Source organism: Poecile atricapillus, chromosome 2, assembly GCF_030490865.1.
Source record: "Poecile atricapillus isolate bPoeAtr1 chromosome 2, bPoeAtr1.hap1, whole genome shotgun sequence".
NCBI classification, from domain to species: Eukaryota; Metazoa; Chordata; class Aves; order Passeriformes; family Paridae; genus Poecile; species Poecile atricapillus.
In genome coordinates, this window is record NC_081250.1 from 133,690,895 (window position 1) to 133,835,073 (window position 144,179).

Consider the following 144,179-nt stretch of genomic DNA (forward strand, 5'->3'; position numbering starts at 1 on the left):
AGACAGCTAAGACTTATTATTGCTGCATAAAAATTTCATGAAGTTGTGATTCAGAGCATTGTAAGGATGACATGATGTAGTCAGCCTGCACCCAGCTAATCTGCTCTGGGATAATTGAATTTCCTGCTGCACAAGTGCTCCTCACTGCTTTGAACCAAGGACTGGTATTGCAGCCGATAATGTTTGAAGTTTGAAAATGGACAAGTGTTTGAATTACATAATCAGATATGACTAAAATTATCTTTAATATAGTTAGATCATGACAACTGAGATGGGGAACTGAAGAGACAATGGGAAGTTTCATTAAATGTCTCTTTACTTTGTATCAAAACACTCTTGAACCATTATGTCCATAGTGAACTCTGTCTTTAACTTGTCTTTTATTATCATGATACAGATACTGAGTAGCAGTTCAAACATGCAAAATGGGCTGAGTATTTTTCTGATGTTTGAATAGCTTCTTTTTTTTCTTCCCTTTTTCACAGGGGCCTCTGGTTCGGTGGCTGAAAGTCAATTTCAGTGAAGCTTTTATTGCATGGATTCATGTGAAAGCATTACGTGTTTTTGTTGAATCTGTTTTAAGGTAATGAGGCAGATTTCAATATTGATTTTCTTCCTAGACCTGGTAAGAATCTACATCTAGCTTGGGTTTACCAAACTGAAGCATGCAAATGCTGCTCTTCTGGGAAGGAGGAAGCAAAAAGTAGGGCAGTAAGAATAGCTGGTGGCAATAGCTCTTGTTGCCAGTTGTGAAATATTTGAGGTAGATAATTGTGTATCTTCGCCTTGGATAGTCTCTTCATTATTGCTTTAAGAGTTACAGATACTCTGTACATAGCAGTGAGACATTTTTGCTGATTTTTAGGTTACTTTATGAGTTGCTTGTAACAAGAACTAACTACATCTTATATTTAAATGGCAAATTTGAATAGTTCAGAATAAAAACTGTTTGAGCTTTCAGTAACAATTTGGCATCATGAAATGGGATGCTTTTACTTTAAGACATGCCTTTTGTAGTCTAAACTTTTCAGTATTAAACCACTCAATATTCTAACTAGAAAATTTATCTGCTTTTTTTCTTCATACTATCCACAAGTGTTTTTACTAGTCGAGAACAGCTGTAATTCTGTACTGCAAAGGAGGGACCTTTATTTTTCATAGTTGAAGACATTCCTACCATGGTCAGCAAAGGGCAAGATGTTTTTAGCTTTTTTGATAAGTTGTCATAATGGAGAAAAACAGAAGAGAAAAAGAAAACAAATCACATGAACTTGCGTTCATGCTGCTATGGCCTTATTGTGAAGACAAAACCTGAGTAAAGAAAGCTGAACTTCATTGGAATGTTGTCAGCTGTTTCCACATTCATGGAAAGGAGATTAAGTAGAAACTACATTGTCCGCTAAGTGTCATAAGCAAAGGGAACTAATGGGGTATTCAAAATTTAGTCTGAGTGTTCAGGTAACATTGAGAATTATGCTAAATACTCAAGGATTTAAAATGATTTTAAAAATATTTAGGCTTATGTTTTGTTACTTTAAATTTGAAGTTCTACTTCTTTGATGCCTTAGAATTGTTGACACAGAATGGTTTTGCAAAAATGGAAATGAGTAAATTTCCTCTTCAGCTATAGGATTCTTTCTCAAAAGAAAATTCTGCTTGAATTATGAAAGAAGGTTTATTTCAGCATATCCATAGTTTTCTACTTGACTTCCTCAGGTATGGTTTGCCAGTTAACTTCCAGGCAATGCTGCTTCAGCCTAATAAGAAAACAATGAAGAAACTGAGGGAAGTTCTGTATGACTTATACAAACATCTTGACAGCAGTGCAGCAGCTATCATTGATGTAAGTACTTTTTAACTGCTACTATTATGTTTAAACAAAGCAAAAAGTCTATTGGCATCATTAAAAAGCTATACCTCTCCATATTCTTCATTTTCTCACAGAACAGAGAATTTTTTGTTCTTAAAAAAACGCTGCTTCTGTTTTACACTTTAGCAAGGCAGATGGTATTTAAAGTTGCAACCAATATATTTGAAGAGCTGTCTGGTTTAGAAGTCACGTGCATTTCTTCTTACTGCATTCTTTCCTATGACTGATGGAAAGGTACAGACTGCAAGTTAGTATAGCAGTCCTCTGCTGAAGAGGGCTGAATCATTGTCAAAATTGAGTCAGTCTTTCCATATGTAGAGGTCTCATTTTCATGTGTAAAACTGGTTTGTTGGGAGGCATATTCAACTAATTTGCTTTGTATTGAAAAGCAGTGATCTTAATAGTTATTAGTTAACTAAAGATACCATGAGTTTAGCTGAATTAAAAAAAGATTTTTAACATTGTATTGAATGTAATGTATTTCCAGGCCTTTTTGTGGAAAGAGGATTTGAGACAATTTAGATGAAAATTAAAGATGCTGAACTTAACTTCCTGGATCATTCAGCACCCTATAACATTCTTATCAGAAACTGGCAGTGTTTAGATGTCGTTTGATGATGATGTGTTTACTAGCAATGGATGTCATTTATCGATACAGAACTACTTAGATTTTGAAAAAGCACTTTGTATTTACCTTTGAAAAATACTATTAGTTATTTGTCAAATGACTGTTATTCAAACAATCACTTGAATGTGAAAATTTAAGCTTGAAGTCTTACCTGGCCTATTTGCTTCTAAAACACATGAATATTTCATCTACTTCTTAATAGGAGTCAGAATGTTAAGAGTATAACTGGTTTCAAACCTTTATTTGCAGGCAACTATGGATATTCCAGGTTTAAACCTCAGCCAGCAGGAGTACTACCCCTATGTGTACTACAAGATCGATTGTAATTTGCTGGAATTCAAGTAAAAGTTCCCTAACATGACAATCTTCTCGGTGTTGGTGTAAACAAACAGAAGTGAGGTTGAAGTATAGTATACTTTAAGCATTCTACTAATCATATGCTTGCTTCTTATGTTAGGTGAATTGAACACACCGTGGTCCATCTCTAGACATTTTCTTTTTAAAGACCAGTATAGGTAACCAGCTTTTAATCGACTATGTCTGTAAATGTATATTGAGAGAATTTAAGTATTTATAAACAGAGTGATTTATTTAAGGAAAAGCTTATCCCTCTTTCATATGGTGGTCTGTGTTAATTCCATTTACTGTTGTTTATAAAAAAACTTGTTTACAGAAGACTAGTGTAAATGTTCATGGCCATTTTGTTCATTTGATTTAGTAGATACAACTGTGTTAACATTGTTGAACTGTGATGTAAAGTATGTAAAATTGGTATGAAATTGTGCTTTCTGAATGGTTTAAAATTACAATTGATGCACTGTAAACACAGGGAAAATAAACATACCTGTGCAAATGTGTCACTTTCTTGTACCACATAAAATTGTAGATACTTGTGTCTAAACTGAAGCAATGTGTTAAGTCTTTAGTAGTGCTGCAGCCTGCACACACTGGCACAGAAATGCAGTTGGCTTCAGCACAAGTACTTTTAAGAGATGCAGGATTTAATTTTGCTTTGTGCAGAAAGGCTCAAGCATGTTGTTTGGCCATCACACATATGTACGAATGTTTTTCATGTTTATATCTTTGTGACTAAAGAAAAGATGTGAGACAATTATTGGGAAGATGATGGCATGCTGGGATAATAACAAGCTAGGCTGAGCTGGGGTTCTGATAATTCTTTGTTCTTTTCATTCAGTTGAAGCTTGAGACTATTTTATGGCTTTGAATAACGTGCTATTAGATGCTCTTTTTTTTTTTTTTTTTTGCGACATCTGTTCTACCACAAACAGAATATGATGGCTTTCTTTTAATGTGTATAGAGAGTTGCTTATTTCAGTAGCAGCTATTACAAGTATTCTACCTGTCTGAGTAGCTAAATATGCAGTAAAAGCTGCAGTACTGTTTAAAACTGACTTGAATTAAGAGGGACACTGGAGGGGTGCTGATTTTCAAAATTAATATTTGAAGTACTGTCACCACTGTATTATTATCTCATTTAGTCCCTAACTGAAAATACCAATGCTGTGGCTCCAAGCAGTGTAGAGCTTTCACCTGTAGGATCTCTAATCATAACCCAGCAGCACCCTTGAGGAATTGGCTAACTTTGTAAGCCTACATTGAGATCTCTAGTTATTAAAAGAGAAGCCTAGCTTTTAAGTGCAAGAGTTGCATCTGTCTACTGATTTTGCTATGAAAATACTTGCTGTGTAAATTTATATTTGCTTTTCTTCCTATTTTTATAGACAAAAAGGGAAATAGTGAGATCAGGTGTCCTGTTGTGGTCACATTTCTGCTTCTCCCACTTCTCCTTTCCTTACAGAAAATAACAGCTGTTTACTGTGTTGTCCAAGTTGTTAAAGTGTGCCCAAGTGGAAGAGGTTATCCCTTTCATCACCCAGCTCTTCCACTGGCTTTTGTTACTGCTGCACACAAAGGTCATCATCTTGGTTCTGAGCCCACTGTAACATGTACACTGCTTAAAAGTAAAAAGGGTATTTTTGTCCTCCCCCTCTAATCACAGGAGGAATCAGGCTAAACTGTCATCTCTCTTCTTCACCTTAGTTCTCTTTTGATTTTGTTTTCAAAGCCATTCTACAAACAAGTGTGGGTAAGGGCTTAGGTTTCCAGTAAGTACTGTATGAAAAATGCTTTGCTGTGTATTTGATCCTGTTCGATATACTGGTGCCAGTTCAGTCAGCCTTAGATCCTTCTGAAATAAATGGAAGCAAAGGGCAGGTGGACAATAGAATGACACCACCAACTAAAGTGAGGGAAGCAGTCAATGTGCTGAGAAACAGAGATTAGGAAGTGCTGGGGAAATGGGCTGACAGGTACTGCATGGACTTCAGCAAAGAGAGTTGTCAAGTCCAGTGCTGGGGGATTTTGAGTTAGTCTTACAGCCCAGTATGGGCTGGGCATGGACTAGCCGGGAAGCAACACTGCAGAGAAGAAGCTGGGATTGCTCATGGGAAACCAGTTGTGATTATGGCCAGCCATCTCCTGGGATGGCTGTTAGCAAGAGGGTAGCCATCCTTCCCCGGTATTTGGCACTTGTGAAGTCATTTCTGGGCTGTATAATGCAAGAAAATGGAGTAAGTCCAGTGGAAGCTACCCAAGCTTGTCATGGAGGTGGAGCACATGACACTGACTGGGAGAATTGTGTCTCTCTGTGCTGGGGAAGAGATGGGAAAGGCAAAGAGCAGATTTTATTGATATTTACAACTGCCTGAACAGAGGATACAGACAGGATGGAGCCTTCTGATGTGCCTGAGCACTTGTCAGAGGTACATGGCAATAAGGAGAGACAAAGGATGCAAGTTTGAATGTGGGAAATTCTCACTGTAGGCTGTGGTGGGTTGACCTTGGCTGCTGACCCACCAGCTGCTCTCTCACTCCTGATGGGACAGGGGAGAAAACAAGGTGATAAAGCTCCTGAGTTGAGATTGCTTACCACTTACTGTCACAGGCAAAACAGGCTAGACTTGGGGAAGATGGGAAAGTTGGAGTTACAGAAGTTCATTGCCAATTCAAGAAGGTTTGGTTTATGAGAAGCAGACAACAAGTGAAACACCGTATCCCCTTTTTTTTTCCTGAGGCTCAGCTTAACTCCTTCGCTTCTAACCTCTGTCCTTCTGTCCAGCAGCTTAGAGGGATGGGGAATAGATGTTATGATCATATGTTCATAATAGTTCCTCTCTGCTTTACCTTCCTCCTCATGTTTCCCGTGCCTCCAGCATGGCTCTTTCCACAGGCTGCAGTCCTTCAGAGTAAACCTAGTCTAGCAGAGATCCTCAGTAAGTCACATTTCCTTCAGGGCTTGTGCACCTGGTCTGATTTGGGGCTTCCAAAAGCTACAGTGTGGCTATGTGCAGTGGTACTGACCTCTAATTAGGCTGCAGGACAGCTCCTGCTCCTTTCTGGTCCCCTCTGTGGGCTACAGGGGAATAGATACCTGCAGTGCATTTGGTTTCAGTGATGTATCCAGTCTGGCATTGCCTGTGGCTGACTCAAAATTGCTGTTTAAAGAAGGGAAATTTGCAGAGTATTAAATATCAGTAACCAGCCTTGAATAGCTGGTGTCTGGATATTGTTGGGCCTTCCTTGTGGTGAAGAGAGATTCTTTGGATACAGGAGCTGGGAGTCAGTTTATGTTAGATTTGATTTATAGGGGAAAGCTATGACCAAACCCGCATGATTTTACAGTTTATTATACTTCTGTGGTTCTTCAAAGATTTCTGGCAAATGAAATAAGGTTAAAAACAGTGTAGAAATGGAAATTTTTCATTTTGTTTCCAAGAAGTATGCCAAGTAATTAGGTTAGAGAGTAATTTGTGGAAGAAATTAAAAACTTAGTATACTCTGGAATGTGAGGAGTGTGGGAATTTTTTTTTCCTTATAATTAAGTAACAACAGATGATTTATGTCTTAATACGAAAAGCAGACATAACTGAATGGTCACATATCTGTAATCAAAGTCTGAGAAGGGGAGACAGCTGCTGCAAAGCAGAAGAAGCTAAAATAGCAATGTACTAGTCTTTCCGTAAATTTAACATAGATCTTGAAATACTGATGGATGCCTTTGAAAGCTGGCAAATAAAACTTAGTAATGAAACCGTGTGAGAAAGCAATACCTGCAGTGAGTTCCAGGATCACCAGGACTGGGAAGAAGAATGAACAGAGAACTGGGGAGCTTGTAGAAGGGGAAGTTAAGCAGACCTAGTAACTCATTACTGAACAGGAAGGGTAGTGGGGGAGCATCAGCATGGCTGAGGTCAGAGCAGGAGAGGATTTCAGTGAACTTTAAGGAAAATGAGCCACCACAAACTTGTTGGAAGAAAACAAACATCACTCTATCTTGAAGAAGGGCAAGAAGAGGATCTGGGGAACTACTTACTGTCCTGGCAGCCCGACCTTGATCTCTGGGAAGGATGAAGGAGCAAACTGTGCCAAGGACAGGAAGGTGATTAAGGGTAGTCAGCCTGGATTTGTGCCTTACTGACCTGATGGACTTCTGCAGTGAGATGATTGGATCAATGGATGAGAGCAGAGCAGTAGATGTTTGCTTATCTTGGCCTCAGTGAGGCCCTTGATGCTGTCTCCTGTAGCATCATTGGCACACTGATGGAGTACAGACTAGGTAAATGCATGCTGAGGTGGACTGGAAAGTAGGTGAATTTATGGGGCCAAACACTTGTAATCAGTGAGACAAAGTCCATGCAGAAGCCACTAGTTACTACTGGTAACTAGTACTAGTTACTAGTACTAGAACTACAGGGGTCAATACTGGGGCCAGTATTTTTAAACATTTTTATTATTACTTGGATGATGGGACAGTGCACCTTCACTGAGTTTGCTGATGACACAAAACTGGGAGGAGAGGCTCATATGCCAAATGGTCCTTGTTCAGAGGCCCTCAATACACTGCAGAAGTAGGAACATGGGAACTTTATGAAGTTCTCTAGAGGGAAAAGTCAAGTCCCACATCTGGGGAAGAATACCAGATTGGCCACATACCAGTACAAACTGGTGGCCAACTGGCTGTGAAGCATTTTTGCAGAAAAAGGACCCAGGACTCCATTTGGAAAAGTTGAGCATGAGGCAGCAATGTGCCCTTGTAGTGGGGAAGGCCAACAGCACACTTTAGGAAGAGCACTGCCAGTGGGTTGAGGGGTGTGAATTGTCCCTTCACCTCAGCACTGAGGACACATACCACAGCTTGGCAGTGTTTGAGATTGGCAGCCACCACTGAAGGTCATCATCTAGTCCTCCTTCCTCAAGTGAGGTCAGGAAGAACAGATTGCTCAGGACTGTGTCCAGTAAGGGGTTGAAAAGCTCCACAACACTCTCTGTGCAATCTTCCAGGTGTTCAAACCACCAGGTAGTAAAACTGTGTTCTATTTGGACAGGACAAGATGTGACAAGTGGTGTTTGGGCACCACTGAGAAGTCAGGCTCCCTCTTTACACCCTCCCATCAGTATGAATAAACATGGATAAGGTGCTCTTGAGACTAATTATTTTGTTGAGCAGAGGGTAGTGAGAGCCTCTGCAGTGTTCAAGCACTTTTTTTCTTTCAAAAAGCTTTCAGAATCATCAGTATCTTAATGAAAATTACATTAATATAGATTATAAACTTCTATATTAATGTAATTTTCATTAAGATACTGATGATTCTGAAAGCTTTTTGAAAGATAAATGTATCTATGATGTGCTGAACTATTAGTTAGGCAGTGTCTGATTTCTGAGCAGAAGTGTTTAGAAAGTAACTTCTTCCGAGATATCTTTATACTTCAATTGTGGTTTTCTGGCAGAATTCCCACTGCAGAGGGGATGTTTAAATTGTGCTCCATCACTTATGTCAACAAGTGCAGTGTTTGTCTTCTGCCCAACCAGGACTGGATCTTTAGAGTGAAATACTCTAACATTTGCCAGCAGCTTAGTATTTGTTTCCAGGCAGACAGTGTGTAGTTTATCTTATACTGACTTAAATATCTTTAAGAGCACAATTGGCGAGACGAGTCAGAAGCAAGTGGTATCACGCTTCACTTTATGGGGATAGGATCCCTGCCTGGGATCATTTAATGTTGCTTACAAATGAACTCTGTCATTCTCCGTACTGTGGCATTAACGGCAAGAATCACGGATAGATTAAATCACGAGTGTTTGCTCTTGCAGAGGTCTGGGGTTTGTGTTTCACCAAGAAGCTCACATTTTGTAGGCTCTGAGGGAAATACAAGTGTAGTATTTGTATTCCTGAAACTTCACTGAGTAGAATGGGGTTTTCCCAAGGTTCTTTGGAGTCTGTAAGCAGGTTGTTGCAATGCTGCATTTCCCTGAGACACTGGGTGAGATGGTGGTGGTGTGACCTGGGAAACTGGCTGAGTGGACACTTTTGGACAGTCCTGCATTGGACAGAGCCACTGAGAAAACTACAGGGGAAACTACATTCGGCAAAAGGTGCTGGAGAGCCAGCTTTGAACAGGTGACTCCACCGTTCACACTAAAGAGTTACAAAGAGCAGTGTGAGTATGCACAACAGCGTAGGACTGATCGCTCGGTTCTGGCCTTGCTATCACTTTCCTGAAAAGGTAGTGGGTTTGGGTTTTGTCCTCTGTAAGGCTCTTCAAGGATCTCTCTTGTCTAACTCTGTCCGGGTGCGTGCTGTCACATCTTGAATTGCTTTAGTTGCATCATCTGCAGAAACGAAATCTATTTGTCACCTCTAGAGAGCGACCTCGAGCTGCTCTCCAATAGCTGCCGGGGTAAAGCTCTCAGGAGGCCTTTGCTGAATGATTTGAGTTTGAACTGAAGTTTTTGGTCTTTGAATGTTCTCATAATACCAAGGAAATTTTTAATATTTTCCATAATTACTATGTTTTGCTTCCCTGTACTTCCTAAAGATTAATGTGGTGCTAAGCACGTATCCAGCTTCTCACTGAAGAGTCCGAAGCGATTGGCATGTCCCAATGGTGAGAGAATTCTGGTGGGCTCAGAATTACTACTTAAAATGGTATATGTCTAATTTAAGGTACATTATGAGATACTTTAAAAGTAGACTCTTTGACTATACTGTTTACTAGTACTGTTTTTTTTTTTTTACCAAATATTAAATGGAGGAATTTGAGGGATCACATGCATTTTCCATCAAAGCAAAAGTCTTCTGCTTCCAACCTTCTGCACCATCTCCTTTTGCAATGTTCAACCCTGCTCCACACCCCTGGCAAGAGGAGGGATCCTGCAGCTGAAGACTGTAGAACTTTAATGCAGCCCTTTTAGTCTTTTTCTCTTTTAAAATAGATTTTTGAGGTTTTTTGATGTGTGAAAATATTCCTGTAATTCCTGAGCTACTAAGTTTTCTTTCCACAACAAACTTAGATTTTAAAATCTAATACTCAAAATGTAGGGCTTTGATAACTTCTAGTGGAGCCTGGCAGAAGGTTGTCTTTTACTCTTCAATTGTGGTCTCTGGGGACACATGGGAATCATGACACAGTTACTTTATCTTGCACGTGTTTGTTTTGACAATCTCTACCTTGTGTGAGCAATAGCATCACTCCAAAGCAGATCTGCCAGCTGAACCCCATCTGTTTTCCCATGCCCTGGTTACCTCCTTTGGCTAAGAGAAAACAGAAAAGCTGTTTTCAACCAAACTTCACCTGTAAACACGATGGAGAAAAGCAACTGTAAGAAGTATCACTCTGGGTTACATGGAACAACCTCACTTGGGAAGGCCCTGCTTTCCCACAGCAGAGCAGCCTGAGCCTGAGCCCTGCTTGCTTCCCAGTCCTGTTCTGCTCTGTCACATCACCTTGGTTACATTACTCTGTCGCAGGTCCTTGCATGTTCCTTACTGTATCGCTTAGTTCTCTGTCCTGCTACTCCAGCTTTCCCATTTTCCCCATTTCTCACTTCTTTACACTCTTCTACTCTTCCCTTTCCTTGTTCTTCTTTTATTTATAAACTGCCACACTACCAGAGGCTGCAGTTTTGAATGTTTTCATGTTGCTAAGTGATATTTTTCCTCTCTTCTCAACAGCCTGGTTTTCTTAGAATTGTTTAGTATCTGCAGCCCCATTTGGTTGCCCTAAATTCAGATGCATTCTTGTCTTTATCTCCCATAGCTAAACAACAGCTTAACTTGCCATGTTCACCCTTGTAGCTATTACTAAATCTATTTTTTTGGACAATACTGTTTCAGAAATGGTTATATTTCACAATGTATTTGCTGACTGTGTTGTGTTTTATTACAAGAGACTTGCAATCTGCTCATAAGGGCTAATCCAACCTGGATGAGGCTCTGGAGCATGTGACTTGAGGCCCATCATGTTGCAGCAATCATCAATGCCCTGAAGTATTGTGAAGCAAAGGACAGGCTGATTATTTAGCCAGTCTACTTATTACTCCACTGATTAAGGGTCTGGAAATATTAAATTACATATGGATTTTCAGCTACTAATGGTACAGCAAGAAATCAAGATGAAAAGACACAGTTTTCACCAGCTATTGAAGTCAAACTATGCATTAAACTCCAGTTACCCCTTTTAAAACTGTGGATCAGAATTACCTATGTCACTGTTCTTTCCACTTAATTCAAAGTTAAGCAGGTGTCAGAAAAAAACATGAAAACATGTGTCATAAGCTTAGATGAATCCAATACAGAGCAGATGCAGCCAGAGAGAGCTCATCCCCAAGGGACAGGCCTGTACTGCTTCTGGGACCATTGTGGGAGAGGTGTGAGTGCCAGTACGGCACCATGGAGGCTTTGCTGGCCTGTCGCTGATACACTGGGCATTCCAGTGGCTTTCAAGTGCTCAGCACCTTTAGAGATACTATAAGGCCAAATTTCAAGTTACTTTTTCAGAACATAATGAGCAATCTGTGCACAGAGAGAAATGTCTGCAATGCAGAGCCCCAGCCTGCAGGAATTCCTTACTAACATTGACTCTAAACTTATAAGTATTTTTGGCTGCTTTCTTCCCCCAGCAGATAATTTTCCATTTAAAATAGTGTTGAAGCAGTGGCATGCAGTTACTCTGCCACTGCAGTTGCTCTGCCTTTGCTGCACACAGCCTGGTGTGAAGTGGCAGGGTCTGCCTTAACATGTCATTGTAGCACTTGCTGAACGTGTTTCCACAGCTGAAAAGGATTAGTTCTGACACCATTGCTGTGCTGATGGAGCCTGCCTCTACATCAAAAAACTTATGTCAGCAGAGTGTTGTAAGGTTCCCAGTGTCTGCACTTACAGAGAAACTGTAAAACATCAGATTTTAATTCCTGGTTGGCAATAAAATCTGAAAGTTACAGTGATGAACCGTTTTGTGCTAGATAGTAAATCAGTGACATTTTAAACTGGAATACATAACTTTGAAGACTAAAGCTTATATCAATTTTACTTCATCAGAATGAACTAGAAATAGCAAGTTTCTTTCCAAATACCAAACTAGTGTAATATGAATTCTTCACTTACACTGTCCAAAACAGTTTGTTTCTAAAGATGTGTGACACACTTGTAGTGGCTGAATTTTCATAAGAATTTAGAAAAATGCTTGTCAGTACATATCTACCAGCTAAAGGTGCTTGTAATCCAACTTCCCTCCGGTCTTCACCTGGGCTTCTCACCTTGTGGAAATGCTGTGGTTCAGAAAAACACCTTTGCCCAGCTTTGGCAGAGAAAGCTTTGGCTGACTTTTTGCAAAGGACTTTTTCCTCCTCTGAAGATATGAGGTGGTCCAATGGCACTGTAGATGAATCAAGATGGATGAAAGAACCAAACCTTTTGGACCTCTGCCTCTGAGGGGACAGCACTAAAGCCATCTTGAAACACCAGCACACCTCATGGGCTAAGTAGGCATTTACTTGCCACCATGTTCAACACTGTGACTGCTGTGGTAGTCATTAGTAATACAAATAATAATTTCAAACCTGATACTCTGAGTGTTTTTGAGTGGGACCAAACTCTGTAGAAAATTGATAATTAAACTATTTAGGAAGAATTAGCCCAGCTGATACTAGAATGCATTATGGTACCTGCGTCTTGGTATTTTTCTAAAAATTACTGTGGTTAGTGCCGTAAAGTAGTGGTTTCAAATTATTTTAGGATATTTTCTAATGGAAAGTATATTAAGACAATAATTACATAAATAATATAACTTGACATTCTTTAAAAAACAAAACACTTCTAATTCTTAAAAATCAGTTTTAGATTTATTAAATATTTCAGCTGGCCTTATTAAAAGGTATTACTTAAGACAGACAAGGATTCTCTTTTGTTTCTGTGAAAAAAAATAATAAAAAAGTACATTTTTCATTCAGGCACTGCACACTTCAGAGCTTCAAAACTTAGAGCTAAAATGAGCAGGTTTCATGCCATCCCCATTTCAGTTAATGATCTCTTGCCACTTCTTTCTGTCAGACTTGGATTGCACTCAAAATGCTAAATCAAACCTATAATTTTCCTGTTGTTCTGCTTTTCTGGAGGACAGTTCAGGCTCTTAATTCAGGCCTTTGTATCTCTCCTTGGCACTCACACAGCTGACCCCATGGAATTTAATAGTCAAACCAGAATAATAATACTCAATCCATTTTTGTTTAAAATAGCTATGTGGATACATTGTTCCTGTTGAACTATTTCCTAATTAAAATTTAAAAAGAAACTCAACCAAAAATCAAACCCACAAAAACCCCCCAAATCCACAAACAAACTAGCAACAACCAAAAAAAACCCACAAAACCATCAAACCCACAACATGGAGTCCTCCAGAACAATGAAATTCGACAACCTCTGGAAGTGGATCAGCTGCTTTACAGAACTATTTTTTAATGTAATTACTAACACCTTGTCTTATCTTAATCAAATATTGGCAAAGGACAATATCTCAAAGCAATACATTTTCAAGTAGCCAACCTTTTTGCATAGCATGGCAAAGGAACCAGGATGTGAACACTTCCTGCAAAAGAATGGGAGGAGCAGGGTTAGCAAACAGAAGGCAGCTTAACCAAAGTGTGAAATTCAGCTTTAGACAGCAGAAATGGTCTTGTCTGCATGTAAGCTGGCTCAGCTCTCACCATAGAGAGCCTGAGGAGCAGTTTGGTAGTGCTGTGTGAGCAGGGGTGTCCAGTGCCATTTCAAGCACCATAAGGCAGCTGAGATCTGCTGGTAGAATCACAGAATTGTTTAGGTTGGAAAAGACCTTTAAGATCATCAGAGGTAGGATGATAGGTAAGACATGGGGCCAGTGGGAGGCCCATATCCGTCTGGATCACTAAGTGCTTTGCTTATCTGTCTGAATTGCCTCTGGCTGAGCAGCTGAACTTCTCTGCTCCTTAGATCCCCATGAACTGTAGTGGGCCATAAATAGGGTTACATGTCTTCATCCCTAACTGAATCCCAAGGGCTTCTTTTCCACACTGGGATGTCTCCAACCTCCTCAAGCTGCAGTCCTTACCTGGAACTCTCTGCAAATCACTGCTTTGATAAGCTGCTTTCTTTTTTTTTTTCTGTTGCTTTTTAACCTTTCCTGAAGCTATTTGAATTTGTTGGATTTTTCCCTATCCTTATGGTCAATTGCACACAGAACATGAAACAAAGGTGCTGGCAGGTGTGAACTCAGCCAAGCATTGAGTGCACTGGGATTGTATCAGTGATTCAGCTGTGCTCAGCAGGTTCAGCTGCGGGTCTCTCCTCTGGAGCCAGTCTACTCGGGCTGCTCTGCTTGCACAGGTGTAGTACAATAAACCCACAGCACACAGCAGGGGCAGAGTGAAGCTGAACAAATACCTGGGCACTGAAAGGATGTAATGGATAGACCTAATGGGCAAAGAGATGTTACCCTCCAGCAGTGTTTTGGTCTGCAGAGAGCAGACCTGCTCATCTGAAGAGAGCAGCTGGGTGAATCAAAAATTCAGAGAATGTTCTCTGCCTGAATGAGCCCATGTGTCCTCAAAGGCAGCTGGCATTCTCCTCAGGATAGATCTTCTTTAGAGACCTCTTTGCTTTTATACGTGTGTCCTAGCTGGTGTACTGGCACGGTATCCCATACAATGTGTGTATTTATTTTGCCAGCAAACAAAGGCTGGAATAGTCCCTTTTTGCAGGTTTGTAAATGAGGCGGAGAGCTAAACTTCCAAATTTCTGAGTATGTTCAGATTTGCAAATTCATCCCATCTCAATTAAATTTAAGCCCAAATTCAATATAAATGTTTTCTATTCATATTTAGACACAAAGCATGCCAGAGCAGAGAACCATGAAATTCATAATTTAATAGAATTGCTCAAATAAATAGGAACGTATTTAGTTATTTACTATCATCACCAGGTGCTTCCACAAGGCTGAGGCAGTGTCTTACCTCAGGAGAATAACTAACTTTTCTAAAAGAAGATTATCTTCGTTTTCCTTTCCTGTATCAACAGACTTCCTACTGCAGTTTGTTTTACTGTGGAGTTAAAAAACATAACAATTTTAAACTGAAGCAAATGAATCTGTCTTAAGCAGCCTTTGACCATTTACAGTCACCATTTACAGACTGTTCACTGCTGAGATCAGTGCTACCTTACGTTAATTCACAGATTAATCAACTCTTGAATATACAAAGTAATGGATCTTAAGAGACCAAGAAAAATCTTAGCTGACGAGGGAAGCCTCCATCATAGGACAGGGCTCGGTCATTCGATGGAGAAGCAGCCCTTGCAACACAGCATTTCTTCTCTATCTGTAAGTGAAAGGTTTCTGGCAAACTGAGCTCAACCAGGCAGGAGCAGCCTCCGGCCCTGCTCTGCTTCCAAGAGGAAAACACAGCCGTGTTGTCGTCATTCAGAGAAGGAGTGGAAGGAAGAAATAAGTAATCTGCTGAGATGGGAATGGTAATGGAGATATATTTTGAAACTGATGTAAATCCTGTTTGGTGACGTACTGGTGAGTCACGAGGGTGGGTGGAAGTGATTTTGCATAATAACAGTATCATCTGCTTTCTGCAACAGCAAACACAGGCTCTGTGCAGCAGCCAGTGAGTCATACGCTGTGTACCAACCTAAAAGGGGTGAAACCTCAAAATATTTACAGTTGCATTTCACATCTCTCTGCTAAAAGGCGTTGGGAGTGGACATGGGTGGTACACAGCTATTCTGGTTTCCCCTGGACTGACCATATCCAACCCAGGAGTCAACACTTTGGAGGAACCTTAGGAAGATGCTGCTCTAGGCTTCGCAGTGTTTAGACAGAATAAAAGAGGACAGACATGAACAGAAGGACAGGATCTTTCAGAATCAGCATTTATAAAGAATGAGGCTAAATTCAGAATAATTGTACTGAGGTAAATTTTCAATGTCACTTTCCAATAATCTCAGGTGAAGCACTGGAGCTTGAAGGAAGACATTCAAAAGTTTGTGCTGAGGCCTAGAAATATTCCCAAGTGCTTATTGAATGAAGATGATTTTTCTCTCCTTTTCTTTAACATTTTATTTTTTAGATAACAAAATATGCTTTAAAATTCAGCATGATTGCTCTTAATTGGGCTCTTAAATACTGATAACACAAATGTAATTAGGTCCTGCCACTTTCTGTCTCCTTTTTCCCATCCTCTTGGCACTGTAGGGAACAGAAAAAAAGCCTAGGAAAAGAAGACAGCAAAATACTGTATTTGTCAGGTTTATACTTGACTGAGTAGACCCTGTATATGTAGAATTAGAAATTCCTGAACTTAAAGAGCTTTCACAATGTAGAACACAATTAATGGAGTGTCTGACTGCTTCCTTTTTAATTGCATTTAGATTTTCCTGTGCTGTTGCTTTGGACTGATAGAGCATCTAGTCTATATCAAAACAAACAAATTATCTATAAACAATTAAAATGTGGCAGTACCTGCTTAATTTTGTAATACCCATAGAGAGAAGAATGCATCCAAAGGAAAAAGTCAAATATATTTTAATTAAGACTTGGGTATTAGGACTATAAAATTTCAGGCTCACTCTGCCAGGAACAACTGACGTGATAAATGTTTACCCAGTATGATACTTAGTTACATAAAATACTGGTTTCATAACTAGGTTTTATGATTTACCTTCTTAATTAGGAACAAAATGTAGTCTTGGAACAAAGAACAAGGTAAACAGATTTCATGTGGAGGAGCTCTGCAGAGAGTTGGGTAAATGAGGATAAATCCATCACTGCTCTGTGCTACAGCTCCGTTCGCAGTCTGAGTTTTCCAGGGACATCGTGGTTGGTGCCAGTGTCGGTTTCTGCCAACAAGACGGCAGCGATTGATTTGTGCCCTTGTAGGGACAAACTCAATGGCTCTTTCTGCTGGGGAGTACCACCCAGGTATTTCGAACTTCTCTCTGCATTATCCTTTCTTACTTACACTTAATATCCTTGCTGGATGTTACACTTGATGTTCTTTATTCAGGCACCTTAATCAATAGATGTTTAAACACTCTCAAATGAGGCCCGGTGCACAGCTGACCATTTATTTTTCCCAGAAAGAAATTTAATTTCATTAGCTGCCAGTTTTTTTGAACAAGCTTGGGACCCCCAAAGGGACTGAAGGAAGACATTATACCTTCTTTAAGAAAGAGATCTCAGCTGGGCTGTCACAGCCTAGCAATACTTTGTAGGATGTGTTTTCACAGGTGGTTATTGCACCCTCCAAACAGTCTGGTGAGGGGAATGGCTGTTTAGATCAACCAGCAGCTCTCAATGTGGCAAAGTAATACAGCCAAATCTTCTTTATTATGACCTTTTTCATACCTTTTTTTTTTGGTCTCTTTGAACTATTTGAACTGACAGGAAAGCAGGATATATTTTCCATGAGGACAAATACCTAGCCATTAGCAAACCTAGCCATTAGCAAGCAGGTGATCCCCCAAGCATCCCACTTTCCTGGAAACCCAGGATTCACCATCACTCCATCTGCTTCTGTGCAAATGGTGTAACCCTGCATTCCAAGAGCAGCAAAGGGCACTGCTTCCCAGTTCACAAATGAAGCAAATACCTTCATGCAACTTCAGAAAGTTTGAACTTCTAATGTGTCAGAAGTTAGATGAGGCAAACCTAAGGTTTTGTCTTTCCACATACTGATTTTGAAGATTTCTGTTCACACTGCACACAGAAAAAGCACAATGCACGTTGTACAAAATGCACATCTGTCTCAGTTTCCAGTCATAAGGTATCAGTAAGATGCCGTGCAGTGAAGACACTTTGATGCCTGCTATGTATTGATTTTTCACTACTTGCTGGGAAAGTGAATATACTGATCCAAAACTTCCCACTTATGCAAAGCTTACAGTTTGTTCACTGGGAAACATTCACTATTCACAAGAGAAGGAAACTGAGCCCTGACAAGTTCAGGTCAGCATTAAAGTCCAGCTGTGGTTCAAAGGCTGAGGAAGCTGAAAAGAAATGACTACAAAATTTCCTTGATAGTAGTCCATCACAGGAAACTTCTGTGCTGCCAGGCCACAGTTATTCACAAGTAAGAGTCTAGTAAATTATTATTTTGAAATTAATTTTAAAGGTTCAGATGGGGGGATTCAAGACCTTGCCCTCTTACTCTGTGAAGTTGGAATCTGAGGTTCTGTTTCAGAGTAATTTTCAAACATGAAAAGGATGTAGTGGGAGACTGAGTTAATTTACTCCTCTCTATTTATGAGCTGTTCAGGACATCTTACCAAACCTCCACATGTAGCTAATATTGAGTATCCCCCACACATGTCCAGGAAGCTGTGAAGACTAAACAGAAAACTTTCTTGGTTTGAATGGCCCTATCAGATAAATGAATGATACTATTTCCTTGTTGAAAGAAATGCATAATTAATGCAGAGCAATATGGAATAAATTATATGGTACAAATTAAAAAAATTTAAAGATAATTGTTTGAGAAATCAAGGCAAGCAAATTATACTTGTGTTCACAACAGGAAAGAGAAATGCTTGATCATTTACTCATATAAACAGTATGAAAGCTGCAGAGGCAATCTTGCTTCCAGGCATGTTGCAAGCTTAGAATGATGATGTCAAATGGATATAACACAGCTAAATAATTCTATTTCTCCTCAGATACAAAGAATACATTACTAGAAAGAAAAAGTTGTAAATTCAAATTCTTCTCTCCCCTCTAATAATGTTCTTGAACCACACAGATCCTGGGTAGGTCAGTAAACTGATCTGCTGTCTACTTTCTAGGGTAAAGAGAACAGGTTTGTGAGAAAATCTGGGGCCTGAAACCAGGTTTAACACCATCTAATAAAACACGCAGAGACGCTACACAAAAAAAGAAAAAAAAGAGGAGAGGCAGGACAGCTCCTAAACCTCCTACTGCTTCTTCTGCACCTAACACTGAAATGGTCATTGGGATACAAAATAATTAATTGACCCAGTATCACTAAAGGGAAAATTAATAATGGGTCCTACAATAATTATGTATGGATTTTATGAGGAAGAGTTTATTTTCATTATTTTAAACCTATTTTACAGGCAAATGAAAATTAAATTCCCTGAGATCCCTCTTCTCTTGTTCATCCCCTGTCCATCCTGTCCTTTTACTTCCTACTCCCATTATTTCAAGTAGCATATTTTGAAACCAGCATACACAGAGCAGACACCACTAACTGCATGAGGAGGAAAAGCATCACTGCAGTGTGCACCAGGCAGCACAAAACAGAGCAGCTAAAACACAGTCCAAGATCCACTAATAACATCAGTGGGAGACCACCCTTTTTTAGCAATTAATGAAGAGAGGTCAGATTTATGATGCCTTCATCATCTCCTGGCGTGAGGGTAACAGCATGACAAATTAAACTTGATCCAAAAAATTGCATTTTAATCCCTCTCCTGCTAGGCTACACCATTTCAGGTGCTGAAGTAAAGGAAGAAAATCAAATTGTAAAGTTTTTCCCCTCAAGAGTTCTGAAGATTTCAATTCTTCATTTGCACTTTGCCACCAACCTCTTCCTGCCCTGCATCAATTGCTCTCCACCCAGCTTCACAGGCTGAATATCTCCCATCTCATTACACTGCTGGAAGGGATGGAGTCAGGCCGAGGATTCATCTCATCCCGGGTATTTTCTGTTTCTGGAGGCAGACTTCTTTTTCTGTCCACTTTCTTTCACAATAGGATTCCCAGTGTAAAACTAGTATTACTGAATTCATACCCCTGCACTGGTCCCTTGCTGTATTAAAGATGTTATCACCTGTTTCATGCCAGCCAACATGCACTTGCCTGCCACAGGCTGTGGTATTTTATAGCTACAGCATACGTCCTCTACACGATGCCTGTGTGCCTGTGTGCCTCAGAGTTTGCTTTTTAGCTCGGGCAGGAATCAGAATGGTGCAGATCCATCAACAGTGTGCTCTTCACAGTTAGCACTGAGGAGTAAATTTCAATAATTCAGAATGAATTATGAAAATGATAAAAGGGTACCCACAATTGTATTTGGCTATTTTAACAAAAGAAAGCAAACCTCTTTTTTTTTCTTCTAGTCTCTTAAATTTATTTTAAGCACACCAAAGAATAGAAGTTCCTTTAGCTGTGGGAAAAAAAAATTCCAGTTTCAAAAGGTAGTTCTCAGTTCCACTAGGAGCAGATGAAAATAAAACTAAACCGTTTACTTACTAGAGCTAGCAAACATTTTATTTTAGTCATACGAAAAATCTTATTTGAAAGTGTGGTTTTAAATTCAAAATCAAAATGACACCAGAAGCTTAAATATGAAATCTGTAGTGGTTGCATTATTATTTTTCTGCAATTTTCTCAATGTTTCACCAAAAGTGGATATTTGAAAGGTGATAGGAAATACTAGTGCAAGGAAAATGAACATGGTTCAATACAATGCTTTAAGACCCCACTTCATATTTATGGTTTAATTCCTCTCTAGTGGTGATAGTAAACAGGAAAGACAGAGGAAGACTTGTGTCACTCTCTTGCCATTGGTTTTTCAAGCGTTTGAAAACTGTGTTAGGAAAAATAAGTGTCAGAAGACAAAGTTCCTGCAAGTACAGCTAGAACTGAAATCAAAGTGGTGTGAAAGCACACATACCAGCAGGCAGCTTCCTGCCAGATCCCCTTAAACTTTTAAGTTAAAATGAAACAAAATACAAAGGCTCCCCCAAGGTTCTGCTCCAGTGTGTTCCTCATTTAGAGCTCTTGGTCTAGGAAGTTTTGCACAATTACAGTGTGAGACACAGATGTGTTGTTCATGTTTTCCTTTGAAGACTCAGGGATGTCTGGCAGTTTCTCCTGGGCCATGTTCTGTGCTCACCTAGGGCACACACAGCTCCTGGGAAGGAGGATGTGTGTTAGGCTTCTTTACTTGTTACAGACATCATTATATCTCATTGCCCTGGGGATTATTTGCTGGGAAGCAGCCTGATTGAAATATACTCTGTTTTGAAATTCTCTTTTAATAAAAGTAAAGTATGTTTAATCTACCAAAACATCACCACAGTGATGATAAAGCAGCTCAGATCACTAGATCACTGCCCCACTCACCCTGGGACCTTGGTAGCACAAGCACAGGGACAAGAGCTGTCGGCAGCTCCCACATGAGTAAGGAATCTCAGCAGACCTCGGTCAGAAAGTAAGATTGCTGTGAGTCAGTATTTGGCTGGGAAGCAGCTTAGAAACACCTCAGTGGTCATCTGTTCTGGGAAGCACAATGGGTGATTTGGCAGCTTGGACAGCAGCCTCTGATCTGAATACCTTCAGAACAAGAACACAGGACCTGCTGTCTGGGATGCAAAGCTAAGGCCTATGGGATCCTCCTAAAGATCTTGAGCCAGCCTTAGGGACAAGAACTTTTGCCCCAGAGGTGTTGTGTTCCTACTTGAAGCTCCCATAAGACTGGATAGCAGGATTTTGGATTTCAATGGATGAATCCTTTTCAGCTGACAGCCATACTGTGTAATGGCACGAAGTGCAGAACATGATTTCTGTATTGCTCTGTAAGTTCTCATAGGGGAAAGAGTTGTTCCTGCTGCTCTACTGCAAAGTTATCCCAGCAGAGAAACACTTACCTGGGATAAAGTCTCCCCTTCAGGATATGATCCCACAGTGACAGTGTTCATGGGGCTGGTTCCAGCCCTGCAGGGACCTTGTGAAGCTGGTCTTGCAATACAAACTGCAACCCTCATCAATACGACTCAGTGCAGAATCTCTGTCACTTAGATTATCCAAGCATAAATTTAAATTATAGCCTGTTTTGCATGAGTGTCATGTTCTTGGTTGTTTACCATAAGTGAGTATTCAAGAGGAAAGAGTGGAGTATCTCTGGAGTTGAGTACTCAGTGTTGCACCTTCATTCCCAATTATATAGCAGCAAACTGCAGCGCCGAAGTGGGAGCAAGGCTCTCCCGGCTAGAGCGGGGAAGGGACAGATGGCTTAGTGAAACGGAGCTCCAGAGCCAATCGGGGCACACGAGCTGGGTGCCAGAGCAGGCCGGGGGGCTGCCGTGCGGTGCCGGCCGTGACACGCTGGCGTGTCCGTGTAAATCCTGTCCGTGCAGACACTAACCGGGGCGGAGAGAGATGCTGCCCGCCCGCGGCGTCTGTCTGCCCCGGCCGGAGGGGAGCGGAGGGACTCGGCAGGGCAGAGCCAGCATTCCCCACTTCTGGGAGACACCCGCGGCTGGGGAAGGATCGGGGACGAGCGGGAGGCGGTGGGATGGGAGAGCGGAGAGAAGCGGGAGGGGAGGGAAGAGGGCTGCGGGAGGAGAAGGGGAGGGGACAGCCAGGAGTCGGGGTGGGGGACAGCGGAGATAATAAAGCCGGGGAGAAGGGCTAGAAGGGCGAGCGGAGCCGGGGAGAGCTGGACGAGCGGGGATGGAGCCGAGGGCGTGAGCGGGGCCGGCGGGGCGGCCGTGCCCGCGGGGCGATGGTGCCCGGGCGGCGGCGGCGGTGAGCGGGGCGTCGCCATGGGCTGCGGGGGCAGCCGGGCCGACGCCATCGAGCCCCGCTACTACGAGAGCTGGACGCGGGAGACCGAGTCCACCTGGCTGACCAACACGGACTCCGAGAGCCCGCCGCAGGAGGGCGGCAGCGCCGAGGGCCCCGGCCGGGAGCAGGGCGGCCCCCGCCCCGGTGAGTGCGGGAGACGCGAGCGGGCACCGCGGGGACGGGAACGGCTGCGACACTCCTCGTGTGTGCACCTACACACCTCGTGTGTGCACCTATACATCCCGTGTGTGTACCTACACATCCCGTGTGTGTACCTACACACCCTGTATGTGCACCTATACATCCCGTGTGTGCACCTATACATCCCGTGTGTGTACCTACACACCCTGTGTGTGCACCTATACATCCTGTGTGTGCACCTACCCACCCTGTGTGTGCACCTACACATCCCGTGTGTGCACCTATACATCCCGTGTGTGTACCTACACACGTTGTATATGCACTTACACACCCTGTGTGTGCACTTACACACGCTGTGTACGCACCTGCACATGCTGTGTGCGCACCTACACACACAATATACGCACCTACACACACACACGGTGTGTGTGCACGGGGGGGTGTGCGCCGATCCACCCATTTTCCTGCTGTCAGGAGAACGTATTTCGCCACCCCGGCCTCCCTAAGGAAATGCAGGCGCCCAGGTCTGCACTGCAGCCGCGGCTCGGAGCGCTCGGAGCGTCTGCCCTGCCCGGCCAGCCCCGCCGGGAGCGGCCCCCGGGAGCGGGGAGAGCCGGGAGCGGGCAGAGCCGGGAGCGGGGAGAGCCGGGAGCGGGCAGAGCCGGGAGCGGGGAGAGCCGGGAGCAGCTCCCGGGAGCGGGCAGAGCCGGGAGCGGGCAGAGCCGGGAGCGGGGAGAGCCGGGAGCAGCCCCCGGGAGCGGGGAGAGCCGGGAGCGGGCAGAGCCGGGAGCGGGGAGAGCCGGGAGCGGGCAGAGCCGGGAGCGGGCAGAGCGGCCCCACCGGGAGCGGCCCCGCCGCGCTCCGGGCTCTGGGCTACCAGAGCTGGTTGGGGCTCACGGCGATGCTCGGCTAAGAGCGAGAGCATATAGACGCCGTCAGCTATGGAGCAATAATATCAGAAGGGAAGAGAACTCAGACCTTGAGGGTCTTGCTATGGAATACATGTCTTTTTCTTTTGCAAGACAAGTAATTTAGGAAATAAATTGAAATTAGGGAAGAGAGCTCTTTCTTCCAAACTACCTTTGATGCTTTCTGATATACAGAAAGTTGACCAGAGGGTGGGCTGCACAAGAGCAAACCTGCAAGTTTGAATTTCCCAGTTCTTGACAGTAATCCACATCCCTAGTTGTGTGCCTGAGGTGTTACAGAAGTGACAGATACAAGAAAGGGATTGAGGAGCTCTGATCTGACGTGCTGCTTTAAGTGTTTTAAGAATTACTGTTATTGTAGCAGTACCTAGAAATCTCAGCCTAGGGCCAGAAATTTATTGTGCTAGATATTGTACAAATGGTTGCTGCCCAGAATAGGTTATAATTTCCATATAAAGCAGTAAATGCCTATAGGCAGGTTCAAATAAAAAGAATTAGCCTTACAGACTTTTGTAGAAAGTAACAAAGCATCAGGAAGAAATTATGAAAGTGCAGGAGTGAAAATTCACCAAGGTGGGCATCACAGGCCAGCTGGAATAGGGAGACCACAACTCTCTGCTGACCAAAATATGATAGGGAGGGAGAAGTCACAAAGGGTCTATGTTGTATTCCTAAAGGCTAAAGAAAGACTATAGTAGTCACAGGGGAAATTTTGAGAATTTGAAGGTGAATGGGTCTACAAAATATATTAAAAATTATTAGATAAGGAATCAAAGAGGTTCAAGATAATGCTCATCAGTAAATTCAAATGACAGGTAACAGTGTTGTCTCCAGCAGTGAAAGCTAAACAGAGCATTACCTTTTTACCCACTTAGCATTATCTTAGCCATGTTTACTTTGAGTTGGTGCCTAAACATCACAAACAGAAGCTAGACAATCCAAGATCTGACTCAGAAAAGGAGGTAATAAAGAGGTGGATCAGCAAGTATTCTTCCTAGAAACATGTGATAGTTGACTTTGTATTCAGAGATGAGAAAACCAGAGATAAGGAGAACAGCATTCAGACCAATAGAGACTGATGAAGGCATGAAAAGGTTTACAAGAAAACCTTGCAGAATAAATTAGAAGGTGATGAGGAAAGGACAGAGTAGGAGCAAAAATGATGAGCAGGACTTCAGTTAGGGGAAGATTCATTTTTCAACAGAGCTGTGGTGGCAGCAGTTTAAGGAACCTGAGGAACATAGGCTGCTCCAAATTAGTGCCTGAAAGTCATGAAGTACTTCATGGAGAGCTGTTGTAGGGTAAAGTTTGAGGTAGGGAGGGAATAGGGATAAGGAGAGGTACTTTAGGGGCTGGAAACAGCTCTTTAAGTGAATTACAGATGACAGAGAGAGGAAGGAGCAATTGGAGGGGCAAATGAGGTCAAGTATGGGCTTAAGACATGAAGAGGATTAGATGCTTTTATTGTGAGAACTGAAAACTACTTAAGAGTGAGAGACAAAAAGGAAAAGTAAGGGAGAGAACAAGAGCAGGATGGGAGAGATGGGGAAATGGGAGATGACACTGGTCCAGGTCAAGGTAGGAAGGTGCTGTAACTGGGAAGAGGCAGCCAGGGAAGGGGCCACCAGCCAAATAAGGACGGGGAAAGAGGATCAAGTTCTTCTTTGTCATTTTTCACCAAGAATAAATTGGTGAAATTCCATGAAGAGAGAGATGTAGAGATAGGATGTAAGAAATATTTTGGGAAAAGACAAAAGCAGTAAGAGGTGGTTGTGATTGTCAACACATCTCAGTTGTAGAAAAAACAGAACTGGACATCAAAATGCAAAGAGAAGTAAATCACTCAGGGATGGAAGAATGTCACGTATACAGGATCAGAGAGTGTATCAATGAGGAAAGGGTTAGTAACTACCATATATTAATCTTAGTAATTTCATACCACCACAAACTTTATCATATGCTTCCTTTTTTTTCAGCCAATACATTTAGCTTTCTGTGCCTGCTCTCATTTGAACTATATGTATTTCTGTAGCCAAATGTTTGTACCTTTACCAAAGCATTTTGAAAGCTCAAATATTATTAAATTAAAAGGGAAGCACTGTAGTTTTTTCTAATTTTCTTTTCTATTTTTCCAATTTCTATTGATCCCTTCTTAGACTATTTGTTAATTTCCCTACGTGATTTTTTGCATACACATTTACAAAGTGTATTGTAATCTCCCTATTTTTTACAGGAAGACACATAGGAGAGTAGTAGTTGCTATAATGTACCTAAAATAAGAGAGATGGTCTTAGGTTCATGAGAAATCACCAACAGACACAAATATAGGTGGTTGTAACTTATATAGTAATGTACATTATGTAACTTACTAGTGTTGCAGTACACTGCTGAGGCTTTGGCAATGAGGGACAGGGCAACCAGATACGGATGAAGTGGGATAGAAAAGTAATAGATAACTTCATGAAGCACTGCAGGTGCTGGAATTGAAAGGCATTTTCTGGAAGGTAAGTGTATGTACTGTTCATAGGGCGAGTGGCTTCTGTGAGGGAGAAAAAAAAGGAAAGAGTCACAGTGAGCCCTTACAATAAAGCAATTTCTTGGAAGAACATCCATTGCTATGTGAGCAAAGAACTTTTCACAGGACTGAGCTACCGCGTGGGTTATGGCTGGGGGAAATAATAGACTACATTTCTGCTTAGTAACTGTTCCTTGATCCTGGCAACTCTTTGTACAAATTGCTTTCTCTTTAGAGAGGGTCTGATTCAGCTAAGTGGAAGTGTTAGCTAAGTAATGACTTTCTGAGGAAGTAATAATCTGTGGGTACAGATGAGTCCCCAGGGCAGTCACCACGGGTTACACCCAAACCATGGGGAAAAGGTTGAATTCACAAAACGCACACAAAAACCGTCAAGTATTTTGGAATGTGTTTGCACAACATGTTATATTATATTGGGATAACTTGCTGAAATGTATATGTATATGTATATGTATATGTATATGTATATGTATATGTATATGTATATGTATATGTATATGTATATGTATATGTATATGTATATGTATATGTATATGTATATGTATATGTATATGTATATTTATATCCTAGAAATTTTAGATATATCAACTCTAACTCTATTGATTAATATCAACTCTAAGAAAAATTAATTTTGCTTGTTTTAAAGCAGGTTTTAAGCTGACTTTTTTCTACTCCTTTCTATTTTCACTGACTAAGTTTACCTGCTGTATTCAATTATTTTTTCTTTCTTGTACCTGAAGGTGCCTCAGAGTGGATATGGCACGTCATCTTGTGGTCTGAGAACATTTACAATCAATTTACCTCGTGGGCTGCAAGTGCCTTGGGACAGGCACTTACTGTTTTCCCACAGCAACCAGCACAGTAAGACCCCAGTCTTTAATAGGGATTGTTACTGAAATGCAAATAAAAGTAATTAGTTTTTAAATTATGTAGCCACCAAGTAAAAAATAATTCTCTCATACCAGAATGGAAAAGTTGAATACTGATTGCCTCAGGACTGACTTGTTCAGTTCCTCAACGAGTAAAATATTTGTTGATTTTTTATCATTATGTGACCCACAGTATCAGCTAAAAAATTGCTTTTTATTGTTTGAACTTCACACTTTTTCCTTAGTGAACTAATTTTTTTTTCATGAGGCATATTAAAGTAAACATTATCCATGTTTCACACAGACTCACCTGATGTACTCAGAAGGAAAACTTGCTCATACCATCAGCAAACATAACTGCAGTTAGTGGTCTGCCAGGGATGAAACCTGCAGTTTAGGATCAGTGAATACATTTGCAAAATAACTATGAAATGGGACAGCAGTCTAGTCCTTTGTAAAATAAATAGAGAAAATCAGAGGAATACAGGAGAAATTTTATCACTATCTAGCAGCCTGGCTGGCTGACAGTTTATCTTGCATAATTGTCCTAACATGCTTGTGTGTTTATGAGCGATTCTTGCTCTGCTTTCTGGGGCTAAATGCTGCTGCTCCACTGTTCTCTGGTCGCTGCCAGCTCCGTTTTACGGACCAGGCTCATAATTTGCAGCTAGGCTTTGGCCAAGACCCAGCATGCAAAACGGGGCGTTTCAGAGGTAACCTTGCACAGAGGAGCTGCGGACGGTGAGTTCTGCACGGCTGGCAGAGGACGGTGAGCAGCCGCAGCCGGGGACCGGGCTGTGCGAGCATCAGTTGCCGTGACAACAGGGACTGCTGCTGGACCGCGCTGCCGTCATCCCTCGTTTGCCAGGTGTACGCAAAGTTAAGAGCTCAGCGGAAATAAATAAGCAAGCATCAGGTTGTAAAATGAAGAACCCGGTGCAGCAGAGTGCTTTTTGTGAATTGGACTGCAGAAAAATATGTAATAAGCCATCTGTTTTAGTTCAAGAGGTAAAGAGGGATCAGTGCATTACATGGGTATATCAGGATCTCTTTGTGCTCCTATGCCCCTTCTGTGCTTTTATTAATGGGTTGTTTCAAAATCTGGTGTGTTTAATAAACAACGGTAACGATTCTGATGTGGTATTTTCAGGAGATAGCCTTATTACAGTTCAGAATTACAGTAGAAGTGAATAAATGCAGCTCTTCCTGGACTGTAGACATACTGCAGCAATTCCCTTTCCATCTTAGTCCAGAGCTTGGCTATAATAATGTATTGTGTTTGCGTGGCAGTGTTTTGTAGTGGGGAGCAGGGTAAGGGTTGGTTTCTGTGAGAAGCTGCTAGAAGCTGTCCCCACATCCCATGGAGCCAGACAGCTCCAAGACAGACCCACCACTGGCCAAGGCTTAGCTCATCAGCAATAGTGGTGGCATCTTTGGGATAACACATCTAAAATACGGGCGGGGAAGAACCTGCAGAAGAGCAGCTGGAGAGAGGAGTGAGAATATGTGAGAGCAGTACCTTTGCCATTTCCCATTCAACACATTGTTGTGGATTGACCTGGGCCAGATGTCAGGCACCTACCAAAGTACTCAGTCACTCCCCTCCACAGCTGGACAGAGGAGAGAAATCTTAATGAAGGGTTCATGGGTTGAGATAAGGACTGGGAGATCACACATTATACTGGCACTGGCAAAACAGGCTCAACTTAGCAATATGAAGGTAATTTGCTACACTAACAAAATCAGAGCAGGATAATGAGAAGTAAAATAAGCCCTTAAAAACCCCTCCCCACCCCTCCCTCCTTCCCAGCTCTACTTCCTCCCCCAGGGGCTCAAGGAGGCAGGGAATGGGGGTTATGATCACTTCATCACCTGAGGCTTCTCCCACTGCTCAGGGAGGGGAGGGGGGACCCTCCCACAGGAGACAGTTCTCCAGGAACTTCTCCCATGTGAGTCCATCTCACAAGCAACAGCTCTCTGTGAACTGCTGAAATGTGAATGCATCCCATGGGCAACAGTCCTCCCAAAACTGCTGCAGTGTGGGCCACTCTTCCATGGGGTGCAGTCCTGCAGGGACAGGCTGCTCCAGCCTGGGAGCAGGGGGACCCTCTCTCCACGGGCCTCCCACAGGCTCACAGCCTCCTCCAGGCAGCCACAGCTCCAGCCTGGGTCTCATCCACAGCTGCAGGTGATCTCTGCATCCCTTTGGACCTCAATGGCACAGCTGCCTCACCATGGGCTGCAGAGCAATCTCAGCTTTGGTGCCTGGAGAACCTCTTTTCTCTCCTTCTCTGCTGGCCTTGGTGCCTGCACAGTTGTTTCTCTCACGTGTTCTCACTCTGCTCTTCTCTGGAAAGAAAATTACCACTACACTACAACCTTTGTTTGGATTTTCTTCTCAAATCTGTTATCACAGAGGCATTAGCAGCATTTCTATTTGGCCCAGGCTTGGCCAGTGCCACATCCATCTTCAGAGCCATCAGGGATTGGCTCTGCTGGACATGGGGGAAGCTTCCAGCAGCTTCTCTCAGAAGCCACCTCTGTGGCTGCCCTGCTACCGAAACCAGGCCATGCAAACCCAGTACATCATTACTTGGGGTTTGCTCAGCATAGAAGCCAATCAAGGATTGCAGTATTGACCTAAGCCAGTATTTATTACACCACAAGAGAGCGTTGAAATTATTGGAAAAAATCAGACTCAGATGATAAATACAACTTTTTGTAATGATCACCTTTTTCAGCCCTAGTTGAAATTCTAGCTGTTAATTCTTCCATTCCATACATTTTCATCTTTGCTGACATTTGGTAGCTCAATACTGGTTTAATTTCACATTTCAGTTAAAAAATGACACTGATACTTACTTGGCCCATCAGATCATGCTAAACAATCTACCCCACCACCTTTGGAAGTATTTTTAAATTAATTGGATTTTTAATAAATATCCATAGCCATAAAAATGGATGCATCTATAGACAGCAGAACTTAAATAAAAATGCCAAAGATAATTGAGAGATGAGAATTTTTCTTCTATTATGACCCTTCAGCCTGCTATTCTGTGAGATGTATCAGACTCAACTGCTGGCTCTTGTTTGAGAGTAGATGGTTCAGATACTGCATGAAGTCTCCCGACTGCTCCTGGTGTCTCAGGTGGGAGCAGCCACCTCTCAGCCCTGTGGCAGGAAGGGCTGGCAGGGGCTGGACAGGGTTCTCCAGATGCCTCCTCCTTTCCTCTCCACTGTATTATTTGCCTCTGGGATTTCCTGAAAACACTGCAAAAGTTGTACCACCAGCCAACCCAAACTGTGATAATCTTCCCACAAAACCTCTCAAGCTTTGATTAGTATCCACTTAGTGGCCAGCAAGGGTTGATAAACTCTTCTTACAGACTAAAGCAGACCTGCTGGGATTGGTCACCCACAGTTTACTGCAGAATAATAATTTACCAACTGATAAAGTAAATTTACTAAAAATGTCACGTACAGGAACACTTGAATTACATGAAAGGCTTTCCCAGCTGTCACAGTAGCAGAAAGCAGAAAGGCTGTTGAGCATCAATAAAGATGATTTGCAGGAGAGATGAGTTGGAACCATCCCTACAAATTATTTCCCTGTGGAAAAAAACCTCTTCTTTTTCAGCATTGAAATCTTTAAAGACAAAAATTTTCTGAGTTAATGAGTGCCAAAGGTCTGTCATTAACTAAAGGAAGAGGTTTTACACTGTTTCTGCAGCAGGTGGTGGGGAGAAGGGATGGTGAAAGAGGGAGAATATCTGAAAGGGTTTGAACAGGAAACCTGAATGGTGGTATTGTCAATGGCAGATTCTGCCTGCAAGATGCTGAGAAGGAAATTGCTCTGCAAAATTACTCTTCTTGTGGAAACAGTGCTCTTTCCCCCATCCCAGACTTTATATCCTGGTTCAGAACATTTAAAAATTGTCTTTTCTTGTCCTTGGGAATGTATTTACACTTTCCAAAAAGTTCTAATTCTGTATTTTCCAGTTTAGGAATGTAGAATTCACAGCAAATGGTTAAAAATTGCATTAGCTTTAAGTGAAGATTCCTTCCAATCTCAAAGCAGAAGTGCAATGTATTGCCTACAGGAAACACAGTTCAGAGTGCAATTTACCTTGTTCATTGATTAAAATTTCCAAAATTTTCACATTAAGCACATATTTCAGTAATCCAGCATTGAAGTGACTGAGATCTTTTTCTTTAACTGTAATCAGTTCTAGAAATATATCTCCTCATAGAAACAGAAATTATATTGCTAATCCCAACTTTCTTTCCCCTCAGATGTTCCTGCAGCTTAAAACAGATTGCAGTTAAAAGAAATCTGGGATTGAAAGTTGGGTTTTATCTTAAATCAAATCTGTAATATTTAAGACTCAGAAACAGGATGATCAAAGCCAGCAGTTTATTGTAAGACTTTCTCTTTGACTTGCACCAAGCAGCCTTCTTTTCTGGAGTATAGGACCAGGTCTCTGTCTGTGTGGTGAATGTGCACATCTTTCAGCAGTTGTCTCACATGAAACAAGAGGCTTGGTCCTTTGCTGTACTCAAAGAAATAATGCAGTAAGGCAATTTTATTTTCTGATGAGCACACCAGAAAATGAAACACCAGTTTGCTTCACTAGACTGTCACAGTGCCTTTTCTGTTCTGTTTTGGAAAAATACAGGTTAAAAGTAAGTTGAAGAGGTAGATGAAGGAGTGGTGTGGTAGATGAAGGAGAGATGAAGGAGAGATTTAGGCTAGCTAGTTCAGACGCATACTAGCTACTGAAGAGAAAAATAACCAGCCCATTCTTTATTGACTGAAAGAAATATTTTGATTGCAGGTTTTTTTAGCAGTTTTCTTAACAGTGTATGTAGTTGTGTTTCTGTCTCTGTACATTTTGTCTGCATATTGTCCTCATGTTGCAATTTTCATTTTTGTGAACTGCTAGTACTTCCCAAGTGGGCCATCAGACTTTTTTCAAGCACTTGCAGTACTAAAAGCATATCTGACATTTGCACAATGCTGATGCCTGAGTGCTTTCTGAGTGTTTACACTGTGTGTGGAAGAGACGGGAGAAAAGCAATGGCTTTATTTAGGAGATGGTTGATGGCTGATGGCATCAAGTTTTAATGTAGTTACTGCCTTCATTTTAGGGTGAATACTAAATGTGATTGATGACTTTTTTACATGCATGCATATACCTTAAAGATAAAGCACTTTATGATCACACTATGAACCAGTTAAGTCAGCAGTATCTTTCTGTATATTCATGGACTGTAAAGCTGGGAATGCCACTTGGCCATACAGCCCACTGGACTTTCCTGAGTTAATTCAAGAAGCATACTTTTGGGACATTGAGACCGAATTTACAGCTTTCCAGTGGCTGACATTTTGCCTAAGCCTTTGAAAATTATCCCAGTAGTCAATCACTATTTTTTAAAATAAATGTGGTACGTACTGCTTGAAACATTTAACTTCAGTTCCAGCAGCTGAACCTTGGTAAGCAAAACTGAAGAATCATTTCAGCTCATGTTTCATTTGAATGCTTTTCATGAGGATTTACTTTTAGTCTGCCTAAATATTTTTGCTGCTCCTCAGTGTGATTAATTGAAATCATGCCTTTCGCTCATCTTAAAATTCCATGTGTGATTAGCTAGGAAATAAGAATGATAATAATGCTTTCCATGTCTTTGTTGGAAATTAGTCTAGATCATAATGAGGGATGTTTTATTACCACATCCCAAAGGAGAAGGAAAGCCCAGGTAAGGGAGGGGGAAGGGGCATGTGAACACCTCCAGCTCTAAGCCACTGGTCAGAACAGGGTGGGTACTGCTGTGGATGTGGGTGACTGAGAGAGGGCCAGCAGCCTGCTGCTTGCTGTCCATCTCCCACAGTGCTCTCCTGTAGGGAGAACTTCTTTCTTGGCATTTTAAGGGCAGGTTTAGACAGAAACTGAGCCAAAACCCAGCACTTTTGAAACACAGGCTGATTTGCCATAATTTGGACCCCTGATATAAGGTATTGTGCACAGAGTGTATAATTTTTAACGTATTTTTCATGGACTTTACTGAAACACAGCCAGTATACTTACATGTGAAAAAGCAAATACCCCCACTCTCTATCCTTCTAAAATCCACTCCTATGAAAAGCACTTCAGAGCTTTGCTATTTGTGTGTTAGTTTTCCAGTTTGGAGGGAGGCGTGATCTGTTTCTGGCACATCATGTGGCACTGGTTAGTTGCTTAATTCATTCTGTGTCATTATTTTCCCAGGAGAAAGATGTACTCAGTTGTCAAAGTCTTCCAAAATGTTGCTGATGAAAAATGTGTGGAAAGTGTAAATGTGTTTGTTGTATTTTGCTTTGCTGTCTAAAATTCATATCACATTAGAGTTCAGAGAAATAATTCTAGATTCTCTGAATGTCTGGGAAGTAAATTTATTGCATTGTATTTGCTGATAGAAAACATTGTTTCTGACAATATTTTCCTGCTGCAGCAGGTCATCCCTCTGTAAATCTGGATCCTTCATCCTAGCTCACAAACCCACTCTCTGCTATGCCTGAAAATTTCCAAATTTTTTCTTGTTAGGTAAAAGAGCTATTGCATATTTCCTGAGCATCTGGCCTCATGCCTGAGGCTGCTGCTTTGGAGGAAATGACTTAAACCTGACTTTTGTCACAGCCTCCACTCCATTTTTTATTGGATCCTTGCTATGTCTTGTTTTTGCAGCAGAAGCACTCACTAGCCCTTAGGCCTGCAGATGCATGGCTTTCCCAAAAATATATAGTTTCAAATCAGGAAAATAGTAGAGAAAACAGACATTTCAGTGCCTTCTGTACTTATTATCACTCTGTAGCACAAAATGCAAGAAACTCAGTGATGACTGCAAACACTTATTTCCTCTGGAATAATCTGTGTGTGGTTATAACACTTTTCATTTGTGTTCACTATGAGCTTTCTCAGAGTCCATCTTTACAGTGCAGCATCTTTTTAGTCAGGCATTTTCTAAACCAGCACCTTATGCATTATGCATAACAGTCACGATAAATAAAAAAGGGTGTTGCTGAACTAGAAAATTGAACCCTACAGTTTGTTGTAGTCAGTTTCAAAGGTATAAATTTAGCACACTAATCAACAGCTACCTGCTTTAAACAAAGCTTGCGATTCTATAGCTGAACATGTCACAGCTCAGGGTCTCATGGGTTCTGGGTCAGATCTGCAGCGTATTTGGGTCAGAATTCATGTCCTGTTCTGGTCACTACCTCTTGCTTTAAAATGAAGTGGGAGAATATTGTGGCAAACACACATGGAATAATTTTCTCCACAAATAGTTGATTCTTTTGGCTAAGATTAACTTTGTCTCCTTACCACAAGGCTTCATACCCTGCCCAAACCTCTTGACAGCATTAGCTTCTGCAGCATTGCTGATTTTCTCAGTCACCGAAATTTTCAGGTCATCTTGAACCTTACTAAGATTATCTCTTTTGATGAAGTCTATGCAGGAGATCCAGACAGACCTACCTATGTGTTATTTGTGGTTTGAGAAGTTTCCTGTGGTCCTGATATTTAAGGACTACAAAATTGTCCCCTCATGATCTCTTTTCTATCTCTCTGTGCCAGATGTCAATCCATGACACAACTTGGCTTTTTAGACCAGTTTTACTTTCATAAATTGAATTGATTATATTATTAATCATTATATAATTATTTTATTATTATATCATTGCATAATTATATTATGATACTAGAATAATTATATACTTATTATATTGACAACATATAATTATATTATATATAATTAGATAATATATATTACATAATTATATTATAATTATATAATTATACCATTAATTATATATTAATTAATATTTCCCTTCTTTTTACATCATCTTTATGCAAAGGTGATACAAAATTCTTCATACAAAAATCTGGTTAGAAAGACTTAAAAGTTTCCTCTCCTCTTTATGAAATCTGTCATAAAGAATAATTTAAATTCTTAGGTGTAACCAGGCTGTATGAAGAATTAGAGCAGCATGCATGCAATGTTTATCCTTGGTTATGTTATCATTAGTGTTGACATTATAATAAAAGAAACCAGAAAAAATAAGAAATACAGGTCTAATATCTTAAATTTTCATTCTGTATTTTACATTTTCACTGACTTCTCTGTGATGATCACCGTATTTACTAATTTACTATTTCCTATTTACTTTTCAAAGCTTTTTTAGACAGCTCCTTCCCCATGTAAATGTGTGTAGGGTGGGGGGTTAGAGATACATGATTTAAGCATTTAGAATGGACATAAACTTGCAAATCCGTGAGCAGTTTCTCAGACTGCAACTTTAAATATCTATCTCAGAAATTACAAAATTGGGATGATGCTGTCTGAAAATGTATGAAAATCCATTAAAATTTTTAAAATTACCATGTTTGTTTTGTTTTGTTTTGTTGACGAGCACACCAACCTAAGCTGCTTTCAGCTGCTTGCTCTGATTCCTGTGCTGCCTCCCTTTGCCAGTTGTTGTGCCAGTCTGACTGCTTGCATCACTGGGGGAAAGAATAAGGTCTAGGTTTGATTTCAGATTAAAATAACCCTTTTTTCCCCTGGTGCTGCTGAAAAAAGTATTTGTCAAATTCCAGCCTAAAGGATTTCTATTGGCATGGTAAGTGAGGCAAGTCTTAGTGTGCCTGTGCAGTCCAGCAAGCGAAGAGGAAGGTGCTGGCAACCATTGCCATGGGAGGACAAGTTCTTTGTGAACTTGTGTGACAACACTTTGTGCTGGAAATGTGGATTTGTGAGCAATTGGGCTGCTGCAGGTGTGTTCTCCCTGTGGTTATTGAGAGAGAACTCGTGTGTGTTCCTTAGAAACAAACCTGATGATGTGCAATGAAATACCTGCCACTGTCATCCTCCCCCCAGAGACAGCGGCCTGGCAGCCCCCAAACCCCAACCAGCCATTCCTGAGGGAAGGTTCACCATCACACGTGTGAGCATTTAATAGGCACCCAGAAACCAGGTTTTGGGAACCTAGCCTTCAGAATATTGTAGCTTTGCCAGTTCATTTGAAAGTAAAATATGTGTATTTGACAGAGAATTGAGTTGAGATCTGTTGTTTCTCCTCGTCTAAAGGGGCCCACAGACTTTTGTCAGGGATGACATGAAAGAGAAGATGAGAATGAAAACAACATTACTGAACCTGTTCATTTAAATGTCTACAGTGATTTAACAGCACTGATGTAAACTGAAGCTCTACCATGAAAGACCAAGGAGATTATTTACCAAATCCCTACTGTGAGGATGGCACAAATATCTCAACTGTTCTCTTGTTTTAAACCACAATGAGGCAAGACCCTTAGAAAAGCCACCCTGCAGGCTTGTAAGTTCCAGATAGTACATAAGAGAGTTAACTCTTCATTTTTGTGTGCTGTGCCAAATCCTAAATAGCAATGCAAAAGTATTTGCTATTTTAAAAGCAACCATGTGTTCCTAATCCTTTTTTAACATCAACTTTCTTTTGCAATCGTTTTGTGTTATGTATCTAGTCTATAAAATAGGTGTTGGTTTATGGATTGCCAACAAATCTTGCGTTCTTAACACCACTGCTTATGTATTCTCACAGCAATTTCTTCTTGGTGTTCATACATAAAGATCAAGTCACTGAAACCATTAAACTGTTGCCCAGTGTCTAAATCATCTATTTGCTTATGAAAACAAATTCTAAAATAGTTTCTTAACTTTGCAGTAGGACATATTACAGGATAAAATAAAAAATATTTTTGCCTAGTATTGGTGACCACTAGGTCACCCATATAAAGATATAGTAGTGATACTGAAAAGCTCAAATACTGATGCCTGGGTTATATTTGACAAGTATAAAAAAAGTCACACCCCTGCAATGCAGGATGCAGCAAGTATGCTCAGGCTGCAAACTAACGGAGACAAAAAAATGAACCAGAGATCCCATTTTCAGGACTGACATTTTCCATCAGCCTCTGGAAATGGATTCATGTAAGAAATGTTTTTCTATGCAAGACCAAAAGATGCAACACAATCTGATAAATGAACAATTGTACTTAATAACAAAATGGCTTAGCTGACAGCTGTTTCAACCAGACAATTTAGTCAGAGTCCAGATGGCCAAAGAGACACATGGTGGAAAGTAATTTCGTAGGATGACTCCAGAGAAGGAAAAACTCATAATTTGGATGTTTGAAATGTCAAAGACTCAATTAATGGAATTAGTATGTAATTCCTAGTGCAGTCTGCCTGTTGAAAGCTGTGCCCAAGCTTGTTCTCAGAGCTGCACTGCAAGGTGAAGCAGTGGGCTCCTGGCTGAGAGCTCTGACTCACACGTGGCTCATTGCCTCTCCACCTCCCTTCCTGACAACTGGTCTTGTCTAAGATATCAGCCTATGCCACTTAATGCTCCTCACCAAGTCATTTTTTGCCTCTCCTCTGGCCCTGTGGAGAAATAGGAAGAAGTAAGACCTAAAACATAGGTAAGTGGGGAATTTTGAGAGGTGTAGGAGAGGTGAGTTTTACTGCTGCCTTACTGAAATTGCATCTAAACTTAGACACGAGAACAATATCAGATTTTATATCTGGCAGAAAAGGCAGTTTCCAAAGGCAGAAGTGTTTTTCAAAAAATAGATTATAATATAGTATTTTCTTGTTTCATCTCAATTTTTTTCCATCAAAAGCTAGATGACTGCATTATCAGTTACCACCACTACAAGCTAAAGTGTGTCTGGAATACTCTGCCTCCATCTTCTGACTGCTCAGGGAAATGCAGTGACTAGTTGGTATTCCTTAACTCACAGACTCATAGAATGGCTTGAGCCAGAAGAGATCTTAAAGGCCTTTTAATATCACAAAGTGTTATATATTTTCAACCAAGGCTTTGAATTTGGGTGAAACTTCATTGAATTCAGTCATTGTCTTTGCTAGCTAATACTGACAAATGTTGCTTTCTATTGACAAATCATTTTTCTTACAGATTTCCGAAATAGAATTCAGGACTTTGCTTCCTTTTTAATATCTTTAACACAACACTTGAATTCCTACCTGATTAATGCAGAAGGTTTTGATGACACAATGTCACTTTATACAACAAAGGTTTGGCATTGGTTTTCCACATACTTTTTTCTCTCTTAACTGTCTGTGACTACTTAATTTTTCTAGGTTTGATACCTGCATTACCAGTTAGCAAATTTGCCTTTTCTTACTCTTTTGACATAAAGCTCTTCATAAATAAGCTTTGACAAAAACTAATTTTTTTTATTTTAGACAGCAACAGTAATGCATCCCACTTACTCCTTGTATTTGGATTTCAGACCCAGTGCTGCAACCAGATGTTGAGTGCTCTGCACTCACTATAAATGACAACTGATTTTTGTTAATGCAGTAAGATGGGAAAGTTCAATATCATATTGTATGATGCCTGTGTATCCACACAGCTAGAGCAGAAAGCAAATTACTCATTTATTTGATTGCTGATAGATAAAGAAACATGAAATAAATATTTTTTTGATTTCTCAACTTCAAATGAAAAAATATTCAAGGCAAGGCCACGCACAGAGCAACCTTTCCATCCATATTTGTCTCATCTGTCATGTTCACATCTAACCCCTTCATTTCCCAGAACTGGAACAGGTTTAAGGTGGCCTTCTCTGGGTCTTAAGTTCAACTCTCAGTCATGCAAGGATGTGTGTGTATGTAGAGAAGTCAGTGGAGACCTGCAGGTGACAAAAATCTACTGATATGCTGCGCTCATTGACTGTTTTTCCAAGTTTTCTGAGCCAATGTTTCACAGAGCAGTAGACCATAGAAAAAAGACCAAATCATGTCAAATGTGAGGATGAAGATGTCTCAGGGAGGTAGACTGCTCTCACTGCGGTACTGTACCACACCTTGCATCACCAACGCAATCACAAAATGTGGCAAAATAGAAGGATGCCAGAGCCAGCTACAAATTGCTCCTCAGTATTAATTGCCCAATTCCATGTGTCCCTACCAGGTCTTCTGGAGGATGGGAAATTGGCTCACACAGGTGTATCTACAGCATCAGCCACAGCTGGAATGCTGAGCGCTGAGAAGAGGAACAACTGTGGCTCTCAGTGTGCAAACACCATAGTTCACAGCGTGGGAGCTACAACACAGAGACAGAATGGCTTCAGGACCACAGAGGTATGAGTATAATAATGCTCCTTAATGCCCAGCACTTTCTTCAAATTCAAGGTCTAAATTGTTTTTGTGACAGCCTTTCTCTTTGCAGTGAAACTATATTTGATGTCTTGAGTTATGAGTAAATGGTGCCAGGCTGCGCTACAGCCATGACATGATTGAACTGAGCACCCCTGGCAGTGCTTCATGCCTGAACGACCACAGAATTGATGTTTAATTTGTCAATCAGAGTAACACACACACTTGCTACAGTAAAAAAGCCCCCACACTCATTTCTTTCCAACTCAGTCCAGCTGTGACATGTATCATGTGCACACTATTATTTAGATTAATTATCCAAAAAGGAACATGTTCTCCCTTAATTGCTGTTCTGCTTAAAATATGGGCACTGCATGAACCCTGATTCATTCAAAGCTGGATATGAAGCTTGAAAAAGTCATTGGATGTCTTTTCAATAACTTCAGTAGGCTTTGGATCAGATCCTCCCCCCCTTTCCCCCCTTACTTATGTATTGTGTACCTTGTATACATGGTAAGAACAAGGCTATGGGGCTATACCAAAGATGAGCCCTCTCCTGTCACAGCTGCCTTCCCACCCATCTGCCTCCTACAGGTTTCCACTTGCTGCCCTTTTTGCATAGCAACTGCTGAGCTGCTGCAGATAACAGAAAGCCAAAATCTATGGCTGGTTTACTGCTTCCTTGGTTTCTCATATGAGAAGGTGTTAGGTAAAAAATTGGGGAAAGGAGACTTCCTTGTTTTCTGGGTTATCTGCAGATGTAGTAGATAAAGTCCTTTACGTGGTCCTTAGCATTTCTTGGGGAATCTCAGTTTCTACTTTGAGAAGTGCCATGCTGTTGTTGCTGCTTCCCCTACTTTTTCAGGGGAGTCTCCTCTTACTACAATATAATCTAATTTCACATCTGGGGAGAGTGAGACTGTAAAAGTTTGGCAATCACAGAATGTGCAGTCATGGGTGAATGTTTATATCCCTGTGGGAAACTGTCCAAGGTACACAGCACTCCTTTCTGGGTGAGCATGAATTGAGCCTTGAGGTGTTGCCAGAGTGGAATCATAAATAACATCTTTTACATTTAGTTTTGCCCTTCGTGAATAGCATGCTCCCTGAATTTGCATTACCAGTTCCACAAAATTTGGCACAGCAGTAGTTAAAGTTGTAATATTGGCATTCAGTCTCCCACAGACAATGGTGAGTGGCCACTGTCCCCTAGGCTTTTTCACCATTCTCCAAGGGAAACAATTGGTTTTCTTATCTGTACAATGCTGGCTGGATTGGCAGCCCTCTTGAGCATCATTTTTACCTTTTCTTCCAGTTTTTGCTTTATCTCCTTTTCTTTCTGTAACTGTTTGTGCAGCTGCTCAGTTTCCAAAGATAGTAACAATTCAGTTGTTTTCCTGCCCTTTATTTCCTCTCCCAGATTTTGTTTCACTCTGCTATGGTTTTTTCCTACCTAATTTCTCCAGTAATTGTCTTTCTCTATGCTCTGCTGAAGCAAGTAGAATCTTAAAATTATCTTTCTCAGTTATAAGCTTGTTTTTGGGTTTCCAATTTTTCTTTTATTTCCCTCTTGAAAGCCAGTGATGACTTTAATACTCCATTTTCTGATTTCAAAGCAGCATGTTCTATAGATGATATATTTGAGGGAAGAAGGACTCTGGTTCCCTTTTGTGTGTAAGATTAGTGCACCTCCAATACTGCACACATAATTGCTTTGTCTTTCCAGAATTTTTGGGCCAATTCCTTGCCTGCCTGAGAAGGAGCACATTCATTTTTCTGTAGCTGTTTATCCCTGGCATTATGACTTCACCAATTCTTCCATCACTTAAAAAATCATGTAAGGGAGACACACGCCCCCCTTGTTTCCCGCGTTGTTTGCAGATGTAGCGCGCCTGGGGGTCTTCCCTTCCTTACTCAGTATTATCTGCCAGTCTGAGATCCTGGCAGACCTTCATGGACAATATTTTAGAGTAACCAGTATTTTAGAGTAACTCTGAGTCTGGTGAGGTGCCAGAGGCACAGTGTGGCAGCAGAGTAAGTCTGGACACAACCACAGTCACTGATGCAAAATTGGCATGCATTGCACTTATGTCTGGGCAAAGTCAGTAAGATCATTCACAAACAGTGCAATTTCTGCCTGTTGGACAGAATGATGTCCACAAACTGCTGTTGATAAATGCACTGATATCAGAATGCATAAGCAATGGGGTTACTGTGGAATAAAGCTTCCCTGACAGGCGGCCCCATCGGGGAGGAGAGAGTACAGCCTGTTGACCATCCCAGGACACAAAGGCAGAGTCTCCTCTGACCTCCCTCCCCTGTTAAGTCATATTTATCTTGTTTTCTTTGAGGATGGTGGAAAAAGTTGTAGTTGACATAATTTCACACTTAAATGGAGTTTGAGTGACTTTATATACTTGTAAAGATTGTACAGGTTTTACTTTGTTAGCATAGGTGGGGCATGAAAAGGAATATGTATTTTCAAGTTCAGGAAATTTCAGCTTTTGGTCACAATTTGGGTCATTCCTTCGGCTTAATTACCGTCAATTCCAGTGTTTTAAACAGAGACTGACTGCAGCACCTCTGTGCAATTCCATTCTTTGCTTCTTGCCTCTCTCAGACATGAAACAAGCTCCCCTGGTGTCCCTGTTCCTCAGGCATGCACTGTTTGTTTCTGCTAAATTGCTTCCAATGTGGGCACTCCTTCTGGCTGAGCTTTGTCCTTTGACATTTTTCCACAGAAAGTGCCTCAGCAGAGCATGTGGCAGAACTGCTACACCCACCTCATAAGAAGTTGTCCCCTCTTGGGAGTCACATCCTTAAACCAAGGGGTCTGGGCAAATGAAAAAGGGAATTTGGATTGAACTTCACCTTGCATTTGCTAACACACAATACATCAGTATGGGTCTATTTATTTTATACCTCCATTGTATTACCATCTTTTGTATTGCTACAGTACAAAGATATTCCCAGGTGACATAAAAGATACTGCTGTATCTTTTCATGACATACTGCACCTCCAGGTGGGCAGGGGCACATTCCACAGCAGCATGACATCTAGAGCCATGGGACTTCTGTAAATTAAAAGCCCAAATGCTTGTCATAGCCACTAGCTCACAGAGAAATTTTAATTGGTGAGGTTGGATATGGTTGAACAGAACTACATAATTATTAATCCATTTTGAAAAAGACTTGGTCACAATTGATAATTACACTGTGTACCTGTCCTACTGTTTGAGAAAATTGTCTAATTTTGTAATTGAATGGAAAATTACTTCTGTATTGCACTTAGTAGAAAGTATGGGCATATTCCCACAACACATTAATAATGTGAGTGTTGACTCTAATGGTACTTCTCAGTGAAGTGTGGGCGCCTGCCCTGAGGCCCCATGACTGAAGATATCACCCTGCATTTTCTAGCTGAGAGATATTCAGTAACATGTATCTGTGCAGTTGCAGCTCAGTGCAAAGACAATTTCTGATGATAACTAAAACATTTACCACATTTACCATCTCCATATCTAATGCAGGGGCATAAGAAAGGAAGTTGTCTAAACTTCTTGTAGTGAAAAAAAAAAAAAAATAAAAATATATGCCTGGAGAGAAAGTGTAATATTTAATGTAGGCTCCAGCTCTGGTCTGCCATTCTGCAACTCTGTTTTTCCACTGTTCTGGGAACCATAAGATGTGCATATAGTGTGAACATCTTAAGTTTAGATGCCTAGAGTTGAAAAGCTGATTATCCCCTGCAACTCAATTTTATTTACCTGCACATTCACATTGACTACAGTTTTTCTTTTATCTCAACATGCTATAGAATACAGTGCAATGCAACACATGGTGCCCTCAGAAGAGTTGAGTTCTGCCCTCAGCCTATGTTAGCAGGGGATAAATCATGTCACCTGTTTCTCACTTTCTCCTGCATCAAGCTCTAAAGTAGCCATCTGCCTTATCCCTTGATACTTGTGCTGTTGAAAGGGAAAACTTTTGACACTGACTGTATCTGGGAAACTTTATTATTTTCTCATGATGGTAATGTCAAAACAATTTAGAAGTAAAAGATGATGATGAGGATGATGAAGATGATAATAAAAAAAGGAGTGCTAATACCAGTGAAGACAACAGGTTGGTCAGGCATCTCTCCCAAAAAAAGGTGGTATCCAGATTATGTCCTTGATTGACAATAATCTGGTTTAATTTTCATTATAGTCGTTGGCAAGTACTTGCATGAACAGGAGCACTGGGAGAGCAGATAGCAAATGAGCAGGTGCATTCAGGCTGCAGAAAGTTGAAACAACACACAGCAGCAAATTAATGCCAGGTTATATATATGTACCTTCCACTTACCAGTGTCTGAACTTTATCTGACATTATTTTACCTGGAACTCTTACTGTGTAAATAATGCCTAATTTACCTGGCATTCCTTACACTGACAAATAGTCTCATGGAACACTGACAATGCAATAATCAAACCCACCCAACTCAGCTGTGTGTCTCTATCAGCCCAGATATGTCAAACCTATCCAATTTCCTGTGCATTATGTGCATTGCTTATGGCAACAAGCAGACAGTCCGGGAGATGGAAAAGCATAAACTTAAATTAGGGATGTACTTGCATGTCTCAGACAGCCTGACATTTTATAAATTGAAAATAAACTGATGAAGCTCTGAAAGGTATATATTGTTCTTGGGTGTTGTATGCAGGCAGAAGTAAGTGTTACTTTAAAACTATATTTTCACATCAGAAATATAAAATCAAGTACAGAAAATTCTGTCTCAGGCTAGTGATGCACTACTCACAGTGACATCAAAAGGAACCTCTAATTTCCACCTCTGGACTGAAACCAGATTTATTTGCCCTGCTTTTATAGTACACACATGCAGAGATGATAATTATAGACAAAAAGGTTGATCCAAAGCCTACTGACATCCACTGCCTCTGCAGCAGATTTAAAAGCTCAGTCCACGCTGAATGAGCAAGTTCTTCTGCATCACAGTGCCGTGTGAAGGATGCTGGAGACATTCTGTTTATGAAGTAGAACTGTTTTTATAAATTAGGAGTTAATCATCAATGACTCTTTCTGTTGTCATTGTGGAACTCACTTTACTGTTTAAAACTCTCACAGAGTAAATGGGACACACAGAAAATGTCCACGCAAGAAGTGGCCATTAACGTTACGAAAGGCATCAGACAAAGTGACAGAAGAAAAACAAAGAATTGTGCCAACTAATGAAGAAAATTGCAGGTGAGGATGGACTCAACAAAGCTTCACTGCACTTTAAATGCCAGCCACTGAAGACATGAAGATCTCTAGGTGTTCCAGGTTGAATACAGCAGGCAGTTGCTACTGAGTGCCTCCAGCAGCAGGTCTTGTGGGAACCACTGCAGGATCTTCAGATGTCGTTTGTCTAAAGCAGTGGCACTACACAGACATACACAGAAATTCATGACATTTGTTTTTTACTAACTTCTGTGTTATCCCTTGTGTATGTCCTGTTCTGCATTGCTGTTAAGATGAGGCTGGATAGTAAGGGGTACAGCTCGTCATAATTAAAACCAGGAAATGAACAAATGAATCTGCATTTTTAGTCATAAAGGGGTTTTGAGTGTGCACATTGAAACCCACAGAGTTCATTTAAAGCACTCACATTTTTAAAACACAAACCCAGACATCTGAAGAAAGTGAGACTAAAGTCTAATCTTCCACTTTTGAAAAAATATTTTGAAAAAAAAAAGTTTTTCCAGCTATCTGTATTGGTTATATACAGTTAAGTCATACAGTAATGTTTTTAAATATTAAATTTTCAATTACTTAGTTTTAATTTATTGTTCATATTGACATAATTTCAGTCTTAAAACCAGTAACATTCATATTTGATCAGCCTTACTTGGAGGTCCTATTCTTAACTGATAAATAGACTTATGGCTACTTGGTTGTTTTATAAATGCCTCTCTGATTATGTTGAAGCCCAGTCTGACTTGGAAAAAAGTTACCATTAACATCACATGAAAATAACCACAGTTTTTAAAGTCATATTCTAATGTCAGTTCAAAAAATTAACTTTCTATGATAGGATATAATTAATTCACTGTACAGAACTTATTCAATACATTGTGAGCATAGTACTCCATGATTATCATAAACATATATTTCTAAAAGGATTATATATGTTCAGTATAGTAAAGTCTAGGAATTAATTCAACATACTACTTCTTGATATGGAAGTAATAATACATATTCTCTGTGATTTTGCATGTTTATGAAGATAAAAGAGGTAAATTTATCTGCCTCCCCTATCAGATATACATACATAAATATATGTATACATACGTATATATATGGATGTATATTACTATCCTTAAAGGGCCAAGAGCTACTCAAAACAGGCAAACAAGTATGACTAGGATTGTGAACTGAACCCTAGTTTATTCTGGATTAGGATCACTTTAATAGCTTGCTGCTTAGGTGTGCGAGTTGTTTTCCTTGTTGTACAAGTCTCTGCAATAGGAATTGTTTATTAATTACTCCAACAAAAAGGCAAACTGGAATCTAGAGTTAGAGGCAGAATTTTGCATACCATAGTATATTCTGAAAGGATATACCAGCAGACAGAGTGCAGTATAAACTTGTATGATACAAGAGGGCTACAGAAAGTGAACAATGATCCTGATGTGTTTAAAGGTAAACAGGATTTTGAAGGAAGGCAAGAGAGGTTTGTTTTGTGAGAAGCTGTTCCAGAGATTGTGGCCTTGGGTGGATACAACATTAGAGCAGGTAGATGCAGGAACAAAGGAGCTGGCAGTGAGATTATTTATTAGCTGAGAAACTATTTAGTGATGATGTGCTGACCAGATTTGTCAGATGTCTTGGGTCATACCACAGAAGCAGCCCATGAGCTGCATGGCCCATGAAGCAGCCCTGGCTCATGCCAGCAGCCATCACAGAGGCAGCTCTTGAGTCTTGTACTCTGAGCATGAGATGGTACAGGATGGTTTGCAGGAGATGGCCTTGGTCCACAATTATCTGGGCAATAGCACAGACCTGCTCATGCTGACCACATTCCCCATCAGGGTGGCAGCTGCAGAGTGGTGGATGCTGCCTGCCCTGGACTGCTCATGACAACATTTCTGAACCTGTTTATATACTGAAACTTAACTTTATGACATTCAAAATTTGGATCCAACTTCTGTGGTAAAAGCCATGTTTAGTAACAAGCAATTTTATACACACTCCTCATGTAATGCATTATTGTTCTTATTCATTAGGCAGTAACTGAAAAGAAATTACATTATGTCCTAGGTGGCTTCTTAGTGTTTGATGTGCAGAGTTCCAATGACCTTAATAAAACTAAGAGGATGTTGTGGAGGTGTGGATCTTGCCTCTGTACACAGATTGGGATATACTTATGTTTGCTTTCCTTCTACTAGAGATAACCACCAGTAGAAACAATCAATTTGTTTATAAAATAATATACCACTCTGTATAATCAGTGTGACAGAATCTAGTCTATACCACTTTAGACAATTAATTTAAAGTCCTCATAATGGACTCCTATGCTGGTTTTAGTGGAAGAAGCAAGCCCAAAGAATCATATGGACATTTTCACTCCAGGTGGCCTTCTTAGAAATGCTGGTCTTTACAGAGTCTGTTCTTTGAGCATCATCTTTAAGATATAAATGGCTCAAAGACATCAAATAAAATAACCATGTTAAAAGACATTTACTTTCAGATAAAGGACCTGTGGGCATCTCTGTCTTATATGCCAGGATTTTTGAAATGTAATTTTCCCCAAGAAGACATTATCGCCACATAATTTGTTTGATGTCCCTTGGCTGCACATGAAGATTTCCACAGGCACACTGAAACAACACACTTTCTGCTGAAATGATTTGCCAACAGATGGTGAGTTCTTATGATTCATCTAACTTCAGGTTTTAAACAGAAAGGAACTTTGTCATGTTTCCACAATTCCAAATCAATATATACATAGTATTTTCCTATATATCTTGATATATCTTCTTCCACTATGTGAGAAATGGAATAATTCAAAAGAAAGAGGATATTGTCTAGAGAGAGGATTTACAGTTCCTGACCCATCATGAGGCAAATAAATCTCCTCAAAGACTCAGTACTGCTTTATCTTGCACTATTCCTTCATCTTCTCCCTTATGATTCCTGAATGTATTTCATCATTTCAGCATCACTCTAGGACATTGACTGGAAGACACACAATTTTACTGTGTGACTGAAATGATTTTGTACTGATATAAATACAAAACTATAATTATTGTGTAAGCAATACTTACACAAGTACTGCGTTAAACATGCATTCTTGTTAGTTAAATGACTGAGATTTCATAAAAACCAGGACACAGGTATTTTTGATCTTCCTGTGTTCATATACATAGATATATATTTGTGCATGTCTCTGCATGTGTATAGTGTAATGCCTTTAGTGTGTACTTCTGCAGTTCAGGCACATTTTTTTGAGAACCTTTAATTTCTGTTTGTAATTCTGATACCCAAGTGTAAAATATTTTAATGTTTGAACTGAAATCTGTTTTACATGCCTTATGAAAAGAATGAGCTATATAATTTGTGCACAGAAATTATATTTGAAAAAGCAGGCTTAGTTTTATTTATAAATACATCTAAATTAAAACTATACTAACGGGAACATTTTTGTACTCTCTGCAAATTAATGAAGATTGACCTTAAATTTGAAAATTAAAATAAAGAAATTTTTTAAAGTGTCTGTTTATTACTTCATGTGTTTCACATTCCTGTGTTTGTGGTTGGGTTAGCTTTTAAAGCTGAGATCAAAGATTGCAAAGGTATAATGAATGGTTCGCACATCTGCTCTTCATGGAATCAAAATATTTCTGTATCTGATGTCCTCAGGCTGTGGCTCATGGACTGTTTGGTCATATGAAAGAAGATAAAATACATCTATTCACATATGAAATTGTATGTGCCAAAGAGGGATTATGAGGTCAAAATACAGTTGTACCTCTGTAATTATAAATGGGAGAGCTTGTGGTTGCTCTCATGGCTAAAGTGGAAGACACTGGGAATTTGAGACACTTTCTCTAGTAAGATGCCATGAGGCAACTATGAGGCAACTAGAACACATAGCTAAAAAAAGCTCTTATTCCTGACTGAATAGGAGAGCACAGGGTGGAAATGTAGCTGTAGTGTTGTTTGAGCTCTGCCATAAAAATAAACTCATAACTTTTACAGATGACACTTATTAATTTTTCCAAAATTGCATGAAACTTTGATTATATTTTTTTCCTTACTACCAGAAAGGCTCTTGCTGAAATATCATCCCCATCCTAATTGTCTGTGCCCTGGGTGTTGCCTGACAAGTAGCTTGTTCTCTTTGATTCCTGGCCAGGATGCTGACACAGCAACTGGTTTGTTTCCTGTGGAAAAGGAAGAACAGTATCAAAGGAATGGCTTTCAGATGTGCCAAAAAACAAAAAGGATTTAGGGACACAAGGAAGCCATAGTCCAGCAGTCAGGCATGTAACAGCCCATGGGAACCCTACAAACAGGATGCTTCAAAATCTGGGATCAGACGGTACCTTGAAGCCACGAAGCTTAAATTTAATGGACTCTTATATTCCACTTGTGCCTCTGGGGAATATGTGCTGAGATGGCATTTCCAAAATTAATGCTTAGGAGGTGCTAAATGAGCTACAAATAATGTGTACACAGTACTTCATTTCATAGTGAGGCAAATATTTTGAAGAACTCAAAGAAGAACACACTACAGTGTTTCAAAACTAAACCCTCATTGTCCTCCTTGCCAGGCATCCCTCATTGCACCAGTGCCTTCTCAGATGCCTCATTTCCAAATTGTCTCAGAGAAGCAGGTAGAAAAGGTGCTAACAAGAAATAGGATGTGCTCTAAGATGCAGGGATGCAAGATCTCATTCTGTCCTGTTACCACCCTCCAGTTTTCAAATCCTGCAGTCGGATTCTAAATTTATTTTTTTTCAGGTAACCTATGCATACTATCCATAGTTAATAGCCATTCTTCTGCCCTTTGGTAGACTAATGGCAAAGTTGGGTCATTAATATAAGATAAAAAGTGAGCTGGTCCACCAGAAATTTCATTTGTTGATGTAGGTCACTTAATCAAGATAAAATCTAAGTTTATTTGCAGCATCTCCTTGCACAGAAAAACTCATCAAATACTATAATCCTAATGGTAGAACTAGGATGTTCATAAGCAAGAAGGAAAAAGGGATAATATAATAGCTTTTCATTTCTTTCTGGAGGATTGAATCCCATTTAAGTCTGAAGTGCAAAAAGTGGGATGCTGCTGTATATCTATCCATTAAAGACTGTACAAAACAAGTAGCTTTAGGTTGTTGTGGGTCACAGATGGAGAAAGAGAGAGCATGGTGTCACAGGGCAAGACTGAACCATGCTGCCGATTGTATTAATTAGCTTTACTTGCACACTCTTGCATTACAATCAGTATTATTCAGATTCAATTTAATTTCCATTAACCTCTGCAAAACACCCACATGTTTGGTTACAGGGAAACATGTCTGGGGTACAACAAACAGTTTGCTCACAGTCCAAAAGCAGCTTAAGAAAAGGCACCATAGCTAAGCAGCAGCCTATTCTTTACCAGCTATGAAGAGTTGTCAGATACAAAAGGCATGAAATTATTCATGTTCATCTGTATCTGGTTTTACTGGGAAATTAAATATTGGGCTTGTTCATGCAAGCAAGTAGAACTTTCCAGGTCGCAATTAGTAAGTGGCTTAATGTTCAGTTTGCCTGACTCAAGGACTGATTTGAACCTAAAACGTTGGGTGTTGTGGCTTGTCCAAGTCTCTAAACCAGCCCTTCTGCAGTGCAGCAACATCTCCTTTGCCCTCTAATTAGTTCCCTCCTAGGATATGTTTTCCACTTTATTCAGACTATTAATATGACATTTTTTTGCAGCACATTATTAGACACATTATTATATTATTGAGAGCATAATTTTACCAATTCAGACATGGGCCTGGCAAAACTAAAGCTCATGATCACAACTACCAAGCACAGGGTCAAAATAAATTCTCATTAACTCACTGAACAGCCACAACTCCACCCAAGCAGTATCATCACCCCTGGGAACTTTTGGGATGCAGGGAGTTCAACATAAATTTATATTTGCCCTATGCAAATGATATTCATTGTTCACATTTCTGATTGAAAACCATCTTTCAGATGAACTAACATGTTTAAAATAATTTTGGAGGCCAACATTTTATACCCATTCCTGCTCTAGCTGGGATTTCATATCTGATAAGGATTTTCTGCCCCTGGTCAGTGCCTGATACCTTTTGATAATTTAGAGGAATAATTAACAAATACAACATAATAATGTCCAGAATATATACTGGTGGGTATATATATATATATATTTCTTTTCCCTTTTTTTTCTTTTTCCAGCACAAAATTGTTGTCATCATTGCTGCTCATCTGTCTGCATGCTGTCTTTTCTTACAATGTATTAATTACTTGCATCCATGCTGAGAAATAATTTCTTATGCCTTCAGCATATAAGTGTTTTTCATTTCTGTCTAATAAGCTCTTGCTGGTATTTCATGTTACAAATGCATTTTTATCACAGGGTGAACTTATGCTGCCAAATCCCTTAGCTCCAATACCTGCTCCTGGATCCTAGACCCAGACCATCTGCGCTGCACACAAGGCACATGTGCGTGTGAACACACAGAAACAAAACCAGTTCCCTGTGCAATAAAACTGCACTGGTCCAGGACCCCTTCATTTGCAAATTTATGATATTTTCTTATTAGTTCAGGATATCCTCATTTACGTCTGCTCAGTTCTTTGGACTGTTTCACTTCAAATTCATGTGGGGTTTATCCCACATACTTGAACAGTCAGTGCTACTCAGATATATTTCTGTGCTCTCAAGAATCTGTAAGAGATTTGCTTGAGCAAGTCCAGGTGACCACTTTTTTGACAAGTATAGTATAATAAAATATATCTTGACAGTGCTCTCTGACTGCCTGTTGTACTCTTAGAAAAGTAATAGCATTTTCCACCTCTGCTGGGTATTTGGGATGTCTTTCAGATCAAAAGAAATTATTTCCATCTTCATGTGACAAACAAGTTTAAGCTTTATTTAGTTACACCAGTGCAATTTAGAATAAATTTTTTGTACTCTATGATTTTCTTCCATATATCTAAAATAGTTTAAAACTTAGTGGGAATAGGTCTATGTGACATCTTTCTCCTTCCATTAACTGACCATTTGGTTGCACTTAGCAAAGGTAAGTTTTGATTCAAGAGACACTGATTTTCAGTACTACTAAGGCCATTGCATACCACATTTTCTACTTTGTTAGCATAAGAACTTTAAAGTGAGTATGGCTTGCACACTCTATACACTTTATATTAGCATTGTGATATAAAGTGACATAACTGTGGGCTCAAATCAGTGGGTTTGTAGTTTTTCCCTCAGTTTTTCTTACATAATTTTATGCAACATAAAATAAGTTTTCTGTAATTTAGACAATATTTTATAAACATCTTTTATACCAGAAAAAATACTTTTCTGTGTTCCTTAGTGAGCCTCTGGCTTCATTCCTGCAACATGGATTATGCTGTTGCTGTTTTCCTCCAATAGTCTACAGTCTAGAAGGAACCATGTTACTTTACCACAAATCAGTATGAAAGTAGAAAGCTTTAGTAATGCAGGTTTGCTTTTCTTCCCTTTTTATTGTTTTCAAATTCAGAAACATGTTAAAAACAGCACTTCAACTGACACAGCTAGAGCTCCTGAATATAAAGCAACTTTAGATTCTTCCAAATTGGTAGAAATTTGAGAACTCATTCCTGGCAATCAACAGTTTCACTCACACAGTTCTTGTGGAGCTCAAACAAAAGCTTAGCTAAATTATTCACTTTACTCCCAGGAGTGTAGAAACCTTGTATTTGCTAGTGGCTAAGGAAAAGACACAATGCAGTTGGCAGAGATGCAAAAACATGAATGTCTTGCCAGAAAAGGCACAGAGAGGAAGATGGAATGAGGGAAACATACAAATTACGGAATTATGGGAATGTCAGTCCATTGGACAAAATCTTTGTTCTAGTTATATGTATGTAAATCAATGAATACATTAAATTTTTTGATATGATAACAGAACTTGTTATTAACTTCTATTAAAATTGCTAGTATCTGCTTTTAGAATAAATTGCTCCACAACGTTTGCTTTAACAGCTTCACCTGAGTTTTGCTAAGAAAGCTGAATTAATTTGGTGCAGAATGTAATGAGGCATGTGTTTGTATAATGCAAGTGCAAAGAGGAGAATAGAAAAAAAATGCGGTCTTTTTCTGTTATTTAATTTCAGTCCCTTTGTTCAAGAGCAAATAACTGCTTGAGTGGTGAAGAATGAAGTTTCTAAGTACTTATGCTAGCTGTTGTGGCATCTAATGCACAAAGAAGAGACAGGACAATTGAATTTATGAAGGATTTATGAATCCAAGGGCCAGACTGACAAATTCTAGTAATATTATTCCAATTGTATTTCCATCATAAATTGAATTGTGTGAGTTAAACTGATTTTTTGCTTGTCTATTGATTTTTGCTGTACTGACATTTTGAAAGGGCCCCAGGAGGTGTACTACAATACATCTCTGGCTGTCCCTGCTCCTCTTTACATGGATTGGTTGGCCTATTCCCTTAAGTGTTGTCATTATCCTTAGGTCTGGAGTGGCTCCCAACCACAATCAGCTTCTCCATCTTGCTGCTCAGCAGACCTGTGGCTTCTGCTACTACATTGGGATTGTTCTGCCCATCTTCACTTTTCACCATGAAAATATCGGTTCTCCAGAGTGATACCACTCTGAAATCAGACCACACATAGAATCCACTTCCAAACTTAACACTAAATACAACCATGAAAAACAATGTTCCAGGAGAATGTGTACTTCCAACATATAATGACCCAAACTGAACCTTTTGGATGGTTCTTAAGCTGCCTGAAAGTTTGAGCAAAGGATCATCAGTGCATGAAGTGACAACTGGTGGCACAGGGTGATTCACTGCCACTTTTGTGCCTATATGGCCCAGCATAGGTAGAAATGCAACTTATTGCAGTGCAGAACTAAAATTAAAGCCATGAATTGAACTTGGAAAACAGTTAAATACAACAATGAGCAGTTATCCACTGCTAAATCATTGTCCTCTGCTGCTGGGAGGCTCTGAATTGTGTTCTGCTGCAGGACAAGGGCATCACATCATGCACAAGAGTGTCTCCATGGAAGGAGATGTAGACATCTCTACCATTTAAGGGCAGTTTGGGTCCTCTGAGGACAAAGATAACGATGACAATTAGGCTGCTGTTGGCAAGGAAGGCCTGAGAAGTTTCCCATGAACCCTAAGTGTCTCTTTTTCTCAGAAGGTCTCTAGGATCCAGGAGCTGATGACATGAGTGCCTCTCACTTTCTGTTTGTAACAGGGAATGCTTTATGGATACGTCTCTGCTATATATCCTGTTTGGAAAACAAGGCCATAGGCCTTTATGATCCAGTGCTCTGAGAAGTGTAGGTTAGGACTGCAGTGTCACAGACAGGCACAAATCCCACCTGGTATCTCAGGCTTCCCTTTTCTTGTTGCTTATATGCCACATTATGGCTTTGCTTTGCTCTGCCACTTTGGATGCTATGTAAGTTCCTTAGTGATTGCCCACAGCTGAGCTTTATAATTTCAATCCCCATCCAGCAGGTAAACTCTCACCCAGCATCCTGTGCACTCTTCTCAGAGAAGCATAGAGCCTCCTGGCCTTCCTCCTCTGCTTCTCATCCCTATGCATTGGAGACTCCTGCTCCTCTGTCCCTCCCCCACTGCCTCCTAGCCTTCCATCTCTATCTGAAGCTTTAATTTCTGACTTTCGGTCTCCTCTTTCACCTTCCTGTTGAACACTCAGTTATATGTCAGAAAGTCCAAGAAGGGAAATGAAGGCACAAACATGAATTCACTATACTTTATACAAAAATCATGTGAAAATACATGAGAGTAGTGGTTAGCCCCTTGTCTGCCTCCTTGTGTCTCAAATAATCTGCTGTTGATGATATCTGTGAATTACTGAGTCTCTGGCATGCCAGGTGGGAAGACAAATTTGAATGTTAACTAGATGTAGTCAGAATAAAAACATTTTTATGGTTAGACTCATTCCCTTGCTAATGAAGCATTTTTTTCTGTCTATGACCTACTGTGATTACTACTGACGCATACTAAAACCTTTCCTATCTTGTTCATTATTGGCTTTGTCTGCTCTAATTTTTTTGCCTGACAATATTCCATGTTCCACTTGCCCCATCCCTGCAGCTGTTCAAGGTCAGGTTGGATGTGGCTTCTGGTCTATTTGAAGATGTGAGATTTGAAGATTTGAAATGGAAATTGAAACAAGATGACCTTTAAGATCCACTTATAACCCAAACCATTCTATAATTCTATGATTTTATTTTCTGCTGTAATTTGTATTTGAAATGCTTTCACACTCACATGGTTGTCTCCATAATCTGACTACAAATGCCTGGATGGAAAGGCCTAGTTTCCAGACATTGTCTGGTTATACGATGGTTGATCTTAAACATCAAGGATGAAAAAAAATGGAAGAAGACTAAGAAAATGAGGCTTATATAATTTGGAAGTCTTAAAAGTGGCCAGCACTATCTCCCAGGACATGGTATAATTGGTTCCAGAACCCTATTTTGAAAATCCTAATTTAAAACAGTAATGCTGACACAAGTCCTGGAGTGTAGCAGGTTTTATTAACATGAGAAATTCTTATGTGGTTATACTTACTCTAGGATCTAAAGTGTGACTCATTTTTGTATTGTGCATTGATCTCAGGCAAAACTGTAAGTCTCAGCTGAAAACATACTTAGTATTCTGCATGATGCTTCTATTTATAATAGCTCAGGAGCACCTGCAAACAGGCTTAGGTAAAGCATTTTTTCTGAGCATTAAAACCATTATTAAAATAAATTTTTGTTATAGTGAACAGTGACCAAAAAATAGACATAAAATTACTTGCTGTTCTATTTGTAAAGATAATGCATACAGTGATCATGGCACTTTCTAATTAATTTTTTACACATTAACAATAACTTTATTTCACAGAATTTAAAAGAAATGCTATTAAAGAAATTGTGAAGCAATAATAATAAAAAATTTGTGCTTCTTATGTAAACTTATTCCTTCACATTTTAGCAAATACTGAATCTGCTACTCCAGAAATCCCACTGGGAAGAGGTGTTGAGAGGATGTACTTACAGACAGATCTGTTTTTTTTCATACAAGGTACTCTGTTATGTAGTGCACCAGAACCTGGGAAGTCCCTATAGCATAAGATTGTTATGATGAGGAGAGATGATGCATTATCTGTTTATGGGATGGATGTAATTACCAATGTCCTGAAACACTGCTGTGGGTGCTCATTAGACTGCCTTCAAAAGGCTAGCATGAATCACCTTGTAGTAGCTGCCTCTGAACATCCAAAGCTATTGTTTTCTTGTATCTCTAGCATCCTCACATTTCAATAAATATCTTGAACTACCAACTTAAAGAACAGCATTTGAAATGTGTGTGTGAAGTCAGTCCTGCTTTGATAATTGCACATTGTATTGAAAGGGACGATTCAACTCAAGTCAATGGGTTGATGTTTTGGAGGGAACAAAACCCAAAGCTACAATTTATTCCATTAAGCCAGGACTTTCTGCTTTGCTGTCAGAATCACCTATACCTTGCCTGTCCACTCTAACAGATCACTTATTTTGTATCAGTATTTTCCATAGGAAATTACTCATGCCTTTTCATGTGAAACACAGATTTCTTTTTCCCTGGCTTGTTTGACATTGTCTAAAGTGACTACCACTCCAGCCACAGAAACAATGAGATAAGGGGCTCTGTCAAGAAAAACACTCGCTGTTGCTCCTGCTGTTACTGTCACCCACCCAGATGGGCTACACATTTATCAGGAGTGAAGGCAGCTGCTAAAGGTCCACAAGGAATGAACTGTCCTTGGCCTTAAACTGTTAGGACAGCTTACTCTTTACAAGTGTACTTCCTGTTTAGTTTGCATTGTGTTTAATATCCGAGGCTAGGTGAGGTAACCTGTTTGGAAAGAAATACTATTAGCATAATCACTGTTTTATTAAAGCAATGCTATGAAGGTACGGTGTTGTCATTTACAGACAAATGAAAGATGAGATCTTTCTTGAGATCTTTCTTACATCAAAGAAATCAGCATCTACTCATGTGTGGGTGCCACAACCCACACAGCTGTAATATTTTGAAGGACTAAAGTCTAAATAACATACTTTGTTCAGGGAGGAGCATGACATGGGCTCCAAGTACCCAGTAATGCGGTTAATACATTGCAATGCATCAACAGTCTGGATTTCTTGATATGATTCCTTCTCTGGTCTTCATTGCTGTAGTGAGTTGAGGTGGGTGAGTTACCATGTAAAGGCTTTACAAAAGAAAATGTTATAAACAAGGTTTAAGCTGACACAGCTGCATGAAACTGCAGAAGTACTCAGAAGGCACTAACTCATCAGTGACTGGATTTTCTAAATAACTGGGAAATTACTGTAAGACATCTTTGTGTTTTTCCTCATGAGTTTATGTGTTCAATTACATGGTTGAGTTTTGACTTTAGACAAACATACTGTTCATAAACTATTTCTGTAAACTAAAAAGTATAAATTATGTCAATAACACTGTTTTGTCTAGTTTTTTTTTCATTTCTAAAATGCATTTGAGAAAAAGACAAGAGCTACACTTTGCCATTATAAGTCTCACAACAGGATTTATTGGTGCCATCTACTGGCTATTTAGTCCTTTTAAAATACAACAAATTATGAATAATATGTTTTAAATGCAGAATAATAGGAACATTATGAGCTTTGTAACTGAATCAGACAATATAAAACTATGTAATTGGAAAATCTGTAACATTTAAATTACATTAGGTCAAACTTTGGCATAATATTCCAGCAGTGCAATTCCATAATGAAGCTTTTAGATGTGTTAAGAGGAGAAAGCTCAAGCCAATATACCAGTGCTTGTGTGCAGACTCCAAGAACTAACACCACACACATCCTCCTGGTGTGTCAGAGGAAGGCTTCTTCCTGACAACTGCCACCACTTGAGATGCCTCTTCCATAAGGCTTGAGTACGTGGGGCACAAACATGTTCACACAGCAGGTAAACACAGTCACCTTGCTGTTTGCCTTTGCTGGAGGCATGTCCCCACAAAAAATTGGATGGAGAAAATGGTGGTTTAGCTCGTAGCCCAGGCAAGTTGTGAATGTTTCTGCTGAGGGTGGGTTTGAGCAAGCTGGATAGAGCAGGGGCATGGAGGGGATAGCACACAGCCTGTTTTCCCATTGCAAAGATGGTGAGAGCAAGCAGAGCTTGCAAGGGACCTGCTGTGCACAACTGCTGAACCCCCCTTTTCCTAAATTTGTTGAAAGACACCTGAAGATGATCTAGGATTTAAATAAGGCTTTAATTCACTAATACCCTTTGTAGTAAAAATTGCTAAACTATAATTATTTGAGGCAGTGCCAGGGGAGATCAGAAAATCATTATTAACTGAAATGTTAACAGTATCTCCAGTGCCAGGTAAGAAAAGTATTTGCACATCTGAGTAGCTGCATCCCTAATCAGCAATATAGCTGAGCACATGCTTAAAATACTTAATCATACTTAAAGGTTCTTTGCTATATACCAATGAGGGTGCTCACATTCCCCACTCTGGTTAGTCAGGAGTCAGAAACAAATATATTTAGATCACACCTCTGAGAACCAACCTCTGGAATAACTTGCTTAACAACTAGGTTCTGAGCAAAGAAAATATATTAACAGAGTGGTTGAAGAAAGGGTTCGTGCTTCCTTTTCCTGTCATCTAATAAAATGAGAGTGTTTAGGGAAGGAAAAGAATGTTACTTAACCATATCTGTTTTTCAGAGATTTATGTAAAATAATGCATTCTGATGGAACAAACTAAGCCTATATAATGCCTTAGTCAATGGAATGAGAGAGTTCATTAGAAATCTGGTGGAGTCTGAATCTACACTGAACATGTTTTGTCCCTGCAATGTTTCAGTGTGTCTGATGGTGTTCCCAGAGCTGAGAGCAACTCTGCAACTTCATCAAGGGTTGATCAAGAATTTCCCAAGAACTTCTGCAGAAGCAGAGTGGGCACACTGTCCGTTGCATGCTCCTGGGGTTCTCACTGCCAGACCCCTAGAGTATGCAGCCTCTCAGAGCTCATGAAAAGAAAAATGTAGTATTTCTAGGACGGGAAGAGCTACTGCGAGAGACTAGGACAGAAGACAGCTGGAAGATGAGAAATGGAGCAATGACAAAGGATAATGTAGATGAGTGTTATCATATAGTAAAGTAAATTAACTTCCACAACCTGCAAATAACATTTAATTTAACATCATTTGCTTGTTTGTACAGCAAAATAATTCCAGCTATCAAGTTACTCCTTATGATCAAGTGGCAGAGCTATGTGGATATGCAGCAGGTAGGTATAATCCTCATGATTCACAGAGGTGCTAAAATGGTTTGGTATAAGGAAATCTGGAGGAGTTTTATGTTTCTTTACGGTGACACAAGCAATGACACACAAAATATCTGCATGAATAGGGAGCTTCTAGAGGCTTATTGTCTTCTGAATAATCCTGTGCAGGTTCATGCTCTCCACAATCCATGGAGGGATTCTCTGGATGAATGTGCCAGACTGCACAGACTATCTAGGGGCTCATTAGAAGAGAGGCAGTGCTACCTGAACATCACCAAACCATTCCTAAATCTGGTTTGCATGTCTCGGCATCTGGTGTTTCCTGTTCTAGTCCTGGAGCATGGAGCAACTTGCATGGCTGAGCAGCAGCCTGATGAGACCTTGGATGGCTCCATGCTGAGAAATTTGGTCAACCTCTGCTTAGCAACTTTCAGCATGTCTATATTAGGTCTCATTAGCTCAGGTCTGTGTTTGTGAACACAGTTGAGCACTACTGGCCAGTACTTGTCTGGTATGTGTGGTCTCAGCCAGCAGCAGGTGTGGGAGCAGTGGGAGGACAGTTCACACATCCTTAAGCCGCGTCTCTGGAAGACAGCAGTAGTAGTCTGTGCACCAAAGTCACCACAATGCTCCTCCTTCACTTGAACAGTCATTTCCCTTTGTTCTCACCACAGCGTCCCTTTCCTCAGCAAATATTTCTGATTACTTCCCTTTCCTTCATTAAATTCAATTGCTGAACATTGACTTCAAATACCAATCTCTTCCTCAGCTGTAGCCTCATCTACTGAGTGTCTGCACCCATCATCTCCTGAGCATTCGGGCCTTTTGAGGGATGGTGGCAGTTTCAGTGGCAGTAAAAGTGACAGTGAAGGTAGCAATCAGGGTGGCAGAGAAGGTGGCAGCAAGGGTGGCAGTGGCAGTGAAGGTGTCAGTGCAGGTGTCAGTGAAGGTGTCAGTGCAGGTGTCAGTGAAGGTGTCAGTGAAGGTGTCAGTGCAGGTGTCAGTGAAGGTGGCAGTGCAGGTGTCAGTGAAGGTGGCAGTACAGGTGTCAGTGAAGGTGGCAGTGAAGGTGGCAGTGAAGGTGTCAGTGAAGGTGTCAGTGAAGGTGGCAGTGAAGGTGGCAGTGAAGGTGGCAGTGAAGGTGACAGTGAAGGTGGCAGCGCGGCGCTGGCCGCCCTCTGCCGCAGAGCCCTCCCGCCTGGCAGAGGCCGAGGTGCATTTGGAAACAATCCTCGAGATCCCTTCCAGAGACGGGACAGGTTCATGGCCCGACACTTGAATGTCTGTAAGTTGCCTTCAGAATTTACAGAGTGCATTACAGAGATGTTTACAAAAACCCCAGAGTGGAGTCTGTTTGAAGGGATTTTCACGCCGTTTGTGCCTGTGCTACGGTCCCGGAGCTCTTCTCAGCCGGAGCTACCCCTGCATGCGAGGCGCGCTGGGCCAACACAGACGGCTCCGAGGCCGAGGCCAGGGCCGGGGCTGGGGCCGCACAGGCCGGTCACTGCCCCCGCGGCCCGGGCAGCCCCGGCCGGGCCCCGCCCGCCACCACCGGCCCCGCCGGGGCGGGAAGGTGCGGCCGCCCCGCCCCGCCCGCCAGACGCCACATCCTGCAGGTGCCGGGGGCGGCCATCGCGGAGGGGCCGCCGCCGGTGAGTGCGGCGGGCAGCGGGTCGGGCCCCATCCCGTCTCGTCCCGGGGGGCAGCGACTCGGAGCGTTGCCGCGGGGTGGCCGCCGGGAGGCGGGTGCCGGTGAGGGGGCGGCGGGGGCGCGGCCCGGGCGTGGCGGGGATGCGGCGTCGGGGCCGCGCCCGGCGAGCCCCGGGCCGACTGCGCTGCCGAGCCCGCGGGCGCCGCTTCCCAGGGCGGGGCTGGGAACGGGGCATTGGGAGCGGCGGCGGCTCCGGGGCCCGGGCGGGAGCGGGCGAAGAACACGGCGCTCCCGGAGCGCGGCTGCGCCGAGCCGCGGCCCCAGCGGCGGTGTGGGACGGGGAGGGGCTGCGGGGGACACCCGGCCCGGCCGGAGCCGCCCTCTCGCCTGCAGGCCGGCCGGGAGGCCGAGCTCGGCCTTCGGACGGGTGGTCGTGGTGTTTCTGCTGTTCACTTCTCTGTCCCGTCTTTGTACGTACAGGCTCGAAGAAGAAGGGGTTTAGTAAAGTCGCGCTCAGCAAAAATGGGGCAATAGCTAAAGCAGCTCTGAGGAGTCTGATTGTGTGCCTTTCTGCCTTGCGCTGGAGCCAGCAGAGGAGGATGCGTGTTTTTATCCTTGTGCAACGCCGGTCTAACTACTGAACAGAGAGATGTGCTGAAGTTGGAGATCCTGACAAAATGGGAGCACTTGTGTTCTCTGCGACCTGCAGTTTACTTCTAGCTCTGGTGCAAGGGCACAGCTTATTCACATGTGAGCCAATTACTATTTCCAGATGTTCAGGAATGCCTTACAATATGACTTTTTTCCCAAACATCATGGGACACTATGATCAGGACACGGCTGCTCGCAAAATGGACGTAAGTTCTCCCACCCACCCCACCTCCTCGATAGTATGTAACAATATTGTCATTAAGAAATTATTTGGGATACCTGTTGCACAGAATGACAAGGCTGATAATGTGTAGTGAGATGTTTCTTTAAACAGAGTGTTCTAGGGCTCCTTGGTTGTATAAGCACCATGTAAGGGAGCTACCGATTTCCTCCCCCCACCCTGCCTTGGATCCTGTGTTAGAGTGGAAGAGGAATGGGTGTAGCACAGCACTGTGGCTATTCAGAGCATTTTGGCAGACCTGATCGCATATAGGTCAGGCACCTTACTGTTATACAGAACAATTGGTGAAATTCTCAGAGGAAATAGTTTATGGTATTCTGGTCTGCCTGAACACAGTGCAAAAGTCATATTTAGAAGATGCTCTTTGCTCCTCTCTCACCTTACATCTCTTAAGGAGAGGCATCTGAAGTTATTTTTCACCCTGTTCTCCATTGTGGTTTTTGCCTTCTGTTGTCTTCTGACTGGATGCTGAAACTTCTGACGGAAAGAGCAACTTTACTCTTTTAAACTGAAAATAAGAACTTTTATTACCTGAACTGATTGTGAGTGTGGCTCCCCTGAGAATATGCCACGTTGTGGAAAGGCTTTGCCCATAGCAATACCTGTAAAGGGTGAGAGCCGCTCTGGGTGAGAGGCTTGTAAAACAAGTTTTAAACCTGTTTTAATAATGGCTTTTCAGTAGTAAGAGGAGGAGAAAATCTTAACACATGTCTTGAAAAGCTCAGTGTCTTGTGCTGTGCAGAGAGTAAAACAGAAGTGAGGTGAATATTAAATTTCTGTTTTTAAAAAAAAATTATATGTGATGTTGGAGGTACTGCTACTAAAATCTTATTTGCATACTCTTTACTGAGCTTGGAGGAGGAGCTTGATTCAGTTGTCAAAACATGTTTGTAGTGTTGCTTGGGATAATCACGATTCCTTGTTTGGCCGCCAGTTGCCAGCCTGGAATAGTGCAGGCTTTGGTCTCACATTGTTTCTGTCATCCCGGTGTAGATGGATGGGAAATTCTGGTATCAAATGTTAGGACATTTGTATGCAAGCAACTGAATTTGGCCACAGATCTTGGACAATTTGAGGGCTTTTAAGTTGGAAGGCAGGCTGTAGGCTTCAGTTGTGAACTGTGCAGTGCTTCTCTAGTCATCACTTTTCAGGAATGCTTCCTGCAGTGTCTGCCACTTTATCTCCTCAGGTACACTGCTGCTTCTTGGTGTGTGTTAACTGCAGCCATTGAGCCAGCACTTGTCAGTGTTTGTGCCTTCCAGTCATGCTGCTGTTAGGGCAGAGAGACCACAGAGCCATTTTTATTAGGTTGCTATGACTGACTTTTCTCAACTGTCAGTAACTTGTGCCTAGTGCATGTGTGGCAGGAGTTCCTTCTGGAAAGCAATCATGCCTTACATTATATATAGCTACCTACCTTTTTGTATAGCTATTTCATTAAAAATTGTGTGTTAATGAGAAGTTTTATTGTTTTCTTTCTCTGTCTTGTCATCTTTATAACCTGACTACTACAGTGTTGGATCACTACTCAACTGTCTGAGTGGCTGTGGGAAACAACAGTGTCTATTTGGATTTGATTTGCCTATCCTCTTTGATTTGTTTCCTAGTCTCCTGTCACTCCCACTACCTGACTTCTGATTTGGTGTTCCTAGCTACTGTGGCACTGTGTGGACATTTCTGACCTGCCTCTTGTGTGTGGTCCAGCAGTGATGATGGATTACTTAGTCAAAGGGAATTTTTAAGACAGCTGCTTTACGGGTGAAAGGGTCTTTGCTCCCATTCTGTATGAAGTTCGTGTTGAATCCAGTTACAGTGGTTAGATTCAGAATTAATATAGTAAAAGCTTACAGTGGTTCATTGCTGAGCCTTCTTTCTGAGAGAGACTTGTGTGTATCAGTGTCACATATGTTGATGTCATTCTTCATGTCATTCAGGAACAGCACCATAGTTGTTTGCAACAGAAAACCTTCTTAGAATTGTCAAACGGTTCTGCTTTTCAGGGGACTTAGTGTGGCAGCAGAGGAGTAGTCACTCACTTCTGGAATAGTGTTTAATTTCAATTTGCAGCCATAATGAGGCAGTGAGTTAGGAGGTAGAGGAGACTGCTGTTGTTTTAAGAGCTTGAATTATTTTGTGATTTTTCAATCCAAACCTCATTCATACCAAAGAAAGAATTTTAATAGCATGTTTTCACTCTATAGAAATGCTTTCTTTTGATCCTCAGTAGGAATGCTTAAAGGCTTTCTTTGTAAATTCTATTTTGCTCTTCCCCCTCCCCTCCCCCTGCCTGTTACCAAAATTGGACATGAGATCTTTGCAGGTAAGGCCTCATATGGATTTGGGGTTGAGCCCTGCAGTATTTTGCTCCCTATATCACAACTGGCTTTGAGTAAGATGCTTGATCATGCAATCCTAAGGCACAAGTTAGAGACTACTTCCAGAAATCAAAAATATTTTGTGCAGAGACAGCTCTAATGTTAATCCAGTTTTTTGTTTCTATCCCCTCTAAGAATTTTTTGGGAGTGTTTACTCCCCAAAAGGACCAAGATTTGTCAAGGGGACTTCAAGGTGAAGTTCACTGTCCAAAACAGTAGTAACTCACAATGCCCCACTCTGAAGGCTTGACAGGTGTGTTCTGCTGCGAGGGAGTGTTGTATAGCCAGATGAGCTGTGTTGGTAACGTGTTAAATTGTTATTTCTGCATGGTGTCTTCGTAGTAATCCTCCAGGAGAGGATGATGTGGAGCTACTGTCTCAGGTAGTGGTTGTCTTCCAGGAAAACAGCTGATACATGGTCTTACAATTCTGCCTCATGTATCAGCTGTTCATAATGATGTGCTGTAAATCAGAACACTGAAGCACTAGAGCACGAAGATGACTAACTCAGTCCTAGGGCTTCTGTTGTGAATGTTCTGGCTAGCGAGGATAGTCCCTCTGGGATCTTGTTTTCTACAATAAAAAATATGTAATTTCCAGTTGCTCCCTTCACTCACATATTTATTTATTTAATTCAATTCTGAGCTTCTAATTTAATTTCTGAGCTTTCAACTTGACAGACTGAGTTTTGGCTTCTCAAGTTTTACTTTATATTTGGATTAGTTTTGTTTACACAACAAATGGTGGCTTTAGGAAAGTAAAACCACATGGTTTTGTGGTGTGAAGTTTTGTGTATGTTTGCTAAACAGCTGCATGACTGTGGAATGTGATTATTTGCAGATGCCTACCATCTCTGTATCTCAAAGCAGTTTATCAGTAACTGCTCCTGTTACTACTAGTACAGGTTGTGAGGTGGAAGATCTAGGGTTTGTCTGATGAGAAAAAGAAGTGGACATAACAGAAGATCTGGTTCATTACGGCTGTGCTTAAATAGGTGTAACTCCCCCTCGTGGTCATCCACAAAAACAACTAACTTCTAATTCCAAAGTAATTCCTACTTTTAACTATCCTGGAGTAGGTTGTCAACTGAAGGCATTATTCCATCAAGGCAGGGAGTTACTGTGTTGTAACTTACATTCATATCTCTTAATCTGTTCTGCTGCAGTTCTGGAATGTGTCCACAGGAGACAAGCCCTTAAGACTTCCTAATGTGGGCAGGATCCACAGGTCTGTAGAAGTACAAAGGGAAAAGGCTTGCCAGTGAGATTTTAGAGCACTCTATAGAAAACACTGGAAAATATTGCACAGAGAACAAAGAAGTACCTCAGAGAGACTGAAAAAATGATTTGTAGTGAGTTTTCCATTCACTTCTGAGTTCATGGCCATGTGCCAGAATATGCATGTGCGTCTCTATGGAGGGTTAAGTGCAGCTGGCTGCAGCAGTGGCAGAAATTGTGTGAGAACTGGGGTTGGTTTAAACAAAGCCATTTAGAGGGGGTTAAAAATCATCTTCAAAAGTTTAATGCTGAAGTTGCATGAGTTAAAATTTGTAATGTAATGGCTTCATTTGCTTCCACTAAATCCAAATTTACAGTTAATTCAATATAATGGTACTTAAAAAACCTGCAAACCCAGTGTCTGCAAGCTTAAATTGGTAGGCATGTGTGTATACACACAGGAAGGAAAAAGCTGTCTACCACTGTAGGTTGGGAGTTTTGGGGAAGTAAGTGCTGTTTTGTGAACAGTTTATTACTGGGATAGCTTGCAAAGTAGCACAGGTGTGAATTTACTTAATCTCTAGAGACAGCCATCTTTGCTTCTCACTTGCACTCCACAAGAGCAATGCTTGGTGTAATATGTGAACCACTAGTACTTAAAACTTGAAGCTTAAATCTCAGCATCTTCTAGGAAAACAGTCAATATTCTTGATCTGCTTGGAGCTATGTTTTGCCCCTGGTGCTACCTCAGACCCTGAAGTTGAGAATGGGTGCGGAGGTGTGGCCATTGACCCAACGGAACAAGCACAAAGGAGTCTTTAATTCATGTTTTTTGGAACATTTTTGTTGTCTCTTTAGCATGGTACTAAGGAGCAAGAAAAGCTTTTGTAAAATGGCAAATTTAGAACATCATGTGTTACTGTGTACCTAAGTAAAACTAACGTAGCTTTTCTAGCTTCTCAGAATGAAGTGGTGGTCACAAAAGATTGTGGTGATGAAACAGCTAAGTTGATGCTTGTTAAATGGAAGTTGGCAGATGCCTAAGTGCTTTTTATAGGTACTTCATATGGATCAAAGGAAATACAAGGCAGTATAACTGACTTCTCTGATGGTTATGTCTCAAGAAATGTGGAATAGTTGGACATGAGTAATTCTGTTTTGACCATCACCATGGAACTTGCAGAAAAGCATTGATTAAGGGTTTGAAAACATGGGAGTTATCCCCGTACTTTTGTAAAATACTGTAAAAATTTTTGATGTTTGTTCATTTTTTGTGCTCTCTTGAGCTCAGGTATTCCAAAGAAACATACATTTTTAGTTCTTAGAGTGGTGCATGTTTAGTTCTTAGAGTGATGCTTATAGCAACAGTTGTAAACCATTTTTGCTGATTCCTGTGGGCACCATAAATTGCAGCCACTAAAACAGTGTTTGTTACCTGTAGTACTGAGGCCCTTTGAGTGTTATTGGCTTCTGCAGATTGACTGAAAGCAGACAGGCAAATGTGTGTAATCCAGTTACCCTGGCTGTAAGCATTTCAGTCATCCCAAGATCTGCTGCTGCTTTCTCTGAACAGGACTTGTCCACTTGATAGCATGAATAGCACTGCCTTGCTCTTTGTTCAGTAAGGATGCTGTTTAGAATGCCTGGGAGTCCAAAGTAATGCATGCTTGAGATGGTAGCTGAGGTTCTTGGAGACGTTGTTGGCAGTGTGATTCCAAGAGCCTCCTCTTTATCCATCTTCAGAGGCTATGCCTTCACTTAGCAAGTAATTCAGTGTTACAGGAATGGATCCCTAGGTGAAGTTGTCAGCGCACTTCTTACCTGTCTGCTGCCTGGGATGGAGGAGTTTTACTCTGGGTTAGGTTTTGGCCCATCTCACTGTGCATTAGATCTGAAGCTGGCCTACGGAAGGCAGTGTTAAAGATTTTTGTTAAGAGCAGACTTCTGAGAAATACTATGGTATCTTGTTTGTGTCCTACAGATGTCTGTCCCTACTGCAGTGCCCTGATTAATGTTCAAGTGTAGCTGCAAGCTGTCGGTGGTTTCTTACTCTTGTGCAGCCTTGTCTCCAGTTCTCTCTTCTCCACACTCAAATCTACAATGAGTGGCTAAATCAAGGCAGTGATGGACTTAATCCAGTGGCTGTAGCCCACTCCTAGAGGACACCTGTCCTCTAGGAATGGAACAGCTTCCCTAAAACTATTTATATAGAGAAGGAAAACAGGAACAGAGCTACTGAGTTTGTAACTACTTTCTTCACTGGTAGAAAGCAGTTAGGGCTTGGGAGCTGAGCTGTCTGCTGAGAACACATCATCCTTGGAGTTGGGGAAGTCAGCAGTGGGTACAAAGCTTTTGCAATTTCCATATTGTCTTCGTGTTTTTATGGAAGTGGCTGCTGCCCAGTGGAAACTTGTGAACTTTACCTGGTCATTAGTGAAACCTAGCAGTAGATTAGGTAGGATAGGTCTGCTGAGAGTGATGCAGTGGCCGTGATTTTGAAGATCATCTTCACATACCTTTCTTTGAATAGTAGGCAGGTAGGACAAAATTGTATGTTGTTGTGTGCTGGTGGTCCACACTGTTTGCCCTCTGCTGTCTGTGAGCTGTCAAACTGTGTGGAATCAACAACTGGGTAACAACTCATACCCAGTGCACTGGCCCACGGCAGCTCCGGCAACAGCAACTGGATTGTCTTGAAGGATTTGGTGAACCAAAGTACATTGAGGGACATCTTTGCAAGGCTCATGATGTTTATGTAATCTACAAATCTAGCCTAAGAATGGCAGAGGATCCTGATGTCTTTCTGAAGCGAGCTTTGTGGTGTTTGGGTGTGAGATGCTCTTTATTTAAGTGGTACATGGGTCAGGAGGCTGGATGGAGCTCGGGCCCTTGCTGTGTGCTGGTGGAGATGGAATGCAGGCTTAGTTTTCCATTTGCAGGATGGATGTTCAGGGTGACAGATTGGCTACAAGTTGTTACCTATGCCTTCATTGATAAAGACCATAAAAAGCAAATGATCCAGAAAATAATCACATTGGATGGGGAATGTGGTCAAATGTCCATGGTTTCTTTTCTAGTTTGACAGTGCAATGATTAAATCTGACAATTCCTAAAACTATTGTTGTGTCATCTCTTTAGTTCTCTACTGCATTCCAAAGGAGAAGGTGGGAGTAGCTGCACCACAAAGTTTGCTGCCTTTTTCTCTCTCTCTCAATGTTGACTGTTGAGTCACCAGCCCTTAGGGGCAAACATGGTTCCTTTGTCACATGGTTGCCCTTTTGGAGTTTTCCTGTGTATTTGTGTGCATCTGTGATTGCTGTAACACATTGGTAATTTGCCTGCCGGAGGAAAAGATGCATATGTCTGCGCTCTTCTGAGCTGTGTAGTGTAGGTGAGTGGAGACTTGCTTGACTTCTGCTTAGCTGTTGGGAGAGGTGTGCAGGGGGTGTGTAAAAACCATGTAAGTGGCTACTGTAGATGCGGGGAGAGAGGCCTGGATGATCAGTTTTTGTAGGACAGTAAGGATGTCCTCTTACCAAAGATGCCTCTCCTCTAGACAAGAGCTTCCTGGGAGAAAAAAGAAAAAATCCACCTTTCCTGTACTTAAACTTCTGGTAGATCAAGTTATTTCAGAGCATAACCACATCCTTCCATTTTTGGCTCATGCTGTATTCCCCAGAGGGCTTGCGTAACCAGATTTCTTTAGTCTCAGTAGCTACTGCCACAAAGCACTTAGTGGCCAAACTCTCCACACAATTGTCCTGCATCAAAATTAAAAGCATTGATTTTCTGGAGGGGGATTATACCCATCCAGCCTCATGGTGACCTAGCAATACCTATTTGCTAGGATGCCATGTCCCAGCTGCATATTTTTTCACATGAGCTAGTGCTCCTGCAAGCAAGGTGCAAGGTGCACCATTCTAAGAATCCAGTTGGGTGGGGGATCTCGCTGGGGATTATACCCAGAGCTACAAACAGAACATTAAATGTCAAAGGTTAACACGGCCCACAAATCATAATGTGACAGGGAGAAAGAAAAGGCAGCCTTGAGTTTTTAGAACAAGAGAAATAAGGAGGATAATGAAGGGAATGTCACCAAGGTGAGTACTGTGGGCTAACAATAGGGAAACAGTGTCTAATGCAGGCATTCGAAACTGGGGAGTGTCTCAAAGTATGACCAACTGGAAATAGTGAAAGCAGAAGAGAGAGGTAATGATTGCAGATGCTGAGGTAGATGGCTGCAGCTTCGTGGGCTTCTGCTTGGTCAGATGACTTGTGCATGCCTGACTGACATCTCCTACATCATAACAAGGTTGGGGATTTTAAGTCTATTAAAGTTTTCATTTAAGACTACTTAAAAATGCATGGAGTAGGCAAGAGAGAAATGGCTCAAGGTTGCTACTCTGGTAACTTGGGCAGTGCTGTTGAGCTGAAGTGTGTCCCCACACTCAGAGGGAGGGGGAAGCATGAATCTGGATGACTCTTGGAACCATAGCAGTAATGACTTATGCTGGAATTTCTTTGAAATGAGGGGCTTTTTTGAAGATAACAGTCAACATTGTTACAGGTAATCCTTTAGATTGAATTCTGCACAAAAATTTTATCAATAAATCCAGTTACTTCTGTAACACATGGCAAATACACAGAGAATTTAAGATCAGAGATTCTTGTGCTACCACAATCCAGATGTAATGAAGCTCTGTCTAGACTTCAGATGTCTGGGGACCTGCAGTATACTTTCCTTCAGTTAACTTATAGTTGTCTGTCTTTTATGCTCTGTCTAGTTTACACAAAACCTAAACAATGTATAACTGAAAATCTTTGTAAAAATAGTTCAGTTCTGTAACACTTGGGAAAAAGTTCTCATGTTTGTTAAGGACTGTAAATTGCAGAGGCTCGAATATCTGTAATTTAGGTCAAACTATAATTTAGGTTAGGACAAAAATGCAGTGAATTTTGGTAATAAGCTATTTTGAAAAGTATTTGAAATAGTTCTATTTTATTTTGCTTCAGATAGTGAGATGTAATATTCCTGTTTATATTGTTTATAACCTTTGCTATAGTTAAAAAATATAGGTATATATGTATTTTTATTTTGCATATGAAAATACCTAAAGGGAAAATATGGAATTGTTTTACTACAAAAAGAATTCTGTTACTAGATCCCTGCATGGGCCATTCACCTGAGTTGGACTGGGTCCTAGTGAGTCCCTTCCAACTCAGAATATATTGCAACTCTGTGTAGTTAATACAAAACCATTCAGAGTATATAAAAGTAAAAAAAAAAAAAAAAAAGCAGACTAGCCTGCTTTATCCTTCTGTGTGTGTCCATTTATACAGTCAATGGCTACTTTAGTGCCAAGGTGTCATGTTGGAATAGTTTCTTTGAGTTTGTTTTACCTTTTTTAAAGTGCATGGGTGCCTTGCTGTCCTGTTGACCTTTGAAAACATTCCCTCATGTGCCTTACCCTTACCCTGGTAGGATTTTTGATTAATATTCCCATAACCTTTGAATAGCTAATAAGAAAGTTCAGACCAGAATATATATATATGCAGGCACGTGTATGTATATGTGTACAGAGCTGTATGTATGTATATTGCATGTGTTGGGTGGATGATGGTGAAGAGTTTGCAGACAGCAGTTTTTGTTGCAAACACAGTTGCACAGCCCGGCATCTGAGCTCTTGCCAGCCTGGTTCAGCTGATGGGTGATGAAGCTCAGTCCCACCCCACGGGCTCCTGGCTGCCTGCCGGCCGGTCCCTGGCGCTTTGCAGGGGTTTTTAAGATCAGCTGCCATCCTTTGCCCTCCAAACGCTGATCTTCAGGCGCTGAGCGGCAGGCGGCTCCTGGCCCGTACGGCTCTGGGAGGAGCACTGCTGGGCACAGTCCAGCTTATCAGCCGCTGCACGCTGGGCTGGCCCCAGGCTTTGTTCACAGCCCTTTGACAGCCTGAGTGCGTGCCTTGCCTTTGCTGTTCGACTGAAGGACAAAAATAAGCTTGTATCTTTGCAAACATCTTTCACTGCAGAGCGGTGTGGTTTGTCCCACTGGCTTGTTTACTGCTCTTTTCTTTCTCTGCGCCACCCCCACCCTCCTGCCAGTTCTTTGAACTTCAGATTTTCCTGTAGTAGGAAACTTAAACTATTGTCTTGGGGCCAACCTACTTTGTACTATGACAAAATACTTAATTCTTACCTATGTAAATGTTAAATTGATTACATTTTTAAAATGTTAGAAAGGCTTTTAAATGAAACACAACTTCATGTACTTTTAGTTTATTGTGGAAGCTGCAGAAAGTAATACTGTTTTTTTAAAAGGAGCTTATTAAAATAGAAATTCATGTATGTTTGATGGTGGTTTTTTTACATCTCTCATATCAGGAAACATTAATAATGCATATTAAACTTACAAGTATTCTTGTTTATAATATATATCTTATGTACATTTATAGCTAAAATATAAATGGTGACATTTAGTCCTGAAAAACTTTTGTTGTTTTACCCATGTAATTCTAACTGAATTGAGAAAATACAGATTACTGCTGATACTTGCTCCTGGCAGCTGTAGTTGATTATTACCCACAGCTCAGGTGGAGACATGGTGTATATGGGCTCTCCAGTGAGTTCATACCATGTTCCTGGCTGTTTTAAAGATGACTGGCATTGCACTAATGTTTCTGGGCATTCCCATGTTTCTGTTTTGCAGTTCTGCTGTTAAGTAGCAGCGTTTAGCAGACGTGTAGCAACAAGACATGCTTAAACTACCTCAGCCTCCTGCAAAATCCTTACATACCAAATTAATTGTATTTAATTTGCCTTTTATCTATACTCATCAATGTAACTTCCAACAGGAAAAACCTAGTCTTTTCTCAGCCTTGCTTTTAGTCTACTGAACTTGAAAATTTCATCCTTCATTTAGTTTCATGTGTTGGGACATTTATTTATCATGACTTAGTTAATTGTGCATGAACTAGAAGTCACAGAATCTTGGCAGCTGATTCACTATGGCCATCAGCAAACTGCTGCCCTTGCCAGCCTGTCTAGGAATTGCATGAAGGCACTAATCTCTCTGGGTGTGATTCTAATCTTGTTTGCAGTCGAGAATAACTCCATTGTAACAGTGGTGTAGGATTAAATCAACCATGCCATACTTGCTCCACTGTTTTTAATTGAAACAGATTGTCATTGGAAAAGTGGCTAAGGATACTATGAAGATTGTTAGTATAGCTCTGTGAGTATGAAGAGTAATTTCTGTCTCCTCTTCTGAGATCGCTTATGTGCACTGTGATTGATAGTGGCTGCATTTCCCAACTATCACATCTGAAAAGTTACATGTTTATAAATATATTTGGTTTAGGGTTTGAGGCTGTACTTCAATTCTGTAGTGACTGGATAGTAGGTTTGTTTGTATGGTACTGTAAATTATTAACAATTAATTTTTAATTATTAATCACGAAGGTGCCTTGTGAGAAGCAAGGTGATCCTTCTGAGTCCCTTACAATTTGAGATATTCTGTGACTCTAATTATTCATTATTTAGGTAGGTGTTATTTCCTGTAAGGCAGATACATAGTTAAATGAATAGCAATGTAAAGATACACAATAGTGTATCTTTAATATAGGTAGGAATCCGAGGTACACAGTAGTATAATTGTAGAAATACAGATTTAAGCCTGCCTTTGCTTCAGTGACTGAAATACACATTATGTAAGCAACAAGGTTGTAGTGTTGTTGCTTTAGTCACAAGATCTGTATCAAAGAGACGACCTGACTTAACACTGAGACAGCTGGTGACTGTCATTGTTTAACTTAGTTAACCTCAGTGGTAACTAGATTAAGAAGCTAAATGTTTCAGCATGGTAGGTAGAGCTCAGTGGTTAGGAGAATAGGTTGTTACTGTCTTAGATATCTGACTCCAGCGGCTGAACAAAGGCTTGAGTCCTCTGTGTATCTCAGCAATTCAAGGTATTTCCTGTCTCTTACAATAAAGGTTTGCCATAGATGATTGTAACAAAGACCTTGATACCTCAATCCACAGTTTTTTATATTACGAAAGTATCTCTGAGACATTAATTAGCAGAGTACAGGAGAGTATTTTCACTTACTTGTTTTGACATATGCTGGTAGTTATATGTCAGAACCTCAGAGACTGATCATCTCTGGTAATGCTTTTCTTTAGGGTCAGTCTGAGATGAGATACAACAGAGCATTTGGAATGTCTGCATGGAATAATGAATTTGTTTCTCTTGTGTCTTGGAATTGTAAGCCTACTAAGCACAAAACAGAGAAGCATGGTGAACACAGGATCCATATATAGTTCTAGGTTGCAGTTTACTTGTTGACAAAGCACATTTAAGAACATGTTTACACTTAGACTTTTTTTCTGTGTTTTGCACCATTTGTTTTCACTTGTCTCAGTTGTGTTACTGTTTGTAGAACCACATCATAACTGGATTTTTGAGGTAGCTTATCTTTGCTTCTGGAGAAAATATAACATAGACACGCCTCATAAGGAATCTAGGACTTAATAAGGTGTTCCTGTTTGTTAGTGGAAAGTTTGCATCCCACAGTCCTTGGTTCTTCACTGATAGTGCTTGTGGCAATGCCTCTCTTGCTGTTACAGGCTCCGTCATCTTTGGCTTTACAGCTGCTATTAGTTTTTTGGTTTGGGGGTTTTTGTGTTGGCTTTTTTTAAGATTGTTACTGTATTCTAGCTTGCCTTGTATTTACTGAGCTTTGTTTCCCATTGCCAAGAAGATGAGAATTAATATTTTAGGACATATATTGGCTGTGTGAAGCTCAATTTGTTCTTTTCAAGAGTCAGGTTTCACTCTATTTTTAACATTCTCTCGTCACCCAATGTGCAGATTTTCATCTCTTCTTCGTATGACAGGGCAGTGGTTGCTAATGCTTGAAATGCCAAGTGCCTTAGTTTCCTGGAAGAGAGAACTTTGTGTGTTTGTGGCACATGCAGACCCTGAACTTCCTGAAGAGAGGAGGATTATGGTATAGGATTCTGAGTTTAATCTCAGACTTGGGTGTTTAGGACACCAGCTTGTGCGTGCATGCAATTTACCCAGCTGACCACTTGGGTACAATGTGGTTTGTGGTTAGGACATCCGTGGTTCAGTTAAAGTGCCCTTGAAGGAACTGAATCTTTGTGATCTTGGCTTTACTTTTTGCTTCCAGACTATGAAGGTGGAGGAGCAAATACTTTGGTTTTGGTAAGATTTTGCTTTCATGGTCCATCAGGAAATGCAGATATACTATTTTCTATGAGCAAACTTTTCCATTTTGGCTAGCTGGAAGTGAAGCCCACATTTAAAGATACCTCACCAGGCACAATTCAGTAACACTTCTAGTGTCCTTAAATGGTAAAAGTAGGCAGCTGCTGAAAATAAATCTATATTTTTCAAATTCCTTTTGTGTGTGCTTGAGGCAAAGTTTTACATTTTATAGTTTTTTTGGTTGAGAAAACGCATTGGCTGTAAAATCTGTTAGTTTTTCAATACTTCTATTTAAAGGGATAATTCAGAGGGTATATTATATATACTTCAGTTTCCAAAAACATGATCACAGCCTATATTTTGTTAAGAAACTGCTTTTAACCCATTGGAGACTTTGTTTTCCAATGCCTACCTAAAGAACAAGAAGAAAAGTAGGAATAAATAAAGAGATAAATGTTTTTTCCCAATAAGAGGTATTAAATCCTGAGCTGATAGTTCCATGATATACCAAATAAATGAATAGAGTGGTTCCTTTAATTACTTGTACTGAAACCTCTGATAATGAATTAATTCATAAATGGACCTAGAAGAGGGCTAGGTACTGAATTTGCTGAGAAAACAAAATGGGATGAAAGAGTTGCAGAGAGATAATGTGCTAGAAGCAACTGGACAGTAAAATGGTAGGTATGATTTAGAGTAGGGAAATGCAGGAGTAATTAGTTTGGGGGAAAATAATCACCAGAGTAATAAATACGGAGGGAAAGTAACGCCCACTATCTGTACAAGTGGTGGGCACAGAATTTTATCAATTACTGTCACTCAGAAAGTCTTTGTTGTCACTGGAAATGTGATGTCAGTCTTCAAATTTAGTCAAGGTAAATAGAAAGCAAAGTGTTTTATGAAAGGAGTAGAAATCAAAATTTAAAGCATATATATACTATACTAGTATATAAATATAAAAATTATATCAGGAAGACAAAATAACATGGAAAAAGTATTGTGGAATCGGTTACCTGTTTGTCAAAACACACCGACTGCAAAACCAGGAGTTACAATAAACAGGTAAAATGCAGCATTTTCTCACCAAAGTCTGCTAAAATTATGCAGAAGAACTTACTGCTGTAGTATTTTACAAAGGGTTTAAACTTCAGCGATTGAAAAAGGGATGAGTTTTAGGAAGAAAGGTTTGTCACTGTCTTCTCAACACAGTGGTTGTGTTCCAATGTGCAGCTTGTTTCCTAAACCCTTGGTAGCAGGAAGAGATGTCAGCCAGTGTTATTACAGCCCCCTTGCTACCAGCCAGGGTGGAATGAGGTGTCTAGCTGAAAGGTCTGACTCGGGAAGGCAGCTTGTGTTTTCAGAACATCAAACTTGTTGCTCTTGTGCTCATACTCTCAGGTGTCAGAAGGTAAGTATTTTTAGCAAGCTGAAAGAAATAAAAGAAGTAGTGAAAGAACAGTTACTCTTGGGAGCCAAGTCCTTGGAATTCTACTCTGGTTGCATTATAGGCTAAACATAGTATTCTTCCTAAAAACTAGCATTTTTCCATTTATTCATTAGGGTTGTTTTGCATTTAAATAAAACATGCTTTTTAAAAGAGTGTTTAGACAATGACAATACGCTTTAGTAAAATTCTTGCAAACATTTTATTTCTGCTTGTCATTTGTTATCTACCTGTAATACACAGTATCATTATACATATTGTTATTCTTGTGATATTTTAGCTTTTAAGTAGCTTCGTAAGACAGAACCTCTGTCGGAGTGGTAAAAGTTGGTTTTATGTCCTGGGTTTCTTCACCGGATGTTTTCTTTATGCTTATTTTCTATAAAAGGAGCAAGCTTAAAATATGTAACTTTTTCAGCTCTGTTGGAAAATGCTATGTAAAAACTGTTACATTGCTTATAAAAATAGTTGGTAAAATATCTATGTGGGTAAACTTGGTTTCATTGATATAAATATTGGGATTTAAAAAAAAAATTAGTTTTCTAGAGAAGATTGCTGAAGTCTGAAAAAGTTTTTGCCTAGTAGTCCAAAACTTGCTCTAGAAAATTAATTTTACTTTTAATCTAGTAAGATGAACTATGGGTGACAAAAAGGAAGAATTCGCAACAACCAAGACACTTTCTGCAAGACTTAATGTCAAAAGTAAACTCAGTTTCTGTAACAATTGAATATGACTACCCAGGCTATTGTCTTTATCCTAAGTTCCAGGAAAAACAGAACAAATATAAATTAACAATTGAGAAGAAAAGAAACATCGTAATTATGCAAAGGAAATTTAATTAATTTAGGGTAAACTCCTGACTACTTTTTTCATCTGAAGCTGTGCAGTCTTTAGGAAATAATCCAACTCATGGAACTGGAACACAGTATACCAGAACTGCATTTCTCTCCTTGTCATAAAATACTCAAGTCTTGGGTTCCAGCAAAGGCAGCTCAAGAGGAGACATTCAGAGAGGGAATCAAACTGATGTGCCTGTTGTAATGGCATGTGCAGATGCAGCACACAGCTGGAGTGCTCTGAAGAGTACTGCCAACATTTTTTTGGTTTATCATAAAGAACTTCTGTGTTATTCTTGCCCTGCCTTATCTTCTTCTTCCCCACACATTCCTGTATTTATTACCGAGGTCCTTTAAGGACTATCAGATATTCCATTTTGTAAGGGAAAATTTATGTATCAATGTCTTTCCTTTTAAACAGCATGTTCAGTAGTAAGACTTAATTCTTGAGTAAGGAGATACAGATATATATATAGGATATTTAAAAGCTGAAAAATGTAAGGATACTGTTCTGGACTCAGAATCTAATCCTTCCTTTTACAGACACGGGTTAAATGTTTGAGAGACATAGATATTGATGGCAAAAATTTAAATTCTTACTAAAAGCTTGACCTGCTTTGAAAATTGCATACACTGTCCCTGTTTAATATCACATATAACATTTGCACACACGGTAGTATTTTGGCCAAAATAATTAGCCCCAGCAATAAAGCCAAGAAAATATAAAACAGAAAGGCTGAGGTTTTTTTAAACTTTTTTTTTTAACTTAAAAGCCTGTCTGACTGTGAATAACCAATTGAATGCATCCAACAGAAAAAGTTAAACTCCGTTCTGTGAATTCTCTAGTAAGAACAGTTATCAGTTACTCACTGACTGCTACTTGGTAATCCAGGCAAAGAAATTCTCAATCATATTGAGAGAGATTTGAAATTACATGTTTAAAAACGAGAAATAATATTTGGACCTCATTAGTTAAAAAAACCCCAAATTTCTTTAGTGTAAGAGAAGATGAGTACAACATACCACTTAGGACTGAAAATGTAATCTAACAGGAACTACAGGAACAGACACACCTTGAAAAACCTCAGGGCATTTGTTTAGAAGCTGACTGGTGTACAAAGAAACTCAGTGTTTTACTTTATTTTTAGAATATCTTGGGCATTCATAATGCCTTTCAGATTTCTAATGTTGTCAGATAAGAAAAATGAGGTTTGGATAGGCAAAGATTGTCCATGATCCTAGGACAAGGGCTGGGCTGGAAGTGCTAACGGAGCCTCTTGCCACTCAGGCCACTGAGTTTTTTCTTTTTCAAAACTGCTGAGCAAGCACTATTGTCTAGTATCTTTTCAAACCTACATAGGATTAAATTTAAGCCCTAGTGATGAAAGTTAGTTTTGATGCTTTGAATTATCTTTTAAACATTGCTAACCAAAGCCTTTTTCTTCCCTGTAGCCTTTCCTTATTCTTATGAATCTTCACTGTTCACCAGATGTCCAGACATTTCTGTGCAGAGCCTTTGTCCCAGCCTGCCTAGATCAGATTCACGTGATTCACCCCTGTCGGAGCCTCTGTGAGAAAGTGTATTCTGACTGTAAGCACTTGATGGACACTTTTGGAATTGCATGGCCTGAAGAGCTGGAATGTACCAGGTATTTTTCATATTGACAGGTGGTGGGAGTGGTATTTTCATGTTTGGCCCAGACTGAGTTGAAAGTCTGAGGCAGAATGTTAAATATTATCTTGCTGTAACTTCCTTAGTGTGTTCACCCTGCAGTGCTTATGCATGGGACCATTTTTTTATGAAAGCTTTTTTGTTATTCAAATGATCACCTGCATTTCTGCCTGTGACATTTTTTGCAACAAAGTTCTGCAGCAGTTCTTTTCAATAATCAGATCCCTGCAAGAGGTAGCTTTTTTACTAAACACTTCTAAAAGTTTAAAATACTATATGTTACAGCATAGATTTTGCTTTGGTTTCTGATCTCTAAACTAGGGATGATCATGCTTGCTTTATAAGGGGTTTTAGAAGTAACTGCTCATAAGATAATGAAATATAGAATATTCTGGGTATCTGAACAGACACAGAACATAAAATAGTAGAGACTTCATCTTGCTCCTAACTGCTTAAATGTGCCAACCTACTCTTGTGTTGCTTTTCCTGTACTGCCTGCCAAAGTGCTCTTTTTTGAAATGTCACCTTTTCCTCAAAGGCGTTCACATGTCTGTTTCAGACAGAGGACAGTTAATACTATTGTGTCTTCTGTAGACACCAAAAAAAGATGTCTACATTTTTTAAATGGAAACCACTCCAGTACAATCTTCTTGAGATTATGACTTCCAACTGTGCATATTTATAAATTATTAAGGCCAGATTTTTTTTTGTTTGTTTATTAACACACATCAGGTCAAGAGGTACAGGAAAGGAGCAGAGACTGGAAACACAATTTTTGTAACCCACCTGCAGTTGCTAATCTGTGATGCAGCTGAGGGAGAGCTGGGACAGTAGTCCTGTGGATGACCTCTGGTAGAAATCCATATTGGAGCCAATATGACAAGTGGCATTAATGCCATTTCCCATAGTTCTGCAGAAAAATAGAAGTTGTGGAGTTTTAAGATAAGAAGGCATTAACCTCTCCCATCTTGTGTGAGGTTCTATGCAGCAATAGTCCTTCTCAGCCAGCAGGTATCTTCAAATATCATTTTGAAAAAGTAGGACAATTACAAGTGAATCCAATTATTGACTATATCTTTTAAATTACATTTTAAATCAGAATGCATTTTTTGCAGGATTTAGTGCAGATTTATATTATTACTACTAGTGTTTACTCAAAATGAACCTTTCCTGTTCACATGTGAGTGATACTTCCCTGATAGCCGGTACTGAAAAGTCCACGTCCATGTTCTGAGAAGTCCAGGATGTTCTTGGGGCAGCAGAGATCCTGCTGCTGGAGCCCATGGAAAAGGAGCTTGTGGGCAGTAGCTGGAACACTGAAGTTCGCACTTCTGTATTCTTACAGATGAACATGAAGCTGATTAAGACAATTAGTGAATGAAGTTCACTCTGTTTCCACATGTACTGTTCCAGCCTGTGGTTAATGAAAGAATCTGCCATAGAATCAGTTTTCTTAGCAATTAGTCTGGATTTAGTTGGACAGCATGATAGTGCAGTAAAACAAAGAACTGTAGGAGTTTTTGATCTGAGCTTGGATACTGAATTGAGACACTCTTGTAATAGTGTGTGACAAAGAATGTTGAGACAACAGAATTTTACTTTAAAAGCTAGAATGCAAAACTTGTTCGTTTTAAACATACGCTTAAAGTTGGAATACGTGTGACCATAAATACCATTTTGAGTAAATGCTTACCTGCTTGAGTTATATAATCTCATTTGAAGATATATCCAGAACTGCTGATATGGTATTATCCATATAAAAAGATCACACCTTGTGTCTAGTTAAACCCTGGAGCAGTTGAGTCTTGAGCAGTTTTTAAATTAACATCACAGAGCTTGAAAATTGCTAAAATACGAATAATTTTTTACAGTGCTTGCATTTTCTACCTGGGTTTCTTTTCAGTTAGATAGTTTATTGTTGGCAATTAAATAGCAGCACAACACAAAAAATTATAATAATAATGTACTAGTCATCAATTACAATGTCAGTCTTCTTCCTTAATTGAAGCGTGCATTTTGACAAGATTTTTGCTATCACAAACAGTCTGTTATCAAAAATATAAAAAAAACAACTACTCTCAATATTTTATGTACATATGTAAAAATTTAGTATCCTTTTAAAGTGTAGAATGATTGCAATTTGAGTAGTGTTTTGTAAACTGTAAAACAACAGCTAGAGAGCAACAATTAAATAAATGCGATTGAAGTCTCCTGAAAGGAAGATAGTTGAAGTTTGGTTTTTATAATGCCATCTGATTTTTTTCATATAATTTCATATTTACATAATCTATAAAATTTAACAGTGCTTAGGATCAGATTTTTCTCATATTTCTAAGAAGTAATTCTAGTTGGGAATGAGGGCTATTGAGAAATCTCCTCTTCTCTTTATTTATTCAGACTAATCAATTGTGATGAGACTGCTCCTGCCACTGCTGCTGTAACCACAAACGTACATGGAACTCAGAAGACCCCAAGCCAGATCCGAAGGGATTATGGATTCTGGTGTCCCCGACACCTACACACTACCAATGGACAAGGCTACAAGTTCCTAGGAATTGATCAGTGTGCACCCCCATGTCCCAACATGTACTTCAAAAATTATGAATTGGATGTGGCAAAAAGCTTCATTGGAATAGTTTCAATCTTTTGTCTTTGTGCTACACTTTTCACATTCCTGACTTTTCTGATTGATGTTAAAAGGTTTAGGTACCCAGAGAGACCAATCATATATTACTCTGTCTGTTACAGCATAGTCTCTCTAATGTACTTTATTGGATTTTTACTTGGGAACAGAACTGCCTGTAATGAGGCGGATGATAAGTTAGAAATTGGTGAAACGGTTGTTCTTGGCTCCCAAAACAAAGCTTGTACTGTCCTTTTCATGGTTTTGTACTTTTTCACTATGGCAGGAACAATATGGTGGGTGATTCTGACTATCACCTGGTTCCTTGCAGCGGGAAGAAAATGGAGCTGTGAAGCTATTGCACAAAAGGCCATGTGGTTCCATGCAGTTGCCTGGGGGATACCTGGTTTTCTAACCATTATGCTCCTTGCAATGAACAAAGTCGAAGGGGACAATATCAGTGGAGTTTGTTTCGTGGGTCTCTATGACCTGGACGCCTCTCTGTACTTTGTACTTTTGCCATTGTGCCTTTGTGTCTTTTTCGGTCTCTCTCTCCTTTTAGCTGGCATTATTTCTCTAAACCACGTGCGGCAGGTCATTCAGCACGACGGCAGGAACCAGGAGAAGCTCAAGAAATTCATGATCAGAATTGGAGTTTTTAGTGGTTTGTACTTGGTGCCACTTGTGGCACTTCTTGGATGTTACGTTTATGAACTGGTGAACCGGAAAATCTGGGAAACTACTTGGGTGTTTGACCACTGTGACCAGTACCATATTCCTTGCCCTTATCAGGCAAGTAACGTTTTCCTTTATAAATAATACTGTAACGTTAATTAGCAAAAACCCTTATGCATGTCTGCCATGCAGTGAGGAAATGATTTTCATGTTAAGCAATCACTTTAAAAACATGGAGTGATTAATTCCTCTTTAAGTCAGAAACAATGGAATATTACTTTTGCTTTGAAAATTTTAATCTGGTAGCATTCAGCAATTAAATTCCAACTTGCAGCTCTAACAGAATATATAGCTATTTTTATGATCTTTGAACTTCATGTTACAAATGGTAATGGAGGAGGATCATTCTTCACAATATTTGTTTGTAAAAGTATTTGCTTAGTACTTTGGTGCCAAGCTCAGTATCAAAGTACATAAGTTGAATTTTCATCAATTTCAGTTGAAGCTGAAATGATTCTTGAAAATTTAGACTAAATTGGATTTTAAATGCTTCTTATAACCACAGATTTAAAATAACTTTTTTCTTTTTTTTTCTTCAAAGTGTAGAAGTGTAAACCACTTGAAAATAATACAGAACAAACTTCCCATATATTTTTTTCCCACAATAGCTGTTGTTTGCAGACTGATTTTCAGAAATGCAAAGAATTCTTTATTAAAAAAAATAATCAAAAAAAGCAGGTAAAGAAAAAAACCTCAACTTAAAATTGTGGAGATGGTTTTATTTAACATTTGCCTCTTAAAATCCGACTTCCTTGGAAAGACTTTTAAATTAAATCTGCCTGTGTTCAGTGGATTGAATTGGCTGCAGTTGCAGGGAATTTTATACAATAACAATATACTTGCAAGTATTGTTTCTTTCCATTTAAGAACAATTATATAGGAGGACAACATCACTAAGAGAAATGCAAGTGTCTCATGTCATCTTTCATTGCATTACACTTCCCATCTATCTTTTTTCTGTAATAAACTATCATTAAAAATGAGGAATATAAACATAGGCATTATGAAATAATCAGAATTGATCTCCTTACATTCTTAAACATCATTTATTATCCTCTGGATTGAAGTCAGTGTAGGCTGAAAGTAGCACAGCTCACAGACAACTTGGTTATTTTGGCTTCCAATACTGTTTCTTGACAAGTGTATTTTGACTTCAGTGGGTTTTATTCTGAGCTCTGTAAAAATCTAAATGCTTCAGAATATACAAGTTTGAAAATAAGACTTTTATGCTCTAAAAAAAAAAATCAATAAATTTGTTTTGTAGTGCTTTAATATAACAGCTTGTCATACTAACACAGATCATGTATTTTTAGCCTTTAATTAGCTCATTAGAAGGAAGAAATATCAACATGAAATATTACACAAAGATCTACTCTATGGCATCTGTCCCTGTAATAGACAGAGTGTGCTAATTGTTGAATAGCTTACCTGAGCTGACTTTTAGACTTTTGTTACATTTGCCAGATGAAAACCAAATAAAAACAAACTGAAGTAGCTAATGTTACCTGGCTAACAAAAGTAGTGACTTTCATAGATGGGTCTGGCAGATAAAACAAGTGGCATAAGTTAAATTTGCAGCATGAGAGCAGAACATCATAATCTCTCACTGAGTTAAATGTGTCAGCTCCAATGACACAGCTCTGCAAATAGGTGAATCTTGCAATAAACAGAAAGCTACTGCGTAGTTCCCTGCGGCTCCTTGAAGATGCTGTCTAATCAGACTGATTCCCAACTAATCCTCCCAGTACCTGAAGGGAGCCTACAAGAAAGAGGAGGAGAGACTTTTTACAAGGGCATGTAGTGACAGGAAAAGGGGGAATAGCTTTGAACTGAAAAGAGAGTAAGTTTAGATTAGATATTAGGAAGAAATCCTTTACTTTGAAGCTGGAGAGGCATTGAAACAGGTTTGCCAGAGAAGTTATGGATGTCTCATCCCTGAAAGTGTTCAAGGCCAGGCTGGATGGGGCTTTGATCAACCTGGTCTAATGGGAGGTGTCCCTGCCTCTGGCAGCTGGGGTGGAAGTTGATCTTTAAGTCCCTTCCAACCCAAACCATTCTGTGATTCCATGATCCAATTACTGTTTCTTTTTTTTAAAGGGATAAATCTTTTACCTCTGAAGAACATTTTTACTAATACAATTACTCCCAAAATTACCTTTTCTTTCAATTTAAAAGAAAAACAATTCCTTCTGACAGATCTCTTCTGTGTGTATATTCAGCTGAACCACATCTGACTTGTCTGTACATGTCTGATGTCTGTCTGCAGCACAAGCCTCAACAAAGAACAGAAGTCCTAAGGGGAAAAGTCTTTCATATAAGAAATTTATTTTTCTTCATTTTAAAGAATAAATCAATGAGTATATTTTCTTCTTTGCATTTATTAAATTTTATTATCTTCTAGGCAAAGGCACTAGCAAGACCAGAAATATTTTTGTTTCTGATGAAATATTTGCTAACATTAATTGTTGGCATATCTCCAGTGTTCTGGGTGGGAAGTAAAAAGACCTGTTCCGAATGGGCCAATTTCTTCAACAGAAATCGCAAAAGAGAGTAAGAAATTATTTTTTTCTCTTTTTTTTTAAGTGTATACTTAAATGTGACTTTCAGACATGCTTCTTTTTATATAGCTCAGGTAATCAAAATGTTGTCCTCAGACTATAAATGCTGCTTTGGGCATCAGCAGAATTCCATTGGAATCTGGGGAAGTTTTAAATGTGCAGTGACAACAGTCTCAAGGAGACAGAAATGCTGATTCCTCTTTTGTATAGCAGAGGTTTGGCTGCTTTGTTTAGCATTGTCTAATACATCTCTGGTTCACAGTCAAAGGAGGAAAGATAATTTCAGCCATCAGTTTTAGTTCTTTTCTTATGTTGTGACCACTTTATCTGACACAGTGCCTAGTACTACATTTACTGTCATGCAATAATACTATCCTCTTTTCTCCTCTGCCAGGCTTGTCTTATTTTAAAATTAATATTATTGAACCCTCCTTACTATCACTTTTATTGCATTAATCATTAATCTAGTGGGGTTTTTTTAATTAAACAGAAGAATTATGTTTTATTACGTAAATTTAAGCAAATTTATATCTATGGATTTAAAGAGCTTATAAATTTTGTCTCCATTTCTTGTAATTTTTTTTTTCAATTCTTTTTTATGGCTTGATTATTTCTTTTCAGATTATTTGTTACTTACAAATGATATTGTGGTTTTAGATAATTTTTTTTCTTTGGATTTCCCAAGGCAGTAGTCTCTAAGCTCTTTTTATTTTACATCTACATTTCTCCATGGTGAGTTTATAACTTCCTTTCCCTCTCCCCTCTTTTTCCATTTCCTGTATGATTGTTTCTTATGTTTCAGATGTTAATTGCTTCTAACTAAAAGGATTTAAAAATAATGAAGTAATTTTTACAATGCTTATTCTTTTTCATTTGAAGGAATTTGACTCTACATGAAGTTGGTAATGCAGCTGCTTATGAGCTAATCCTTCTTTTCTCTCTAGTAGATCATTAATTCGTTGTAGTCATTGGACCTATTTGCAGAAGTAAGAAATGTAGAAATCTGCTTTATTTGTTTGTTCCACAGACAATTACTTTGGAGCCATTATGATTTTTTTCTTTTCACTTACAGTTTTTTCCCTGTGTTCATTAACATCCAGCTCAGATTGCATCACTGGTTGCTGTTCTTTCAAAGTTTTGTGTATTACTCTTTATTATATTATAGCCAAGGTTATCTTCTTTTTTCAGTTATGTGCTTGTACTCTCTTTCAGTCCAATCAGTGAGAGTCGAAGAGTGCTGCAAGAATCATGTGAATTTTTCTTGAGGCATAATTCCAAAGTTAAGCATAAAAAGAAGCACTACAAGTCAACTTCACACAGACTGAAAGTAATTTCAAAGTCAATGGGGACCAGTACAGGTGGCACAACAAATCATGGAACTTCTGCAGTAGCAATCACTAATCATGATTACTTAAGCCAAGAAACTGTGGCAGAAATTAAAACCTCTCCAGAGACATCTGAGAAAGAGATAGAGGCTGATGGAGCATCAGCCCTAAGAGTCGAGGAAGGTGAAAACAGCGGAGATCAAATGTTACCCAGTGCTAAACTGACTGTGGATCATGTGGAAAGGAGAAACAAAGCAGATAGCACATGTCATATGAGTACTTTGGCTGAGAGTATGAGGAGAGTAGGTGAAGGAAGGTAAGGCTCCTGAACTCAGTATTTTCTTTACTTATACAAATTGCCATGATTTTTGTTAGTACTCTGTTTTCTTCTCTCTGAAGAATCAGGATATTCTCGGGCTGCAGCTGAACTTCAGTAGCTTCAGAATTTGCAGACTGGCCATGTACGTCTGGCACGTGGGCTGTTTTTTTATTTTTGTAGGATTATTCTTTTCCTTTTAAGCATTGCATATTGGAACTTCAACATGTAGGATATTCTTGCCTTACTGAACAGTGACCCTCAAGAAACCTGTGACTGCACTGCAATCACTTTGAGAGGTGATGGGTCTGAAAAAGAACAATGGTGACTGTAGACTTGTAAAAGTGTATAGAACTGTACTGCATTCTTTTCAAAAGAATACAGCTGAAGACATATGATTTCACTACTCTTTTTTTTTCAGTGTAATGTAAATTAAACTGTGCTTAATTTTTTAAATTTTTTTTTCTGTGTTTTGTTTTTTATTACTTACAGAATAACTCCTAAAAATGATTTTAGTGAATCCCCTTCACTACAAAGGAGCTGTTCCCAAATGCCTGATGTCTCACAGTCACCTTCCCTATCACTGCTTGTCTACTCAGCTTCAGACACCAGAAGAGAGTTGGATTCAGGAAACAGTTCTAACCTTTGAAAGATTGAAAATTTGTATGAACATTTTCATTGTATAAAACTGACATAAGTTCTTTGTTACACTGGAAATAATGGATATTCTGTGCCTTATTAAAAAAACACACATATCCTGCTTTGCACTTAAAAAATGTATGTTTTGTTGTGGGGACAGCTAGCAATAATGTACTGTATTTAATCCTGTCCAGGACTAATGGAAATTGAAGTTCTGTAGGATATGGCAATAATGTAAGAAAAAGGAGAGACAAATATTATTCCTTATATAAAGAACACTTTGTAATGAATTGCATTAAAATAATGCTTAGAAAGCACTGTTGCTTCTCCAGATATAAAATTCCGTCTGCCTCTCTGATATTTTTCAAAACTTGTTAAATTTTTCTCTTTTATATTATCTCTTAACAGTATCAAATAAGTGATGCACAGATTTCTGAATTATGCATAATGCTGTATCAATTATAGCCCTGGTTTATGGTAGCTTGTACACTGAATATGAAAGGGAATCTGAAATTACAGCAGTTTGTTTTGTACATAAAAATGAATTTTGTAAATAAGTGTCTGCATAAGGTCAATCTTTAGAAGTACTGTTTTGTATGTATTGTACAAACTTGGAAAAGTTCCTGTGCTTCCCTTAGGGTGTTGCTGAAGCCACCAGTCCCCTGGTGCTCAGCCAGCGTGACACAGTTCTGAGAAAAGCAGGTTGGACCTTTATCCATAACATGCACTGATTTTTGGGGTGAGACAGGTCCTGCTACAGGCATGATGCAGAAGGTGCAGCACTGTCTCAGAAAAATGCCTCTTGGAGCCTCTCCTGGCGTGGAGTTTCAGGGCATGGTGCCAAAGGGAACACCTCAGACTCCTGGGCTCGGTGGGCAGAGCCTGACGTGCAGTCCTGAGCTCCAGTGACAGCTCGTCTTGCGCTGTTCCTATGCAAGTAACTTTATTTCTTCTTAAATGCTATAAAGAAATATATTGCAGATAACTTCTGCAAATAACTATTGAGTTATTAATATGCAGGCTTCTTTAACAATCTGTTTACTGAGAGGACAGCCTTAATACTTTTCCTATAAAGCCTAATTTTCTGCAAAGCCTCATTTTCTATTATGCTACAGCAATATATTTTCTTTAAATCAAAAAGGCCTTAATACATATAGCCTTCTGTATGCTAGGTGGTTCTCAAGAGCAAGTACTGCTGGTGTGAATAACAATTTCATTGTCTGACTTCATCTGAGTCAAGATTTTTTTAAGAGCCAATGGGATTTATTACTTGAGATAATTTTGAGACAGATTTTGCTGTTTTCTAAACCTTAATGTCGGTGCATTTTGTAAGACTGTCCAGCATCATGTATTTGACCACTAAAAAGAGTATTTCTCAATTTTATGGTATTATGCAGAGAATTTACTGTGAGTTGGCGTAGAATTCATGGTGATGCATTGAACAATGAAAATTGTGTGGTACAAAGGACATGTAAATGCTGGAACAGCAGGAACTACAGTTCTGATAAACCAAAGTTACTTGTTTTATCCATCATGGATTAAAAATGAAATTTCTTTACCTTTATATTACACTATCTGCATTTTAGCATTTGTAATTTATTGCCTTCAATGGGATATGCTCTTTTAGAGTTTTCCCATTAAAAATACACAGAATTCTTGCTACTGAGTGGACAGTAAGAAAGATATGAAAAACCTCCTGTGAAAAGACCACTAAATACCCTTCATTTTTCTAGTTCTGTTTGTAACCAGGTGACTTTATACACATGTTCAGTAGTTTTGTTATGACCGTGTTTGTAATAAAATATACTGTGTTAGCAATAAAATATACTGTTGTATAGTAAGAGCTTCTGAGTGGATATTTCTCAGTAACTATGTTTGTTGCTCTACCTCTACCTACTTCTGTAGTTTTGCACCTAAAACACAAGCATTTTTTAGTAGGGCTGTGTGACTTAATAAATATTGCAATGTTTTTATCCGTCCTGTGTGAGAAACAGACAGAACAATGCTGGGAATTGTTCACATGAACACAGACTTATAAAGGAGTGAGGAACTTGAACTAATTCTTTCATCCTAATGTTTACAGCATTTTTTCTTTCATGACCTCTAAAGATCTCCTTTAGATTATGTAGAAAGTGTATTTCCAGACTGCTTATGCTGCCACCTTCTTAAAATAGTGATTTTTAATATTTTAATGTTATTCCCCCTTTTTAGGAAGTTCTGAAAAAAAAACCAAACTGATGTACAAAAGATAAATGCAAAGTGATTTTGAAGTTATAGCAATACTGTGGGCTTAAAAATAGATGAATTATCAAAGAAGTGTGAAATATGAAGCAATAATCAAAACATTGACTGGCAGTGAAATGCATCAGTGGTAAATTGAGACTGTAGCACTGTGTGTGTTCCAGGGCAGCTGTACCAGAAAAAACAGACTCTGAATTCCCAGGGTGAACCTTACAGCCAAAGAGGCTGTGACCTCTCTGGGTGCTTTAAGAGCAGGGAATGGAAAGGTGAAGAGCTGTTTGAATGCTCACAGCAGTGATGAGGGCAAAGAAACTGAAAGAAAAGGAGCACAGAGATGAATCAGGGCATGGAAGACTGACTGCCTTAGGGTGAGGGGCAGTGCAGAATCTCAGGAACAGCTTCTCTAACAAAAGGTATTTATTTGTTTGCTTTCCTCTTGTTACCTGAATGAAGTTAAACCATTCATATTTAAAGGGTTTTTCTGAACCTGTGAGAATAACTTCTCCCTGGGACATCTCTGTCAGCTGAAGTTGTTTGATGGAGGCTGGCGGTCTTCTGGAAGATGTACTGTAAGTCCAGTTACTTATATTGATACAGCCATTTTAGTCTTGTTTGGTGCTACTGTTGGCAAGAAGCTAGACTACAGGATACTGACAGCTTCTCCAAACCTGGAATTATGTGTGCCAAATTGTCTTTCTCTGAATGAAGATGTCATAAATCACTTCAAATTATGCATTGCACTGAGTTTTCAGGTTGCATAGAAAATATTTTAAAGGACAAGATAAATTTAGCATATCAAATAATATTTGATTTATGAAATAAACAGTTACCAATTATGAAATATGGTACTTTTATGATACATGTTGTTTATACTGTATCTTACTGTTCTATTTTGCTAAATGAGTTTAGTGAAAACCAGGGTAGACCTTACCTAGAGCATAAATCTATGCACATACTTGAAAAAATAAGTCTAAGTTTGAAAATATAAACAAAATAATGTTTGTAACATTTTAAAAGTGCTATTTCCAGAGAAGAGAAAAAAAAAATACCTGCACTATTTGAAACCTATTTAAATCCTTCTGGTTTTTTAAAGTAAAAACCCCAACAATTCAGCAATGGAGCACTAACAAGCTGAAGTATCACACTATTTTCTTTGACAACTGTTCAGCTGATTTACAGAGAACTGTAGCTCCTTTTTTCTTACAGGATATAGAATATATCCTGTATATTTGGTTTAAACAGTCAAATCCAGTTAAAATTCAGAAGCAAAATAGAAAATAAATGGATATGAAAAGCTGAACTTCTTTAATAAAAGTAAGTTTAATGTTCTTTAAAACACTAAAAAATGCAGTAGGTGAAGAGGATGAGGAATCCTGTTTTGCTGTGAAGTTTGACCACCCAGTCTCAACGTGCTGTTTCAGAAGGCTGCACATTAAAGGAGAGATTCTGCATCCTTCCCTTCACACTGGCCACTTGTTGGATCAGTCTTTGAAGGCATCTGGCTGCTCTCTGCCTGCAGTCACTGCAGGTAAAGCTCACTGCCAGTATTAACCAGTAGTGTTTGCACTTATTGAGATGGCTGGCACCAAAGGTATTTCAGAGTCTCAGGAGTATAAGTGTTATTTCCTGCATGTTACCTTTTTTTTTGCACTTATTCTTTCATGCCTTTACACTTATACTTGTATTTTTTAATGGACTAGAATTTAATTAAAGCAACTTAGACCATGCGTTCATGAGCTTTCTGTTTTGTATATCTGGAAGCGGAGCTCAGAATGTATTTCTGATGTACGTCTATGAAATCCACTTCTGTTTAGTAACTGAATTTTACTTCCTATTAAAAAGCCCTTGAGATTAAAAGTATAATTAAAAGATTAAAAACATGTCAGGACGTTTATATCTGAGCTCTTTGTTAATGTTTATTCCCCGCATTTCAACTTTGATCACTGAAACAAAATGTGAAATGAGAGTTTGCTTTCTTTCAGGTTTTACTAGTTGAAAAAAAGTAATGGCCAATGAGATCTTTAAACAAATAATGATCTACCTTCATTAAATGGGTCACAGCTGGTTTGTTAGCACAGACAGGAGCTGGAGAGGGGAATAGCTCCTACTGTTTGGAAGAAAGCGCTTTCTGTGGAAGGGCAGTGCTAAACAGGCTCTTGGTACTGGACAGAGATGATGTGGAGGGACACTGGCCTCCCTCCCAGAGAGCACACTCGGGTACAGCAGGATAATCGTGAGAGAACAGCAGGTATTTTAAGGGGAAAGGTATTTTAGGACTCATTTTTGCCATACAATGTGAAGGGAAACAGCAAGAAGATATTTTATTGCCATTGAGTAGGTTTGTCAGAGGGGTGAGGGGGGTTGGTCAGACACGGTCACCAAAGGGGTCTTAACAGGAAAAAGGATATTCCATGTTGGTTGTGTATGAAGGACTAAGAAGAGAATGTGTGTCCCAGTTTGTCTTCCTGGTGTTCTACCCTACCATATGAAACTGGATCGCAAGAAACTAATAGTAAAACTAATAGTAAATTAGTTGAAGGCTTCAGCTATCTGGGAAGTATTCCCTCCAGATCAATTCTGGTAGCATCATACTACTTTCATATCCAAGAGTGCAGGTAAGTCTCAAATGACTGAAGATGGAGCCAAGGCTTGAGGAAGCTGAAGCAGTTGAGGACTGGGTTTGATGGACTGGGTCAGTGATGTTGTCCTATCTGGGACTTGCTCTCCTCCTTCCAGATTCCTACAGGCATGGCTGTGATTCAGACTTCCAAGTAAAAAAAAAGTGGATGCACTAGAGGGATAAATAATCTGGACTTGTGAATCTGTGGGATGTGAAGACGTGGCACCGACAGGTGTGATGTGCCAGTGGGTGGATGAGATGAAATGTGTCAGGCTGGCTGAAGGCAGGGCTCACAATGGAAATTAATTTATTTTTCTTAAATTTTTTCTTAAAATTTTAGTAGGTAAGGTTATCCTGAGGAAGACACCTAAAGATGCTGATAGTTGTAATGAGGTTCTCTAAGGGGAGAAATGGACAGTCACCAAACCAGCAGGAAAATCCAAGAAAGTGTGTGTGCACACACCCACCCACACATGCCCCGCCCTTCCCCAAAAAAAAACCAAACAAAAAACTTTGCCTTTTAAATTAATATTACTTCAAAGGCATTTTTAGGGCACACATCCTGAAAGTTCCTCTATTTGACAATGGGAATTTATGAACTCATAAATAAGATCTTTAATCAACCAAGAAGTGCTGCAATTACAGCAAAGTTACAAGGATAGAAGCAAGGCGCACTAAGTTGTGCCTCACAAAAGCATAGTTAGATGAGCACCTGCTGTAAAAATATAACTTAAAGAAGGGCTCAAAACCACCTTTTTCTTCACAGGAACCTGGTGGGTCTTTTGTTGTTCTAGCCAAACACCGTTTCATCTCCATATGTACCAGGTATTTAGGTGCTTGATCCTTTTCAGTGCCATTGCACTAGTCAGTTGTTGATGCAAGTCAAGTAAGATTCCTATACTAGCACATAAAACAACTTTAATGCATGAGTTTACCTGTTCCAGTATCCCCAGGGCTAAAGGATGACCCCACTGAACCACTTGTGGTGAACCTCACTGTGCCTGACTCAGTAGCCCCTGTCCATGAGTTGCCCTTTCAGTGGCAGTGGCTCATCTGTGAGCAGATGCAGGGGGTGCTGCCCAGAGGCTCCACAGCCCTGCTTGCCTCAAGCCATGGTGTCGTGGTTTTGAACCAGTAATTAACAAACAAGGGGGAAAAAAGAATTATTATTTTTTGCTGTGAGATATGGATTAAAATGAGAGAAAATCAGGCATAAAACTTAAAAGGAATAAAGATAAGTTTATTGACAAACTACAAGAATAAGAACACCAGAATAAACTTTTAGAAAAAACCTTTTCATTTCTCACTGCTCACTATTCTTTCGTTCACATGACAACAGAGACAAAAACTTTATAATTTTGATGGTTTAAACAGTTCTAATTTTCTTATAGTCTTTTCCTCAGTTTCTGTAGAGAAACAGAAGTTCCTTTCTGTTAATTTATGGAGTTTGTCACAAGAAAACTATTTTTGTTATAGTTTCTCGTTTCTCTGATATCAGCTGCTCAGAGCTACTGTTATTAAAGCCCACCCCTCCCATTCCACATCACTCTGAAATGTGTTATGGGTCATGAGTTTGAAGATAGCATTTTTAAGGACAAGTTAGTCAAAGGCAAAAAAGTATTCTTTATCTGCTTCTGTGAGCTTCACTAAGAAACAGTTTTCTCATTGCCTCTCAAGGCTTTAAATCTCTCAGCACTTCACTATACCACAATTACTTCACTTTTTACTCAAATTTACACTTTGAACACCTTATTCCTCTCCATACTCTATTATGAATTAAAGGGGTTTTTCTCAAGACTTCATTGTCCATTTCCATAGTTTTAACAGAAAGATATTTCAGCTTAATTAAAGCATCTCCTTAATTCTCTACCTTTCTTGAAGTCTCTTTTCTTTCTTGCCACTAGTAGTTTATAAAGTCTTTTTTTCATGTTGATCACTCTCCTTTTCTCTCTCTGGATGAAAAGATTAATCCGCAAGTCTCATCTGGATAAGAAAGAGTTAAAATCTTGCCCAGGCTTTTGTAGATGGTTCTGTAATCTCTGCCGGAGCAGCAGCTAGAGCTGTCTTCAATAGAAGATTCTTCATGGCTGCTCTGCAGTGTGGTTGCTGTCTCAGCCTGCCGCAGGTCCAGAGCTTTTCTTCTTTACTCGGCAGTTTTCTGGTAAATTCTATCACAGCAAAACCTGCAGCTAAGCCAGGAACCGGCCTGGCCCGGCTCAGCCCGGGGCAAGCCCCCGCCGGTCCCCATCTCCCGGCCGGGAGAACGGCAGGCCCAGCTCGGCCCCCCCACCCAGGCCGCATGGCCTGGGCAGAGAACGGGAGGCCAGCCGGAGCTCCGCCACTCTTCACAGCCAGGAAACAAAGAAGCACCACAGACTTCTGGGTGTACACTTTAAGGTGGGGTTCACAAGTTGATTCTACTTTTCAATGGCTAAAACTGCTGTCAATTCTCAGCAATGACCAATAATTGGTCAAGAGAAAAGACTCCCAAGAGCCCCCAGCAACTTTAACTTCCTTAAAGGTAAACTAACCTCATGACACATGGCACTTTTTCACCGAGGTCAGTGTGGGCATGAGGAGCCAGGTCACAGGAATGCCACAGGCTTCCAGCTCCACCACTACATCCAAGAAGCAGAGCTGCAGTGATCACGTGTGCTCCCATCTGTTGTCGCTGTTTGGCTCTGCTCCGCTGTCTCTCTTCTGAGTTTTGTGCCACTGGGCCAAATAGTTTATTTCTTGGACAAAATCTTGCATCCACAGGCTTCTGTGCATTTTGTGTGTACCTGTTATGGTGGCTATAGACTCTGGTTTCTGTAAGCCACCTTGAAGGGCTACAGAGCCCTGCCTCAGCCCTGCTCATAGCTTGTTTACCCTGAGGAACCCCTTTTCAAACAGTTTACTGGACACAAATAAAATAAAACATTTCAAAGTTCAAGTCTATTCCTTTAATTTCAGGATTATCACTAATTCGAGCTACCACCTTCCAAAACTGGAAGGACAAACTTCTAGCAGTGCATTTGATGAATGGGGTAGAAAAATGTAGATTGTGCCCTTCATTTGAAGAAAAACCTTCCTGTCTGAATGGAGCACTGTATTTCACATCCCAATAACCATATATTAGCACAGGATTTAAGGAAAGTTAGCTTTTCAGCTCTGTATAAGCCTTTCTATTCATTGAGGTTTCATGAGGTAGCCAAGCACTTTTTCTACCACTGACTAATTCCTTGCCACTCTAATGAGCAAATGCTCCTCCTGAGGCTCAGCTCTCCCCTTGCATGTGATGATTCACTGGACACATAGTGAATTTAATTTGGAACTGGACTGAAATAATTTTATCATTCTAAAGTCCTTGAACAACCCAATCTAAGTGGACCTGCTTCAACCAGATGTGCTCCAGATGCCCCTGCAGACCCAAATGTTTCCGTGACTGCAGCTGGGATTGCCCAGCTGCTCTTGGGAGCAGACTTGCAGAAGTACAGACCAGACCCCTTCAAGGTCTGAAATTTGCAACCAGCAGTCAATGAAAACAGTGTGGGCTTTTCATCATAAAGTTTACACCATGGAAACATCTGGGTGTCCTGAGTTATCCTTTATCAGAAAAGCAGACAGTTCTCCCAAATAGTTTTATTGAAGTTTATCTCTCTCTGACTGTTTGTGAATAGTGTTTAGTTTAAAATATTCAGTGCCTCCATTATTTTTGTAGAAACACAGCTATAAGCAAATGCAACTATAAATCAACTGATGGCTCAGACAGAAAAAAAAACCAGATCTGCCAGGAACCCCAGCAGGCAATGGAAGGAACTGTTTCCATAAGTTTTCACTGGTATCTGACCTATGTTCTGGTCTTGACTTGTCAGAGAAAATCTTAAAGATTTATGTCCAAAGAAAACATAACTAGTATGAGGAAAAAAAAGTGTTGATTCTCTCATGTTTTATATTGTGTAAAAACACATTTCCTATAGTAACATTAAAAAATGCCATGTACTTATTCAGAAATAAGGAATTAACACTTATCTTCAGGATTTTTTTTTCTCACACACAAACAATGGTGTCCTCATGTATGGAACACAGGAATTCTCTTCCACAGAAAAGCCTCTGAAGCACATGCCCCAGATTAGGTTTTAAGATTCAAATGTTAATATGTGTACCTGCAAAGCACTGCTGTGGCTAAAATGCTTTTATCATTTTATGTAGAAGCTATGGGAATATTTTTTTGAAATAAGTGTCTCAGTGCTAGTAAAGCAATAAAATAGAGGGAATATGTTTTGGATTTTTTTAAATTATTATTACTCATGCTATATGAATCATATATTTAAATGATGTTAGAAGGGACTAAGGCCACAATCCCATTGATTTTTATGCAGTTCCAAAGGCCTTTTTTTGTAGAAGAAGTTGGAGTCAGTTCCTTAAATCTGTAATAAATTACTTGAGAGCTCTTACTTTGGCTTTCTTCTACAGCAGTACAGACAGCTCTTTGTCTCCTTGATCAGACAGGCAGCCTACAAAGAGCCATTTGAAAAATTCAACGGTTTACCCTGATCTCAGCCTTTTACACCAACTTACAACTCACCCTACAATGTCAGTAATAAAGTGAACAAGTGAAATGATGAACTCCACAGTTAAAAGCACCAAGGACAGACTGGCAAGGATGCTGAGTGCTGTGATGCTGAGCACTGCAGTGCTAACCTCGAGTGCTCTGCTGTTACCTGGGGGTAAAATAACATGCTCCCCAGAGTGATGCAGAGATCAGGCTGCCAGCCAAAGTCAAAATCCCCAGGCATCCCCAGAAAAGGGAAATGTATAAAGCAGTAAGAGCTAAAGGCAAATTAAAAATCCAGGTCTTGGCACTTACCTTACTGGGCCTCTTTTGTCTCAGGATTCTCAGCGTCCAACTTTCCGTGGTATTTATACACCTAAGTCTGGTGTTTCTGGTTCCCTGCAGTTATTTCACACTGCAAAGACTAAGGACTGAACAGCAATTGAATTGAGTAATAGATATTTACTGATTGAATTCAAAGCAGTGTGCTAACAAACAGTATTCATAAACTGGAATAGTTTGGACAGGAAAGGCAGAGAGACCCAGTGACCCCATGGCAGTCCCTTGAATTTAAACATGTTATAGCTGAGGTGAATGGAAACACATGTGTGTATGGGAATATCCTCCTCTCCAGACTTGTGTGTCTGGATTTTTGGGATGCTGAGAGGCTATGTGAAGGGGAAAGCAGCTCAAGCTGCAGAGAGTCTGCACTCATGGCATCAGCCTCATCTATGAGCATCTGCTGTGCAAGGTGCATTGACTGTGCCACAGTGACCTTGTGTGAGGTTGCCCAGGCTGTGCAGGAGCAGACTGGCCATCTGGGAGATTTTAGTGACATTAAGTCGTGGATGTAACGACTCATAATATTTGATTATATGTTTGTGAGGCCACATATAAAAGATAAAGCCTGTATCATATGGCAGGATGGATAAAATGAAGGAATCACTAGTTGATGTAATATGGATCATAGTCAGAGGATGCTCAGGCAAGTTTATTACCACTCCTTTTAACTACAAAGTAGTTAAGGCAAAGTAGATCAGTAGTTCTGATTCAATCTGAGTATCTCACCAGCAGTAGCAGTGGTTGGTGCCCTCAGAAGCATTTAAATATACCAGAAACCCACAGAGCATAAGACTACCAGATGGCAAATCTTGTTTGGGCTGAGGAAGACTAAGGAGGATGATTTCTGTTTTCCAGATGGAAATGCACACTGCAAGTCAAATGAGTGCTAGGAACTGTACAATGCACTCACCAGAGCTCAAAGCAGATGTCCAACTGTTGTTTGCTAAGACTTTCTCTTACAGTGCTCTTCAGTTTGCTTCCTTTGGCAAAGCCATTTGAAATTTCAAAGCTTCTAAACCACACTCAAATATATGGTGAACAAACCCAGGTGGGGAAATAATTGTGAATGTCCATGCAAATTTTGGTCTCTAAAATCCTGAGTGATTGCCTTCGGAAGGTGCCCAGTGCTGCTGCACTGTGTACTTCAGCTGCTGCACCTTGCCGGAGGAAATTAATTTTGTAATGCAGAGGTTTGGCACCCTTTGAAGGGACACGCCTTGGCAACAGCCTGTGTTGATGCTGAGGATCCCCAGCCCTCGGTAAGGACGCTTGTGTGAACATGCAGGTGACACAGAAATCAAACATTGCCACCTTCACAGTATTGCCATCAGCCCGGGCCAGAGGCAACAGGGTTTGCTGACAGCACTGCACAATTGCTCAATGAAGCCTCTGCCTGCTTATGCTTGTGGGTGCTGACTGAGGCTGTCACTAAAGCAACTGTTACAATTAAGGATTTACATCATTCCATAAATTTTCCCAGCTGGTTTAGGAAACCATTATTATTTACCAGGTGTTTTTTGAAGTTGGCAGGGTATAATGCTGCCCTTCTTCACAAGGTAGGAGCCCTCAGCTCAGAGATGTGGCTGACGTCAGTCCCAGGTCGCAGGACAGCGTGTGACAGGGTGGATGATGGCAGTGTGACTGACCTGTGGTGTAGATCTCACTTCACTGCTATTGTTCCACCCGCACAGACATGGGAAGGGGAGAAAGGCAGATGTGGCTTCAAGTGCAGAGCCACATGAAGGGGTTCAGTCTTCACAAAAATGTGGTTCTATCCAGCCTGTTTGAATGACTCATCTTCTTGTAGCATTCTTTCCTGCAGGAGAAATGTGTGGTTTTGTTAAATACTTCAGAAAAAAAAATTAAAAATGTTGAAGCTTATCTCCCCCTTCTGGAAACTCTATCTCTACAAATTCCACGAAGTTTGCAGTATACAGAAGTTACCTCTCAAACATTTGTTATTTCTGTTTTGAATTCTTGAGGACATACCACATCCTTTATTTTACAGTGATTTCATCTCTAGAATGATGAAAAGTAAAGTATGATTTTAAATTAAAGCAACTTGAGATGGTTTACACTGGGCAGCCAAGAACTTTCCTTCTGTTACTAAACTGACAATGTTCAGTCCCGCAGTACCAAGTTTTTCGAAAAAGTCCAAAATCCCCTATTGTTCAGAAGGTCTTTGTGTCCTTACCTTGACTTCTGTTAAAATGAAATCTGAGCGATGCCCAGCTGATACTTTATCACTGTTTCCCGTCACGGTGAGTGGATCCATCCCGCTGTGGCATTAGGCGGCTTCTCGCAGAGACAGCTCCTTCACGGGAAAGGGGTCCCCGAGTGCCGAGCAAACACCTGAAGACGCGGAAAGGAACAGCCTGGGGCTCCGTGAGAGCCGGAGGGGCTCCGGGAGAGCCGGGAATGGCCCGGCAGCGCTGCCGCCGCCCGGCATCGCCCGGGGAAAGCTCGGCGGGGCCGGCCCGAGGGGCGGGAGCCCCCGGCCCGGTGCCAATGGCTGCGGGGGGGTGGCTCTGCCTGGCCTGTCTCGCTCGGTTACAGGATGGAAATTCCCGGCCTCCCCGGGGAGGGAGCTCTCTGCGCTCTGAAAGGCTCATTTATCCCGGCGCTGCCGCCCAGAGCGGGGGACCCGGGCTGCTGCTGCCGCCGGCCCGGCGCATCCCCGCATCCCCGCCCCGCACCATGCTGCTGCTGCTGCTGCTGGCGCTGCTGCTGGCGGCGGCCCCGCCGCACGGCGGCTCCGAGAGCCCCAAGGGGAAGCAGAAAGCGCTCCGCCAGCGGGAGGTGGTGGACGTGGTGAGAGCGGGGGGCCGGCAGCGGGGCCGGGGCCGGGAGGAGGTGTTGGGGGAGCCGTGCGGGAGGGGGGTCGGAGGAGCCGCTTTGTTATTGCAAAAAGTTGAAAAAAGCGATAGATCAGAGGCTTTCGAGAAACCTCGTGGCCGCTGCAGGCAGGGCAGATCCGGTGCCGCGCTGCTGGGCATCTCTCGGTCCAGTTAATTACGCCCTTGTTGCGCTGAATCAGGAAAATGCGGAGAAGGCGCTGGACGGGCTTTGACACCAAGCGCAGAGTTTCGGCGGCCCGGTGTGTGTTCCGGTGCTTTCCCCATCGGGCCAGGGTCGGGGATGGCGGCCGGAGCCGGGGGACATCGCGCCGCGGGCTGGCTCCTGCGCTCAGCGCACCGCAGGGACAACGCCGGAATCTTACAGCCCTTCCAAAACAAGCAGTAAATGCTGTTTAGCTCCTTCCAACATAAGCTGTTAACTGCTGTTTAGCTCCTAAAATGCTGGTGGATAAAAAGTAATGAGAAAAACTATCTGCATGCTCTGAGAACTATCTGCGTGCTTAGCGAACACGCTTTTCCTCGGAGTCGCATGAATACATTATTTCCTTTAGCGGCAGGGACTGCACACCACTGTTTGCAATTCCATTGCTCCTAGAAACCTGAATGCATTGGGACTATCCTATCTCAAGGACAGATGATAGGAGGGAAATTTTCCAGTCCTTGGAATGTAGAAAGCAGATGTGAAGGTATTTCTGTGAGCTGCTGGAGTGCCGTTCACCTTCTATAGAAAATCAGTGGTAAGGCCATTTCTTCCATGATCTCCAGACAGAACCCCTAAAGTGATGTGCTGGAAGCACCAGTGCTAGCAAAGCTCTTTCCCTTTCATGCTATTCCATTGCCTTTGCACTTTTATTGTTGAAATTGAATTGCACTGAGAATAAGGAGACTGTACACATGGATGAGCTAACATTTTCTGAGCAGTATTTTAGGGTCCCTCATTTCTTTGAAATTACTTGGTGCTTTTTGGGTGCAAGAGTGAGAAGCAAAGTGGGTAAATCATTGGCAGCTGACTCATGCACAGCCCAGCTGTACAGACTGCTTCAGCAGAAGCCCTGCCAGGACAGAGCGGAGGCTGGACTGAGGGAGGATCCTGCCTTCAGTGGATGTTTCAAATATGTTTTATGCATTTCCAGCTTAAGAAAGCATGAAAAAGGATTGACTTGGCAAGACAGACAATTTTAGTTGGAGTGGAGCCCAAAGTCCAGGTGATTCTTGTGATCCCATTTATTTTTTTGGGATGTGCCATGGCTGAGATGCTCTCCCTGTCTGGCTGTGGGTGGCAGCTCCTCTGTGAAGGCAGGCCAGCCCCTCTTGGTGTCTCTGGGGATGGGGGGCAATAGGTCAGAGCTCTGGCCTGTCCCCAGCTCTTGCCTATTTCCACACCCGGATTTCTGTGGCTGGTGAACCACACACAAAAGCCAGAGCCAGTCACTGTCACAAATAGAGTCCAGTGGGAAAGCAACAGCAAAACCAGATAACTGTTGCTGTGTGAAATAAGAATGTCTTTGCACTGTTCTCCTGGGTTGGTGTGTGCTTTGCCAACCAGCCTTCTCTTCAGCTAACTTTTCTAAAATGTGGTTTTTTCATGAAAATATTCCAATATTTCCACTGCCTTTAGCCAGCAGGCTTTTCTTTGGTGAAGGTAGTAAGGGAAAGCTAGCAACCATTAGTCAAACCCTCATCTGACTTCTTACGAGACCTCTCCATATAGTCACTGATTTTACTTTTGGTGTGGCTCCAGCTAAACCTGTGATGGCTCTGCTGGCTTTTGCACCAGAGCCTGTGAAAAGGCACAGCCTCAGTGAAGAAAATTCACCAGACTGACAAAGGAAAGAGGGCAGGGGCTGTAGTTTACAGCTCCTGCAGTGCAGACAAGGCCATGGATGGCATGAGGGGGAATAGCTGCAGCACTGTTTCTTTTTGAAAAAGGTAGGGATTAGGTGGTTTAAACCAGGTGAAGACAAATAAATGTGAGAAAGTGGAAGAGCAGAATACAGCTATCTGTGAGAATTTGGGATGAAGACTGGAGGAAGCAGTCAGTCACCAGATGGGAAAGAGCACACAAAGCAAAAGCCATGGCCAACCCCTGCAGGCTCCTGCTCAGCATTTCAGTGTTGGCTGACACCGGCACTGCTCCCACATCCCAGCACCCAGGCTGCTGGGGGAAGGAGCCCTGGCCTTCACAAACCTGCTCTCCAAGGTGGGCAATCCATAGTCTCATAAAGCATGAAGGTGATGTGCGTTAACATGGAGCTTGGGAGAGCAACTTTTGATCTTTCCTAATACTGTGATGTTAGGAAGGATGTTAGTGTGTCCTCCTCCCACATGTGCCTTCCCACTGTGACAAACAGGGTTCCTGAGTTCAGCTTTATTCCAGGGTGCAGCTTCCCACATCTGTATCACCACCATCCATTTGTGTGCATACTGGAGTCTGAATTGTGGGGTTTGATTATCATGATGTGGTTGTGTACCAGAGAAGCAGTGACAGAAGAAAAGTGGCATTAACCTCTGCTCTCTATGAAATGGAAAATTTTCTTAAAGAAAAAAAAAGAAGGAAAAATAATACTGAAAATGTATTAGCACAGACAGTTACGCAAGTAATGACGGGTTAGGAGAAAGTAACTATTAACATGTGACTTCTTTTTTCTGTATTGAAATCTTTTGACTCTTCTGAGGTTTTCTAACAGATTTTAATTCTTGGACTAAATAAATTTTTAATTATTGGATTTATGTATTTTTTCATTAAGAAAAGGCCTATTATTTTACAGCAAATTCTGCTGGCACTGCTTATCTTTGCAAATTTATTATTTTTTTTTCTTCTGTGGAAACATTTTCTCGGAGATGCAGAAATAGCCCATTGTGGCGCAGCAGGGGGTTTGTGTTTCGTTGTTATTCATTTGTGTTTGACTTGGTTAGCCTCGGAGTTAAGGGCTGGAAGCAGCAAGATCTGTTCTGTCTTCCAGTACAATGGCATGTGCTTACAAGGCCCCAGTGGCGTTCCTGGACGGGATGGAAACCCAGGAGCCAATGGAATCCCTGGGACACCTGGGATCCCAGGACGGGATGGGCTGAAAGGGGAGAAGGGCGAGTGCATGCGTGAGAGCATCGAGGAGTCCTGGACACCCAACTTCAAGCAGTGTTCGTGGAGCGCGCTTAATTACGGCATCGACCTTGGGAAGATCGCGGTAAGTCGGCTCTGCCCAGAGGCGCTGCAGTAACCACAGCAGGCTCCAGGTCTGCCTCTGTGAGCAGCACCAACCTCACAGATTTCCTGCTGGGACCTTTTTCTGCATGCAAGGATGAACTTCTCAAAGGCTTAGCTACTTTGGATTCTCTCAGCTGTGTTTCAGCTATGTGCCTGTTTCATTTCTGGAATAGGGTTTTGGAAGAATTTTGTAGCTGGTGTAAGACTCCATTTAGTAGACCAGATCTGTAACTGTAAGGCTGAAAGTCACAGTACCAAAAAAGTACCTCTAGCTTGCCCAAAACAAGGCAAGGATTTTACCATTTCAGTCCTAAGGAGGGATGTACATCTTCGACCTGTTAATTGTACCTGTCCTTCTAGCGCTTGCTTCAAAGTGGCTGCTCACTGAACTCAGTTGCAGGGCGCTACTGCAAAGGATCAGCATTGCTCAGGAGCAGAATTGCCAGTGTCACCCAGACTGACACAGTCTGTCTTCCACTGCAGCTCTGGGTGTAAGACTTTTAGAAGAAACCCTGCTCAATCTCACCTATGAAGCAAAGCCCAGAGTGATTATAGCAGTTTAAATGCTGTGCTGTGGCTAGAGGGAGAATCAACTTTTTCAGTAGACTTTTCCTACTGCCTGGTACTTGCAGAACTGTCCCCAGCTTTTTTTAAATTTCTTTTATTTCTTTATTTTTTTATTTTCAATCTCCATGACATCCAGCATTTTTAAGACAGGTTAACCACTTAAAAACCTGAAAGTATTTATTTTTCATTTGTGGAGCTTTTATTTGGTATAAACTGCTCAGCAATCTTTTAATAATTGTTAAGTCCTGGATTTCTGTTAGCAGAGACAGAAACTGTGCTGTCTTGTCACACAAGGACTTGGGGGTTGGATTAGATGATCTTCAGAGGCCCCTTCCAATCCTTATGATCGTGTGATTCTGTGGCTTGAGTGCAGCTGTCAGAGAGCTTATATCCCTTTACATAAATCCCAGAAGGTAACTAGGCTACCAACTTAACAGCAGGTGTTATCTAAATAAAGTCCAAAATTTCCATAATCTTGTTCTCCTTTGCCATCTATGAGGTGCTGCTCTGATTTGCATCTTTGCACCACAAGGGATTTTCCAGGCTCTAATTATTTTTCTTTTTTATTCCCCAGAGGGGACTAAAAAGAATAGCCAAAACATTTTGAAATAAATATATTCCTAAATCTGTGTCCTAAATATAAACATACAGAAAACAAATGGGCTCCCACCCAGAGGTTTGTACCAAAGCACCTTTGTCTCCTGCCAACAGGAATGCACCTTTACCAAGATGCGCTCCAACAGCGCTCTCCGCGTGCTCTTCAGCGGCTCCCTTCGGCTCAAGTGCAGGAACGCCTGCTGCCAGCGCTGGTACTTCACCTTCAATGGGGCAGAGTGTGCTGGGCCACTGCCTATTGAAGCCATCATATACTTAGATCAAGGAAGCCCAGAGCTGAATTCTACTATTAACATACACAGAACTTCCTCAGGTACGTATGCTGGGAGAGCAGAGATGGAGTAGAAGGCAGCAGCAGTCACCAAAGGCAGAGTGCCATCTGTCCCGTGAGGTCAGAGGACAGAAACCAGGCAAAGAGTGGCCAGCTAACATTTGTTCCTCTTACTCTCTGCCTCAGAGTTGACTGTAGATCTTAACAGGATATTTATTAAGTGGTACTTTCTTGCTGTGGTATTTTTTGTGGTACTTATATCCTGAGATTTAGAAATGGAAGACATTTCTATCCAGACAGGTCTACTGACCTCTGCCACAACATGAATACAGAGACATTCTGTGCTGTACTAGCCTATGGAGAAAGAGTCTTCCTGCCACGTAGACTGTGTCATCCTGGCTTAAAATAACTGATATTTGCACATTATCTGTGCAGAAAATGAGACATTCCTCCTGTAATTTTTACTCTAATTTCAGGTGGGGCACAAAGTACCTCCAAAGTGAAATATCTGGGAGCAATTTTTCATTTGCTTAGCAGAGGCAGATTAGTGAATTAATTCAAGATAGAAGGATGTGACACTAAGAAAAGGGAATGTAAAGTCTGTGTCCTTTCTCCATTTGCCTCCCTGTACTGCATGACTACATGAAATCGAATGTCTAGAGCTATGCCAGGATTTTTTTAACATAGGGGTAGAGCTGACTGGTCTTCATTACCCCACCTCCAACTAGTGGTGCAAGTTTGGCATCAGGAGTGGAACTTTATACAGAAGCAGTGACTTCAGGAGTGGAAAAGCTTACAGGGTGGCAATCACCTTTACAGGGCTTAGCCGTAAACCAGGCATGGCTGTGCCCCCACCCCCTCCCAGCACTGCTAGAAAGATGTCTGGAAGGGAATGAAGCCATATTCCAGCTCCCAGAGAGTAAATCTGGGTATTTAAAGCAGAAGGTATACCTCTCATTTAGCCATCCTGTGGACTGTGATCTGCTTCAGGTACTGCAATGAGTGTCAAACAGCAGCATGGACACAGGCACTGCATGGCTGAAAATGATGTTGCTACATCTCTACATAATAGTTTTTATTTCCTGAAATTGTTCTGAGATTCTAAAAACTGTTCACACTTAACTAAATAGCACAAGCTTGCAACAAACTGCTGTTCTTAAGTATTTGTGTCTACCTTCAGTTGTGAAATACAAAGGGATTGTGTCTGCTGAGATAACTTGATTTTTGTCTTTAACCAGTGGAAGGTCTGTGTGAAGGGATCAATGCTGGCTTGGTGGATATTGCCATCTGGGTTGGGACGTGCTCAGATTATCCACGGGGAGATGCTTCTACTGGATGGAATTCAGTCTCCCGAATCATCATTGAAGAACTGCCAAAATAACTTTCCTCCTTTTTATATAATACCTTTTTTTTTTTTTTTTTAATTTTGTACTATTTTTTTTTTCCAGAGTTTATTTCAGTAGAGTTGGATGCAAGTACTGGACTGAAAGGCACCAAAGCCTTGCATCTGTAGCCTTTGTCTTGTTTTGCACATAGCAGAGGCTTTTTATAATAATCATGTTAGACTACAAGTATCAAAACCAAGTTCACTAATGTTTTAAATTTCTTCTTTGATATAATACCACCACTGTTTTTAGAATTAACCATAACTTTTTGTATCAAATAAATAAGACCTTTTACAAAAAAAAAAATCCATGTTATTTTATTGAACATTAATCTGTTTAAGGTATTTTACATGGTGTTATGGTACATGATTCTTTTAGATGGCTTTATAAAGTTCTAAAAAAGTAAAATCAGGTGTTGGCTTTAGCCTTCAGGAAACATACATAAAATTCACTCCTGTAAACCTGACTGCAGAATAGGATGCTCCGCTGTTACAGCCTTGTTTTTCAGCAAACTCCTGGTGACTTAACTGTGACCTGGACAATGTGGTAAGTGTTAAATAACTGAGCAAAACCAGACTATCTAAGCTCTCCTTCCCTCTCTTCCTTCTTGACAGACTGGATTTCAGTGTAACATCTATCACTGGTCTCCACCACTAAGATGGAGACACTAAATAATTTTACAGTTACACTTAATTTCATTGTTCTAATAATTCTCCTGGATTTAGTCTTTCAGCTGTATAGAATCACTTTGGTGTTGGTTTAAAGCTAGATATATTGAACAGTTTAGAAGAAATAAGGCAAGTTGAAATGCCTAGGCTTTCAAAAAGAGAACTGGTAAAGTGAAACAATGATGTTACAGCTGTTTTTGACAAGTGACAACACCGATCATGCCAACAAACCACAACTTCAGCGTTCCTAAGTATTTTCTTCCAAAGGCTGCAAGCGACACACTCAAATATTTTTAAAAATTGTACACATTCTAAAGAGAAACAACAGCCACGTTTGTATTACAAAATCAATTTTACATTAATGAAAAAAAAAACCCCATGAAAAGCATGTACAACATGCAAAAATCTCCACTCTTCCTAGAAATTAGAAGGAAAAAAACCCCATTAAATCTGAGATAATGAATTTGTTTCAGCTATTTAAGATTAAACCTCATCTTTTCTGAACAGGCTGTAAGATTTCCCCCAGGCATCTCTCAGATGGGTAGCTCTTGCCTGTAGCTGTAGTTGCAGGTACCAGGGGAGGATATCTGCACTGAGGGGAGCACTTGGGCTTGCCCAGCTGCAAGATGGTGCATGAGATTTACTGCAAGCCAGCAAGTTACACAGCTGGTATTCTGTCTCTGAAGAACTGTAATGTTTTCACTGGCTTGGACTATGGTTTTAAGGGATCTGAACACAAACAGGTTACTATGAGCTGAGCTGTGGTGTGAGCTTACAGAAGCTCAGTTAACTTACAGTGAGGGATTGTGCGTGCGCTCGCTGCCCGTCTTTGCATTTATCCTGAAGCACGAGGAAGCAGTCCTGGGCCCACAGCACACTGAGCCAGGGCAGTACATGCAGAGCTTTTTCTCTTCTCATGTTTTCATAGTCTTCACAATACATTTTGGACCCTGGGTGGTAGGGTTAATTCAGTGTTTCATTAAATTCATTCTGTGTACCATGAAACACACAAACCCTGGTAAGCACCCTCCAAAGGGAGAAGCTGCTGTTATGGATCTACATAATTTACATGGTAAACTTCCAGTAAGTTTATCTTCAGCTAAATACACATGGAAGCTTGTGTAATAAAAACCAAAGCAGCCATACTGGCCCAGATGAGATTATTCCTTCTGATGAGATTATCAATCATATCAGTAGAGGGGGATGGGATTGTGGAAGAGAAAGTGTAAATTATTAATGAAGTTAGTAATACACAAAATGTGGTATGTGGCAATAGTAGCTAAAAAAACAAGCAAATGCATTGCTGAACAAAGATTCAAAATACTGAGTAGTTTCTGTAGCTTCACGGATTTTTACTTAAAATTTAAACCAAGTCCCTAATCTGTTAAATTTTTATTAAAAAATGTTCCTTCCCCTTTAGGTTAGACTGGTAAACAGGAAACTTCTCTAAGTGATGGTTCTGCTCCCTATGTAACTGATGATTTCCCCCTAACTGCTGGATAGCCTTTGCTAACTTATTTCCTAGTTAAATGATACTTACTAGATACTTAATATCTTACCCCAAACCACCAAACCCAGAACTCTAAAAAGTACATACCCTTGACGACAATTATTGGTGTGGAAAAAAAACATAATTATTATACAAATTTACTGAGATGTACTATAATTTAATTTATCAGTAAGTTAGCAATCAATATATTAACAATCTTTTCCTTAAACCAAATCAGAAGACATTAATAGATTGTTCTGGTTTTCTTGAAAATAGTCCCATGCACAGGATTTTTCTAGACTAGAAACCCTTTTTTCCAGCGAGTATTACTGAAAGCAAGCGTGGTCTTATCTGTTATTACACCGCTTTGAACACTGCATCACTATGAGATTACAAGGAAAAAAATCCTCATTTATAAAATGTAAGCCCACTTTCAAATATGCATTTACTTAGTAATATTTGGTCAGATATATCATTAATGGAGATAGACTGGCACAGAGAGAGATGGAGAGAGAATGAAAGAGAGAAAATGAATTAAGTAGCCAGCAATACATGCAGTTTTAGCACATAGGTCTGCTGCTAAAACCAAGTCAAAAACCACAGTGCAAGTCTGTCCTGGTATGAGACAAGAACTGAATTTCATCAGACTTGCAATTATTTAAACCCAAGAATGGACAGCTGTTTTAAAAAAACAATTTCAGTTTCCGAACTGCACCCCACTGAGGCAGCATTTTTGTGTTGGATGAGCAGTGGAGTCTGGAGCATTCCGTATCCTAAAATCTGACGAATAACACAGAGGTGGATGCAATGACATTTCTTGTTTTAATGAGACTCAGAGATTTAAGGAAGTTTTGACAGGCCCAGGGTTGTTTTTGTATGAACTTTTCCACTTGTGCAGGACCAGAATCTCACCAACTGTTGTTATCTTGAGACTTGTTGAAACTGTTTAGTGGGTTATTCCAGGCAGGCCAGGATGAATGGAATTGCTGTGCAGCTGCCTTCACCCAGTGACAGCACTATTATTTCACAGTTGCAGACATCTGCTTCAAGCAGACACAGCTGATTCAGAGAGGAAGGCAGCAATGCAGGAACATCCAACAGGAGAGATGTTGGCAGGGTTTATTGTCTCCACATTCTTTCCTCAAAATACTGGATCAAGTCACAGTGTCAAAGAAAGACTGTTGAACTAAACTTCTCTCAGATCATAAATATAAAAAATATAGATTCCTTCCTAGGAACACAAGTTCATACTTCTAATTATTTTCTTTTCTAAAACCAAGTAAAAAGCCAGACACATTTTCATAAACTACAAAGGTAATACAGCAGGCAGGAGTCACTCTGATCACATTAGGTATAATTCCTTTGTAAAATCCATGAACACCTTCTTTCCTTTAAAGAAAAAAAAATATGTGGCTTTAATGAATGTCTTTTAATAGAAAAAATCAGACATAAAACAAAGCCTGGCATTTTATTTCTCACACTCCCTGAGATCTCTGCTGAGAGATGTACTTCAGGTTAGAAATAACAATTTCAGACAGTTTGAAGTGCATCAAGTATTAACCCATCATTTTTCCTTCTGAACATATAATAGGGTTATGTAGATCAGTTATTTAGCCTAGGCTTTGAGTGGTTTTTTGTGGGTATTGTCTAAGCAGAAGGCAATTTACTATATTTCTTCATGCTACAAGAACTGGCTAAACAAACAAGAAAAGTCAGCATTCATTTTTTGAGAATTTAAGCACCCCCTCCAGAATTTTGATTCTACTGGCCTAAAAATGAGAATCTAATTTGACCCAATTTGAGTCAGTGTGTCATGCTAGGGCTGTTAAAAAGTTTTAGACATTAAATGTCAGCTCTTTTGGTGCAGGCCTCACAGACCTAGGACACCTGGAATGATGAGTAAACAGAGATCCTGAGAAATGCTTGGGTGTGGTTTACACTACCCTCCCTAAGTCACATTTGTTTCATCTTGAGCACAGTAGTGGCTCCAGAATGGCTGTACCACACTTTTCCGAACTAATAAGCCTTCCTGTAGCCTACAGCACTGAAGGACACAGCACTGACACATCAAAGCTAGTTTTGCTCTGAATTGCCTCCAGTCTAAATGGGTTGTACAGCCTCTGAATCAGGGACAACACAACCTCAGTCACTTATTGAGCTGGCACCTCTTCACAGGACTCCATTCCCAGCTCTGCTGCAACCCAGAAGCACTGCCCAAAGCAATGCATGCACATGCAGAGGGGGCCACTCTTACAAACTACACAGGTCTGTGTGAAAACTCTCCCCTGCACTGTGGAGCTCAGGGAAGAGCTCAGGGAAGGTTTGTGAGAAGACATGAATAGGTGTGAGGTCACAGGACTCTAAAGGTCCTACAGGAAGCTGGGACTAGACTACAAATGCAGTCAGGCCCCAGGGTAACCCAGGGACACCAGTATAATCAGCTCTGGCTAGCTCACTCCACCTTGCCAGGAATTTGGATTAGCCACAGCTCCCAGCAGCACAATGCTCCTGTCCCATGTGATAAGCTAAAGCAGTTCAAGTGAGACTTCATTTAGTGTCCCAAACCAGCCATGACAATGCTATTTTTTACTCTGTGAAACCTGCTGGAGAAGAGAGAAGGGAGACAGAATAAACAACAGAAACCTGCAGGGGGGCATTGACTCTCTGCTATCTCCTCCTTAGCTTGCTGCTGTTGGTGGCATCTTACACAGCATGATTTTGTACAACTAACACTTTCTTTGCTCTGAACTGTACTGGTTCTGCAAGTCAGCACAGAAGACAGTAAATGTAGCTCTGACTCTGTAAAATTCTTTTTCCAACATGCATGCTTTAACTTTTGCACACCTACCTCCATGTCCTGCGGATCACATCGAACACCCCAGAATATGTGTTATGCTGGTCTTGAAGACGAGCTCGCACAACTTGATAGGGATATGTTGCTGCCACAGCAAATATTTTGGATACAGCTGCCATCATTATATATTCCACAGTGTTCTAAAAGCAACAAAAATTGTGAGGTTTGCCTTAGGTATGGTTTAAATTGGCCAGTTCCCAAAGCCTTGTTTGATTTTTAAATGTACAACCAAACAATACTCTAGATTTTTCCCCTCTAATAATGCATGTTAAAAGAAATGTCAGTGTTTGCTACATGCAGTGCTACAAGTAATTGACTGTAAAACATGTGCTCTGCCTTCTCATTCCCATCAGGAGAAACACTTCCAAAAGTAGCTACTTTTGCCCAACTTGCACCCGAAGAGTTTTCCAGGGTTCAATACCACTCCCTCTAGTTCCACAAAGTAAGAAAAAGCCCTCATTCCTTCCTCTAAAATTCTCAAAACACTTGCCAAAATAAGAAGTTGGTTTTTAAAAACAGTGAAAACCAGTTGCTTGTTCCTAAAAGGTGAGAAAGTATTATTTCTATAATTTCTATTTCTATATATTCTGCATTTGAATTAATGCACCAATACTTTGTACATTTGGTTGCTGTGTAACCCAACATATGGAATCAACTTCCATTTATTTACATGCTACAACAGAATTTTATTCTCAAGCACCATACCAATTTTGTATCTGATACTCTGTTTCTATATTTGTTATATCTCTCTTTCAAATCCTCATAGGCCATGAACTGAAGTGCTCCATGTGATGTTCCGAACAGACCAGGCACAAATCCCTAAAAAAAAGGATAAAACAAGGTTAAAGGGTAATGCACAAAACCTAAACAACTTGACAGAGCACAGCTCACACACCCACATTTGTCCTCCGTCAATGTACAAATTGTGCCTGCCCAGCTGTTGCACTCTGACTCAAGTATTCTTAAGGGCAGGCATCACACTAACTAACTAACTAACTAACTAACTAACTAACTAACTAACTAACTAACTAAATGTTACTTTTCTGACATACAGCCTAAAGTCACCTAGAGTCACTGAGGTAAAACAAGTGGCCCAGGGACTCCACCTCACAGAGCACAAGCTGCTAACACCGATTAGGACTGCAAGATCACAATCAAGCTGTGGTCTTGCAAATGTGCTGCTCAGTGCCTGCCCCTTTCCAGAGACTGGCACTGAGGGGTCTGGCTCCCACTTGAGACTGCTAAAGCAATGACAGATGCTGGCAACTCAGAGAAGGGCCATCAGGAGCACAGGCACAAAAAATTACTATGATTGAGCCCAGGAAATAGATGTGTATGTGTTTGCCTGTGTGTCTCGACATAAATGTATGTTTATGAGATAGATATATATTTCTATACTAAAAATGTTTGTGTCTGTATAGAATCATAGAATCATTTTGGTTGGAAAAGACCTTTAAGATTATCAAGTCCAACCATAAACCTCACACTGCCACGTCCACCACCACAACATGCCCCTGTGGGAGAAGAGAGTGAGCTACTCCAGCCCTGTTTTACTTACACACACAAACACATGAAAATATACATCAACCTTTAGCTTCAAAAAAGTTGAAATGAAGGGGGAAAACAGGTACTTTCTGAATTGTCTCCACAAGAAAGAGAAGGCAAGAGTTTGCCCAGGAGCACGACTAGCTCCTTTAAAATGAGCTGCATGAGTTCTGAAAAGCACCAGTTCTCTTTTTGAAGAGTTGGTCACTTACAATGAAAAACACAAATAAATGGGGGATTAATCATTTTGGCCAGAAAGGGACTCAAAATCTTGCTGCAAACTATTGAGGGACAATTATAATGGAGTAAGTAATCAAAATGTGGCTAAAAGCACTCAAAGAAACAAAGTTTCAAACAAAAAAAATTGAACGGAACAGTTTTATTTCCTATGATCCATTCAGACAAGAAAAAGGCATTTCCAAATGTGCCCAGATGTCACATTCTGTGTTAGACTAAAAAGGGAAGCCCAAAATATTGAATAAAGACTTATCAGTATACGATTAAAAGCCTGGAGAAGGTGAAAATGAGAAGGGATCCCTGAAGGATTCCACTGAATTAGTGTTAACAAGACAAAATAAAATAATAAAACTCCTAAATTGCAGAAAAACCTCCAACAAGTAAAACTACAGCAGGCATAAAAATTGCACAGACAACACAAAATACCACTTCAGGGATCAGCTTTCCAAATGCTACATATAGATTTCTAAAGTTTTTCAGTCATTCAGGAAATTATTTTTTAGAATTTCTTTAATACATGAAATTCTTCTCAGTAATGGTCATGAGCTCACCATCAGTGACCACAAACTGATGAAATGCACTAAGGGCTAGTGAAAGCCCCAGAAAAAAAACTTCCCCAAATGAGAACAAGTGGAGTTAAACCACATATCTGTATTTTGTCAGCTGTAAGCACAAAGTGAAGTTTGAAGCCAAAGGGCCCCAACAGAGGGAAAAGGATAACTTTGGTTTTCAGAAATACTGGATCAGAGAAGAAAATAAAAGTAATATAAAAACAGAAGAAGTAGAAAAAAGGAAAAAAAAAAAGAAAAATGTCAAAGAAGAAATGATCTGGGTCAGCAAAAAAAGGAATATGAAACTGATGGATCGTGATATCAGGGAAAATCTTCACAAACGTTTCCCAGTGATTAGACAGTAAAACCACTAAAAGACAGTGGAAGTAATTGTTCTCCACTTGGAAAGAATTAGAACAATGTATTTATATCACAGAAGAATGAGGTAATACTTTCCCTGCCAACAAAAGAAGAAAGTTGAAAAACCTTTAAGAGGGCTAAACTCTTAAAATTTAAGCCAGAAGATTTGGAGAACTTGCACCCAAGAGTCCTAAAGCATCTACTGGTCATACTTCATAAACAAATACCAGCACACTTTAAGTATTGTGCTGATGAGAAAGGCCTCCAAAGACTGAGGGACTTTTAATGTTGGGCCAATATTAAAAAATGCAAGAAAGGAGTGAGCAATTTTCAGCCAGCGTGCCTCAGTAAAATAGGAGCTGACCCAGGTTTCTATTCATCATAGAAGACAATGTATTCTTATGGAAAAACGTTTCAAAGCAAAACTGATTTCTTCACAGCACTGAAATAGCTTGGCTGAGAAAGTTTTTGAAACATACTCTGTTTTCTTATTCTTAGAATAATTTAATACAAAATTCTTTCTTGCCACAAAATTTGATAGAATTAATTTTGATCCATAATATGACTACAAAGATAAATTTTATAATTCATGTATTTCTTGTTATTTTTAACTTTAATATTTGAAATATAACTTTAGAAGATTTTTGCCATGAAGGCATGACAAGATGAATGGTTTCTCAAAGAAGTCCTACTTGAATTCTCTTTTAAAGGATTGGAACAATAGACAGAATTAAATATATAATTAGAAATTTAAATGGCCTCTAATCCTGAGCAGCAGACAGTGGGAATAAAGAAATAGCTAAAAGTTAACTTGAAGTATTTTAACTGCTGAAAATCCGTGACAAGAAAATGTCCTGTTGGTTAGTGTTTCAAAAGTTACCCACCACACTAAAAAGAAACACAAGGCAAATGTATACACTGGAAAGCCCGTGCTTCTTAATAAAGAAGGGAACAAGGTTCATTTGGTGATGTGGTACTCACATCACTGCCTGACGTGTTTGACAGCACTCAAGCCAGAACAGCCTCTGCTGTATGCAAAAGAATGCAGCAAATACCCCTTGTAATCTCTCCAGTGCTGCCTTCATGTGGGCCCTCAGTGTGCTAAAGACCTGTGGTATCTGAGTGCCCTGCTCTGACCACCTGTGCAGACACGACACTGAAGTCACCTTTGTCATCTTGATTCCTTCACACTGAAAAACGTTACCATCTTTTACCTGAAAACCACTTATGCCTCTGCGTAGAACCTGCAACTGCAGTTAAAATCAAGACGGCCAAATCTCAATGGATTTTGTTTGCTATGTACAAGTACAAAGATACAAAAAGCTTGCAAGCTTCATATTTACAAGAAAAATAACAGAAGCAAAAGCATTGCAAAATAAAGAGAGCTACATGACTTAGCCACTGAGGGAGCAGAAAAAGTACTTTACCCTCAGACCATACAGTCTTGCCTACCGAAGGTGAAATGACAACACAGAAGTGTCCAAATGTATTTCACTTGGTAACAAACAGACATTACTGTTATGACTTCTATTGTTGTCAGCATATAACATTATTCTCAGTCTTGATGGATCTCAGTCTGGATTTTATTTTAATCACCTTAAATTTTCAACATTTCCTGTGTATTTTACTCTTGTTTGTTAAGCATTGCTCTATTTCCAACTACTGCTTCTATATCAATAAGAGAGAGTAAGAAGTGCACATACCAAAATATGGAGGCCATGAAGGATTTTAGCTGCATTCCTGACTGGTGTCTTAGTAGTCAGTCACTCTAGACTACACATTTAACAGTTTCTCAGCAGCTCAGAGATATTTTATGGTTTCCTAAAAGTACCAATCCTACAGTCTTACAACTATTTTACCATGTTTGGTCAATCCTACCTTAAGCTTGAAAGGAACAACACAGCACTCATAACATGAAGATGGTTGCATGACATTCAACTTCCTGGCAAAATAATTTTTACAGCTCAGATCTCCAGCAGATCCATGGATGTGTTCAAAGTACATAACCCCAACCTATTTTTAACTCAGCCTGGTGTGCAGCAGAGCAGCTCTGTCCCCAGTCATCAGGGGAATGGAGGCCAAAAGACAAAGCCCAATGGATGGAGGGTGTGGAAGATCACTGACTGGATATTTACTGCGACAATGAGTGAAGGACACCCCTCCTGCCTTTTCAAAAGCAGGCCAAGTTCAAGAGGAACAACTTACTGAGAAACCCAGATTCAGACAAACTATATTTGATGAACAATCAATACCCAGAAGAGCTAACAGAGACAGCTTTGATCCCTGCTAGAAAGATTGATGTAGCCTAACATTACCAGTTTGTACCTCAAAGGACTGAAAAGATTTGCTCAGATCAGTAACAGCATCTGTGCAATAAAGAGCAATACTGAATTGCTTGATCAGAAACATCATTCTTTAGAAGACAAATCTCAAACAGAAAGAAACTCCTTCCAGATTTTATTTCCAGTTCTATCTGAGACAGTTGCTCTATTTGAGATCCCTTCATTTACTGTAAGGCAATACTGTGTGAGATCCCCTTAATCTGCTGTAAGGAATGCTATCTGAAATGAAGTTTATGAGAAAAGAGAAGACAATAGTGTGTACTACAACTTCCGTGACTCAGGGCAATTAACAAATCTTTAGCTGTTCAATTTCAAATAGAGCAAGAAAAATAAAAACTCCCCCAAACACTGAAACGGAGGAAGGCTAGAGCATGTACAAGTCAAAGAGCCACCTGAAGAGGTGCCTTTATTCCCCAGTATAGACAAGGTTGAGAGTCCTGACATCAAATGGAAGTTGCTCAGTGTACATACTTATGTAGGTCACTCAGGACCTATTTAGGTCACCTTCTTTGCAGATTTAAGCAAGTAATTTGCTCTTTCAAAGGAAGTAGCTGCTTTAGTCCCACACTTACAGATTAACACTACAAAGAAGTGTCTAGTGCCAAAGGCAACACATGCTACACACACGAATAATCTGAAAAGAAGGGTGGAAGGACACCTTAAAACCTAACAGATCCAAGAAATCAGAACTTATCTACATGGAACAGAGCAGACATCCAAGCAGACAAATCAGAAATTCTGACAATTTCAATTTAGGAATAAGTAAAGCACCTTGTTCCTGCTGTTAGAATTTGACATTCATTGCCATGAAGCACACAAGTCTTACAGAATAGGAAAGATCACATTTTTCACTGAAAATAAAAGAAGCTGATGTTCAGTAATCAGGACAACTTCTAAGAGAAAGTGGTCTTGTTCCCTATCCCTGGCAGTTCCTATCAAGGCCAGGCTGGATAGGGCTCTGGATAGGGCTAGTGGAATGTGTCCCTGCCCATCACAGGGGTGTTGGAACAAGAATATCTTTAAGATCCCTTCCGATCCAAGCCTTTCTATGATTCTGCAGTAATACTTGCAGAAGAGCTAGACTGAACTAAAAGAGGTTTCTTCACAACTTCCAGGCACTGATGAATGCATCTTGATGTCATGACCTGAAGGGAGGAGGAGGCAAAAAGTCCAAATCTTGTTGCCATCTGTTTCCCTAAATTAAAGGGAAGAAAAAACCCACGCATATGCAGACCATATTTAGAAGTCTGCAAATTCAATGTATCTAGAGCTGACAGATTACAGACATCAATAACCAGTGCGCAAATAAGCAGTTGTGAAACTATCCATTGTGGAAGAAAAAATGAGCAAGTATTTTGGTCATGTTATCTCCCAGAAGATGTTAGAAATACAGAGATAAGGGATAAAATGCAAGGAAGTACTACCAGCAACATAAGTTACATTGCTGCTGCCCTGCTTATACAGATTCTAATCATAGGAAGATTAAAAAAAAATTACGAAGTAGTTTATCAACAGTATAATGGCTTTTCTTCTGATTAAGCCTTTTTGCTGCAGTTCTTCAGTGGGAAAGACTCAGAGAATGAAAGTGAGCTATTACAATATTTTTTTTTTTTGTAGGCACATATTTAGAAGTGTCCCCATGCTACTGGGTGGTGCCATGCAATCCTGGAATTTTTCTTAAATGTGATTACCTTATATAAGCCACGTATGCCCTCTGTCTTGTATATCTTTATAAGAGCATCAAACATTCCCCTGTATTGCCGCTTGGATGGATCCACGCCAGCATTATATTGCAGCACAAGTCGAGTCTTGGTTACCCATATTGGGTTTGTAATGCAGAGAGTCATGGCTCCTGAGAACAGACAGAAGTTATATTCATTGTTATGCCAACTCCACAGATTGTCCCAGTTTGTTCAGTCCAAAATAACACAGCCTTCTACAATAACAAAACTACTTTTCCTACCAGAGTACTCATATTGTTTAAAACAGGTGAAGCTTATGCTCTCCACTGCTCCCTCTCTCTCCCTTCAAAGTTCTTTCAACTGGAACAAGTCCAGTTCACTCCTGCTGGGGGTACTTTTGCAGGGCACATGTATTTTTGCATATTCCTAGCACAGCCCCTTTTTTGCTTCACCTTCCCACAGTTAGTAGTATAATCTGAAGTAGACAGGAAACGTAATTTCTTAAAGTACCACTGATTATCTGAGTTATTCTTCAGTACACAATAATTCAAAATTTAATGGACACCTCAGTGATGAGAAATTTGCTTAATAATATTGACAGCTTAATAGCAACAATCTGTTATAGCTTTATAGGTTATTGAAAATACCATTGTAGAAGAATCCATTATTATATTTCATGTCAAATAATATGCCTTATATTTCAACATTAAATAAATGCTTCTAAATCCTAATAAAGTCTTCTAAATTGCCTCTACAGCATACAGTGACAGGGCAAGGGGGGATGACTCAAATTGAAAGGGAGTAGGCTTAGATCAGATATGAAGCAGAAATTCTTTACTGCGATGGTGATGAAGCACTGGAACAGGTTGCCCAGATAAGTTATTGATGCCCCATCTCTGGAAGTGTTCAAGGCCAGGCTAGATGGGGCTTTGAGCAAACTGGTCTAGTGGGAAGTTTCCCAGCCAATGACAGGGGGTTGGAACTAGATTTTTTTTAAGGTCCCTTCCAACTCAAACCATTCCATGACTCAATAGGCCGCCTCCTATCCAGGTCCAAGTTTTAAACATTTAACAAGTTAACAACATGATAGCAGCAGATTTCTATAGCCACATTCTGGGACCCAATACAGTACTAAATATGGGAAGTGCTTATACAGAATGAAAACAAGGACAAAAGACATTTTGACAACCACTGATTCTGCGGAAAACTGAAGGACCACAGCGACCCATCTGTTTGTGCTAGACATCTTTGTTTTATTTACAGACCACAAACCACTGCATTTGGGCTGGAACACTTACACTTGCCACCTGCAAGAAAAAGCAGCAGTGACAGAGAAAGGCAGGTAGCAGCACATGGAAAAGCTACAAGTGAACATTAATTGATCTTTACATTTAACCTCACCAGCCTCTGCAGCTGACACTAGGTGTTCGCTTGCGCTGAGACTTTCCATCTTCCCTTCCTTCTTGTAAGCTTTGATGGCATTGTAACTGGAAAATGTACAATATAATTTAGTAAAGGTGAAAACAGACCTACACCACAAAAAACCCAAGTCCAGAATGGCATACCTGACTTAAGATCATGGTGGTACAGAGCCTTTGAAGAAAAGGTATCCAAACTACCTTTGTTTAATTGATATCTGAGCTGTCAGCTCTTTAAAGTGAACTATGGTAATAAATATTTCAATTGTATAATTAAACTGTCAGTATCAATGGGACTGCATCTTGAAAATTATCAGATATCAAGAATTAAGTTCTAAAAGAAGTCTGCTGGGAGCCACAGTGCTAGGTATTTACCCTCTTGCTCAGAAATACACCAAGCTTTCTTATCTTGATCCAGTTTGCAATCTTTGTGAATTAAGAAATTGTCAACAGAAGATGAAGTGTCAATAGCAATCTATAGCAAAACTTAAGGACTGAAGTACAACAATAACAGAGTCTAGACAACTGGCAAGTGAGCTCTGCAGAGGCATGCCAGCTAACTAGTCCCTAAGATGTTTCAATTAATAGGGGTAAGTAGTAAATCAGGTCACAGTAACAGAGTTAATAAAGTAGAATATTAAAAAACGGGCTTTAAAACCAAAGCACATCAACTGACAAAAACAATGAAAAAACTCCCACTAAAATTATTAAAAACAATCAAACATTCAGCTTTAGTGGAAAACCTCATGTTCTTTAATTTTTTAGGAAATCAATTTAGATTGTTGCTTTTCATGAGGTTTTAAAAACAGTGTATTGGCACTTCAAGAGAATTCTTTATGAATAGTATCACCACCTCTCAAATTCCTTAGCATTTTCACATCATCAAGGGAATGCCCTGTACCTGACAAAGGAACACGTCTCTGACTCAAATTGCTTAAATTCTAAAACAGCAAACCATAATAAACATTAACAGACCTGGACTAGCTAAGAGAATGACAAGTTTGTAAGTCACTTAGCATGTTTTTATGCCTCACAAGGAAGAAGCAATGTATATTTGAACACTACGTTGTGCAGGGTGTGACACATTTTATGGTTCTACTTACAAGAAAAAGTAAAGTCCCCAGGAAGCCCCTGCTCCCACCATGTTTGGAGTTACTCCTTGATACAAGCCTCGTAGTCCTTCATGCTTCCAGACAGTGCTCATACAGTGGAGAATCCCATTGTACTTTGGCCTCAGCTCCAAACCATCGCTTACTACGAAAGAAAGAAATTATACTGAGAAACATTTCAGGAAGCATAAAGTTCAACTGCATCCAAGCCAACAAAGAAGTCCACAGCCTCTAAAGCATAAATTCAATACATTCAATAAATGAACACAAAACCAAACTGATCAACCGTATTACAAGAGCATTATTTCACAAGTATGCAAGAGTTGGATTTAAAGTATAAAGTTTACAGCTTTATAAGCCTACAGTTCAAGAACTTAGGGAAAAAAAGGGGGGAAAAGAAACAAAAAAAGGAGGTAACTCCTTAGCTCAGCAAGTGGAAAGTTCCTATTAATCTGACAAAGCTAAATAAATGCACTTTTGTGCATTTTTGATGAGCGGCACATTTGAAGTTTTCTGTCTCTTCTTTTTAGCACTCCAGCAATTTTGCATCATATTTCAAGTGATATGGACAGGATCCTTGACCTGTTTCTCTATGTTGTTTACACAAGTCCCAAGTAATAACCATTAAATTCAAATTTTCTCTTTAAAATGTTCTATAAAGCAATGGGTCATGTCTTACTGATTCCCAAGTCAGTTTTTACCACAATGCTCAAATGTTTCTTTTCCCATGTAATAACCTAACAGCTGGTTGTCCATTCAGAACGTTCAGAAAATGTCACTCCAAAAATACAGAAAGCACACAAGTTTTTGTCTGACAGATCATGTAGAATTTGGATGGCCACAAAACTTGGAGGGGTAACTACTATTGCTCCTACTGTAACAGCAAGGGAGTAAGTTGATTACTGATGACACATGTGATACAGTCCATGGTGAGATGACAAGAGGTAACAGACACAAGCTGAAACACAGGGAATTCTGACCAGAACTTTTTATCCAGCAGAGTGGCCAAATACTTGAACAAGTTGCCTAAAGAGCATCTTTGAAGCTACTCAAAACTCCAGTACACAAGACTGAACAAACAGATCTAAGCAGAGCTTAACTGAGTAGGGGGTGAATTCCTCAGCTCTCTTCTGACCTAAATTACTCTATGATGCCAACACAGCAGCAGCTTTCATTCTCAATACAGACATATGGCTAGACTACAGCTGTACTGAAAACTGGTCTCAAAGTTTTACAAGAAGTGTCGTTTTTGTGTCCCCATCAAAATTAATCCTGGTAAACAGGCATTTTCTGCTCAGTGCCACATTTATTATTCAATCCTCTTGAACTTTGTGTCCGGTACTGCACATTGTGACAGAGTTCAGCATTAAAGACAAAATGCTTTTGATGAGCACAGTGTGACAAGGCCTCAACACCTTGACAACCACTCAAAACAAGAACACAAACATCTCTTTTCTCCTTCCTGAATAAGTGTTGCTAGACCTCTCTCAAAGAGACATTTATGAATTTTTTTACCATGCAGACACTAGATAAAGTTTATAAACATATTAAGAAACATGGGAAATCAGAGACATGAATACAAGTCTTTCTGTCAATGATGCTACCAAGAATCTTCACAATATTAATTTCTGGTATTGGCTCCTGCTCCCTGGTTGAAGACAAAACATAGGAATTGTTATTTTCAACCCAAAGACGCATGTGAAAGTACATGACCTCCAAAAGCCACCTAATCCAAACCTGTACTCACAGTGGATCTAATTCGATCTTGTTACTTAGGGACATGACCAGTTAGTTGACTCTTGAATGTTTCCATGGCTGAAGAGATTACAGCCTCTCTGGGTAACCTTTTCCAGTAATTGACTATTCTTACAGTAAAATAACTGGGATTTTCCATGTTCATACTTGTGCCTGCTCCTTTTTGGCTTACTAACTATCCCCAAGAAGAATCTGGCTTTACCTTCCCTGTGTCTTCCAATAACGTTGTCATAGACTGCAATTTCAGCTTCCCTCAGCCCTTCCTTTCTGAGGCCAAACTGTTCTTTGCCATGTGCTCCAGCCCCTTCAGCAGCCTGGTGCTCTCCACTGCAATCACACCAGTGTGTCACTGCCTTCCCTCCTTGTCCTGGAGAGCCCCAAAATAGACACAGTACTTCCGACCTAGCCTTACAAATAGAAAACAGAGAGAAAAGAGCCCTTCTATTGGCTATGCTCTTCGTAATGCAGCCCAGGATGTGCCCAAGTAGGACATGCGATGTATTAAATTTTGTGAAACGTCTCTGCGATAGTTTGGTTTTGAAACATCTATGTATTCGTTTAAGAAAACAATCCAAAGATACAGATGTTTCAACCTCTCTGAAAGAGAATATGATAAATGGTGGACAAGTTTATCAAATTAGCAGAAAAGTCAAGAGAAGTCGTCATGATTCTCTGTGGAAAAACAAACTAGTTAAGAGTTTTCTGCAAAACGATACCACTAACAACTAAGGTTATTCCAGAACTACCGCCACGCTTTGAGAGTTGAAAATCTTTGGCATAAAGGTGAACTTTGAACGTGGGCTTGGGACAATCCGCCTGATAAAAGCAGACAGTGCTCCGGTGTCCTCTGGCACTGGTGGTCATGGAAGGGGGAGAAGAGGCTGGCCAGCTCTCTAATCTGCCTGGAAACAGCTCGAGGCACACCGCACATTTTACAGTCCCTACAAGTGACAAGGAGAAGCTCTGGGATAGCAGGGAAGAGAACCGGAGACCGTCCCTTTCGGCTTACGGCCGGTTTATTCCAAGCCGTGGGGCTGCCCCGCCGGCGCCGCGCACGGGGCGGGCAGGACGGCGCGGACTTTGGGCAGGAAGCCCGGCAGGTCCCGGGCGAGCTCGGGCCCGTCCGGGCATCTGTAGCGCAGGGCGGCCGGGGGACGGCCGGTCCGGCCTCACCTGCGAAGCGGATCTTGACGAGGTCCAGCGGGTGCAGCGCCAGGGTGGACAGGACGCCGCCGCTCATTCCCGCCGCCAGGTTCTCCAGCCGCACGTGCCGCAGCACGGAGCGCACCGGCGGCTCGCGCGACAGCGGCTCGTGCGCCGCGCACGCGGGGCCCGCGGCACCCATCGCCGGCCGCGCGCGCGCAGGGGCGGGGCCGCGGCGGAGCTCGCGGCCTCGCGCGAGAACGGCCCGCGAAGCGCGTCCGGTCACGTGTGCGCGCAGCGGCGGGCAGCGGGCGGCGGGATGCGCGTGAAGGTGCTGAGCCGCAACCCCGATGACTACGTGAGGGAGACCAAGCTGGACCTGCAGCGCGGTGAGCGGGGCTCCGGGACCGGCCCCCGGCCCGGCACGGCACGGCCGGAAGAGATGAGGCCGGCTGCGCAGGAGGGAGGGGGAGGGAGGCAGGCAGGAAGGAAGGCGTTCGGCACCCGGCATCCGCGCCCCGTTCCGCTCCGCCCTGCTCGCCTCCCCTCCCCTCCCCTCCGCCCGCTAGCAGCGAGAGCTCGGGCTCGGCGCTTCCCTGCTTCCGAGCGCCAGAAGTTTTCCCGCGGGTGCCGGTCCCAGGCGGGGATTTGCGTGCGGGGCCCTCTGCGCAGGAGAGCTTCCCTTGCCGGAAGCCGCATCCCGGGAGGGCAGAGCCTGGGCTGGCAGCGGCGTACGAGCAGGAGTGCGGGGCTGGGGGTTTCATCGCTGGTCTGGTATCCCGAGATTGCGCTTAGAATTTCCTACTTTGCAGTTTTTTGCACTTAATGCTGTTTCATTGCCGGTACATCGAGTTTTGCTTCTTGCGTATTCATTATTAAAACTGCCAAAAATTGTGTTGATTTTACACGGAGAATAATAGAGTCTTGTAGGTTGGAGAGGACCTCTAAAGGTTATCTAGTCCAGCCCCTCACACTTTGCCCTGTGGTGAACAGGGACATCTTCATCTAGATCAGGTTGCTGAAAACCTTGATGGGACATGTGCCATCTCATCTCATCATCTATCTAGTCTAAATTTACCCTCTTTAAGTTTAAAACTGTTACTCATTGTTATATCCTAACAGAACGTCCAAAAAGTCTGTCCCCATCTTTCTCATAGCTCCCTTTAAGTAGTGAAAGGCCACAATGAGGTCTACCCAGAGTCTTGTCCAGGCTGAACAACCCCAGGTCTCACAGCCTTTCCTGATGGGAGAGGTTGCCCTCCGAGCATCTCTCCTCTGTACTTGCTCCAGCATGGATTTCTAATGTGTGTTCTTTCTGTTGCAGTTCCAAGGAACTATGACCCTGCACTGCATCCATTTGAGGTTGCGCGAGAGTACACAAGAGCTCTGAATGCCACAAAGCTAGAACGTGTGTTTGCAAAACCCTTTCTTAGTTCACTTGATGGCCACAGAGATGGAGTTAATTGCATGGCCAAACATCCAAAAAGTTTGTCTACAGTGCTGTCTGGAGCTTGTGATGGAGAGGTAAGCTTACAAACCACAACAAAGAAAAGGTACCTTTCTTTCTTATTTTCTTTTTTCTCTTTTGTGTTTTGTTGTGTTGTTTGGTTGGTTTTGTCACACCTTTTCTTTCAGCATGTTACCTTCATCCTCACTTGGAAGGTGAAACTTTTTGCTGCTCTTTAACTGTGCCACTGTACAGGGGAGACAAATTGTAGTGAAAGGTTTGTGGGTTGAGATAAGGACAGGGAGGGATCACTCACCTATTACCATCAAGGGTGAAACAGACTGAACTTGGGGATATTAGTTGAATTTATTACTAACAAAATCAGAGCAGGATGATGAGAAGTATAACAAGACCTGAAAACTACCTTCCCCCCACCCCTCCCTTCTTCCCAGGATCTCCCTCCTCCTCCCCAGCAGCACAGGGAAATGGGGAAAGGGGGTTACGGTAAGTTCATTACATAAGTTCATGCCTCTACTCAGGGAGAGGAGTCCTTCCACTGTTCCACCATGGGTCCCTCCCATGACAGACAGTTCTCCATGAACTTCTCCAGTGTGAGTCCTTTCCACAGGCTGCAGGTTTTCGTGAACTGCTTCTGTGTGGGTGACTGTTCCACATTGTGCACCCCTTCAAGAACAGGGTGCTCCAGTGTCACAGAGTCACAAGTCCTAGGAAACCTGCTCCAGTGTGGGCTCCTCTCTCCTTGCCTCTAGAGGTCCCTGCCAGGAGCCTGTTCCAGCAAGGGCTTGCCGTGGATTACACCCTTCTTTGGGTGCATCTGGCCTTGATCTTCTCCACAGGTGCAGATGGATCTCTGCACTCCCATTAACCTCCTCCATGGGCGCCAGGGGCACTGCTGAATTACTGTGATCTTCATGATGGGTCAGGGGAGCCTCAGCTCTTCCCCCTTCTTCCCTCACCTTGGTGTCTGCAGAGTTATTGCTCCTCATGTATTCTCACTCCTCTCTTCTGAGTGCAGTTACCTCTGCCCGCTAACTTTTATTCCTTTTAAATGTGTTATCACAGAGTCATTACCACCATTTCTTACTAGCTTGGCCTTGGCCAGAGGTGGGTCTGTGTGGGTGAGAGCTGGCTGGCATAGGCTCTGCTGGACAGGAAGGAAGTTTCCAGCAGCTTCTCACAGAAGCCACCCCTGTAGATTCCCACTATCAAAACCTGGCCATGCAAACCCAATACATGTGATTGCTTTTTGCTGCCCACATGATCCCCCCACTCCTTCCCCTAAAGGAGTTAAACTGTCAGATTAGCTACGGTGAAGGGGCGCACAACCAGAAATTTTTTGTAATAGTTTTTCATACTGCCTAAAAAAGGCTAACCCTATGTAACTATTTGATTGCTTTACATAACTATAAATAGCAATCAAGGACACTTTAATTGGAACTAGTTGCAGAAAAAAAATACCTGTCTTTTTTGAATTCCCTATCTTTTCTCACCCTTTCATTGCTTATTTGATAGTACTTGAATACTTTAAAGGTATATTCTGGGCAGTTGGTTGCTTTCTGCTTTTTATAGAAAGTGCATATGTCATGCAGTAAGTATAAGGGAGGTTAACCTTTTCAGAGAGAAGGAACAAATTCCTATGAAAGTTTAGCCAGATTTCTTACCCACTGATAGAGTGAATAAAATACTGGGTACTATAAATACATAAAAATATAAAAACTGACCTCCATTTCTTTGTTGTTGTTGTTTTTTTGTTTTTTTAAATGAGCCCAAAAGTTTTGAAATAGAAACCTCTATGAGAAATGGGCATCTATAGATAATGTAGTACAGCAGCTGGACTGAAAAGGTTCTCTTGGTTCCAAATTTCTTTGTGCTTTCGTCTTTAAAAGGGTATTTTTTTGCTGAATTTGTAACTGCTGCTGTTTTAGCAAGCATTCTGGTTCAAAAACAGGGGAGTGCAAAATGCAGAAGGTGTACAGCGTAGGTCAGGGGAGAGGGTAAGAACGAAACAGCCTCACTTTTAAAATTGCTTTTCAAGAAAGAAATAATCAAATAGTTTTTAACATGATATAATCTGATTAGTGTCCAAGCCAACTCTGTCATTTCACTACAACATGTGCAATCTCTTGTACTTGAACTGCGAGCTGCAGTTGTGGGCTGTAGAAAGCTAACAGAATATTTGTTCCTCTGTTTTTATCAGGTTAAAATTTGGAACTTGACCAAGCGACAGTGCATCCGCACTATACAAGCCCATGAAGGCTTTGTTCGGGGCATGTGTGCCCGTTTCTGTGGTACATCATTCTTCACTGTAAGTATTGTGTGACTCCTTAATACTGCAGCGACACAGAGTAGCTGTTCACTATCTGCTTGTCACTGAGAAACTTGCTCTCTGCCATAGAATATTTAAATATTGTATGAATACACTTATTAAATGTGTCAGTGAACCCAACAGTTCTATTTACGATGAAATTTTTTCTGATGCTGTGGAACGGATGTCATTCAAGACCTTTGAAGGGATAAATACCAGAAAATAGCTAACAGATGGTCATGTAATTAAAACTTGAATAAACTAGTTTTCATTAAGGTAGTAAATGGATTATCTTAATTGAAAGACGTAAAAGTATGTAAAAAAGTAACTGTGTGCATATACTGTGATTAAAAATAATCTGATTAAGTTAAGATCATTCCATGTGAATAAGGCTTTATTAATTCATAAAACCCACAACAGATTCAGTTGCATGTAAACTGCTTGTATGTCTTCATGTTGTCATTAAAACAGTTACAAGATAACACAACATGAAGAACTGTTTTTGAAAACTGAAGTGTCCTGAGGTTGTGCTTTGTTTGAACTGGTCATAAAAGAGCCATTTTCACTACAGTATATTTATTTTTTATAAGGTATATACCAGTTCACAGGGACAATAGTTAGGATATAGTTAGGGTTTTTTACTCACAGTAAAAAATCTTAAGTGACTCCAAGTTACTTAGTCCCCTGTTGACAATCTGTCTGCCTGAAAATTGAGAGAGGGAGAAAAGAAACAGTAGTAGTGCAGTCAGGGAGGGGAAGATAAACTTGTAAAGTTAACATTTTTTAGGCCTGTTTGCATGATCCAGGTTACTGCACAGCTACACAAAAGCTTGTGCTGTCATTAGTGCAAGAGGTAGAACAAAATTTGAAACAGGCAACCAGAGCAACTGAGGTGGAAAGTGCCTTTTAACTGATAACAGGCTCATCAAAGTGACTTCCAGAAGATAATTTGCAGTTTAGGGTGCCAGTTGATTAAAAATCACAAAATGTAGCATTACAAAATAGCCATCACTCCAGCTCATCTTTTTCCTATTCAGCTATCTGTTTTGATTTTGGAAACTGAAAAAGCTTTGTGGATCAAGATAGACAGCTGAATAGGTGAAGGAGAGGTGGTGGTGGTGGGAAACAAGTGACAAACCGGGAATCAGTTGGCTGCCCTCAGAAGCCAACAGATCCTCAGACGATCACTGAGCAGCAGCCACTGTGGACACAATCCCCACCTCTTTCTGCTCCCAGTACTGCAGCTTTTATTGCAGAGCATTGTTCTGTGGTATGGAATAGTCCTTTGGCCACTTCAGGACATCTGTCATACCTGTGTCCCCTCCCAGTCTTTGCCCACCCCAAGCCTGTTTGCTGGTGGGTGAGACAGGGATGATGGAGACAGAGTGGGAGCAGCGGGAAATGCCTCAGCAACTGAGCAAGCACAGCCAAGGCTTGGGTGCTGTATCAGCACTGTTTCAGCCACTAATCAAAAACACAGTGCCAAGTGGGCTGCAATGAAGAATGTTCACTCCAGCCAGACCATGTACATGTTTTAACAATGTATTATGACCAGCAGAGCTAATCTGTGAACAGTGAACCAGCAGGAGGAAGCATTTGTGTATATCACAGAATGTTTTGGGTTTGTTTTTTTTTAAAGGATGCCTGTATTTAATTGCAAAGCATATCTAGCAAAATAAAAGGGAATATATTTACATAAAACTGTATATGATTTCTCCAATGTTTCCAGGTTGGTGATGACAAAACCGTGAAGCAGTGGAAAATGGAGAGCCCGGAATATGGAGAAGAAGAAGAACCTATTCATACAATTCTTGGGAAGGTAGTAGATCTGAGTTTTGATTTCCCCACACCTCTTCTTTTGAATTCAGTTTGAATCATTTCATATCTAGCTTTTGAAGGAGAGAAAAATAGTTTGATATCACGTGTTATCATAAGGGGTTGTAGTTTGATGACATCAAGTTTTATAATGGCACTTTAAAGTATTTTCATGTTTTTATTCCACTTATTTTACATGTAACCAGAAAACATTCCTTGAATGCCACCAGAGTCTGCTTAGCCCTGTCTGCTAATTATCCCTTTCCTGCAAACTGTTCACATTTCTCTGTGGTCTCGTCAGACATGTGATGTCAGTGCTTAGTCTGCATTAAATAACTTATTTTTCATGCCAATACCTTACAGCCATTCAATACAAAATACTGACACCTTACACCTTTCTTATTGACAAAAGCAGTCTAAAAATATATATTTTGGCGCCTTGAATTTATGATAAGCTTCTGTTAGGAAAAACATTAAATGCTTTTTTCAAATAGGTAGTTTGAAACTCTTTAGTTATTGCAATGTCTGTGGAATCCAAGCAAGTCCCCACTGAAAATACAGTTGCATCTTAAAAATTTCATTTGCTTTAAAATCAGCCAGGATTTTGTAAATATGCATTTAGTGCCAACTCCATTGTAAATTAACATGCAAAATACATGCACCTTAAATGAAAAAGCTTGCCTACTGGAAGGGGTACATCTGATCAGGCTTAGTTTCTGGTAGCACTGGTGAGTTAATTTTGAGTAATATAAATGAGAAAAACCATGTGAGACTCTATATGCAATGCTTTGTTGATTTTTTTCCTAGTGGAACATACTTGAGTATTTATGCATACAATTGGGTTTTAAAATTTTTACTTTGTTTTTTTGTTTTTTTCCCTTGAAGACAGTGTATACAGGAATTGATCACCACTGGAAGGAACCTGTTTTTGCTACCTGCGGCCATCAAGTGGACATTTGGGATGAACAAAGGACAAGCCCCAAGTGTTCTCTGACTTGGGGTTTTGATAGCATAAGCAGTGTAAAATTTAATCCCATTGAGGTAATGCTTATGTTATATATTGGAAACTAGTATTTTTTGTTAACAGTATGAGATCCAAACTCTACTTGCACCATCTTCAATGTTTTTCTTGCAAATTTAGATTCTATGTTTTAATGGAATATGTAGGGGGATGTATACATAGATTTTGATGGTAATATTATTTTGGAATGTAGTACCATATATTTTTATTTTCCTATTTTTTGTCTCTGTTAGTGAGAGAGAGAGACACAAAAGCAGGGCAGTCTCCATTCTGCCCACAACAATACATACCTGGTACCTCAGTCATACAGTGCAGCAGTTAAGTGGCTGTGGGGCTGCCACTTCATCAGTTCCAGTATTCTGCTACCTGTGACCGAGACTTCTCACCCTCTCCATGGCAAAACAATTGCATTTGATCTTTCACAGCACTTCCTATTATACCCCTTGACTGGGCTATGCTGATAGAAAAATGTCTATGAGGAATTGTCTGTTAGTTTTAAAGTAGAGGGCACTGCATGGATTCTGAATCTTACAGGGAAAGCTATTTAAAATATTTGTGCTGGGTAATCAGTTGCACAGAAAAAATGATGAATGTATTTCCTTGACTGAAAAAGAAACTCATGATCAGCTTTGTGAAATAGCTTAGTTATCTAATGAAAGCTGTTAACCACATTCCAGAAATATTTCGAAGACCATACACGTTGCTTTTGGTTTTTTCTTTTCCCAGACTTACCTTTTGGGAAGCTGTGCTTCTGACAGGAATATTGTGCTATATGATATGAGAAAATCAACTCCATTAAAGAAGGTAATGTTTTTCTATTTAAAATGAATTACTGGTGCTAATAATAATACTGAATATATATTAGCCTGTAACTTGGTGACAGCAGAGAACAGGAAGCTCTGAATTCTGCGTTCACTGAGCTTTTATTGTCTGAGTCTTCTGAGTTTGAATTAATGTTGGGATTTAAACAATGCAGAGAGAAGGGATTTTTTCTGCATTCAGACAGGCTGTCATGCTCACTCTGTTGTAATTCTTGATCAAGTGCCTGACTTGACAGCAATTTCACAATAAGAACTTTATGTTCTTGTATTGCATTCTGTCTATGTATGTGTGATTTTTTTTTTTTTTTTAATTTTTATTTTTTTTTCTCTTCTTGCCAGGAGGAAACAAGGTAAGTTTACCACTGGAGAGTCTTGCTCTGTATTTGAAAAGGTGTTTTTTCTTCGAAGGGAGATAAACCCTTCCCTGTGCACTGTAAACATTCAGAAATCCTTTGCAGTGTAATCAAAATAGTATTTATGTGTGGAATGTACTGATGACCTAAAGATTCCTATTTAACAGAATATTTGTATTTATTTAAATAGGAAGCTGGTAATTCATACACACGTAGCAAACCTCAATCAAGTTCAGTAGTTATGAGCCCCAGAAATATCTTAACACTATTCTTCTGGAAATACAATATTCTAGCTCATGAGTACGTACCTGGTATTCCCCTGTGTTACATACTGCCTACAGTGTCATTGATCTGATACACGTTAGAACATTAAAATGGTATTTAGTTATAAAAAGGAATATTGTTGTCATAACAGTATTTCTTTCTCTCCCTGTGCCCCAACAATTTTTAGTGAATATTCACTTGGGCCACTGAGGCAGTACTTATAAAAACTTCTCAGTGATGCCAGCTGAAGACCTGAATGTTGAAATGAACGCAGCCAGTGCTGTAGAGCTACAGTTACAAGCTCAAAGGATGCAGTTTGATCCTTTGTGAACTAAATTTGAATCTAACAGAATTTTACATGTGTATATATGCTGGATATATGACTGTGCATACATATAGAATTATTATGTTGGACTGTGTGCACATGTTTGTATATGTGTATCTCATGTAAAGCAGCATGCTGAGGTGCATTTCCTGCTGTAGGAATAAAACACTGGTTAGTACTTCCTTGCTTCCATGGGCACAGTACTGGGTTTCCTCCTGGGATAGGGATAATTCTGCTGTGGAGGGGATTCTGTTTTTGCATTGAGCTCTGGAGCTCCTAAGAGAAGGGTTTTGCTTATTAGAACTACCTTACTTACGTATGAGCACTGGTTTCTCCACTACACCCTTCCTGGGATTTGATCAGCAAAGCAGCTGGAACTCAGTGGGAGTCCCTTCCTTAATGAAAATAGGAGTACAGCTTCTCACATCACAAAGCAGTAGCTCTGTTGCCTGTTTGTCCTGAGTGTGGGTTTCTAAGCCTTAAGTCTTAAAAAGGGAGGGATGAGATAGTGAGATGGGTTCAAAATAAGAACTAGTCTAAAAAGAGCTGGGAAAGATGAATGAAAGGAGTTCTCTTGAAAGACAAGAAGAAAATGTTTTGGTAGGCGTTGGTATGCTTTAAAACTAGAAGGTGTTCTTGTGCAACCTTCAGGAAAGCTTAGGGTGTTTTAAAAATAGACTTCAGCATTTAATCAGCTGGTCTCTTACTTGTTACATTCTTAGGTGTTCATCTCAACCAAATAATTTGTAGTTAGTAAAGGAAGACAGGTTAATTGGGTAATGTTTCTGTGTTAAAGTAATCTCACCATTTCCAGGCTTTCATTCTTTGTAAGCAAATGTTCACAGTTAAAATAATTAAACCCATAGAACCAAGTCTTCAGGGACTTCACAATTTTGACTTGTCTTAATAAGGACTTAAACTTACCCATTTTATGCGATGTACAACAGATTGAAAATAGTGGTTAAAAAATGGCTCTAGTATGGCTTTAGATAGTTCTGAAGTGCCATTATGAATGTATTTACAGCAAATTAAATCACTTGCATCCCAGGTTGCCTTACGTAGTTGTTATTAAACCTAATGCTAGAACTGTAGAGACAATCTCATTTCTTAGGCACTGTTTTAATTCCAAAAGCCACTGCTGAAATGAACTGAAGGCTTGTAAATTTTGGTGAAAAAATAGAGATTCGGAGCATGACAGAACTTGACTCCTTTGAAAGAGCTGGATTTTTTGGCAATATTGAAATTATTTTGTAGCATGATTTAAAGTACTTTTTAAACGTATGGTGGGTTAGATTAACTGTGTGTTCATTTTGCAGTGGCTGATAAACTTGTACAGGAAGGTATAAAGAACAGTCCTTGATTATTAACTTCCCAGTTTTGTGCAAGATTTATAACTAGAACAATACTGAAATCTGAGCAAATTCTAGTTGTCACATTAGTGTAAACAGATGACATTTCAGTGTCCGCTTTTTAAACTAGAGATCACTTTAGAGATCTGATGATTACATTCAGTTCTGGTTGCATGCAGTTCTTGAAAATAAGAGGTGTTCTGCAGCACAGACATGATAATGAACAGGATGGTGTCACCTGGGAAATGAGGATTTTGGGAGAATGAGAATTACAAGAATAGGCATAAATTCATTGGAATCTTTTGAAGGATTGTTCAGTCATCACTATTAACTTGTTTTGAGACTGTCCATTACTGTAAGGGTTCTAACAGTACAACTATATTCTGAAATATGTGTGTAAATTTGTGGTGTTTGGTGTAGTAAACCAAGAACAAAAATGGGGTTTGAGTACCACAGTGTTAAACACCCAAATTTCAGGATTTTTAAGTAGGACTAAAGCTGGTCTGGAGCATTGTAGAAAATCCTGTTTAGAGTTGTTCAGTTTGTAAATAAGTTGCTCTGTAATTACACATCCACTTTGTGTCAGGCATACTGTATAGTTCTTATTTTCAAATAAATGGGTGGAAGTTCCTCTCAGACTCGGCAGAAGCCAAAGCTGCTGTGTCTGGTGTGTCAGATGACTTCCTCCCTGCCTTGCCCTGTCCCACAGGGGACCAGCTGTTCTCCAAGGTGGGCACATCCAATGTACAGCTTGCCTCTTGTCTAGTCTGCAGTTAGCAGAGTAGAAGGGTTTTATTAGTCTGTTTTCAGCTGCCTTCCTCCCACTTCAGGGCCAACTGGCCTCTTTGTTGGCCATATGCTTACAAGCAGCAAACAAATCTTACAAATGTGTGAGGAATGAATCACTGCTGATACAGTGATAGTGCTGAGTAGGTGACAGCACAGTAACTTCTGTGTACATTGCTTGGCACTTCGGCAAGAAATGGCAACTGGCCAGGAGAATTCATGAACTGCGATTTTAGATATAAAATAATGAAGGGGTAATAACTGGGAGAACATAAAAATATTACAATTGGTTTTCAAATGCTGGTTCACAGCTTCAGTTAAAGACTGCATCCCTTGAAATGACCATTTAATTAGGCATGTCTGTAGAAGGTTCCTGTAAATAGGATAGAGAAGTGAAGTTTTTCGGAAGTTCCAGATTTACTTGTTGACTACTAGCAGGTTGCCATGTTAAATAACCACTTAGAAGAATTTGTTTCTAAGGTGATTTACAGAGGGAAATTTAATTGCTGTGTAGCCCAAAGCAGTAAACATGTAATGAGAGACAGGAGGTTCTTGGGTTTCACTTCTAACACTGCTGAGGAAACATTCTGTCATGTATTCCTCTGCCATAATTCTCTATCTACAAAGTGCTTGTCTTCAGGGGTATGTAGGAAGTTTTTAACTACAGTGGGTGTTTTACTGCCTATAACAAGGTAGAAATATATTTCAGGTAATCTTGAACATGAGGACTAATACACTGTGTTGGAACCCTATGGAAGCTTTCATTTTTACTGCAGCAAATGAAGATTACAAGTAAGTGTAACCTTGCTTTTTGATAATCCTGGACAGGTTATATTTTTTATCTGTACCTTGATGATTTTTGATCATGCTAAAATAAATTTTTAAAGACTACTAAAAGTCTAAATTTGAATCACTTAATAACCTAGAGAATTATAGGAATACTGATTTAAAGAAATATTATTGATAGTAGACTGCCTCTTTCTGTGTGTCTCAGTATATGGGGGGTAAAAAGTGATGTAACTTAGAATAAATGCAGCTGAACCAATGCAAGTGTAACTTGGAATAGACCCTGGAATATAAGTACTGTTGGTCCAGTCTGAGGCAATATAAGTGTTTATTTTCTTGCCAGCTCTTGTGAAGCTTGATACTTTGTACTGATCAGCTATTTTGATGAGAACATTTCTTACATAAAATAAATTAATCTTTTGTGAGACAGTTCTGGAGACTGCAGTACTTATCCTTTCAGTGTCTCGGAGCAGTTTTTTACTTTTGAACAATACTATTCATGTGAACAGCTAATCTGATATTGAAAAAGCTGTCTCTTCAAAACTAGGCCATTGCAAATGTGCTCCATATCCTTTTTTCCAGGAAATCAGCGATCTAACAATAGATCACTGTTTTCTTCTAGAACATAGGAATTTTATCACTTATCTTAAGGCTGTTTTTCTAAGGAAATGGAATGTGGCTCAGATCGTGAAAGTAGTGTTATATCCAATGTGTTGTTATTCTTGTATTTATGTTATGGTATGGTAAAACTATTAGACTGCCTAATCTGTTTGTTTATAAGATTGGGGTTTTTGTTTATGAATTTGCTTTTTGGCTGGTTTGGTGTTTTTAATTTTTTTTTTCCTTCCTCTTGCTAAACTAAAATCCATAGCTGTTGCTGTCAGGGACAACTGTCCTCTTGCAGCCTGAAGCATTTAATATGTAAATGCAAATGCACACATCAACAATGCATATGCAACTATTTGCTGATTATATGGAGTCGCAGTTTTGAACAAGATGCTGCATACTTTCTCTTGGGGAATTTAGAAGGAAAAAGCAATAATCACCATTATAATATTCAGTAAGATACATTTAATTTCAGCTATGCATTCATCTGCAGAAAGGAAGGTGAGAAACCTGGTGAATTAAATTTATTTAACATAATAGTTCTGCTAAATAGTATATCTTAAGCAGGTTTCAATAAATGCGTTGTCTGTAAAGCATATATAATTATTTGATGGTCTACACAGTGATTATGCCTAGCTTCTTTATTCAAAGGGAGAAGAGGTAGGCCTTAACTGAGCTTGGAAGTCCTTAACAGCAAACCAGCTGTGGTCCAGCAGTTGGGTGTTTACTTTTAACATAATGCTTCTGTAGATAGTGTTCCCTGCTGAACTAGCATCTCTGTGTGTAAGGACTGAGCTTTCCCTGCACTCCTAGACTTGCTACACCAAGCTGTCCTTGCTCTTGTCTGGCCTAAGAAAATTAGGCAGTAGCAAAGGGTGCCAACCAAATGGAACTTTACAGTAGACTCTGAATTATTATGAGTTCACAGTAGGGGAATATTTAGAAACCTTTCAGAACTAATAGACTTGCTGTAATAATTGAGAGATGCTTTTACAAGTTCAGGGTGCATACTTATGTCAGAAGATGGAGTAAAGGAGACCAGTGTGATGCCTGGAGTCTGATCCATGGACAGATGATGAAGGGAATAGTGGGGCCTATCCTCTGATTGACAAACTTCTTTCAAACCCCAAACAATGCCATTTTCTTTCTTTTCATGTATTATGAGCTGTTTTAAGGAGCTCCTCTGCAATATGGCTCTAACCTTACATGTGATTTATGTAAAATGTACTGTTTACCTTACTGGTTATGATATTAAGCTACTGATGTATTTATTTTAAAGCTTATATACTTTTGATATGCGCTTTCTTGAATCACCTGTGATGGTGCATATGGATCACGTGTCTGCTGTTCTTGATGTGGATTATTCACCCACTGGGAAAGAGTTTGTGTCTGCCAGCTTTGATAAGTCCATCCGCATTTTTCCTGTAGACAAAGGTCACAGCAGGTGAGTAGTTTAACACCTTTCTCTCTTCCTGTCATTCATTCCAGTGACTTCCTCCCAGATCCTCAGAATCATTAATTCATTAACATCTTCACTGGGGCATTTGCTTCCTGTGAGTGTTGAAATCTTATTCAGTCCGTAGCTTGAAGCTGACAGGCCGTGTAGTTGACTTAATTCTGGAGCATGGATCAAGAGTAGAGCTGCTTAACAAGTAGCACTACTTCCACAATATGAAATTAAAATTAGAGTGGATTATTGTGCTTGTGTAATTTCTATTTTACTATGATGAATCCCATTTGATTTCCCTGTCTATGCATCTTTAATGTTTTTAGGTTGCTTTATACTGTTTCTGTCACCACTTAGGTTTGCAGTGTATTACAGCATTGTAGCATTTGGTTTCCTAGGGATTGTCTTCATCCTGAGTGGATGATTGCTAAAGACATTGTGTAAAATAGGTTGCTGTATGAATTCCTGAGGATCGGTTTGGGACCCTTTTGTGATCTGTTTCAGTGCACTCGCTACCTTTTGTTCATATTTTGTTAACGTGTTTTTGATTTGTAATACAGTGCTTTGAATACAATTCACGTGGATTTTGTTTTTCATGTAAGGTTTCATAAGTCAGTATATTAAATATTTTGCTGGAGTTCAGATTGAATCTACTGTGTCTCCATTCTTTTTTGTTTTTCTTTCAGTTTGATGAAAACTGAAGCAAGTTATCTGATCTTTCTGATATCATTTGATCTTCATAAACCTGCCTTCATTATTCTTTCTTGTCAGTTCTTCCTTCTTTTTCTTTATTCTTAACTTTATTTTATTTCTGCTTGACTTCCTCTCTCCAACCTTTTCCCCCCAGAAGGTTGTTGCTAAGTGAACTTTTAGGTGGTTTTAGGGTGAAAATGTTGAAATACCAGTTGGTGAAGGAGTATATTTTTGTTATTGATTGATGAAATTGTGCATGCTGTGTAACTGTTTGTGCTTCTGTGCCCCATTAGAGAATGGAAGGGGCTATTTACATTCCCTCTATAGTTAATCTACAGATAGCTTTCACATTCATTTGGTCTGGAAATAGTACTTGAAATGTAATTATGTAGTGCAGCTTCTTTGTAGGTTTGTTTTTGGTTTTTTTCTAACTTGCATTATTAAACAATATGGTTAGCAGCTTCTTTGTATGAATTAATAACATTCACAGAAGTGGTGATATGCCAAGTTAACACACATCACTGAGGAGAAGTTTGCAGACCCCATAATGCAAGTAAAAGGCTTTATTTCACATTTTAGCAGATTATTGCCAAGGCCTGTGGAAGGGTTTTTTTCTCTTTGTTCCCACTTTTTCCCCCTTTTATGTTGCAGCCATAAATCTAGTGAGGAGAAGCCTTACAAATGAAAAATTTTGCCTCATGTAAGCTGATTAGAGTGTTCTGGTACACTTAAAATTCTTTAGAAGCTGGCCTTCTTTAGAATTGCACAGTTCATGTTAATCTCATGGGATGGAGAAAAGTCTGTAGATAGAAGATCTGATTCTACTTGGAAAACTGAGGGCGGTTAGGAATATCTGTAAATAAGGATCCTGATGCTATTCTAGTTTTTGATTCTGATGTCCTGCCAGTCTGAAAAACTCCTGACTTCCATTGCTTTCTGTTTTTTTTTTTTAATAAAAATTTAAATAATGAAATTGTTTAGCCCTGAAAAACAAGATTTATTATGAAGTTGATTAAATTTAGTAAATGCTGAACTGTATTTCTGTGTCAACTTTTAAATGACAGATCCAGGTTATTTGGCCATGTTTTCTGTTCTTCCTGTCCCTAAAAAAATGATATTTAATACCTTGTGATGACAGCCACAGGATAGGCAGAGGCTGCAAATTCAAAGTATGGAAAGGAAGAGGACTTAGTTCCCCAAAGGTGGATGAAGAAAAAGCTTTGTTACTGAGTCACATAGTAGAAGGAAAGTAAGCATAGAAATTCTTGTGAAAGTGCAGATGTGCGCACATGCCATTACACAATGAAAAGCTGATGTGAGTATTAGTATTTTCTGATGGTCTTCCACATAGTTGTTCTTGGAGAGTATTGCTTGCTGGTGAATTAAGAGGTGATTAGGCTTATTAAAGCTTATTTATTCTGGTATATTGATTACTTTTCTTTTTCTTGCAACCACTTCAGCTCAACCTCAGTCTAGTTTCTCCACAACATTTGAATGTTGTTTTTGTGGTTTTTTTGCATTATTACTTGGGTTTTCCTTGCAAAAGTAGAAGAAAGAGAATAAGCTGTCTTGCATGACTGATGCGTCAAAGAAGTGGCTATTGGTAGACAATAAATAGGCCTTACTTCTTCTTTTCAGAATGCTAACAAATAGCTAAGATTCCCAAAAAAGTGTATCTAGTCCTTTATTTTTATAGCAGAAATAAAGGAATAAATTTGTTTGATACAAACTTAATGAAAATTAGACAAGAGTTTAAATATTGGTTTAAATGTAGTATGCAGAAACATTTTTCAACAGCACTTGTTGAGCAGGACCAGCTGAAATTAAATATGAAATGGAGTCCATTTTTGGGTAAAGGAGGGAAATAACAATGAAGAATAGCAAATCCATTGCTATATCATAAATGGACGGATGGGAGGTATTTCTTTGCTGTTTGGTGTCAGATTCTTTGACACCTATTTTTCTGCATTCCCATTCTGAAACACACTCAATGTAAAAGCATATTAATCAAAATTATTTCAGGAACAGTGCATTTCATACTGTATTTCCATAGCATGTTTTGCAAAAAGAGTTATTATTTAATTCTACTATAATTTCTGTGAAAGCACTTACTTAAAAAGCATCTTATCCTAGGTGGCCTTTTATCAGTCTATCACACTTCCTTTGTGTCTCTATCTATAGAAAGATAAGATCAGCAGTGTTTAAAAAAGTCAGATTTTTTTAAAAACAACGGCAAGAAAATGTAAAAACAGAAGAAATTTGCCTTGAACAGAATCTTTCTGCTACTTGAAAGGTAATGGTGAGAAAAGTGATGATCATTTAAAAGTGTTTCTCTTTGCTCTAGGGAGGTTTATCATACCAAACGAATGCAGCATGTCATCACTGTGAAATGGACTTCAGATAACAAATACATTCTGTGTGGCTCAGATGAGATGAATATTCGTCTGTGGAAAGCTAATGCTTCTGAAAAGCTGGGAGTGGTAAGAGTTGCATTTTGCTTTTTGTTACCACAAGATGTTTGGGGGTTTTGTTTTTATTACAGCCAGTTAGCCTCTTCGACTTTTAAAAACTTGTTTATGAAGTTTGACATTTGTGTTTAATTTGCAGATTGTCATGTGCAGTATTAGCTCATTGCATTTACTGCAGCTTATAATGATTATAATAAGAAAATTACATACCTCAGTATTGCTACACAAGATGATTTTTTTTGGTCTTGTTTAACGTTAACAATAATCATCAGTTCTATCTAAACTAGATTTGAATTTTTTACCTGTGTGCTAATGGTTAGAATTCATCCTTTACCACTGGGACAAAAGTAAGAAATTCTGTTTTGCCATACGTAAGTAATTCTGTTGTAGTTCAGAATTACTACTTTTAAAGATTTTGACTGACATGTGATTAGTTTGTATTCATTCGTGCAGTTTGTTTGTTAAAAAAAAAAGTGTAAAAATAGAAAGAAAACAATGCTGTGATAAGCATATGTGTTGTAAAGTAGATTATTTGCACTCATGTGTACTTTGACACAGAGATTGTTGTTAACTTGTATAACTCTCAGATACCAAGTGGGCAAACTAGGCTGGTATCTGAAGTCCACTTAATTCACTGTAAATCTGTTTGGTCGAGGTGTTCCTAGTGTGAACAATCACCAGCCTCATTAGATAGGTCTTTGCAGTTGTACTCGTTCCAATGTTTATGTACAGACAGAGCCCAAATGTTCCCTTTCAGTTACCCATTGTATAGATTCATCTGCAGTTGTGTCAAAGTATAGAGTGACTTTGGAGAACGAATTTGGCACTTTGTCTGCTGGGAGTAACCCCTTTATGTAGCTTTATATTGTTATGGTATTTTGGAGGTGCTTACATTGCCTTTTCTGAGTCCATGGGCAGAGCTGTCAGATAATGTCTGGGGGAATTTTTGCTTGATCTTGTGAAAGGCTGTGGGAAGAGGACAGAGAAGCTGTGATTCAGGGAAGAATGTGGTACAGCTGAGATGCTGGATCTGTTGCATACTAATGTCAAGGATTGCTTGTGGTTACCTGAAGCTCCATCAACTTGAAGTATCTGTAGGAGGGAGGTGAAGCAGAGCTGGGAGAGGTGGAGGGAGTGGAGGAGTACTTACGGCTACACTGGAAACAGGACAAGTCATGGACTACTGTGCACTCTGAAGTACTGGATATGCAGTAGTGCAGTTAAAATAACATGTATGACTTTAGCCATGGCCCACCATAGGTGTTGGGAAGTCCTGTTAGTATTCTCAGTTTTGCTCTAGAGCAATAGATAAAACAAAACCCCACAGCTTTGTGGTCTCTGCAGTAATTGTGATTACAAATGACTATTTATGTTGAATTTTTTCAATTTTAGTTTTTTTAAAGGATACCTCTTTTTTTTTTTTTTTCCTCCCTGTTCTTTTGCATTGATTATTGGGATTTTCCCATGTGTTGCTTTGGTGTAATACTTAAATATCAATTCCATAGTTGCTGATTTTGGGGATTCCACAAAGCTCATTAGAGGCTTTATTTTTTGGATTAAATGTTCATGTTGAATTTGTTTAGATAATGAAGGTTTGGGTAGAAGTATTGTCTGTTTTCCTTCTGTTATATCAGTATGCTCATGGCAACATCCTTTTCACCTGATTTTATGATATTAACTGAAACATTCTCCATTTACTCACTGTATTTTTAGTGAGAGATCATGATGTTTCTCTCCAAGATGCTGTTCTGTAACAAATTGTCTGGTATTTTTGACGTTTGTCTTTACTCTGAGCCCTTTGTGTGAGGAACAAGTGGGTAAAAAGAATGTCACAAATACCATTTTCATGTAGAGGAGTTCCTAATATTTTCAGATGTGAACAAAAAGTTCACTGTATTGACTACCAGATGGCATTGGCTCCTTTTCTTATGGAAGAGTAAGGATAATTGACTGGGAAGTAATAGGCAAACACAGCTAGTCCTGCATTACAGAAATACTGCATACCAAAAGGACAGCTTAGCTATTGTTTAAGTGTTCAGACCATAGACTGGTAAATAACATTCTGCTGTTTTTTGTAGTATTTGCATCAGTGAAAACTGGCCATGGATGGGCCTAAAAAAAGGCACTACTTAGTTGTGACTACTGGGTATTGGATATGGTGTGTGCATTAATGCTCATGTTCCTTGACCTGACAGGAATCCCACACAAAACAGCCTTTGCTGTTTTAATTTGTGACTACAGTGTTGTTGTTTGATGTGCCCCTTGGAGCTGTGCCTGTGATGCAGTTCTGCTCTTGTAGGATTGTTCCAGTGGAGCTTTTGTAATGTGTGTAAAGGTGTGTATTTCTGTCACAGCACTTGGGTTGGTGGCTCCCAAGAGAGGCAAATCAATAACTGTCTATGACACAGGTCAGGTGACATGTGGTTTATTATTTGACTTCCCCCGCCGAGTTTTTGAATTATTCTTGGGGTTGGGTTTTTTGGGGGGGGAAGTTTTTTGGTCTGTTTTTTTGGGGGGGGGGGGGTTTTGGTTGAAATTTTTTTTTTTACTGTCAAAAATGAAAATCCTCCCATAATTTATCATCCTATCTTAGAAAAAACACCTTGCAACTTCAAAAGTCATCTTAAGAAAGGGAAACTGTTTAAAAATACAGGAAGAACTTAAAAGAGACATAGTGTCTTATGTAGAAAAATTTCACTCATTTCACAGGACAGAGATGAACTTGTGAAGAATTACATTATAATGAGAAGAGAATGTTTCACATCCCTATATCTTATGTGGGAATGTGTTCAAAAATGGTGTTGTTGAAGCTGTGAATTTGGCAAGACACAGAATTTGAAGCTGTCTGAAGTGACTATAGTTGTTTAAAATTTTTTTAGAAGCACTATGAAGTTTTATTTTCAGATGTTAGAGAGCAGTTTTAGCTAATAGGACTCAGGAGTCCTAATGGCTTATCATGCTCTTGGATATATCTTGGGAATGTTGCTTGGATTCAGGCAACTTCGAATCCCTCTTTATCCAGCCTGGTAGTTCCTGTGATTCTTAACAATGCAATTGCTAATGGCTATTTAGCAGGTTCCACTGATTTTCTTAAGTACCTGCTTCTTTTTTAGAGTCTCGGTGTTCTTATCTTCACAGACATATGCTTGCTTATTTTATAAATGTCCAGTTCTTCCACAGTCTGTGGCTATTTTTTGAATGTTTTGAATATTCAAAGCTGAACATCCAGTAATTCTGTCAGAAGTGTCAAAATACGTCTTAAATGCTTAGTTGCTTGGTCTGCTATTTTTCTTTGCTGAGAAGATTTGATTGAATGACTCATCCAAAGGTCAGTGTATTTCTGATATAATGCCAAAATCTTACAATACATTGTATTTTACGATGGATATTTTTGTGCTGGGGGTGGGTAGAAATCAACATCCTGAAAGAGAAAGGAAAATAGTAATCAAACTTACTTTTTTTTTTCACTTTGGTGAGTGCTTTTACTTGGTTTTTTACATTACTGAGTTCAAAGGAAGTTATAGTGAATATATAGTACTCATGTTGTGGCTGGTGAACATTTATCCAGCTGGAAAGTTGTACTTTCTGAACCGTAGCTACCCAAGCAGTCATCAGTTCTGACATGCATGTTTCTTTTGGGTTTTAATGTATTTGGCACTGCACTCATTATTCAAAATCAGTGAAACATGAAAGAAAGAAAGAAGGAAGAAAAGTCTCTGGAGGAGCCAGAGGCATCTTATGTCTCTACTCCACTGACAATTAAGTCTGCACAGGTTTTGCATAGGAGTAACAAAACCCTACAACAACACAGATATTTATCTGTGTTGGAGCTACTGCAGAAGTTGCTTCAATTTTCTACATATAGCTTTTAATAAATTTTCATTAATTGATAAATATGTATTATTAAATAGGACGTAACAGGTGTTCTTTTTAAAGCAGTGAACATCTATCTCTGCATGCCCAGAAGCAAAAGACTCAGTTAAGACTTGAAAAACCCTAGGCTGTTCAAATACATAAAATATGGCTTGTTAAGTATGTTTGATGCCTTTTTATCTGTGCTTTTGAAGAAGTTAGGTATTTATGAAAAGGTAAATGATTTTGACTTTTGAGGAGGAAAACAGAGCCTGGTCTGAGTGGCAAGGCTGAAAAAGCAGCAGTAATCGTAGATTTCAGTTAATAGTATATACAATTAATGTAATTGATAGAAAGAAAGGGATAGACTAGGCTTTTCTGAATTGTACTGAAAGTAATGAACTATCAGTAAAACTTGTAAAAGCTGTATTATTTTTCAGTTTACTGCCACAATAAAAAAGGAATTATACCTGCACTTCTGAATTCTTAATAACATTACTTCTGTGAGTAACAGCTGCAAAATTTTGTCTCTTTTATGAATTAGAACAGAGCAGTGGGTTAGGATGCTTAGAATTTTAGTGAAACTACTGATGGGTGAGTGAACAATAGTGGAGCATAGGTTTACTGCTTTCTTAAAAAATTCAGAAATACCGAGTTTTGAGTATAGGCTAGTAGAAATAGGAGCAAGTGCTGTTAGAAATCTTGGTTTTGATCTAACAAAGTGCATTAACAGGAGCACATCAAAACTGTCTTAAGCAATTGTTTATCCTTTCATTCTGTTTTTAGTATGTGGTTCCATTTCCTGAGATGATGCTGATAACAAGCAGTACCAGATACTGTGGGTCGTGGCATTCTTTTCATAGTGATTTTTGCCCTGTATTCAGTGCACCTGTAACTTCAACCCTGTAGCTATGATTTCATGCATTTAACATCTACATTGTCTTGCATTAAATTTCTGGTTTTTTTGCTTTTGCCATCCTTTTAGATGTAGAGATCAAAATTTTTGGTCCAGGGAAGAGTGAATAATGAACTTCATGGCAATGAATTTAGAAAGATGTTTTCAACAGAGCAATAGAAAAATAAATAAAGACAAGCTATGATGTAGAAAACTGCTGGGATATATCTGGATTCTAAAAATATATTGCATCTGTGCTCTTGCCTGCCCTAACCTAGAAGGGCAACCTGAAGAGGACAGATAAACATTCATTTCATATTCTTATGCTGAATTACAGAAGTCTTAATAGTGTGGAGTTTTTTAAATACAGTCCTCTTGAAGAGGAGAATTTTTTTTAAGGTTGATTTTAGCTTCTAATCAGGGCTCTGCAAAAATGCTTACTTTCCTTCTGCTTAGATGGAAAAATAAGCAGTCTGTGTCATCAGGAGGGAGGAGAAGAGGCATGGGCAGTTCACTTGAAGAGGTATTTTCCTATTGCTGACAACTTAATTGCATTTAAAGAGTTCTTTTTCCCTTTTTTTCACCCTAAGTATTTGCTGTGAAGTCCTCCTTTGGTAGTGACACAAATTGGCTATGTTTCTGCCACGTAATCTTCATTTTCCTCATGTGGGAAAAGAATTGCACATTTGTTATTTGAACATACAAAAAACCAGTCATACGTCTCCTTTAACTTCCCCTCATGATGTCACATAAATACTAATTTATTGTATATGTTAAATTGGAGAGTGTTCTATTCCCTATAAATTAAATCTCTAGTCCTACAAATTGTGCTGTGCATCTTCTCCAGCCCAAAACAGAGTGGGAAATAACACTGTTCTCTTGAGCTCTTCACACTGACCTTTGTAAAGTGACTTGGGAGTGACAGTTGGAATTCAGTGCCTTTTTGCAGTGT

At 40.1% G+C, this 144,179-nt stretch overlaps 6 protein-coding genes across 7 annotated transcripts in view; 5 read left to right on the plus strand and 1 right to left on the minus strand.

Annotated features, from left to right (window-relative positions):
- ATP6V1C1 (ATPase H+ transporting V1 subunit C1) overlaps positions 1-3,355 on the plus strand; it is an 18,956-nt gene extending 15,601 nt beyond the window's left edge. The window contains exons 11-13 of the mRNA XM_058832070.1: positions 486-583; positions 1,717-1,843; positions 2,748-3,355. Of these exons, the coding sequence (XP_058688053.1) occupies positions 486-583; positions 1,717-1,843; positions 2,748-2,843 (321 nt within the window). The 3' untranslated portion in view covers positions 2,844-3,355. The remainder of the gene's footprint in view (positions 1-485; positions 584-1,716; positions 1,844-2,747) is intronic.
- Positions 3,356-22,288: 18,933 nt separating this feature from the next.
- Positions 22,289-44,367, plus strand: BAALC (BAALC binder of MAP3K1 and KLF4). Its single transcript, XM_058833212.1, has 3 exons — positions 22,289-22,562; positions 38,904-39,073; positions 44,216-44,367. The coding sequence occupies exons 1-3, from the start codon at positions 22,397-22,399 to the stop codon at positions 44,318-44,320; spliced, it is 441 nt and encodes a 146-aa protein (XP_058689195.1). The 5' UTR covers positions 22,289-22,396; the 3' UTR covers positions 44,321-44,367.
- Positions 44,368-60,673: 16,306 nt separating this feature from the next.
- Positions 60,674-87,997, plus strand: FZD6 (frizzled class receptor 6). Of its 2 annotated transcripts, none has more exons than XM_058832721.1 (6): positions 60,674-61,177; positions 77,764-77,960; positions 80,381-81,398; positions 83,743-83,891; positions 85,112-85,540; positions 86,033-87,997. In XM_058832721.1, exons 1-6 carry the CDS (start codon positions 60,998-61,000, stop codon positions 86,187-86,189), a joined length of 2,130 nt encoding a protein of 709 aa, XP_058688704.1. In that variant the 5' UTR covers positions 60,674-60,997; the 3' UTR covers positions 86,190-87,997. The 2 variants fall into 2 exon arrangements, with proteins under 2 accessions (XP_058688704.1, XP_058688705.1); XM_058832722.1 differs by having other exon boundaries at positions 61,059-61,177; positions 77,801-77,960.
- Positions 87,998-98,193: 10,196 nt separating this feature from the next.
- CTHRC1 (collagen triple helix repeat containing 1) lies at positions 98,194-105,016 on the plus strand. The gene is made up of 4 exons (XM_058830948.1): positions 98,194-98,730; positions 101,741-101,962; positions 103,261-103,477; positions 104,674-105,016. Exons 1-4 carry the CDS (start codon positions 98,338-98,340, stop codon positions 104,814-104,816), a joined length of 975 nt encoding a protein of 324 aa, XP_058686931.1. The 5' UTR covers positions 98,194-98,337; the 3' UTR covers positions 104,817-105,016.
- Positions 105,017-105,850: 834 nt separating this feature from the next.
- SLC25A32 (solute carrier family 25 member 32) lies at positions 105,851-122,175 on the minus strand. The gene is made up of 7 exons (XM_058830949.1): positions 122,004-122,175; positions 119,070-119,220; positions 117,950-118,035; positions 116,558-116,718; positions 110,537-110,650; positions 109,826-109,971; positions 105,851-108,366 (listed from the first exon to the last, which is right to left on the minus strand). The coding sequence occupies exons 1-7, from the start codon at positions 122,173-122,175 to the stop codon at positions 108,231-108,233; spliced, it is 966 nt and encodes a 321-aa protein (XP_058686932.1). The 3' UTR covers positions 105,851-108,230.
- A 62-nt stretch (positions 122,176-122,237) lies between these two features.
- The window catches only part of DCAF13 (DDB1 and CUL4 associated factor 13), a 25,585-nt gene continuing 3,643 nt past the window's right edge, over positions 122,238-144,179 (plus strand). The window contains exons 1-9 of the mRNA XM_058830947.1: positions 122,238-122,362; positions 123,298-123,497; positions 125,639-125,746; positions 127,476-127,565; positions 128,447-128,602; positions 129,309-129,386; positions 133,190-133,272; positions 135,152-135,316; positions 138,357-138,492. Of these exons, the coding sequence (XP_058686930.1) occupies positions 122,293-122,362; positions 123,298-123,497; positions 125,639-125,746; positions 127,476-127,565; positions 128,447-128,602; positions 129,309-129,386; positions 133,190-133,272; positions 135,152-135,316; positions 138,357-138,492 (1,086 nt within the window). The 5' untranslated portion in view covers positions 122,238-122,292. The remainder of the gene's footprint in view (positions 122,363-123,297; positions 123,498-125,638; positions 125,747-127,475; positions 127,566-128,446; positions 128,603-129,308; positions 129,387-133,189; positions 133,273-135,151; positions 135,317-138,356; positions 138,493-144,179) is intronic.

Excerpts from the sequence above, each read along its gene's own strand:
- FZD6 (XM_058832721.1), top strand. The coding sequence starts at position 60,998 with ATGGGAGCACTTGTGTTCTCTGCGACCTGCAGTTTACTTCTAGCTCTG. Across the intron at positions 81,399-83,742 it reads ATATTCCTTGCCCTTATCAG|GCAAAGGCACTAGCAAGACC; the intron begins GCAAGTAACGTT and ends ATTATCTTCTAG. Across the intron at positions 83,892-85,111 it reads AACAGAAATCGCAAAAGAGA|TCCAATCAGTGAGAGTCGAA; the intron begins GTAAGAAATTAT and ends ACTCTCTTTCAG.
- SLC25A32 (XM_058830949.1), bottom strand. The coding sequence starts at position 122,175 with ATGGGTGCCGCGGGCCCCGCGTGCGCGGCGCACGAGCCGCTGTCGCGC. Across the intron at positions 119,221-122,003 it reads CGTCAAGATCCGCTTCGCAG|TAAGCGATGGTTTGGAGCTG; the intron begins GTGAGGCCGGAC and ends TTTCTTTCGTAG. Across the intron at positions 108,367-109,825 it reads GTGATCCGCAGGACATGGAG|GAAAGAAGGTGTTCATGGAT; the intron begins GTAGGTGTGCAA and ends TTTTCTTTAAAG.
- BAALC (XM_058833212.1), top strand. The coding sequence starts at position 22,397 with ATGGGCTGCGGGGGCAGCCGGGCCGACGCCATCGAGCCCCGCTACTAC. Across the intron at positions 22,563-38,903 it reads GCAGGGCGGCCCCCGCCCCG|GTCTTCTGGAGGATGGGAAA; the intron begins GTGAGTGCGGGA and ends TGTCCCTACCAG. Across the intron at positions 39,074-44,215 it reads ATGGCTTCAGGACCACAGAG|AGTAAATGGGACACACAGAA; the intron begins GTATGAGTATAA and ends AAACTCTCACAG.
- CTHRC1 (XM_058830948.1), top strand. The coding sequence starts at position 98,338 with ATGGCCCGGCAGCGCTGCCGCCGCCCGGCATCGCCCGGGGAAAGCTCG. Across the intron at positions 98,731-101,740 it reads AGCGGGAGGTGGTGGACGTG|TACAATGGCATGTGCTTACA; the intron begins GTGAGAGCGGGG and ends TCTGTCTTCCAG. Across the intron at positions 103,478-104,673 it reads CATACACAGAACTTCCTCAG|TGGAAGGTCTGTGTGAAGGG; the intron begins GTACGTATGCTG and ends GTCTTTAACCAG.